Raw genomic sequence first — 144,179 nt, 5'->3', positions numbered from 1 at the left:
TTTTCTCCCGGTGTTCGGGGGCTACTGGAATTTGCCAGTATCCGCTAGTGAGGTCTAAAGTGGAGAAATATTGGGCTGTTTTTAATGCCGTCAATGATTCTTCAATTCGGGGCAGTGGGTATGCATCCTTATGAGTGATATTGTTCAGTTTTCTGTAATCCACACAAAACCTCAAGCTTCCGTTTTTCTTTTGAACAAGTACAATGGGGGCTGCCCAGGGACTATGGCTCTCTCGGATTACCCCAGACTGTCTCATGTCCGCTAACATCTCTCGCACTGGCTGATACAGTGCCGGCGGCAGGGGCCTATGTCTCTCTTTGATAGGTCGGTGTTCTCCGGTCGGGATGTAGTGAAACACGTTCTCTGCCTTCCCGAAGTCAGTGGAGTGTTGACTGAACGCCCGGGCGTATTCCTTCACCACTTGAATCACTCCGTCCTTATGTTCAGGTGGGGTATTTGGGTCCCCGATTTGGATGGTATTCCACCACAACTCTTCCTTTGCTTCTTCCGCTGCAGGGACTCTGACGGCCTGTTGCGGAGCACTCAAGGCTCCTCCTTCAAATATATTCTCAAAGTTTACTTCTGTCAGTTTGGCGACTGGGCAGTTCTTATATAGCTTGACCGGGAAGCTATGAGGATTCAGGACTCGCACCATCACCTGACCTTGGTGTACTCTTGCTACTGCACGGGCCACCGCAAACGGGTACTGTCCTTCGGGATCATGGGGCTCGATCAAAGCGTCGTAATCTCTCCCGCCCACTCCGAACCGGGCTTTGCACTGTAACATCATCTCGGAGTTTGGCCGGATCAAAACGGGCGTTCTATCGCTAACTCGAGCTTTGCCGACCTCTTCTTGATCGTTGACAAAGCTCTTCACTCCTTTTAGCCATCTCACCGTCTGCCACAACGCCTTCCTTTCTTCTCTATCAGCTTTTCCCATCTCCGTCTTCAACATTTCCACTAATTCTTCTGGGCAGTGTCGCAGGACATTCATACCCAGTATGATCGGAGGTAACTGTTCATTACGTCCTTTGGTGACTAGACACCCTTGGTGGGTAAGGGGTATTTTCCCAATGGTCAGGTTGGCCTCCCAATATCCGCAACACTCGATCTCCTGTCCATTGCTGGCTAATAACTGGAGCCAGTTATCCGGGGGAGTCATGATGTCTTCTGTGTCCCAGTATTTTTTGAATTCACTAACTTGAATAGTAGTGACTTGTGATCCCGTGTCTAGGAGCGCTGGTATCTCAATTCCATTCACTAGAATCGACACATGAGGACATGCTCCTACATAACGGGACCACCATTTGGACGGGGTTGGACCTACTGGGGCAGATTCTCCCGAGGTCGGGTCCTTGGCCTCGGGTCTTCCCCGTTTAAATCTTCCTCTGTGCAATGTCGTTCAATGTGGCCACTCCGGTCACATCTTCTGCAGATCGGACTGCCTTGAGCATCAAAACGATCAGTGGCTCGTCGCCCCCTACCAGACGTAGTGGCCCACTGAGACCGGCCCCTGAAACTTGATCCTGGATTCTCCCCTCGACGTTTGAGTATCATTTGTTCTTGTCGGAGGTCTTTTATTTCCTTGCCCATTTCTGCTAAGCTCTTCGTGATTAAATCTAACTTGTCTGACAACGGTCCGGATTGATCTCTCCCCGTCTGCACCTGTTGGGTAACGGCTCCCTTCTTCCCACGAATGGGTGCTTTACGAGTAACTTCTTCTTCAGTCTCCTCCTCCTCCTCTTCGGTATCTGTTGTCGCCTGGCTTTCTTCCTCATCATACTGATTCATTCCTAATATTTGAAAGATGGCCTCTTTAAACTTAGAAAAAGTGCCTCTTGGGTTCTGCTTTCTCCACATCCGGAGCTGGGCACGAATTGCTTTATCCCTGGCCCCTTCTACAAACAGATTGATTAGCGTTTCATTTTGTTGTCCTTTATCGCTTGGTTCTACTGCTTGTATGGCGTGTGACGCCTCTTGCAACGCCAACGCAAAGTCTCTTAATGACTCCAGTGGCTTTTGTTTCCTTGAGTACAGATCCCCTTTCAAGTCCGCCAGGGTTCGTGCATCAAATACACTGGCTAATTTTTTTAATATGTCCTGCACTGTGACCTTCCGCTCTCCAATCCAGGCTTTCACCTCTCTTCTCGCTGGCCCCTTCAATTGCCCTAAAAGTATCTGTACCTGCTGGTTGCCGCTTACATGGCCCAATTTAAACATGGATTGCATCCTATCTTTAAAGTCCCGAAACGTTGTTGTTCCTGCCCTGCGTTTATTTCCAGAGTATAAAGGCAACCATGGAGCTCCAAAATAGTATGGCATCGTGATAGCTGACTGTTCAGCCATCTCTTCCCTCCTTCTAACGGCCATACTCTCCGGGGACGGAAGGACTCTTCTCTTCCCTGATTTAGGCGTTGGTGATTCTGATTCTGCCATCTTATCTTTACTTGGTCTGTTATTTTCTTTTGTTTGTATCCTGTTCGTGGACGCCACTTTTGTTATATCCCAGGTTATATCGCCCACTTGGCGCTACTCGGTGTCTTGCACAGTACTTTCTCTGGATCTACGAAATGGATAGTCTCCGAGATAGGTAAGTATTCTTTATTTACAGGATATTTGGTCGTCTTCAATGTCAGCGAACTCAAACACTTTTCTTAACGAATATACTTTAAGGTTCAAATGCAAATGTAAACGTTTCTATAGGTATAACAATTACTATTTATGATACTAATCCATTCGATATAACAGCCATTGAACTAAGACCAAAATCAGTGTACTTGAAACTGTGCTATTTACATGTGAACAATCATAGTTAGACACCTTAAAAACAATATACATTTATACTGCACAGTAACTCTGTACTAAGCTTACACTTGTGTTACCAGTTTCTCACATATATTTACAATCAAGTAGTCCTCAGATGTTTTTATCTGACTGACCCCTTTTTGGGTCACTATTTGGCAGTACTAAGTCTTTGTATTCCAACAATGTTCCTGCCCCAGCTACAGTTCTCAATTTGACTGTAGAGATACTACTACTCTGTTCTAGTTGACAGATAATACTGAGCTGTCCTGCTCTTTTCCTTGCAGGTGATTTGTTCCTGTGTTGGAGGGGCTGAGCTTACATTCACTACCCAGGTATGTTATCCTTTGCTGCAGTTCACGGGGTTAAGCTCCGATACCCCCAGTTAACATTGCTGTCTAGGGATGACAAATCCTGTCTATACTGAGGGTTAGGGTGAGGTATGGTCGGGAGCTGGTTAACTTGTAAGTGGCCTCCAATCCCCTGTGTACACTGCTCAATCCTGCTTGTACATAATACTGCCCATCTCAGAGTCTAGCATTGTTGGAGAATAGTGGTGGCAGGCTAGAAGTAACTGGCTGGGGTTAATAGCCGGCGGTGACAGTTCCCAATAGCTGCTCTTGAGTAAACGCCCACTGTATCTGCGTCACTGCCTTGCCTACTAGGCCGCGCCTCCGCTCCGCCTCTTGAGTGTCACTCACTGTTTGGTGCAGGACGGTCCTCGCCGCTGTATCATCTGTCCTGGAAGGCTTAGCCGCGCCTTCCCTCCGCCTCTCGGTGTCACTCCCTTTCACATCAGCGGGCGGGGCTGCTCACTGGTGTTCAGTAGGCCGGACCTCGAGCTCCGCCTACGCCATCTCGACCGCACCTCCGGGACTGCCCACAATGGCGTCACACCTCCTGATGGACCAGCGCTACCGTCCCCGGCGCCGATCACCGGAGTCTCTGTGCAGGAGATAGACCAGGAGCCCCGCCAGTAGGTATTTGTCTCTCCGTCACCGTCTTCGCCCCTGGAACCGTCTTACGCTGCTCCCGTCTTCTCTCTTCCTCTCCAGCCACCGTTAACTCTCCCTAACCGACACCTCGGGCACCCTTATATCCTCTCTCCGGCTCACTCGTGCCTCATAACTTTATTGTTTTTGTCCCTGAGACCCCACCAGTCTGTCCTCGAGTCTGATATTAACCTCTCAGTGCCCGGAGGCTATTTTGTGAAGCTATCTGGTTAATGTCTCTGATCACACGATATGCTCTGACAGTTACTTTCCAGAGCTAACATTTATACACATATACAGTTTCAGTCTATTAACAGCATCTCATCCCTATAGTTTCAGGATATTACAGTAACACTTACCGAGTGCGTCTCACTGAGGCTGTCCCAGGGCATCCGCTCCACGGGGACTGCTATATATAAAAACTATAAAAAAACAGTTCTCAATAGTACACAATCATATGGGTGTCTATGGGTGATTATCAATGTGATAAAGCGCGGCTTGTCCCGCTGTGTAAAAATACCGTGGGTTCCGCTGTGACTCTAATCAATGTGGGTAACATATCTATATCTATATCTGTGTACTGTTTATCTATTGCTGATAAAAAATGTATACGAAAGTGCTCTTGTCTCTAAAAGTGATGTGACATCTGGAGTTCAGTTGTCTACTGGTCTAAAGTGTCCTGGTGCTGTGTCCATTTCATGATGTCATTATTTTCAATCGTCTTATTATCATATATCTGTCTATTAACCGGTGTGTATCTGTCTACAATGTATCCTATACTATCTAGGTGTATGTTTGTATGTTGGATGGGGGCCACATCAGTCTCATCAGTGTGTCTGGTATGTAACCTGTGGGTGCGTATGGATGTCCACTTCTGCTTTAAACAATAATCTGCATTTTACGCTGGCATGTACACCTCTCCTTGTTGAAATTACTGCGGTTTGTCTATTCAGGGGACATGGTCTTATATGTCAATCTGAAGGTTTCTCACCGCCCTGTTATCTAGATGGGCAATTTATCAATTTGTATAGACAACATTACACTGGAAAATTAATGATTATTCTTCCAGTGTAATGTTGTTTATACAAATTGATAAATTGCCCATCTAGATAACAGGGCGGTGAGATGTGGCCCCCATCCAACATACAAACATACACCTAGATAGTATAGGATACATTGTAGACAGATACACACCTGTTAATAGACAGATATATGATAATATGACAATTGACAATAATGACATCATGAAATGGACACAGCACCAGTACACTTTAGACCAGTAGACAACTGAACTCCAGATGTCACATCACTTTTAGAGACAAGAGCACTTTCGTATACATTTTTTATCAGCAATAGATACACAGTACACAGATATAGATATGTTACCCACATTGATTAGGGTCACAGCGGAACCCAATGTATTTTTACACAGCGGGACAAGCCGCGCTTTATCACATTGATAATCACCCATAGACACCCATATGATTGTGTATTATGGAGAACTGTTTTTTTAAGTGTTTTTACCCATGTTTTAAATATATATTGCAGTCCCCGTGGAGCGGATGCCCTGGGACAGCCTCAGTGAGACGCACTCGGTAAGTGTTACTATGACAACACACAGGAGCTTGCGCTCCAGCCTGACCAGGACAGGAACAACATGCACGCAGTTGGCAGCGTCATTTCCGGTCCAGACACTTCTGGTAGCGGGCTCCCGACGTGCCAGGACAACGTGAAACTGTAAGACTATTCTCACCACCTATATAAGTTTGTTTGTGGTTTTCATGCACTGTTCTACTGTACCTACCCCTTGACAAAGGGGCTAGTCCCCGAAACGTTGGTTTATGGTCACGTTTGGAATACAAGTTTGAAAAAACCTACGAGTGCTGCTGTCTGTTCTTTTGCTATATATATATATATATATATATATATATATATATATATTTATACTAGCTGACCCGCCCGGCGTTGCCCGGGAAACCCTTGGGGTTTCTTTATTTCCAAAATTGCTGAAAAATGTCATCTTACAATATGCTGTGCCAAAGACCTAAGATTGTAATTTGTTATAGATTCCACCATAATGTTAGAATGTGTTTGCATTGATACTCAATGACGGCAATGAAATCAGGTGTGGTGTTGTTGTTTGAAACACAATGCTCCTGAGTTGATAACTTGTATGTGTTGATGAATTCCACATCCACTCCTGAGATTTAGCACCTACTGTATGACATATCCTCCAACATCTGAGGGTCAGAAATCGGTACAAAATCAGAAAGGGACATGTCCACACCTCAATTTCTATACTTTCAATGGTACAGTTTCTAGGGTGTGTAATTACAGGCGCTGAGTGCGTGGGGTCCGGGGTGGGCGTTACTTACCGCGCCATAATTAATTAAAAATTCATTGCTCCCTGCCACTGCCACTCCCCTCCCCGAACCTGCAGCAGTCTCTGAGGTCTGGGGATCTGTAAAGCACATGCACCGAGCATCTCTACCAAACAGTGGGGCAGCCCCTGAGTGTGGGAGCAGGTCCGCGGGCCTGGCCACATGATGTCATGACGCGACGCACACCATACGCACCACTGTAATGCACCACTGGGAATGGGTGCAATGGGCCAAATTCTTCCCTACACCCGCCGGGCCAATCCAATGATCCAGCCATCGCAATCATCAATGGATGCATTGATAAGGTTTGGAGTTTAAGAAGTTGAAGAATAAGACTGAGAAAAAGAATTGCCATGTTACAAAGTGTACAATTTACTCAATAAATCGTGAAAAAAATGTAAGTGTACATAGAAGTACAATCAAGAAATGAAAGTTGGATTAAAAAATAAGTTCTGATTCAAACTGATAATTGTTTGGATGGGGTGGGTTGTGAAACAAATCTATAGGTGGGGGTATGGATATTGTGGGCATAATTGGTGTTTGTTACACCTACAGGGGGCCCTCAATTGATGGGATTTTCACTACAGTGTCACGGTCACAGTGTCACCATAGGGGGATTCCCATTTGGGGTCCAGGTGGTCTTTTAGGGACCCTTTACAATCCTGTAGGTCTCTTCTCCTTGAGCTTATGGTCTCCCTTAATGATAGTCAATCACTGAGGGAGACCGTAGGCTCCAGGAGAAGAGACCAACGGGATTGTAAAGGGGTCCCTAAAAGACCACCTGAACCCCAATTGGAAATCCCCCTACGGTGACACTGTAGTGAGAATTTCTCATCAACTTAGGACCCCCTGTAGGTGTACCAAACACCAATTATGCCCACAATACCCATACCCCCTCCACCTATAGATTTGTTTCGCAACCCACCGCCATCCAAACAATTATCAGTTTGAATCAGAATTTATTTTTTAATCCTACTTTCATTTCTTGATTGTACTTCTATGTACACATATTTTTTTCACGATTTATTGAGTAAATTGTACACTATAACGTGACAAATCTTCATCTCAGTCTTAAGGCCCATACACACTTGAAGATTTTCATTTCAAAAGACTTTGCCAAAATCTTTGATAGATATATCTTTCACCAAAGTAGTGCGTACACACTGAGCTATTGTCCCCAAAGAGCAAGAGATTTTCAGAAGGGCGAAAGACTTTGCTGAAAATCTTTCATTATAAATGGGCTGGGTTTGGATTCCAAGGGTTCCAACGTGGCAGCCCTCACCGCATCTTCTGCCGGCCTCCCCCCCCCCCCCCCCCAACGTGGAGCCATGCAGCGACGGCCGCATCACCCGCAGCCCCTTCCCTCCCTCGGAGCGATACCCCGTGGAGCAATGCGGCACCCGCATCACACCCCCTTCCCCAGTGGAGCGAGTAGTGTCGGAGCACCCCCCCCCCCGCGCCTGGGGCGCTACCTGGCCATATAATATATATATTATAATATATATTATATATTATAATATATATTATATATATATTTTATATATATATATTTATATTATAATATATATATATATATTATAATATATATATATACACATATATATATATATTTATATAATACTAATAATAATAATATTTGCTGCCTTTAAATTAAAACATTGGTGGCAGTGGGCAGAAATATATAAACATTGGTGGTCAGTGTGTTTAGCTGGGCAGACAGCACTTCTGTGCTGTCTGCTCCGTGTTGTGCAGGGCGGGGGGCGGGGCCAGCCGGGTGTTTAACCTGGCCCGGGGAGCAGCAGCAGCAGCCGGGCGGCCAGAGGGAGAGCGCAGGGTGCCGTGAGTATGACAGGCGAGGGGGCGAGGGGGCGGGGGGGCAGCGGGGCGGTCCGCCGGGCTGAAAGTGGTTAATCTTTCAGCCTGGCAGGCGTACACACATGGCGATGATGGATGAAAAACCATCCATCATCGCCTCATCTGCTGGTAAAACCAGCAGATGAACCACTTTCCTAGCGATGATGCGGGAGCGCGCATCATCGCTAGTGGGCAATCTCTGGGGCATACACACTGGGCAATTTTGAGCCGAAAATCGCTCAAAACGGCTGTTTTGAGCGATTTTCAGCTGAAAATCGTCAAGTGTGTATGGGCCTTAACAATGGTGAAATAGGTGTTAGCCTTGACAAAGGGGCATTGTAGCCCCGAAACGTTGGCCTTATCTATGCTTTAATACACGTTGATTTTTTTGTACAAGACCCTGGAGTGCCATCTTTATTCTCTGTGACTATCTATCTATTGTTGAGAGGCACCGGGGCGGCTGATTCCGAGGGGTGAGTGCCGGTCCGCTTCCCGATATATATATATATATATATATATATATATATATATAGCGGTGAATAATAAGCTCCACTCTAGTGGACGCTGGGGGGATGCTTAACAACATTTCAGTTTAACTGATAAACTGTTTTCAAGTTACAAAAAAATCAATGAAGACAATCATACATTTTTACTTACACCCACTATTTGCATCGTGGATCCAACTGCCGCTGGGGTCCGCCCATCCGTCCTGCCCCAGCCCGTAAAAATGACGTCACTCCCATGGAAGCTGCCCAGCTTCACTCTGCATAGCGTACATGTTGCCTAGGCAACCCAGACGCTACAGAATACAAATATAAATATAAGTATGTATATATATATATATATATATATATATATATATATATATATATTAGAGATGAGCGAGTTCGGATCCTAGAGATCCGAACCCACCAGAACTTACCTTATCCGAGGACGGATCCGAGGAGTTCGCCGGGTCCCGCCATTTTCAGGAGTCCAAATCGAGGCCAAGACGTCATCATCCTGCGTTGGATTCGGATCTCTATAAAAGGTCCGGCTCCGGCGCCATCTTCATTCGGCTTGTAGAAGTCAGACAGCACGGATGTGTCCGTGCTGTCTGTGCGCACAGGTGGTAAGGCAAAACTCTAAGATTGTCTGTACTAAGTCACTATCTATTAAACAGATACTGCCTATCCTTGTATCTCATGAAAGTCCAGGTTTATTGCTAGAGATCACTTGAAACAAAGGGCAGAAAATCGAGGAACTCCAGCTTCTCCTTACTGCACGGGTGAAGGGTTAATGACGTTTTAAAACCAAGAATTGGCAGAAAAATTGCAGCCATCTATTTTAAATGTACTTTTAACGTGAGTCATGTGTCATAAATATCTGTAACGGCTGAGTATTTTTCAGGAAAATAACCTGCTTTTAATCTTTCACTTTGCTTTTTAACACTTGAGAGAATTAACGTGAGCTAAATACTAAACAGGAACAATTAGCTTAATTTGCTGCCAAATGTCTATGCGAGTAACACCCATCTAGACTGGAGCACAACAGTGTCTTCAACATGATCAATTAGGCAATGCTAATAACACACTGTATGAAACAGAGGAGAGATAAATAATTCAACTTTGGTAATAATAGCAGCTAAGAGATATTGTTTTAAATTTTTAATTGAAATAAAAAAAGGTTTTTTTTTTTTTTAAATCTGCAAGGGGTGTTAACTTAAGTGTGCCATATCAGTCCAGCTGCTTTGCCCAGTGTCCTGTATCAGTCCAGGGGTGCCCACATGTGTGCTGTATTTGTCCAGGGGTGGCCACATGTGTGCTGTATCAGTCCAGGGGTGCCCGCATGTGTGCCATATAATTCCATGGGTGCCCCCATGTGCCCTGTATCAGTCCTGGGGTGCCCGCATGTGTGCCGTATAATTCCAGGGGTGTCCCATATCAGACCAGGGGAGCTGCCCTTTTTTTTAATGAAAATAAAATTAAGGTGTTTTTTTTTTTTTTACTGCAAGGGCTGTTAAATGCGCTGTAGTCCAGGGGGGAGCCAAGAGTTCTGTATAATTCATGGGGTGTTGCTAAGTAAGGTGTGCTGCTCTTTTTTATAATTAAAAAAATACACATTTTTATTTTTACTGCAGGAATTTGTCTGCCGTATAATTCCATGCCTGCCGCCATGTGTGCCGTAACAGTCCAGGGGTGCCGCCATCTGTGCCGTATAATTCCATGTGTGCTGTATCAGGTCAGGGGTGCCACCATCTGTGCCGTATAATTCCTGGGGTAAGCCAAGTCTGCCGTATAATTCATGGGGTGCTGCCAAGTGTGCTGTATTAGTCCAGGGGTGATGCTAAGCGTGCCATATCAGTCCAGGGGTGATGCTAAATGTGCCGTATCAGTCCAGGAGTGATGCTACCTGTGCCATATCAGTCCAGGGGTGATGCTAGGTGTGCCATATCAGACTTGGGGGGATGCTAAGTGTGCCATATCAGTCCAGGGGTGATGCTAAATGTGCCGTATCAGTCCAGGGGTGATGCTACCTGTGCCATATCAGTCCAGGGGTAATTCTAGGTGTGCAGTATCAGCCTAGAGGGTATGCTAAGTGTGCCATATCAGTCTAGTGTTTGTGCCGCACACTTGTGTGGCTTATCATAGATATCCAGCTACCTCGGTGCAACCTTTTGCCCTAAAAACAATATTGTAAGGTGTGAGCTGTTCAGAATAGACTGTAAATGAGTGGAAATTAGTGTTATTGAGGTTAAAATAGCGTAGGAGCAAAAAAAATACAAATTCTGCGATTTTAGCAGTTTTTATGCTTTTTTAACAAAAAAATCAGAACCCAAAACCCAAGAAATCCAAACACAAAACACTTAGGAGGTGTTTTGGCAAAACCCATTAGAACCCAAAACCTCAAGGTAATCAGAACCCAAAACCCAAAACCCGAAAAGTGGCCGATGCACATCTCTAATATATATATATATATATATATATATATATATATATATATATATATATATATATATATATATATATATATATTATATCTATATAATAAGTTGAAGAGTCTGTATGCGTGTGTGTGTGTGTGTGTGTGTGTGCGTGTCCGTCGCATTGCGGACACACCGTGGCACTCAGAGACACCAAATTTGGCAACAAGATACCTCTGGACCCGGTGGTGTGCACCTCGAAGCCGTTTTGGGGAAATTTCACTTAGAATTTTAAAAAACACCAAGTTTTAATTTTCCTTCATTGATGTTCTGGGGGAAAGATCGATGATCTGGGAAACCGTTTGCGAAGGAACAACTCCACACCTGATTTCATTGCTGTCACTGAGTATGAATGACACATTCTAACATTATGGTGAAGGCTTTAACCCCTTCCTGACACAGCCAGTTTTTGCCTTCCTGACAGAGCCCTTTTTTTCAAATCTGACATGTATCACTTAAGTGGGGATAACTTTTTTTTGCTTTTACTTATCCCAGTGATTTTGAGAATGTTTTCTCGTGACACATTGTACTTCAAATTAGTGGTAAATTTGGGTCGATACAGTCTGTGTTTTTTTGTGAAAAATACCAAAATGTCGTAAAAAAATGGAAAATTTAGCAATTTGCAAAATGTTAAATTTTCTGCTTGTGAGACAAATAATCATACCACTCAAAATAGTTAATAACTAACATAGACCATATGTCTACTTTATGTTTCCATCATTATTTCAACTTCCTTTTAATTTTTTTGGACACTAGGAGGCTTACAATATGAATAGCAAATTCTCAAATTTTCAAGAAAATTTCAAACACTGATTTTTTTAGGGACCAGTTCAGTTCTGATGTGACTTTGAGGGACTTGTATGTAAGACACCCCCATAAATGATGCCATTTCAAAAACTGCACCCCTCACAGTATTCAAAACAGCATTTTGGAAGTTTGTTAACCCTTTAGGTGTTTCACAGGAATTAAAACAAAGTGTAGGTGAAATTTCAAAATTTCATTTTTTTTGCAGATTTGCAATTTTAATACATTTTTCTAAGGAACACAGTAGATTTTACTAGAGAAATGTGACTAAAAATTGATTCCCCCAATTCTTTTGTTTTCATAAATATCCTATATGTGGCCCTAGTGTGCACGTTGACCAAACAACAGGCTTCATAATAGAAGGAGCACCTACTTGATTTTGGAGCCTCCTTTTTATGAGATTATTTTTTAGGCACCATGTAGGTTTCTAGGCACCATAAGATGCTAAAATTTAGGAACCCCCCCACAAGTGACCCCATTTTGCAAACTACACCCCTCAGGGAATTCATCTAGGGGTATAGTGTACATTTCAAACCCCCAGGGGTTTCACCAATTGTGGTACAACTGGGCAGTGAAAATGAAAAATTAAATTTTTTACACAAAAATGCAGTTCTGGCTCAAAATTTTTCATTTTCACAAGGAATGAAGGAGACAAAGCACCCCAAAATCTGTGCCCCAATTTCTCCTGAGTACGGCAATGCCTCACATGTGACCAAAAAATACCATTTGGGTGCATAGCAGGACTCAGAAGGGAAGGAGTGATTTTTGGATTTTGCAGCTCAGATTCTGGTGGAATGTTGGTGGGTGCTATGTCGCATTAGCAAGACCCCCCAAGCACCAATACAGTGGAACCCCCCCACAAGTGACCCCATTTTGCAAACTCAGGGAATTCATCTAGGGGTATAGTGTACATTTCAAACCCCCAGGGGTTTCACCAATTTTGATACAACTGGGCTGTGCAAATGAAAAATTACATTTTTTACACAAAAATGCAGTTCTGGCTCAAAATTTTTCATTTTCACAAGGAATGAAGGAGACAAAGCACCCCAAAATCTGTGCCCCAATTTCTCCCGAGTACGGCAATGCCTCACATGTGACCAAAAAATACAATTTGGGTGCATGGCAGGACTCAGAAGGGAAGGAGTGATTTTTGGATTTTGCAGCTCAGATTCTGGTGGAATGTTGGTGGGTGCTATGTCGCATTAGCAAGACCCCCCAAGAACCAATACAGTGGAACCCCCCACAAGTGACCCCATTTTGCAAACTACACCCCTCAGGGAATTCATCTAGGGGTATAGTGTACATTTCAAACCCCCAGGGGTTTCACCAATTTTGATACAACTGGGCTGTGCAAATGAAAAATTACATTTTTTACACAAAAATGCAGTTCTGGCTCAAAATTTTTCATTTTCACAAGGAATGAAGGAGACAAAGCACCCCAAAATCTGTGCCCCAATTTCTCCCGAGTACGGCAATGCCTCACATGTGACCAAAAAATACAATTTGGGTGCATGGCAGGACTCAGAAGGGAAGGAGTGATTTTTGGATTTTGCAGCTCAGATTCTGGTGGAATGTTGGTGGGTGCTATGTCGCATTAGCAAGACCCCCCAAGCACCAATACAGTGGAACCCCCCCACAAGTGCCCCATTTTGCAAACTACACCCCTCAGGGAATTCATCTAGGGGTATAGTGTACATTTCAAATCCCCAGGGGTTTCACCAATTTTGATACAACTGGGCTGTGCAAATGAAAAATTACATTTTTTACACAAAAATGCAGTTCTGGCTCAAAATTTTTCATTTTCACAAGGAATGAAGGAGACAAAGCACCCCAAAATCTGTGCCCCAATTTCTCCCGAGTACGGCAATGCCTCACATGTGACCAAAAAATACAATTTGGGTGCATGGCAGGACTCAGAAGGGAAGGAGTGATTTTTGGATTTTGCAGCTCAGATTCTGGTGGAATGTTGGTGGGTGCTATGTCGCATTAGCAAGACCCCCCAAGCACCAATAAAGTGGAACCCCCCCACAAGTGACCCCATTTTGCAAACTACACCCCTCAGGGAATTCATCTAGGGGTATAGTGTACATTTCAAACCCCCAGGGGTTTCACCAATTTTGATACAACTGGGCTGTGCAAATGAAAAATTACATTTTTTTACACAAAAATGCAGTTCTGGCTCAAAATTTTTCATTTTCACAAGGAATGAAGGAGACAAAGCACCCCAAAATCTGTGCCCCAATTTCTCCCGAGTACGGCAATGCCTCACATGTGACCAAAAAATACAATTTGGGTGCATGGCAGGACTCAGAAGGGAAGGAGTGATTTTTGGATTTTGCAGCTCAGATTCTGGTGGAATGTTGGTGGGTGCTATGTCGCATTAGCAAGACCCCCCAAGCACCAATACAGTGGAACCCCCCCACAAGTGACCCCATTTTGCAAACTACACCCCTCAGGGAATTCATCTAGGGGTATAGTGTACATTTCAAACCCCCAGGGGTTTCACCAATTTTGATACAACTGGGCTGTGCAAATGAAAAATTACATTTTTTACACAAAAATGCAGTTCTGGCTCAAAATTTTTCATTTTCACAAGGAATGAAGGAGACAAAGCACCCCAAAATCTGTGCCCCAATTTTCCCGAGTACGGCAATGCCTCACATGTGACAAAAAAATACCATTTGGGTGCATGGCAGGACTCAGAAGGGAAGGAGTGATTTTTGGATTTTGCAGCTCAGATTCTGGTGGAATGTTGGTGGGTGCTATGTCGCATTAGCAAGACCCCCCAAGCACCAATACAGTGGAACCCCCCCACAAGTGACCCCATTTTGCAAACTCAGGGAATTCATCTAGGGGTATAGTGTACATTTCAAACCCCCAGGGGTTTCACCAATTTTGATACAACTGGGCTGTGCAAATGAAAAATTACATTTTTTACACAAAAATGCAGTTCTGGCTCAAAATTTTTCATTTTCACAAGGAATGAAGGAGACAAAGCACCCCAAAATCTGTGCCCCAATTTCTCCCGAGTACGGCAATGCCTCACATGTGACCAAAAAATACAATTTGGGTGCATGGCAGGACTCAGAAGGGAAGGAGTGATTTTTGGATTTTGCAGCTCAGATTCTGGTGGAATGTTGGTGGGTGCTATGTCGCATTAGCAAGACCCCCCAAGCACCAATACAGTGGAACCCCCCACAAGTGACCCCATTTTGCAAACTACACCCCTCAGGGAATTCATCTAGGGGTATAGTGTACATTTCAAACCCCCAGGGGTTTCACCAATTTTGATACAACTGGGCTGTGCAAATGAAAAATTACATTTTTTACACAAAAATGCAGTTCTGGCTCAAAATTTTTCATTTTCACAAGGAATGAAGGAGACAAAGCACCCCAAAATCTGTGCCCCAATTTCTCCCGAGTACGGCAATGCCTCACATGTGACCAAAAAATACAATTTGGGTGCATGGCAGGACTCAGAAGGGAAGGAGTGATTTTTGGATTTTGCAGCTCAGATTCTGGTGGAATGTTGGTGGGTGCTATGTCGCATTAGCAAGACCCCCCAAGCACCAATACAGTGGAACCCCCCCACAAGTGCCCCATTTTGCAAACTACACCCCTCAGGGAATTCATCTAGGGGTATAGTGTACATTTCAAATCCCCAGGGGTTTCACCAATTTTGATACAACTGGGCTGTGCAAATGAAAAATTACATTTTTTACACAAAAATGCAGTTCTGGCTCAAAATTTTTCATTTTCACAAGGAATGAAGGAGACAAAGCACCCCAAAATCTGTGCCCCAATTTCTCCCGAGTACGGCAATGCCTCACATGTGACCAAAAAATACAATTTGGGTGCATGGCAGGACTCAGAAGGGAAGGAGTGATTTTTGGATTTTGCAGCTCAGATTCTGGTGGAATGTTGGTGGGTGCTATGTCGCATTAGCAAGACCCCCCAAGCACCAATAAAGTGGAACCCCCCCACAAGTGACCCCATTTTGCAAACTACACCCCTCAGGGAATTCATCTAGGGGTATAGTGTACATTTCAAACCCCCAGGGGTTTCACCAATTTTGATACAACTGGGCTGTGCAAATGAAAAATTACATTTTTTACACAAAAATGCAGTTCTGACTCAAAATTTTTCATTTTCACAAGGAATGAAGGAGACAAAGCACCCCAAAATCTGTGCCCCAATTTCTCCCGAGTACGGCAATGCCTCACATGTGACCAAAAAATACAATTTGGGTGCATGGCAGGACTCAGAAGGGAAGGAGTGATTTTTGGATTTTGCAGCTCAGATTCTGGTGGAATGTTGGTGGGTGCTATGTCGCATTAGCAAGACCCCCCAAGCACCAATACAGTGGAACCCCCCACAAGTGACCCCATTTTGCAAACTACACCCCTCAGGGAATTCATCTAGGGGTATAGTGTACATTTCAAACCCCCAGGGGTTTCACCAATTTTGATACAACTGGGCTGTGCAAATGAAAAATTACATTTTTTACACAAAAATGCAGTTCTGGCTCAAAATTTTTCATTTTCACAAGGAATGAAGGAGACAAAGCACCCCAAAATCTGTGCCCCAATTTTCCCGAGTACGGCAATGCCTCACATGTGACAAAAAAATACCATTTGGGTGCATGGCAGGACTCAGAAGGGAAGGAGTGATTTTTGGATTTTGCAGCTCAGATTCTGGTGGAATGTTGGTGGGTGCTATGTCGCATTAGCAAGACCCCCCAAGCACCAATACAGTGGAACCCCCCCACAAGTGACCCCATTTTGCAAACTACACCCCTCAGGGAATTCATCTAGGGGTATAGTGTACATTTCAAACCCCCAGGGGTTTCACCAATTTTGATACAACTGGGCTGTGCAAATGAAAAATTACATTTTTTACACAAAAATGCAGTTCTGGCTCAAAATTGTTCATTTTCCCAAGGAAGGAAGGAGACAAAGCACCCCAAAATCTGTGCCCCAATTTCTCCCGAGTACGGCAATGCCTCATGTGTGACCAAAAAGTGGCAGGACTCAGAAGGGAAGGAGTGATATTTGGATTTTGCAGCACAGATTCTGGTGGAATGTTGGTGGGTGCTATGTCGCATTAGCAAGACCCCCAAAGCACCAATACAGTGGAACCCCCCCACAAGTGACCCCATTTTGCAAACTACACCCCTCAGGGAATTCATCTAGGGGTATAGTGTACATTTCAAACCCCCAGGGGTTTCACCAATTTTGATACAACTGGGCAGTGAAAATGAAAAATGACATTTTTTTACACAAAAATGCAGTTCTGGCTCAAAATTTTTCATTTTTAGAAGGTATGAAGGAGAAAAAGCACCCCAAAATCTGTGCCCCAATTTCACCTGAGTATGGCAATGCCTCATATGTGACCAAAAATACCAGTTGGGTGCATGGCAGGACTCAGAAGGGAAGGAGTGATTTTTGGATTTTGCAGCTCAGATTCTGGTGGAATGAATGGTGGGTGCTATGTGGCATTAGCAAGACCCCCGAAGCACGGTGAAATGATGAACCTAATAATCCATAGATGTGTGGTATATTTTAAAACACTCCTTTATACATAGGCCGGGTTTGTCGGGGCAAGTTTCACAGTGGAAAATAGTTTCCTTTCTTATTCCCTTTTTATAGCAAACTTTGCACCTTTTTTGTGTCCTGCCCTTTCTTGCAGTGGAGGGGATTTCGTTAGGAAAATGCTGCCCTGGTACAATACGGGGGCCAGTACTAGAAGTACTGGGGCCCTCTGCCTGCTGGTTCCCAAATATTAGGCCCTTTATGACTTCCTCTTGAAAGTGCATAAATGTCCCCCTCTGGCCGGTAGAACGGAATAGCACGTAAGCGTTATACAGTGCCATCTGGATGATATACACGGCCAGCTTCTTGTACCAGATTTTTGTTTTCCGCAGGGCACTGTACGGCTTCAGTACCTGATCTGAAAGATCCACTCCGCCCATGTACCTATTGTAATCCAGGATACAATTAGGTTTTGAGGTGTGGGTACTGGTACCTCGTACAGGGACGGAGGTGGTACTGTCTCCGTGAATTGTTGTCAGTATAAGGACATCCCTCTTGTCCTTATATTTGACCAACAACATATTTTCGGTGCATATTCCCCTGCTTTCACCCCTTCTCATTACTTGGGCAATGTGCGTTTTTGGGAGGCCTCTTTGGTTCTTGCGCACAGTACCGCAAGCTGCTGTACCTCTTGAACCAAGGGCCTTAAACAGGGGGATGCTAGTGTAAAAGTTATCCACATAGAGGTGATAACCTTTATCCAGGAAGGGGTGCACTAAATCCCAGACAATTTTTCCACTAACACCTACGAGGGAGGGGGGGCATTCTGGCGGTTCAATTCTTGAATCCTTCCCTTCATATACCCTAAACATGTGGGTGTACCCTGAGGTGCTTTCACACAGCTTATACATTTTTATGCCATACCTTGCCCTCTTACTGGGAAGGTACTGGTGGAATTTAACCCTTCCTTTAAAATGTATAAGGGACTCGTCGATACAAATAAATTTTTCAGGGATGTACATCTCTGCAAATTTGGCACTGAAATGATCAATGACCGGCCTGACTTTGAATAGCCGGTCAAAGGTGGGATCATCTCTGGGTGGGCACTGTGCATTATCGTTGTAATGCAAAAATTTAAGGATCATCTCAAAACGAGCCCGAGTCATGGCCATACGGTAAAATGGGGTGCTGTACAGAACATCTGTACTCCAATATTGCCTAATTTCTGGCTTTTTTACTATGCCCATATGAAACACCAGACCCCAAAACGTCATCATCTCTACTGCATCTACAGGGGTCCACCTAGCAAATGATGACGTGGGGTTTTGAGCAATAAACTGCTGGGCATATAAATTAGTTTGGTCCACCATTAAATTTATAAAATCATCAGAGAAAAATAATTTGAAAAAGTCAATTTCTCTGAGACCTGTGGAATCAAATTGGATTCCTGGCATGGCCAAAAACTCAGGAACCTGGGGCTCAAAATTGTCTGGTGGTGGGGTCCATACGAGATCAATTATTGGGGGGGGGGTCTCAGCTGCTCTACGGGGGCGTCTTTGAGGGGGTCCCTCATCACCAGAGGAGGAAGAGGAGCTTAAGACGAATCCTTCAAATTCCCCGCTTGCCTCACTGGCTGTGTCAGAGTCAGAGGCAAGCATGGCATATGCCTCCTCCACTGAATACATTCTTCTGGATGACTGGGATGACATTTGGGCTGACATTTGGGATGACATTTGGGATGACATTTTTATTTTTGTGTTACTGGTAGTGAAATGTTTCAACACGTGTATAGTGTAGGGGGGGGGGGTACAAACTTTATTTCAACCCGGGGGGTATGTAGTGTGTAGTGTGTATGTAGTGCAGAAAAAAAAATACTTTATACAGGAATTTGAAAAAAAAAATTGAAGGGGTTAAAAAAAAAAAATTGAAGGGGTTAAAAAAATAAATTGAAGGGGTTAAAAAAAAAAAAAAAAAAGGTCCTGCGCCAAAAATTGAGCACAGATGTTGGTCAGTAACGTCCGTCACTGAACAGCGCTCAAAGGCAACAGGAATTTGATAAAAAAAAAATAGATCAACCCTGTGCCGAAAAAGCTGATCAGTGATGTACGTCACTGATCAGCGCATAGTGGCCACAGGACACCCACAATATCACAGTGTGTGTAAAAAAAAAATTAAAAAAAGACCCCACAGCACCCTCAAAAAAAAAAAGGTGATCAGTGATGCGACACTGATTACCAGTGAGGGGCAGCAGGTGCACAACCTTTGGTGCAACTGACAGTGCAACTGGCAGCAACTGACAGGTATATATAAAAAAAAAAAAACCTCTGCACCCCCAAAAAGTTGCTGATCACCTCAGATATAGTGATCAGCACAAAAGGCGGGGGCAGCAGACACAAAATATAGCACTCTCTATCACTCTCTGTCACTATCTCTCTCTATCTCTCTATCTATCACTATCTATCACTCTATGACACTGCAGCAGCAGCACTGACAGATATATATATGAAAAATAACCCCTGCACCCCCAAAAAGTTGCTGGGGGTGCACAAAAGGGGGGCAGCAGACACAAAATATAGCAGTCTCTATCACTCTCTGTCACTATCTCTCTCTATCTCTCTATCTCTCTATCTCTCACTCTATGACACTGCAGCAGCAGCACTGACAGGTATATATATATATAAAAAAAAACCTGCGCCCCCAAAAAGTTGCTGATCAGTTAATTTATACTGATCAGCACAAAAGGGGGGGCAGCAGTCAGTTATATAAAAAATATATAGCACAATCTGTCACTATCTCTCTATCTCTCTCTATCTCTCTCTATCTCTCTCTATCTCTCTATCTATAACTCTATCACACTGCAGCAGCACAAAATATAGCACTCTCTGTCACTAGCCCTCTCTATCTCTCTCTATCTCTCTCTCTCTATCTCTCTATCTATAACTCGATGACACTGCAGCAGCACAACACAGCACAGGAAGTCACAAGAAGTAGCAAGATCCAGGCAGTGATCAGGTAAGTATTTTGCAAGGTTCAGGTCAGTATACTGCGGCAGCTAGGCACGGTGACCGCACTGCACGCAATTCCAGACCGGAATGGCATCTGCAGTGCAGTCACCGTTAGTTTAAACCCCCCTCCATGGCTGTGATTGGTTCGTCGGTCCGATGAACTAATCACGGCCTTTGGGGGTGGGCGGGGTGAGGTGGGGTGACACCAGTGTCACCCTTACACCCGCGGTGATTGGTGCTGTACTTTACAGCACCAATCACCTCCGATCCCTGTGTCACCGGCGAACGTTATTCGCCGGTGACACAGAAAACGCTGTGAATGGCTGTTCACACTGAACAGCCAATCACAGCGATCGCCGACGGGGGGGCGGCATCGCAGCCCCCCCTGGGCATGCAGGGACATGTCTGCTGTCAGGGACAGCAGACATCGTCCCTCTGTCCCCGCGTCTATAGACGCGGGGACAGTTTAAAGTCATGACGTATATATACGTCATGTGTCGGGAAGTACATCCCGGCCATGACGTATATATACGTCAAATGTCGGGAAGGGGTTAAACAATTAGGAAATAATTGAGGATATACATAGACCACACAACACACACATACACATTGTACACACACACACACAGTACACCACATACGCACACATAGCACACAACACACACATTTATACATAGAGCACCTCACACACTTACACATTGGACAGATACACACACACACACACAACACACCACATGCAGTACAATACAAATCCATACACACTACAACACACACCCAAAAACAGTACAACAAACACACAGAACACACACACTTAAACATTGCCAGGATACACAAAGCACACTACACACACATATATACGTAGCACACATCACAAACTTACACATTCGGCAGATACACACAACACAACACTCACAGTACAACACACACCCACATTCACTACAACACACACCCAAAAACAGTACAATACACAAAACACACACTTAAACATTGCACAGATACACACAGCACACTACACACACACAGATTTATACATAGCACACCTTACGCACTTACACATAGGGCAGATACACACAACACACACACATAACATACCTCTAACAGCACAACACACACCCACATTCACCACACACACCCAAAAAACAGTACGACACACACAAAACACACACTTAAACATTGCACAGATACACAAAGACACAACACACACATACTGTATATAAGTAGCACACCTCACACACTTACGCATTGGACAGATACATACAATACAACACACACAACCACATACACTACAACACACACACAAAAACAGTACAACACACACAAACACACAGAACACATAAAAAACAATTTGCTGTTTATTTAACCGTCTGTACCGGCAAATAAAAACTGTACCTAATGTACCGTTTCTACTTTGTTCCCCATATCCGTCTCTCCAGTCCTCCAGCCTGTCACTGCGCTCCCCGGCCAGTTGCACTGAGAAATCTTTGTCCTGGCCAATGCACCCATTGATCAATACAAAGTGGGTACACTGCACTCACCCTGTTAGTCAGTTGGATATCAGGCACTGCTCTGCCTTAAGGGTTTCCCAGACTCTTTTGGTTCATAGATAATGTTTGGTCGATGGGCATGAGCGCTGCATGCATTTGTTTGAATGTTATGAGTGTAAGAAGTTGAAGAATAAAGGCCCATACACACTTGAAGATTTTCATTTCAAAAGACTTTGCCAAAATCTTTGATAGATATATCTTTCACCAAAGTAGTGCGTACACACTGAGCTATTGTCCCCAAAGAGCAAGAGATTTTCAGAAGGGCGAAAGACTTTGCTGAAAATCTTTCATTATAAATGGGCTGGGTTTCGATTCCAAGGGTTCTGACGTGGCAGCCCTCACCGCATCTTCTGACGGCCTCCCCCCCCCCCCCCAACGTGGAGCCATGCAGCGACGGCCGCATCACCCGCAGCCCCTTCCCTCCCTCGGAGCGATACCCCGTGGAGCAATGCGGCACCCGCATCACACCCCCGCATCACAGTGTCGGAGCCCCCCCCCCACCCCCACGCCTGGGGCGCTACCTGGCCATATAATATATATATATTATAATATATATTATATATTATAATATATATATTATATATATATTTTATATATATATATATATATATTTATATTATAATATATATATTATATATATATATATATATATATACACATATATATATATATTTATATAATACTAATAATAATAATATTTGCTGCCTTTAAATTAAAACATTGGTGGCAGTGGGCAGAAATATATAAACATTGGTGGCCAGTGTGTTTAGCTGGGCAGACAGCACTTCTGTGCTGTCTGCTCCGTGTTGTGCAGGGCAGCCCGGACGGCGGCGCGCAACACTGTATATCTATTTTCGCCACGTTAACCCCTGCTACAGGGGAATAGATTACCAGGTCACGTACAATTAATAAAATTGTTAACTATAAATACATAAGTGATGGCCTGCCAGTTTTGAGTTTAATATACATTAATAAAATATATACCTTTATTGGTACAACACATTGTTGTTTTTAAGTCATTCAAGACTATGTAGATGAGGAGTGCGTCTGGATAAAACTGATTTCTTTCTTTCCTCCTTTTGTGTACTATATATTCTCAAATCAGTAGACAGCACCCTAAGCCAGCAGGGAAATATATATGTATAAAATTCCCCTCTGACTGACAGTATCCATCCACAATTCTAAAAATCTCTATCAAAGTATATGGTGCGGGTCCCCCACCCTCTCTTTACCGGATGTCAGATGGAGCAACCTCCTAATTGTCCCCAGGCCTAATGCCACTGAAGCTCTTCTTGCCACCTCCGTCATCTTCATTTGTTCAGTAGCTCTTCAGCGCTGCAGCTACCCCCAGCTTACAGTCCTGTGCAGGGAACCAAAAGATGGTCCGGGTCCAAACACCCATTGCTGCACTACAGCCAACACTAGGATTGGCCACTTGATACCAGCGCTGCTTGGAGCTGGCTCCCACTGGGGACACAGTACCACATTGTGTCAAAGGAAGGGGCTGTGACATTTTCTTCATTCCGGTAGTCCGGTAGATACTGGGCTTCACCTGGACACTGCTGTAGCTTCACTGCTGACTCTAACACTGTTACAGGAGCCGAGAGCTGCACTCAATGGTACAGTAGAGCCACTGGCATATTTATAATGGCCCCGGCGGTCCAGAGGGGGAGCATCCCACACCAGGGCCGTCTTAACAATGCAGTGGGGCCTTGGGCAAAATAATTTGAGCCCCCCCCCCTCCTCCCCACAACCCCCACCCCCCTCCTCACAACTCCCCCTCCATCCACCTGTGCAGCAGCAGCGGGGGGCTGGGAGCTTGATATAGCGGGTGGCAGGGTCAGTCCAGGCTGGTGTGTGTGACAGGGCGGGGTTCATGGCCACAGTCTGGGGAGGAGTCACATCAGGCTACAACCCATGATGTGAGTGAAAGCGGCGGCCATGATGCGGGAGGGGGCATGGTGTCAGTGCGTGCCTGTGTATGCCTGGCAGGGGCGGATTTGGTTAGAAAACCAGCCCGGGAAATTTTCAGAAGCAGCCCAATTAGGGGGCGGTGTCTGCTGAGAGGCGGGGTCTGTTGAGGGGCGGGGTCTGTTGACCTTTATCAAAAGGGAAAGTTTGTTTTCCTAAAATCTAACAGTGTATAATCAGTGCTAACTTAAATACCACCTCCACAACAGCTATCAGAGGCCCCTTCGGTCACCGAACTTCGCACTCTCAGCAGGCACATTCATTCGGTGATGTCATCAGACCTCACCAAAAGTAGACGGCAGCACAGACTGTTGCTTGCCAACCACCAGATAAACGGACATGACAGAATAAACAGCTACATTGCACTAATACAGTGTTCTCCAACCTTAATTGAGCGTGAGCTACTCGAGCCAAAAAATGAAAATAAAAACTCCCAGAGAGCTCCTGGAATTGCGCTATCGATTGGTGGTCGCCAATAACACTTGGCTCCCTACTAGCGGAGCTTCCTCTACCCAATACTACCACAATAGTGTCAGGCGCCCTATGTTTAGAATGATAATTTCTGTCTTTCCTTAGTTAGTTTTTTTCTCAAAATAACCATACATATGTTAGCATATAAAACACTGTTTATTAAAACATAACTTCTTAAAACCAGATTCTTCTTGACATAGGAGTATACTTTGTTTTTACAGCCTTTGTCAAGGCTAGCCTTTCACTCACATCATGGGTTGTAGCCTGATGTGACTCCTCCCCAGACTGTGGCCATGAACCCCGCCCTGTCACACACACCAGCCTGGACTGAGAAAAAAGGAGGGATACGTGTATCCACAAAAAAGGCGCTATGTATGAGTTGGTTGGCTAAGTACAGCAGCAGTCTGAAAAAAGGGGGTCAGCCCCAATATAATGGAAAACAGAAAAAAGGGGGGTGGTTGACTGCGCTAGTTTACTAAAAATTAGTATAAGTACATTTACAATAACATAAACATATAGGTCAGGTGTGTGGTAAAAGAATTTTTTGACAATTTATTGATTCACATGAGAAAAGAAAAAATTAAAACAAGCAATAAAATGAATAAAAAAGATATGAATGACACTGATATTGATAATAATAGTCACCCTCAGATGATATGGGACAGTTCAGTCCGATGTAACGGTCTTTGGTTTTCGGAAATTGTAAGATTGGATGAGTGTATCCACACCAGGAGATGTTGAAATTTTTCGCTGGAAATGGTGAACAAAGTGAGGGGCCAGTTCACTTTGTAGTGGAGATTTTGTAATCCAAGTTGATGTTACCAAGGTAGTTGGTGAGGTACTTGGGGGAACACTGGACCTCTATGGACCCAACTGGGCTTATTTAAGGGGGTGGCGTGCCTCCAGATGAACCGAAGCCTCGGATGGGGATATGGGTATCCCAAATGTTCTCCTCACTCAGAAATGACGAAAGAGAAGTATTCTAGGAGTGCTTTCTCCTGAAGAAAAGGTGTGGAGTCCAAACCATAAGACTGAGGGATTCAGGTTGTTGAGGGGTTATCAGGTCATCCAGGGGTGCACCAACGCGTTTCGCTGCTCACAGCAGCTTTTTCAAGGTGACTTACAGGGTCTATTGCATGGGTTTAAATACCCTGTGTAATAAGCATTATCACACACACCTGACTGAGATCATTAAAAAATACAATTCATTTATATTAGGTAAAACACATTGGGTATTGGATGCTGGAGACAGACCTATTTATAGTAAGTGTATGGAGATAATAGATAGTTGAAATTACCTTTAGAAGTGAAGAAAAAACAAAGAAAATATCTCCAGCGTGGGGATCGTGAAAGACGGAAGTTACAGTTGCCTGTACTTCCGGTCTTTGACACGCAAGCTGCCGGAAGTACCTCGGCGCTAGTTTTGTTGTGACGTGAGAGCGTCACTAATAATGAGTAGTGCTCACGTCCTGGACAATGTCCCAGGGCGGAAGGGGAGAGTTTATATGGACCGCACTGAAATGCGGAAGTGTAAAGTACGTGGAACGCATATTTCAGATTAGGCTAATCACGATCCCCGCATTGGTTTTATCTTGCTATAAATAAAAAACAGTATCAAGCACTAACATACTACATACATTTTATGAAATATATGGCTTCATAATAACAGAAGATATTGTATCAATTATAAAAAAGGATGATATGTACAAGAGTTTGATAGTATACAGAAACATCGATAGTTGGCTATATGATGCATTTATTTCAGAAACGGCACCAAGTACTAGCGTTTTTCATACATTTTATGAAAATATACATTTATAATAACAAATGGGATTATGTCCATTGGAAAAAGGGGAGGAATGATATGCAGGAGGAGTTTAGTCTATACAGAACAACATATAGAAACGTCGACAGTAGGCTACATGGAATTTAAGAAAAATACAATTTTAAAGGGTGAAGAGAGTGTGTATAAATAACTCCTCTTGGTGTATTAAACATCAATACGTTTTATATTGATAAAAAAAAAAGGGGGGGGGGGGTGGAGGGGGGGGGAGATGGGAGGTGAAGATGTAATAGGATATGATACTTCAATATATCATATATCATGTTACTTAGTAAATGTATATATATTAATTAATTTATATTATAATTAGTTTTTATTTTTTTATTATTATTTTTTTTATATTATTTTTATATTTTTATATATTTTTTATTTTGTTATTTTTATTGTTTTATTTATCATTGTATTTTTATTATTATTATTGTATATTAATCCCTTATTTCATTTGAGAAGGGGATATGAGGAGAAACGGGGGGAGGAGGGGGGGGGGGGGAAAGGTGGGGTGGAGGGAAGGGGAGTGGGGGAATCGGGGTGATGGTGGAGACAAAGTTGAGGGGAGGGTGGGAAGGAAGGAGAGGGAATATGGGGGAGTGCACAGGGGAAAGTAGTCCAATTGTTCTACATCTTTGCAAGCAGGAGGTTCAGATGATTGCATTTAATTCGATGGCTTCATTAAGGCCATCCGGATGGACTGATTGCATCTTAAACATCCAATATACCTCCTGCTTGCAAAGTTTCTTAAAGCGGTCTCCCCCTCTAATGGTGTGGGGGATACGTTCTATGCCTACCAAGCTAATCTCTTTTGGGTTTCCCTGATGCTTTTCTGAGAAGTGTCGAGGCACACTATGCGATGGAATTTGTTTCAGGATGTTACGTCTGTGTTCACAAAATCTGATTTTAAATTTTCTGGTCGTGCGGCCAATATATTTTAAGCCACAGGGGCATGTTAACATATAAATAACAAAATCGGAGTTACAATTTATATATGTTTTTATTTGGTGTATTGTACCCTCACTATCTGATATTTGTGTGATTGGTTTGTGAGGAAGATGCGAGCAGGTTAAACACCTGGTGTTTCCGCATTTGAAAAATCCCTTGGGGGAAGGGTTTAGCCGCATATCAGGGTTTTCTTATACCCAATGTGTTTTACCTAATATAAATGAATTGTATTTTTTAATGATCTCAGTCAGGTGTGTGTGATAATGCTTATTACACAGGGTATATAAACCCATGCAATAGACCCTGTAAGTCACCTTGAAAAAGCTGCTGTGAGCAGCGAAACGCGTTGGTGCACCCCTGGATGACCTGATAACCCCTCAACAACCTGAATCCCTCAGTCTTATGGTTTGGACTCCACACCTTTTCTTCAGGAGAAAGCACTCCTAGAATACTTCTCTTTCGTCATTTCTGAGTGAGGAGAACATTTGGGATACCCATATCCCCATCCGAGGCTTCGGTTCATCTGGAGGCACGCCACCCCTTAAATAAGCCCGGTTGGGTCCATAGAGGTCCAGTGTTCCCCCAAGTACCTCACCAACTACCTTGGTAACATCAACTTGGATTACAAAATCTCCACTACAAAGTGAACTGGCCCCTCACTTTGTTCACCATTCCAGCGAAAAATTTCAACATCTCCTGGTGTGGATACACTCATCCAATCTTACAATTTCCGAAAACCAAAGACCGTTACATCGGACTGAACTGTCCCATATCATCTGAGGGTGACTATTATTATCAATATCAGTGTCATTCATATCTTTTTTATTCATTTTATTGCTTGTTTTAATTTTTTCTTTTCTCATGTGAATCAATAAATTGTCAAAAAAGTCTTTTACCACACACCTGACCTATATGTTTATGTTATTGTAAATGTACTTATACTAATTTTTAGTAAACTAGCGCAGTCAACCACCAGCCTGGACTGACCCTGCCACCCGCTATATCAAGCTCCAGCCCCCGCTGCTGCTGCACAGGTGGATGGAGGGGGAGTTGTGAGGAGGAGGGGGGTTGTGAGGAAGAGGGGGGGCTCAAATTATTTTGCCCAAGGCCCCACTGTATTGTTAAGACGGCCCTGGTGTGGGATGTTCCCCCTTTGGACCGCCGGGGCCCATTATAAATATGCCAGTGGCTCTACTGTACCATTGAGTGCAGCTCTCGGCTCCTGTAACAGTGTTGGAGTCAGCAGTGAAGCTACAGCAGTGTCCAGGGGAAGCCCAGTATCTACCGGACTACCGGAATGAAGTAAATGCCACATCCCCTTCCTTTGACACAATGTGGTACTGTGTCCCCAGTGGGAGCCAGCTCCAGGCAGCGCTGGTATCAAGTGGCCAATCCTAGTGTTGGCTGTAGTGCAGCAATGGGTGTTTGGACCCGGACCATCTTTTGGTTCCCTGCACAGGACTGTAAGCTGGGGGTAGCTGCAGCGCTGAAGAGCTACTGAACAAATGAAGATGACGGAGGTGGCAAGAAGAGCTTCAGTGGCATTAGGCCTGGGGATAATTAGGAGGTTGCTCCATCTTGACATCCGGTAAAGAGAGGGTGGGGGACCCGCACCATATACTTTGATAGAGATTTTTAGAATTGTGGATGGATACTGTCAGTCAGAGGGGAATTTTATACATATATATTTCCCTGCTGGCTTAGGGGGCTGTCTACTGATTTGAGAATATATAGTACACAAAAGGAGGAAAGAAAGAAATCAGTTTTATCCAGACACACTCCTCATCCATATAGTCTTGAATGACTTAAAAACAACAATGTGTTGTACCAATAAAGGTATATATTTTATTAATGTATATTAAACTCAAAACTGGCAGGCCATCACTTATGTATTTATAGTTAACAATTTTATTAATTGTACGTGACCTGGTAATCTATTCCCCTGTAGCAGGGGTTAACGTGGCGAAAATAGATATACAGTGTTGCGCGCCGCCGTCCGGGCTGCACTGCACCCGGACGGACGGCGGATGCGGCTCAGAGTGACGTGGCTGGGGACGTTGCCAGGCAGCGTCCCAAGCCTCACTCTGAGACGGAGCGTCAGGACGTTGCCAGGCAACGTCCCCAAGCTTCCGCCCGGCCGGCCGCGAACGCGCTCGCCCTGACGTAAGTCAGGCGGCGCAAAAAGTCAAATAAATAGCCGGCATCTGCTGGGCACAGACGCCGGTTATAGCTTTAGCTTTAATAAGCATACTGCTTATGTCTCCCGGTCCCCGTGGTCCTTTGGTCCCCGGTCCTTGGCTGGAGAATTCTGCTCCAGTCATCTTGGTGTTCCCAGCCTGTTCCTGGAAGTTCCAGCGGTGTCCATCCCAGTTACCAGCAGGGTCCATCCCTAGCTTGTTAGCCTGCATCCGACCCACAGTCTCCATCTTCCGTGGGTCACGAAAGTGCTCCAGTGGAGCCCTGGTTATTCTTCATCCTGGTCCGCTGGCCCTCCGTGGCTTCGCCCCTCTGTGGCTTCGCCCCTCCGTGGCTTCGCCCCTCCGTGGGCTGGTTGTTATTGTCCACCCTATTCGTTTGATCACCTTTGTTCTTTCCAGGATAAATTCTCTTGTCCTTGTATTTCAGTTGATTTCTATTTAGGCAGGAGATTCTTCCTTCTCCGGATTCCTGCTTTGGGGAGTCACTGTCCCTGTGGTGTGTTTTGCTGGGGACTCCTCTCTACCAGCTGGTGTCTGCGACTAGGTCGCTCTCCCCGTCTTGGCCAGGTGCCGGCAGTTAGGGGACATTTCCCAGTTATTTCCAGTAGTCAGCTTGTCCTCTTGGGTTACCCCGTGGCAATCGCTTTCCCCTTGTCTCTACCTAAGACCTAGCTGCATCGACCTAACTCGCTCTTTCAGATGCGGCATCCACAGGCGAAGCCTAGCTCTGCAGGGGTTTGCCATCTGCCTCGGGGACTCAACAGAGTGAGTGTAGGATCCGCTGTGGCCGTCCTAACCGGCGGTCCCGGCTACGGGCTCACGCCTGACCTCCTGACCTCCAGTAACCAGCCGTTATCCCCAGCGCCCAGGCAAGGGCATCATAACATACAGATGGAGCACTGTACATCCTGGCTGGCGGATCGCCAGAACGTCCCCGCTGGCGATCTGCCAGCAGCCTCGCCATCCATTATACTGAGCGCGTCTCAGTCTCCGTCGCCGGGGCGAAGGAAACCCTGTCCGTCTCCGCATCAGGGAGACGGACAGGGTTAGGGGGGGTTAGGGGGGGGGGCGGGCAGGTGGCAGGACCCTGGGTTACCGCCGACAAGCCGGCGGGGACCCGGGGGAGCAGATGGAAGCGCCGTCGGAAGGGGACGCGCGCACCTCTCGTGCGCGCGCGTCCCCTTCTCGCCATCGATATGGCGCTGGCGGGGGATGGCGGCTGGCGTCGCCAGCTCCATCCCCTGCAAGGATGGGACATACTCCATCTGTAGAGAAAAAGAAAAGTGAAAAGATTAAAATTGGTATCTGTAATCTGTTTTGTATTTAGATTGTGTTGAGGAGGCTTTTTCTAATGCACTTATTTGTGCCAATGTGAATCGTCTTTAATAACACTTATTGAATCACTCAAAGATGTGTGTTGATCTGTCCCCAGGTCTTATAATGACTCGGGTGTTTCTGCAGCAATCTCCTTTTGTGTAAGGGTTTCCTTATATGGAGTGTGTGTATTCAGAGTTTATATTTGCAACAGTTGGATCTCTGTATTTATATTTAACAGAGATACATTGTAGTTACTGCATATGTGTGTCTAATTAGACTGTTGGTATATCCTGTGATGATTATTACTTGTCTTGTATGTCGCGCTTTTTGTGCATTGGTCCAATCATGGATCATGTGCATATATATTCAGTGCGTATACTTGTAAGCAAAAGGGTGTAGTTTAATTAGTGGCTGTTATCACAATAAGTTGTTATATTATTGCAGCCATGTATGACATGTAGCAGGGGGATATTTTAATACAGTTCCCATACGGTTCGGCGGCTGCCGCTGAATAGGACTGACAGTCTCCAGTTGCTGTTGATTAACCCCTTCCCGACATTTGACGTACATTTACGTCATGGTCGGGAAGCACTTCCCGACACATGGCGTAAATGTACGTCATGGATTTAAACTGTCACCGCGTCTATAGACGCGGTGACAGTTTCAACATGTCTGCTGTCCCTGACAGCAGACATGTCCGTGCATGCCCAGGGGGGCTGCGATGCCGCCCCCCGTCGGCGATCGCTGTGATTGGCTGTTCAGTGTGAACAGCCATTCACAGCGTTTTCCTGTGTCACCGGCGAATAACGTTCGCCGGTGACACGGGATCAGAGGTGATTGGTGCTGTAAAGTACAGCACCAATCACCGCGGGGTGTAAGGGTGACACTGGTGTCACCCCACCTCACCCCGCCCGCCCCAAAGGCCGTGATTGGTCCGTCGGACCGACGGACCAATCACAGCCAAGGAGGGGGATTTAAACTAACGGTGACTGCACTTGCAGACGCCATTCCGGTCTGGAATAGCGTGCAGTGCGGTCACCGTACCCCCCTGCCGCCATACTGACCAGAACCTTGCTCCAAACTTGCTCCATACTTACCTGATCGCTGCTTCATCACTGCTTCCTGGATCCTGTTGCTACTTGTGCCTTCCTGTGAAATTGTGCTGCTGCAGTGTACTAGCTAGATAGAGAGATAGATAGAGAGATAGAGAGATAGAGAGAGATAGAGAGATAGAGAGAGATAGAGAGAGATAGAGAGAGATAGAGAGAGATAGAGAGAGATAGAGAGAGAGATAGTGTCAGAGAGTGCTATATTTTGTGCTGCTGCAGTGTGATATAGTTATAGATAGAGAGAGAGAGATAGAGAGAGAGAGATAGATAGAGAGGCCTAGTGACAGAGTGCTATATTTTGTGCTGCTGCAGTGTGATAGTTATAGAGAGATAGAGAGAGATAGAGAGAGAGATAGAGAGAGAGAGATAGTGACAGATTGTGCTATATATTTTTTATATAACTGACTGCTGCCCCCTCCTTTTGTGCTGATCAGTATAAATTAACTGATCAGCAGCAACTTTTTGGGGGCGCAGGTTTTTTTTTATATATAGATATACCTGTCAGTGCTGCTGCTGCAGTGTCATAGAGTGATAGATAGTGAGAGATAGAGAGATAGAGAGAGATAGTGACAGAGAGTGATAGAGAGTGCTAAATTTTGTGTCTGCTGCCCCCGCCTTTTGTGCTGATCACTATATCTGAGGTGATCAGCAACTTTTTTGGGGGTACAGAGGTTTTTTTTTTTTTATATATACCTGTCAGTTGCACCAAAGGTTGTGCACCTGCTGCACCTCACTGGTAATCAGTGTCGCATCACTGATCACCTTTTTTTTTTGTGTGTGTGCTGTGGGGTCTTTTTTTAATTTTTTTTTTACACACACTGTGATTTTGTGGGTGTCCTGTGGCCGCTGTGCGCTGATCAGTGACGTACATCACTGATCATCTTTTTCGGCACAGGGTTGATCTATTTTTTTTTTTTTTGATCAAATTCCTGTTGCCTTTGAGCGCTGTTCAGTGACAGACGTTACTGACCAACATCTGTGCTCAATTTTTGGCGCAGGACCTTTTTTTTTTTTTTTTACCCCTTCAATTTTTTATTTTTAACCCCTTCATTTTTTTTTTTTTATTGGTATAAAGTATTTTTTTTTTTCTGCACTACATACACACTACATACCCCCCGGATTGAAATAAAGTTTGTACCCCCCCTACACTATACACGTGTTGAAACATTTCACTACCAGTAACACAAAAATAAAAATGGCATCCCAAATGTCCTCCCAAATGTCCTCCCAAATGTCCTCCCAGTCATCCAGGAGAATGTATTCAGTGGAGGAGGCATATGCCATGCTTGCTTCTGACTCTGACACAGCCAGTGATGCAAGCGGGGAATTTGAAGGATTTGCCTTAAGCTCCTCTTCCTCCTCTGGTGATGAGGGACCCCCTCAAAGACGCCCCCGTAGAGCAGCTGAGACCCCCCCCCCCAATAATTGATCTCGTATGGACCCCACCACCAGACAATTTTGAGCCCCAGGTTCCTGAGTTTTTGGCCATGCCAGGAATCCAATTTGATTCCACAGGTCTCAGAGAAATTGACTTTTTCAAATTATTTTTCTCTGATGATTTTATAAATTTAATGGTGGACCAAACTAATTTATATGCCCAGCAGTTTATTGCTCAAAACCCCACGTCATCATTTGCTAGGTGGACCCCTGTAGATGCAGTAGAGATGATGACGTTTTGGGGTCTGGTGTTTCATATGGGCATAGTAAAAAAGCCAGAAATTAGGCAATATTGGAGTACAGATGTTCTGTACAGTACTCCATTTTACCGTATGGCCATGACCCGGACTCGATTTGAGACAATTCTTAAATTTATACATTACACCGATAATGCACAGTGCCCACCCAGAGATGATCCCACCTTTGACCGGCTATTCAAAGTCAGGCCGGTCATTGATCATTTCAGTGCCAAATTTGAAGAGGTGTACATCCCTGAAAAATTTATTTGTATCGACGAGTCCCTTATACATTTTAAAGGAAGGGTTAAATTCCGCCAGTACCTTCCCAGTAAGAGGGCAAGGTATGGCATAAAAATGTATAAACTGTGTGAAAGCACCTCAGGGTACACCCACAGGTTTAGGGTTTATGAAGGGAAGGATTCAAGAATTGAACCGCCAGAATGCCCCCCCTCCCTCGTAGGTGTTAGTGGGAAAATTGTCTGGGATTTAGTGCACCCCTTCCTGGATAAAGGTTATCACCTCTATGTGGATAACTTTTACACCAGCATCCCCCTGTTTAAGGCCCTTGGTTCAAGAGGTACAGCAGCTTGCGGTACTGTGCGCAAGAACCAAAGAGGCCTCCCAAAAACGCACATTGCCCAAGTAATGAGAAGGGGTGAAAGCAGGGGAATATGCACCGAAAATATGTTGTTGGTCAAATATAAGGACAAGAGGGATGTCCTTATACTGACAACAATTCACGGAGACAGTACCACCTCCATCCCTGTACGAGGTACCAGTACCCACACCTCCAAACCTAATTGTATCCTGGATTACAATAGGTACATGGGCGGAGTTGATCTTTCAGATCAGGTACTGAAGCCGTACAGTGCCCTGCGGAAAACAAAAATCTGGTACAAGAAGGTGGCCGTGTATATCATCCAGATGGCACTGTATAACGCTTACGTGCTATTCCGTTCTACCGGCCAGAGGGGGACATTTATGCACTTTCAAGAGGAAGTCATAAAGGGCCTAATATTTGGGAACCAGCAGGCAGTGGGCCCCAGTACTTCTAGTACTGGTCCCCGTATTGTACCAGGGCAGCATTTTCCTGATGAAATCCCCTCCACTGGAAAAAAGGGCAGGACACAAAAAAGGTGCAAAGTTTGCTATAAAAAGGGAATAAGAAAGCAAACTATTTTCCAGTGTGACACTTGCCCCGACAAACCCGGCCTATGTATAAAGGAGTGTTTTAAAATATACCACACATCTATGGAATATTAGGTTCATAATTTCACCGTGCTTCGGGGGTCTTGCTAATGCCACATAGCACCCACCATTCATTCCACCAGAATCTGAGCCGCAAAATCCAAAAATCACTCCTTCCCTTCTGAGTCCTGCCATGCACCCAACTGGTATTATTTGGTCACATGTGAGGCATTGCCGTACTTGGGAGAAATTGGGGCACAGATTTTGGGGTGCTTTTTCTCCTTCATTCCTTGTGAAAATGAAAAATTTTGAGCCAGAACTGCATTTTTGTGTAAAAAAATGTAATTTTTCATGTTCACTGCCCACTTGTATCAAAATTGGTGAAACCCCTGGGGGTTTGAAATGTACACTATACCCCTAGATGAATTCCCTGAGGGGTGTAGTTTGCAAAATGGGGTGACTTGTGGGGGGGTTCCACTGTATTGGTGCAACATAGCACCCACCATTCATTCCACCAAAATCTGTGCTGCAAAATCCAAAAATCACTCCTTCCCTTCTGAGTCCTGCCATGCACCCAACTGGTACTTTTTGGTCACATGTGAGGCATTGCCGTACTTGGGAGAAATTGGGGCACAGATTTTGGGGTGCTTTTTCTCCTTCATTCCTTGTGAAAATGAAAAATTTTGAGCCAGAACTGCATTTTTGTGTAAAAAAATGTAATTTTTCATGTTCACTGCCCACTTGTATCAAAATTGGTGAAACCCCTGGGGGTTTGAAATGTACACTATACCCCTAGATGAATTCCCTGAGGGGTGTAGTTTGCAAAATGGGGTCACTTGTGGGGGGGTTCCACTGTATTGGTGCTTTGGGGGTCTTGCTAATGCGACATAGCACCCACCATCATTCCACCAGAATTTGTGCTGCAAAATCCAAATATCACTCCTTCATTTCTGAGTCCTGCCACTTTTTGGTCACACATGAGGCATTGCCGTACTCGGGAGAAATTGGGGCACAGATTTTGGGGTGCTTTGTCTCCTTCATACCTTCTGAAAATGAAAAATTTTGAGCCAGAACTGCATTTTTGTGTAAAAAAATGTAATTTTTCATTTTCACTGCCCACTTGTATCAAAATTGGTGAAACCCCTGGGGGTTTGAAATGTACACTATACCCCTAGATGAATTCCCTGAGGGGTGTACTTTGCAAAATGGGGTGACTTGTGGGGGGGTTCCACTGTATTGGTGCAACATAGCACCCACCATTCATTCCACCAAAATCTGTGCTGCAAAATCCAAAAATCACTCCTTCCCTTCTGAGTCCTGCCATGCACCCAACTGGTATTTTTTGGTCACATGTGAGGCATTGCCGTACTCGGGAGAAATTGGGGCACAGATTTTGTGGTGCTTTTTCTCCTTCATACCTTCTGAAAATGAAAAATTTTGAGCCAGAACTGCATTTTTGTGTAAAAAAATGTAATTTTTCATGTTCACTGCCCACTTGTATCAAAATTGGTGAAACCCCTGGGGGTTTGAAATGTACACTATACCCCTAGATGAATTCCCTGAGGGGTGTAGTTTGCAAAATGGGGTCACTTGTGGGGGGGTTCCACTGTATTGGTGCTTGGGGGGTCTTGCTAATGCGACATAGCACCCACCAAAATTCCACCAGAATCTGAGCTGCAAAATCCAAAAATCACTCCTTCCCTTCTGAGTCCTGCCATGCACCCAACTGGTATTTTTTGGTCACATGTGAGGCATTGCCGTACTCGGGAGAAATTGGGGCACAGATTTTGGGGTGCTTTTTCTCCTTCATTCCTTGTGAAAATGAAAAATTTTGAGCCAGAACTGCATTTTTGTGTAAAAAAATGTAATTTTTCATGTTCACTGCCCACTTGTATCAAAATTGGTGAAACCCCTGGGGGTTTGAAATGTACACTATACCCCTAGATGAATTCCCTGAGGGGTGTAGTTTGCAAAATGGGGTCACTTGTGGGGGGGTTCCACTGTATTGGTGCTTGGGGGGTCTTGCTAATGCGACATAGCACCCACCAAAATTCCACCAGAATCTGAGCTGCAAAATCCAAAAATCACTCCTTCCCTTCTGAGTCCTGTCATGCACCCAACTGGTATTTTTTGGTCACATGTGAGGCATTGCCGTACTCGGGAGAAATTGGGGCACAGATTTTGGGGTGCTTTTTCTCCTTCATTCCTTGTGAAAATGAAAAATATTGAGCCAGAACAGCATTTTTGTGTAAAAAAATGTAATTTTTCATGTTCACTGCCCACTTGTATCAAAATTGGTGAAACCCCTGGGGGTTTGAAATGTACACTATACCCCTAGATGAATTCCCTGAGGGGTGTAGTTTGCAAAATGGGGTGACTTGTGGGGGGGTTCCACTGTATTGGTGCAACATAGCACCCACCATTCATTCCACCAAAATCTGTGCTGCAAAATCCAAAAATCACTCCTTCCCTTCTGAGTCCTGCCATGCACCCAACTGGTACTTTTTGGTCACATGTGAGGCATTGCCGTACTCGGGAGAAATTGGGGCACAGATTTTGGGGTGCTTTTTCTCCTTCATACCTTCTGAAAATGAAAAATTTTGAGCCAGAACTGCATTTTTGTGTAAAAAAATGTAATTTTTCATTTTCACTGCCCACTTGTATCAAAATTGGTGAAACCCCTGGGGGTTTGAAATGTACACTATACCCCTAGATGAATTCCCTGAGGGGTGTAGTTTGCAAAATGGGGTCACTTGTGGGGGGGTTCCACTGTATTGGTGCTTGGGGGGTCTTGCTAATGCGACATAGCACCCACCAAAATTCCACCAGAATCTGAGCTGCAAAATCCAAAAATCACTCCTTCCCTTCTGAGTCCTGCCATGCACCCAACTGGTATTTTTTGGTCACATGTGAGGCATTGCCGTACTCGGTAGAAATTGGGGCACAGATTTTGGGGGGCTTTGTCTCCTTCATTCCTTGTGAAAATGAAAAATTTTGAGCCAGAACTGCATTTTTGTGTAAAAAATTTAATTTTTCATTTTCACTGCCCAGTTGGACCACAATTGGTGAAACCCCTGGGGGTTTGAAATGTACACTATACCCCTAGATGAATTCCCTGAGGGGTGTAGTTTGCAAAATGGGGTCACTTGTGGGGGGGTTCCTAAATTTTAGCATCTTATGGTGCCTAGAAACCTACATGGTGCCTAAAAAATAATCTCATAAAAAGGAGGCTCCAAAATCAAGTAGGTGCTCCTTCTATTATGAAGCCTGTGGTTTGGTCAACGTGCACACTAGGGCCACATATAGGATATTTATGAAAACAAAAGATTTGGGGGAATCAATTTTTAGTCACATTTCTCTAGTAAAATGTACTGTGTTCCTTAGAAAAATGTATTAAAATTGCAAATCTGCAAAAAAAATGAAATTTTGAAATTTCACCTACACTTTGTTTTAATTCCTGTGAAACACCTAAAGGGTTAACAAACTTCCAAAATGCTGTTTTGAATACTGTGAGGGGTGCAGTTTTTGAAATGGCATCATTTATGGGGGTGTCTCACATACAAGTCCCTCAAAGTCACATCAGAACTGAACTGGTCCCTAAAAAAATCAGTGTTTGAAATTTTCTTGAAAATTTGAGAATTTGCTATTCATATTGTAAGCCTCCTAGTGTCCAAAAAAATTAAAAGGAAGTTGAAATAATGATGGAAACATAAAGTAGACATATGGTCTATGTTAGTTATTAACTATTTTGAGTGGTAAGATTATTTGTCTCACAAGCAGAAAATTTAACATTTTGCAAATCGCTAAATTTTCCATTTTTTCACGACATTTTGGTATTTTTCACAAAAAAACACAGACTGTATCGACCCAAATTTACCACTAATTTGAAGTACAATGTGTCACGAAAAAACAATCTCAAAATCACTGGGATAAGTAAAAGCAAAAAAAAGTTATCCCCACTTAAGTGAGACATGTCAGATTTGAAAAAAATGGCTCTGTCAGGAACGCAAAAACTAGCTCTGTCAGGAAGGGGTTAAGAGGAATCTTGCAGGAACTACGGAACTCTTGTGAGAATTCTCCTCTACTTGACTCCTGGCTCTACTTGACTCCAGGGCCGGCTCTATCACTAGGCAGCTTTAGGCAGCTGCCTAGGGCGCCGGGATCTGGGGGGCGCCACCAAGTCTGCAAATCAAAAAAACAAGGCTGTCTATGAGGATCCTTGCTGTACTTAAAGCAGGTGGTGGCTGTGGAACTTCTAAGACCTCACCTCTATACTTTGCCTTACTTCCTACATTGCTGCCCCCTCTTCCTTGTACCCTGTTGTGGGTGGCAAAGAGGAGGGTGCAGAGGACCTCCAGGAAAAACCAAGGGACTTGGCCACAAATTGCAAATCCATAGGCAATTCCCAAACCATCAACCAGTTTCCAATGCCAGTCCAGTTCCGTTGTGTTTATGATCCATACTCATTTTCTATCACTATTTCCCCTTGCGCCAGCGCAATGCGAACATTACGCATGCACGGTTGTTCGATATTCACTAGATTTGCAAATTTGCAAACTAACGATCAAGATTGAATTTGGCCACTTGATAGACCCACACTCAAGCTGAAGGTCAGTCCTGTTTTTTAGTTTGGTTGAAGCCCTGGAACATGAGAACACATTGGGCCTTATTCTGGTTCGGTCGGTGAAATGTACGTACGGTCCGTTTCACCGTATGTTTCCCGTACGCGGACGGTGAGCGAAAGTCCACCCACAAAAGATCTGCATACGGATGGTCACAAAAACCGACAAAGTGGAGTGGCGTACACTTGAGCGTACGCCACCGTGCACGGACGGATCTCTTAGACACCGATAACTGGCGTACAACAGAGCGTACGCCACCGTTTACAGACATCTCTCGTCCATTTTCCCACCGACATCTTGTGGCTATCTAAACGTATGCCACCGTGCATGGATAGGTCTCGCCTGTTTTCAATGGAAAACTCAGCGTATGTCACCGATCGTGAGAGTGAGCGTACGTCCGGGCACGCTGGCATACCCTTCACATATATGGACCTGCTAATCTAGCCTTTCAACTATGATTAAGGCAATTAAATGAATTATTCTAATTGTTATTCAATTATTGTTTTCTATTACCTCAATTGTCTACCGTAATGAACACCCTAATAAAAATACATTTTACCCCTCCTTACATGTATATTTATTATGTTCTAATGTGGCATTTTAATCACTATCTATGTGTCCCCACATTGCTTTTACTTTTACAAAAAGTTATGTTGGTGTTTGTGTACAGTATGTACTAAATTATGCCCATAATTAGTTTGTTCCTCATTGTTAACATGTATACCTACCCTGATGTTATGTGTGATGTTTGAATGTAACAACAACAAACAATCATGCTTTTACACTATGTTTTATTTAACCAAACAACCCACACATTCAGACCACATTCATTCGTTACCCTTCACGTTACATGACATATTTAAGCATACCTCCCAACAGTCCCGATTTTAGCGGGACAGTCCCGATTATCAGTGCCTGTCCTGCTGTCCCACCCACGGGCGGCAGTGTCCCGCGGTGTGGGGGGGCTGTTGGGAGTCCCCCGTCAGCTGCTAAGCAGCAGGGAATAAACGCTGTGCGCATGCGCACAGCGTCTATTCCCGCAGCCAGGGGGCTGGGGGCATGGCTAGAGGCTCACAGAACCTCTGGGTCATGCCCCCATAGCGGCAAAATGGGGGCGTGGCCTCGCGGGAGAGCCGCAAGTATAGGCCACGCCCCCAAATTAGGCAACACCCCCGAAAATGTTCACGCGCCTCCGGCGCGCAGCAGCAGCGTCCCGCCTGCTGTCCTGCCAAAGTTGGGAGGTATGTTACATGACATATTTAAGTGACATATTTAAGTGACATTACACATCTGTATGTACTTGCCCTTACAAACATTCTAACATATTAAAAAAAAAACACAGACAACTTATAAATGTACTTAAACTTTTATTAATAACAATATAATAAAGGGGAAAAAAATTAAATCAGGTCCTCCCAGTGGCGGAACTCCCGGAGGCAATGGAGTCATCTGCCGTCGGGGGCCAACCTTACAGGGGGGGCACTGACTCCATTGCCCCCCTACTATGTCATGCTTATTTGTATAGGTGCTGTCTGACAGTACAGTATGCAGAGGCCCCCACCCCCCCACCACCCCACTTGTCAGCGTGACAGCGCGCCAACAGGAGCCGGCCTGGAGACTCCATAGCCGGTGCCACTCAGGGATAAAGAAGGGGATGATCACGCCCACCCCCCCTCCCCCAGAAGAAAAGTACAGCTCCGCTCCTGAGCGCACCAAACAAGCTCCCAGCCGCGACCTGGCAGCGGCCGGGAGTCAGCCTGGCCAGTCTCCCATCATCAGCGGCTATTGAAGGGCAGGTTCATATCCAGAAGCGCACCACCCGTGGGGAAGCCTCAGCCAGCCAGCCAGCCAAGGACTCCCTACACACTTCTGTCATCCGTCCTGCAGCAGTGCAAGTCCTGGGGAGCTGCAGCGTAGCAAGCCCAGGACATGGGGAAGGTACCTGTCACTCTTTCATTCATTTCTCCCGTCACCTCACACCCAGACCCTGCTTTGTGTGCATGGCCTGCATCCGGGCTGTAGCAGCACCAGGCTCGTACCCACCACTCTCTTTTCTCTGCCTGACCCTCTCTCTTCCTCTCCCTCTCTCCCCCTGACCCCCCTCTCTCTCTCCCCCTGACCCCCCTCTCTCTTTCTCCCCCTGACCCGCCCTCTCTCTCTCCCCCTGACCCCCACTCTCTCTCTCCCTCCCTCCCCCTGACCCCCCCTCTCTCTCTCTCCCTCCCCCTGACCCCCCTCTCTCTCTCCCTGACCCCCCTCTCTCTGACCCCCCCTCTCTCTCTCTCTCCCTGACCCCCTCTCTCTCTCTCTCCCTGACCCCCCTCTCTCTCCCCCCGACCCCCCCTCTCCCTCTCTCTCTCCCTGACCCCCCCTCTCTCTCTCCCTGACCCCACCCTCTCTCTCTCTGCCTGACCCCCTCCCCCTCTCTCTCTCTGCCTGACCCCCTCTCTCTTCCTCTGCCTGACCCCTCTCTCTCCCTCTACCTAACCCCCTCTCTCTTCCTCTGCCTGACCCCTCTCTCTCTCTCCACCTAACACCCCTCTCTCTCTCTGCCTGATCCACCTCACCCTATCCCTTTCTCTGCCTGACCCCACTGGCACCAATCTCTCTTTGCCTGAACCCACTATCTCTGCTTGACTTCCCCTCTCATCCCCTTTCTCTTTGTACCTGACCTCCCTCTCTCTTAGGGCGGGATGTACTAAAGGGAAAATGTGGTAAAATGGGGGATTTACTGCATTTTCCTATTTACCATTACCCGTCCACCCCGTTTTCACTTGGCAGGGTATCGCCACCCAGAGGGTGGCGATACCCTATTGAAGCCTATGGGCTTCTATCACTGCCCGACGTCCGCTGTCCGCACGCCCCCCCTCCCGTCCTCCTGATCTCCTCCTCCCCCAGCAGGTGTCACAGCCGGCAGGACATCCGGCTGCAGGGGGGAGGAGGAGACGCAGGGGGACACCGGCAGCCGTCGGGATGTGACAGAGACTCCCGCAGACCACATCACAGGTATCGTGGGGATCTCCATCACAGCAACCCGATGCTAGCCGCATATGTTAGTGTGAGGTTACCAGTTCCTCAATTACTCAGACACCGAGCAGATGAAACCAAAATATGGTTTATTTTTATCACAGCACACACAAGTAGATAAAGACAGGAGCAAGAGGCAAAATCAGAGCCGGCCCTAGCCTAAATGATGCCCTAGGCAAGATTTTGGCTGGTGCCTCCTAGCACCGGCACTAGTTCCGCCTCTGACCCTGCTCCCCTTTCCCAGCACCATCAACCCTCATCATAGCAGTCATCATTTTGGTGCTCCTACCCGCAATATTTAAATAGAAACAGTGCACACATTCAGTGCGCAGCCCAAACAGGGGTGTGTTCTTGCTGGGAAGGGGCATGGCCACCCAATAGTACCCCCAATTCAAATTATGCCACACAGTAGTGCAACTTTATTCACATTATATCATGTGATGGTGTCCCTTATTCACGTTACATCACACAGTAGTACCACTTTACCTTATGTACATTACTCCTCACATTATTCACATTATACCCTTAAAAAAAAATCCTGAGAAAATATTGTATTTTAAGCACCTCCATGGCCACACTGCAACCCAGCACAAAGCAGTGTGAGCTGTGCAGAGGAGAAGAGCTGCTTTCCATGAATACACTATTTCATATGCAGATACAGCCTCACTCACACACAGAATATAGGCATGCTGCATATCATTTTAATCAGCAGAAGCTGCTGATGCCCCTAGGCATTCCAAATGCCCTAGGCAATTGCCTAGTTTGCCTATGCCTAAGGCCGGCTCTGGGCAAAATGTAGCATAGAAACATCCAGGTAGCAGTTCAAGTCCTTGTAGCATCCCAATTCCAAATCACAAAACTATCACTTATTCCACACAGCAGTGATAGCAGAAACCTGTGTAAATCCACACAGCACCGGACGCTCCACACCAGAGCTTAGTAGGATGCCCCCCCCCCCCCCGGGCAAACGATGTGTTCCACAAGATCCAGTGGAGGGTATGACCCCTGAGCCAGGATTGCGACTAACATTTTGGTGAAATCATACACTGTTCTTTCCGGTATCCGGACTATTGTTAGACAGCACTTACATAGACAGCCATTACATCGACACCATTAGTTCGACAGCTCAATAGGTCGACATGGTTTTAGGTCGACATACCATTAGGTCGACATGTCATTAGGTCGACAGCTCATTAGGTCGACAGCTCATTAGGTCGACAGCTCATTAGGTCGACATGTTTTTAGGTCGACACTGCCATTAGGTCGACAGTGTCTATGTCGACAGTCAAAAGGTCGACACGGTTTTTTTCACTGTTTTTTGAGCCGACATGTGCCGACAGGCGGTATTTCATGCCCTACTATCCACTAGGGCGTGGTGGGAGAATAAAATAGTGTGCCGAGCGCAGCGAGGCACCGTGCCCGAAGCATTGCGAGCGAAGCAAGCGATGCGAGGGGCTGCGGTTCACTTCAAACTGTGTCCATGTCGACTGTGTCGACATTTCGGCCAAAAAAACAGTGAAAAAATCCATGTCGACCTTTTGACTGTCGACATAGACACTGTCGACCTAATGGCAGTGTCGACCTAAAAACATGTCGACCTAATGAGCTGTCGACCTAATGAGCTGTCGACCTAATGAGCTGTCGACCTAATGACATGTCGACCTAATGACATGTCGACCTAAAACCATGTCGACCTATTGAGCTGTCGAACTAATGGTGTCGATGTAATGGCTGTCTATGTAAGTGCTGTCTAATATCCGTCCCACATCCGTTCTTTCCTGGGTATTTCCTGTCCGACCATATTTGGGCAATATACAGTCTAATACTATGGTTCTGGAAATACACACAGATTTGGGGAATAGAACAAGAGGGTACAGACGGACTAAAAAGTACATTAATCACCACACCTAATAAAATATAATAATTACAGTCTTACAGTGAGTCTGATAACTTCACATTCCTTCCCCTACTATTTTAGTCCCTGTACCAAGTTGTTCAGAACCGATAACAACCTGTAGTGGGATGCAGAGCAGAGAATCTGAGGTTTGGATGTACCACCTGAGTCCCACAGTGTGACATCATACCAAACCCATCTTGTAAAAGGCGGCTGGTTTGCAGAACCAGCAAGGGCTATATTACAATCTAAGTTATACATTTGAACTAACAAGGGATTTAGCAATTCATCTTCTTCAGATGCTGGGTACCCCCTCTCTGCAACATTGTAACCTTTTACACAGGGCACACCTATAGGGTATACTAATACTTTTGCCTCTGGCATAATGGGGCAGGGAGCACTTTCCACCTCCCCCTCTTGCACAAGGAACAGCTGCCAAACAGCAGGCCAATATAGGGGCTCTGGCCCTGGCACTTCCGCCACTCTGTCACATCCTTCCTCCCTCAAACCCAAACTAGGGGCATGGCAAATTTCAGTACAGCATTTGGTCTCAATGCCCATGGCTGAGGAGGGGCCCTCCATCAGAAACAATTCAGCGGGTGGCTGCAGGACAGGCTGTGCAATCACTGTCCCCTGAAAAGCCAGTCACTCACCTGCAGCTACTTCTGCGCACACCTCCTCCTCCTGGATAACCTCCTTCCCCAGCTGAATGTACTGGGCAGCCTAGAACAAGACATCATCTGTGACTGGTATGCTCGTGGCCTGGATGTTGGCGAATACTCCTCTAACCACGGTGATCTCCTCTTGGACGCAGTCCTCATAGATCCCCTGGCAGCAGGATAATAGCTCTTCATCTTCCATCTCAGCAAAAGGGAAGCTGTAGTGCAGCTCCTCCTGTGGTGCCTGGCTAACGGGCCCCACTTCCTTCACTTTTTGGATAACCTCCCCCAGTATAGAACACTGACCAGCTTCTTCCCTAGGCTGTGGGAGAAGCTGTTGCAGACGGTGCCTTTCATCAGCCACCCTGCGACACTGGTCTCGCCATGCTGGGGTATCCAAGAGCCCGCAATCAGTCACCTCTTCCTCTGCCACAATAAAGCACTCCTCCAGACACTCCAATTGTTCCCACACACTCAGCTGTGCACTGAAATTGAGGATCCATGCCCGATAATCAGTAAATGCTTTTGTAGGATCCCCCTGATCTTGAAGGATCCGCTGGATGATTTCCCTGCATGTGCAGGATTGGACGGGTATACCTCGCAGCTGACATTCTGCTATCAGCTCCTCCATACTCATTTCTTCAAGGGCAGTTAGGGGCCCCCCTGACAATGACCCTTCTCTCGTGGTAACAAATAATTCTGTGGCAGACCCCTCGGTTGTCTGCCCAGATTGCAGTAGCCCCATTCTGGACCTTTCCTCTGGTTCTATCTGGGGCATCAATTTATTCTGGACTTGTCCTTCAGCCTCAGAATATTGTCCTCTTTGTAGCATCGGGGTAACTGTAGCAATCACTTCCTCTGTAAATTCTACAAACTCTGGCTCCCCCAGCAGATTCCATGAGGTGGCCTCACCTTTACAGTGCAGGAATGCATCCCCTAGGTAACACAATTTATCCTGTGTGCTGGATACTCTCCACCCGCTGATCATCTGCTGAGCTTCTTCCCAGTACTCCCAGATATACTGCATTTTTCTGACAATAAATAACAGATCCGGCTTCCCAGCCTGCCGATACACTGAAGAACCTCCATCCCTAAGCTCCTCTGCTCCAGGGGTCTTGAGGCATCGATTTTCTTTCCTTGGAAACATTTTCCCTTTCACAGGACTGACACCTGCTCACTTGCTGAACTTCACCTTACTGCATTTTCCGTTTCCTTACATATGGTCTGATCCTCTGTTCTCTGTGCTTTTCTGTGCTCAATGGTTGGTGTCTGAATGATCCCAGTGTCGCTGCCGCCAAATGTGAGGTTACCAGTTCCTCAATCACTCAGACACCGAGCAGATGAAACCAAAATATGGTTTATTTTTATCACAGCACACACAAGTAGATAAAGACAGGAGCAAGAGGCAAAATGTAGCATAGAAACATCCAGGTAGCAGTTCAAGTCCTTGTAGCATCACAGTTCCAAATCACAAAACTATCACTTATTCCACACAGCAGTGATAGCAGAAACCTGTGTAAATTAAAACACAGCACCGGACGCTCCACACCAGAGCTTAGTAGGATGCCCCCCCCGGGCAAACGATGTGTTCCACAAGATCCAGTGGAGGGTATGACCCCTGAGCCTGGATTGCGACTAACATTTTGGTGAAATCATACACTGTTCTTTCCTGGGTATTTCCTGTCCGACCATATTTGGGCAATATACAGTCTAATACTATGGTTCTGGAAATACACACAGATTTGGGGAATAGAACAAGAGGGTACAGACGGACTAAAAAGTACATTAATCACTACACCTAATAAAATATAGTAATTACAGTCTTACAGTGAGTCTGATAACTTCACAGTTAGTACATATGCGGCAGCATCGCGGCGGCTGCCATGCGAAGGGCGGCAATGTATATTAATACATCCCGCCCTTACCACTCTCTCTATTCCTGACATTATATCTATCCCTGACACTATCTCACTCTCCCTTCTCATTTCCTCACTTTCCTGACACCCCCTGACATTCTTTCTCTCTAGCTAGCTATATATCGGGGGGCACCAACTTTTTTCTTGCCTCCGGGCGTCATGGAGGAACTTACGCCACTGGGTCCTCCAGTTGGGCAAAGAGGATTAGGAGGTATAATTTGGTGAGGCGGATCTCACCCAACGTGTAGGCCACCTCATCCTGGTGCTGTTCAGTGTCTGTACTGAAGGAAAAAAATCATTATCATTAATATATAATATACACAAATTTTTGTTGTATTTTTACATCATAAGAAGTTGTGAGTTAAGTGTGAAGGTCACATACATTTTTCAACTACATTGGAGATGGGCCTGCTGTAAACACTGTACTAAATACTATTATGTTTACACAAACATACTGTACATATTACATACCATGAAATAAATTCCTACTTCTTGGATGAATGTATGCAGCATCACAATTGGGAGGTTTGTGCTGGGGGAATCACCTCAAACCTCACAATTAACCTGTGCTATTTAAGGGTAATGACATTGTTGAGGCATAACCACTCATTACTTTTTTAAATGTAGGACATTGCTGTACAAATTATAGGCCTACAGCTATGTGTGAAAAGCATGCATCCGCATGGCATCACACACTATTAACAAACCAATCTATAAATGAATGTTGCACATCATGCTGGGAAGTGTAGTTATACAACAGCTGGGCCTACATAACTTCAACACCACTACTGTAGGATATGTCATTGGATGTACTGTTATGTCAAGTATTCAAGGGGTGAGGCATGCCCACACTCAAAAAATACACCAAGGGGACCCTTGTTCCTGGAGGAGGACAGGCCACACCTCAGGGTCGCACTGCAGTGATATGTTGCAACTAATGATGATGTTGGATACACATATGTGGGTGTTGTGATTGTTTATGTGTAGAAATGTGTATGTAAACATTAGGCCCATTGTTTACTTACGGCTAGTTGTGCCATCCTGGTCTCCGCTGGATGGGTCTCCAGGAGCAAGGGGGGATGGGATGGCAGTTGGTATAAAGGTAGTGGGTTGGAGTGGGGATTGGGAAGGGTTGGGGGTGGGTTGTGGGGAGTTGTAGGGGGGTTGGAAATGGGGTGGGGGTAGGGGTGTGGGTGGGGGTAGGGGAGTGAGTGGTGGTAGGGGAGTGGGTGGGGGTAGTTGAGTGGCTGGTGGAAGTTGAGGTAGAGATGCTGTGCGTTCCAGGGGGCCACAATGTGTTCTCATCCTCCAGCTGGACTTCTGCCTCCTGGCTTGCCGCCTCCTGCCTGGCGGCCTCCTGCCTGGCTGTCATGCGTGCCCTTGTACGTGCTGAAATGTTCATGTTGATGGTATAGAAATTGAAGGTTGCGTTTCAAGAAAATGGGTGAAAGAAAAATTCACATTAGTCATGTTCATAAAACTGAAAATGAAAATGTTAAATTTTTTTTGTAAATTTTCATGCTAATGAATAAATATGCTACACACAAAATCAGACTGTATCCATATACACCCCTATACACCCATATACACCCATATACACCCCTAAACACCCCTATACACACATATACACCCATAAACACCCACATACTCATGCACATATTTAAATCAATTCCTGAAACCATTGCTAAAAAATGCAGACATATTTGTGAATAAATATATATATACTTACATCGGCTAATATGCCGCCGAAGTGTGCATAGAAGCACTGGCTGCCGCCGGCGCAGGTCTGACCAGCGCCGCTCCACCTGCCCCAGGCTCCGGTGGACATGGGTCCGGGCGTAAATTAAGCGCCGGGCAGCGTTATACGCCCGGCGCTTCTCCATATTGGAGACAATCACCTGGACCAACGCCAGCAGCTCTGCTTGGCTAAAAGGCGCAGCCCTTGCTGTAGACATATTGGCAATGGCGCAGTTATTAATTGCAGGTACATATATAACTTTTGGTGGTTGCTGATTGGTGGAAACTAAGTTTTTTTATTGTTAACTTTATTAATCCATCTTAAATTAACAATATGTATGCAAATGAAAAGATTTGCTGACCGTTCCGATATGCACACCAGCACCAACATACATTATGCATGTATAAACAGTGTGCGAAAAATTATACACGCAACCATGTACTAATACATATATGCTGATAACAACGCATATACAACATGTTGCTGTGTGAATAGTTAATACACATAACAAATGTAAGGATAGCATTGTAACGTTGGTATGTTTTTAAATTTGGATAAGAAAGCATACACGTACTCCAACAGAGACCACCTGAAAACACTCATCAGTGGAATGACATGTGCACAAATTTAGCCATGTAGCACACAATGGTCAACAACCTGTGTACGTTCATGTACAGGTGAATGCTCAGGTGCGTTGTTCCCGCGCAATTTAAGCAGGATTTATCGGCAGTAATTAGCTACTACATTGCGGGGGAAAAAATACGCCCCTTGTGCAAGGCGGGAGTTTAGCATATAAATATTCAGTCAGATGCAGACCACATTTGCTGCAAACATGTCAGGCTCTGATGATTCCGCAGCTGAGGACGCCCTACAGAGGGCAACAGCGGAATCCCTGCTGGAAGCTTTGAGCAAGAGGGAAACAGGAGCAGAGAAGGAGGGCCCAAGAGAGGAGTAGGCCGCAAGAGCAAGGGGGCCCCTCACAAACAGGCCCTGTTCCAACTCCATCGGCTCAACAAGGGCCCAGCAACCAGACAGAACAAGAGGTTGCATCTCTGCAAACATGTGTGACCCAGCAGCTGCATGGTGAGGTTACTGGGGCCACCAGAAAACGATCTGCACCGTCTAGGCAGAGTACTGAGCAGGATACCACCAGCAAAAAGAGAAACGCTGCATTTATAGAGGAAGAATTGAAAGTTTTAGTACCCCTAGCACGAGAATGGATAGAATTAGTGCCCAGGAAGTTGTCTTCCAGTACAAAGATGAACATTTGGGAGAAGATCACAGAGGAAGTGAACAAGGTGTCAAGAGTGGAAAGGTATTTGGCGGCAGTGAAGAAAAGGCAAGTGTGTTTCTCCCCCTGATAATGAAATATGTGTGTACATATGTTACATGTATGTTTTGAGGATAATAGAAAGGTGTGTTTGTAGATAGTGCTACACTTCAATGACACATGTGAACACAACGATGTCTAATAACCCACATTTATATATGAAACATGCCCCATTGGTGTGATGTGAGGTTATGGCCACAGTTCTGCTCATGTGAAGTATGTGATGGGACAACAACAAGTGTGTTGTTGTAAAAGAATTGTAGAAACATGTTCTATATGATGCAAATTAAATAAGGATGTCCAAACTGTGCACATGTAGCTGTTGAGAAACTACACATCCCAGCATGCCTTCCCATAGTTTAATTACTCCATAATATCAACACTGGCAAGCTATGCTGGGATGTGTAGTTTCACAACAGCTGGAGGAGCATACTTTGGCCATGGCTGCTCTCATTTCAGCATAGTGATATATGTATGTGCATTTAGCGGCCTAATGAGTTATATGAGACACTGTAATGCCTCATAATGGTGACATAAATGTGTGTGTGGCAAATGTATGCAGAAAATAAAACATATCACACACACTAGGAAATTTAACGTAGTAATGATGTTCTGTAGCACAGTGGTGTACATATATCCTGATTATACTTAGTTTTTTTGATTTGGAGGTGGACAGACTTCAAAAGTGGACTGAAGAGGAAGATGACTGACCGGTACAATCACAGCATGTCCACCGGGAGGGGGCCTATGCCATCCAATTTGGAATATAGCCCCATGGAGCTTTTGGTATTGGATGTGGTGGATGTGGCCGAGGTCAGGGGGATATCCAATATGGATAGCGAGCTCCCGGTGGAGGTCTTTGCGGCTGAGCTTCCAGGTAATTTACAGTAATGCATTGATTGTGATAAGAGATATTGTTTGTGTATGTGATGGTGACATTGTTTTTAATTTTTATCCTAGAAGATCCAGATACTCCTGAGGTACTGGCAGCATCTTCCCCTTCAGACCCACAAGTGGACCAGCCTCCGCCAACAGGACGCCCCCAGCCACAGGCAGCATGGGATGCCAGGTGGATAGAGCTGCTGGATAGGATCGAGCAGCAAGGGGTGGAGGTTGCGGCCCGTCAGCAGCAGTTTGGGGAGCTTCTGGCGGATTGGAAGGATACAACAGGCAACAGTTTCAGGCCTTCAACCGCCAGAATGACATTCTGGCGGCTGGCATGCAAAGCATTGCCCAACAACTCTGCCGCCACAAAGACATTCTGGCGGAGCTGGTCACCACCACCAGGTCGCAAAGGGACGACACCCCATCTGCTGCCCCACCCCAAGCTGCTCCACAACCTTCCACCTCTGCCGACCCTCCTGTGTCCACTGGCCGAAGAGACCGCAAGGCTCCTGTCCCCAAGGCCCTTGTCCCCAAGGCCCCATCCAAAAAGGGGGAAAAAGGGCCAAAATAATGTCACCTGATTCACTTCCTCTGTGTTTGGACCCCAAATGTTTGAATTTGCACTGGGGTTCCATTTCCTGAGTGCTAAATCTATCCATTCTCGTGCCAAGGGCAGTAATCTGTTTAATGCAGGGTTTATTTTTGCTGGTGTGTATCGTGCTTAGTATTCTCCCTGGGTGTTGCAGGTCGTATGCTGGTGTACCCATTGATTTCACCATTGCAGTTGCTGGGTAACACATGTTTGTAGATATGCCACTTCTTGTTCTGGCAGATTGTTATTTTTGTTATTATATTATTTATGTTATTATTTATGCCATACAATTAAAAAAAAAGCTGTGATGCTTAACAGCAAATAAAAATATTTTCTAAATGATAAAACATGTGTTGTATGTGTAATTTCTTGTGTAAACCAAATACTACATTTATGTGTACTTACTAAACTTGGTATTTTGGTGAATGTAGTGATGTGGTGTTCATGTTTGAGATGTATAACCCTCTCCATGGCCATGCACATGTTCATATCCACCATTTCCCTGCTAATTTGTTTGTGGCAGCACATGAGCAGAGCAACTTAATAGGTGAGAAAGCAGTTTCTGTGCAGATGATGTAACTCCTACATTAGTAGTTAAAACCAAGGCCAGAACAATGATTTCCTAATGGAGTGGGTGAGGTAGGCAAACAAGGGGCCAAAGTGACATTTGCGTAGGAATGCATATGTGTCCTCCCAAAAAAAACAGTGAGGACTCCCCATAGGTCTTGGTACATGTATGTTAAAGATGTGTGAGTCGACCAAGCATGTCAAAATGGTTTGTGTGCAAACATGTTAAATATTGATTGAAATATGAGTTTACAGTGTGATAGGCAGATGTTGGGATCCTTTGTTATGCTGTGTACACACGGGGGCGATAGGGGCTATAATCGCTGGGAATATGGTCGCAGGCGACCATATTGCCAGTGATTGGAGTGCGCACCAGCGATAAATCGCCGAGTGCGCGCTCCCGTTTTCTGCCCCATTGTAATAGCTGGTCGCAGGAGCTTGCTCCTGCGACCAGCTAATTACCTCTGCGGCTCCCCCAGCAGAGGTTCCTTTTCATCAGCGACCATCTCTGGTCGCTGATGAAAAGGAGACACTGAGCAATATATCTCCCCCCGTGTGCGCTACATCCAATTCATAGCAGATATGAAAGTGCTTAAGGTATGTCTTTTGGCTACAATACAAAGATTGTGTGCAAAATAGTGGGCATGGCCTTAGGACATTGGTCAAACATCCTTGTAGCTCTTAGATGTGGTTTATGTATGTTTTAAATAAAAAATACCTGGTTTGTGTTAGAGTGAAAAAGTTGACACTGTAAATTGAGTGTCCTGTTGTTTAAAGTATATAAAAACACTTACTGAATGTGTATAAATGGTTATAAACTAACTACCTTGGCATATATAAGCAGGTCTTAGAATGAGTCTTACCTACAATTAAACCAACCTTTACATGTAGAGAAGTGTAGAAAGATAAGCTTCCAATGTGTTTGAGTGCTGTGTGTGGCTTGCACGTAGTGAAATAATGGTTTGGACTTAATAGACTGCAGCATTGCTTATTACATTCAGGTGTATGTGTTTGAGTAGTAATCAGCGTTAATTAGCAGACCCAGGCGTCTGCTCTCATATGGTATCTCTAGGGGTGGTCTGGAGGTATCGTTGGCGTCCGCCTGTTTTCTGGCCGAAATGCACGGTGCTTTCGCTGATCGAGCGGTTGTAGCACCATACATTTTTGGTGCACACCCCCGTGTACACCCAGTTTTCCTCATTATTTCGGCCGCTCCCCTCAACACGCCCCTATGCCGCCGATAATGACCGGACTATTGCGGACAGGTTTTTTAGCACGGAAAGACCCGTCCATGAGCGTTGTGGAGTCGGCGCGCCTGCACATTGCGAAAGGTATGCATGCGCAGAACAAACCCCCCCCGATCCGACCGCGTACGGTCCCACCGCACCAAGCAGAATAACCCCCATTGTGTAGCTAATTGATTTTAAAACTTAATACTGTACCATACCTCCAAACATGTGAGGAAAGGAAAGAAGAACACTGCGTGAGGCCAACATTTTGGGGGTGTGGCCTAGTGTCAAGGGTCATGGCCTATACTCGGCAATGCTCCTATTAGGCCACGCCCTGCTTTCACCGTTGTGGGGGCATGCCCCAGCCCCTCTGTCTCTGGGATAGACGCAGTATTATTCTGTTCATCTGCGCTCAGCCGGCACCGCTGACATTGCTGTTATGTTATTCTGTCATACAGTATTAGTCTTAGTATTAGTATTAGTATTAGTAACCAATAGGGGAGGGTGGTAACCCGTACACACATTCTCTCTGCATCCATATTTACGCTGCAGGACAGACTGACATGGCACAGCCTAATGTTGACATAAATTAATAGATAACTGACCCGGAGGTTATAGGTTGTTGCAGTGTGTAATGGATGAGTAAATGTTGTCAGTAATCCAGCAGGGGAGCGATATATAAGTGAGGTATCGTATGCAGGCTGACAGAATATTCATCAGATCTGCAAGTCAGGGTAAGACTGAGATATTACAGTATCATTGCTATTTATTATTACCAAGGGGCCAATTTATATATGTGCTGTGATCATATCGGCCCAATTTGCCAAGCGATAACTGATTAAACGGCACTATTTAAACTGTATCAATTATATTGCAAGCAGGGACAGAGCTTGCGAGAAACCTCAGCGATGCCAGTCTGCAGCATCGATGGGGTATTTTTCACAAATACCTTGATCATGTGCTGTCACCGCCATCGCTGCCGCCACCAGGGCCGGTGCTAGGGTGTCCGGCGCCCTCCTGCAAACCATACATTTTGCGCCCTTTCACATTGCCATTGCAACAAGCTGCAGCCTGATTGTGGGAGTGTATGCATCCTATGGAGGATCTCGGGTGCATGTACATGTATGCATACACCATCTCAGTGCTGTGTCCGCAAAATGTTGCAGGCACTAAAGGTGCCCATACACGCTGCTAGAATCACATAAGTTATGGGCTAGATCACATCGCACGGCATGCATGCAATGTGTTTGGGATGTGATCCGAAAGCAGTACAAAAAGTATGTGCAGCACTCGTGACTGAGGGGGAAAGGAGGGGATAGAAGGAGCAGATGGAAGAAGAGGAGAGGAGATAGAGGGGGCAGAGTGTTGAGGACTGGCAGTGGCACTGGCACAGCACACTGAGAAGAGGGAAGGAAGGGGAGGCGGAGCTGCTGCCTGTTCGTCATTTGATTGACAGCTGACAGGCGCAGGGAGCACTGGGTAGGGGGCGGATCCGGACATGACATGTCATCCAGGCATTCACAGACAGCGCTACATGCCTCAGCACAAGTGTCCATGAGGAAGAGGGGGCAGGTCGCAGGAGGAGGACAGTGTGTGCGCAGTGCAGGGAGCTGCTCAGCCTCTCCATACTGCCGCCAGCTGTCAGACAGGCGCTGTGGGTGGTGTGCAGGAGGCAGTGACAGTGAGGGCTGAGGCAGCTTTAGCAGAGCAGGGAGGGAGACAGCGCCTTTTCAGCATGGCGCCTCCCTGCTTTGCAGGAGCTGCTGAGTGGGTAGCGCCGGCCCTGGCCGCCACCACCTGCGCCACAACCATACTTGCCGACATTTAGTCTCCTCTCTGGGAGAAGCCCAGAGAGGAGACTTCCAGCTGCCATTAGGGGGGCAGGGACGGTGCCCTACATCAGCAAGCCCCACCCCGTGCAATTTTTTAGCCCCCCGCTGCGTTCACGTGCGAATTGCAGGATTTTATTCTGCCGGGTTAGGAAGTTGCGGGGGAGGCCGGGCTTGTGGGGTAGGCCTACCCACCCTTCCAGGGGGCCGGGAAGGGGGCACAATTTTTGGTAGCCTTCCGGCCATTCTGGGAGGGTAGGCAAGTATGGCCCTTGCCCCCCACTGCTGCTCATTCTCACCTACCCGAGGATGTCTGATCGGAGCTCATTGAGTGCTGCTGTTCAATGGGGCTTCCTGCTTCTGTGACCACCGGTGCTGTAAATTTGATCTGCCGATTTGCAGCATATCTTTATCTCACCGGAGAACCGATCACCAGACCCTTGGTTGGTGAGTATGATTTTTGTACACTGTGATCAGCCTGTGTGTTGATCTAGCAGCAGAGAAAGCCATACCTGGGTAGGGGATTTGCAGTGAATTCTCCAGCTGAAGCTGGCGTTATTATTATTACAGGGATCACTGCATTTTTTTCCTCACAATTTTTTGGGGGAAATTCGGTGAGATCACATTTCCCGTTTCCCATGCAAACTCCTCAACAACTGGAAAGTCACTGAAGGCGTCCGCACAGCGGCCCTGCACATATGGTCCCCAGTGCGAATACGCCGGGGACCGAGCAAACCATTGTGCTTTGCAAGACAACCGGAATCCCCCCCCAAAAAATTTAACAGGTTCTGCAGCCTTTGCTTCTGTATGGTAACTTATAATTCCCCATACTTTATGGTAGAGAGTGAATTATCCCAAGTAGAAGATAATAAGTATATTATCCTTTATTTTCAGTGCATTCATTTCTCTTTTTCTTTTCACTTACAGCCAGACGTTGTCATTGTGTCATATATTATTATAGGACCCAGCCCGGAAGGTAAGATCCTGCGATACAGGCAATACAAACAATCATTTCAATGCTGTTCGGATGGGAAACAGTCTTTCGGTCACCAGCAAGTTGTTAGACAGTCATTAGGTCGACATGTATTTAGGTCGACATGTATCTAGGTCGACATGAGTCTAGGTCGACATGGGTTAGGTCGACAGTCAAAAGGTTGACATGGGGTTTTTCACTGTTTTTGAGCCGACATGTGCCGACAGGCGGTATTTCATGCCCTACCATCCACTAGGGCGTGGTGGGAGAATAAACTAGTGTGCTAAGCGTAATGAGCCACCGAGCCCGAAGCATGGTGAGCGCAGCGAGCCTAGTGAGAGGACGCGGTGCACTTTAACCTGTGTCCTTGTCGACTGTGTCCACATTCAGGTTAAAAAAAACAGTGAAAAACACCATGTCGACCTTTTGACTGATGACCTAACCCATGTCGACCTAATGACCCTGTCAACCGTATGACCCTGTCGACCAAACCCACGTCGACCATCCTGCGTGTCGACCTAGACACATGTCGACCTAAATGCATGCCGACATAATGGTGTCGACCTAATGACTGTCTAGCAACTTGTTGGTGACCAAATGATCCACACTGTTCGGATTATTATTTAGTTCTGGTGGCAGTTTATAGACACGACCGGTTTTTTACATTCTAGCCACTAAATTTGAAGCAGCAATCTGTTTTTAACCCTTTGAGTGCCAATATTGCTGTGAGAAATCCTCAAAATATCCATTCAAAATGACAGCTCCCATCCTAGCAGTGGCGTAACTAGCTTTTGGGCGCCCCCCGCCATTAAAGGGAGGGCGCCCACTCACGCACCCCGCCGCACCACCCACCCACGCACCCCGCCGCACCAACCCCCACCCCGCCGCACCAACCCTCGCCCGCCCCGCTGCACCAACGCCCGCCTCGCTGCCCATGCAATACCCCCCATCCCCCGCAGTCTTACCTATGCTCAGTACGCGCTGGTCCCGGCTACCTTCTTCTGCTATGAGGACCACCACAAAATGTCTGCCCCCATGCAGCAGACAGTTTCAGAGAACTTTCTGCTACATGGGGGCGGACATTTTGTTGTGGTCCTCATAGCAGAAGAAGGGAGCCGGGACCAGCGCGTACTGAAGACTGACAGGTAAAGACTGTGGGGGATGGCGGCGGGGTGTAACTATAGCACTGCAGCCCCCGGCGCCCGCACATGCACAGCGCCCCCCCCCCCCCCCCCCCCCGTGGTCGCGGGGGCTGCGGCAGAGCCGAATTTCCCATTAGGCACGTGAGGCACCGGCCTAGGGGCGGCAAATGTTTGGGGGCGGCACTTTGATGCCTGTGATAGTACTGTCAGAACCAAAATGTACCAATAACTGCAAAATATCCCCTGTACTGTACTACTGTATATTCCAGTGTAAATGGCTGGGACATGCAGATACTGCCCCTGTAACCTGTCCTACTTAGTAATGTATACATAATAAAATAACATGTCACAGTTAGTGGCTTTATTTATAAATCCATTATATTGGCTCTTATCAAATGAGGGCTTATAAGTAATCAATAAAAATAATAGACGGGGTGGGGGGGGGGGGGCGGCGTTATTGTTGTGCCTAGGGGTGCCGTCATCCCAAAATCCGTCCCCTGGTCTGCGGTGCTATAGTTACGCCCCTGCATCCTAGTGACTGTTCTTTTTTGGGGTGCAAAAATGTAACTAAACTTCAATGAATTGGCTTGTCTGTATTTGTATTTACTTATACTAATAAATTATACTAAAACATGCTGGCATAGCAATGGTAAGATGGAGCTCACCACATCTCCAGGCCAGGATGTATGATCTGGGTTTGCTGGATTTGGTGGACGTTTATCAAATCACCGTTTATAATGCCGTAATGACAACATGGCATCATGCCTACAAATTCCATGCCCACATTCCCATGACGACAATGGTAAAATGGCAATATGATTCAAATTAGGGCAAAATATCCATGGTGGTATAGTGGGAACTTATTCTGGTTCACAAATTCCATGTGCACTGCAGTGGGGCAGATGTAACATGTGCAGAGAATTAGGTTCGGGTGAGTGCAGGGAAAATACTGACTGGTATTTTTACACTGCGATATAGATCTCACTTTGAAGTAAAACCCCACCAAATCTAATTCTCTCTGCACAAGTAAAACAAGTAACATCTACCCCACCTGCAGTGCACATGGTTTTGTCCATCTAAGAAGGAATTTGCCAGAAGGAGCGAACCAAAATAAGGCCCCTGATGCAGCAGGTCTAGTGGTGTATTCAAAATGACTATATTGTTTCTAGTAGTAAGGATTGCTTATACAAACTTCTAACCCTTCCATAGCATAAACTTAACTTATCCTCTTTTAGTCTAACTCGAACCCTCTCCCCAATGCATTAAGCTAACCTCCCATCCCATAGGCTAACCCCAACCCTCTCCATAGTGCATAACCCTAACTTCTTATCCCATACCCTAACCCCAACCCTCTCCATAGTGCATAACCCTAACTTCCCATCCCATAGCCTAACCCCAATCCTCTCCATAGTACATAACCCTAACTTCCCATCCCATAGCCTAACCCCAACCCGCTCCATAGTGCATAACCCTAACTTCCCATCCCATAGCCTAACCCCAACCCTCTCCATAGGACATAACCCTAATGTCCCATCCCATAACCTAACCCCAACCCTCTCCATAGTGCATAACCCTAACTTCACATCCCATAGCCTAACCCCAACCCTCTCCATAGTACATAACCCTAATGTCCCATCCCATAGCCTAACCCCAACCCTCTCCATAGTGCATAACCCTAATGTCCCATCCCATAGCCTAACCCCAACCCTCTCCATAGTGCATAACCCTAATGTCCCATCCCATAGCCTAACCCCAACTCTCTCCATAGTACATAACCCTAATGTCCCATCCCATAGCCTAACCCCAACCCTCTCCATAGTACATAACCCTAACTTCCCATCCCATAGCCTAACCCCAACCCTCTCCATAGTGCATAACCCTAATGTCCCATCCCATAGCCTAACCCCAACCCTGTCCATAGTGCATAACCCTAACTTCCCATCCCATAGCCTAACCCATGCCCTCTCCATAGTGCATAACCCTAACTTCCCATCCCATCCCATAACCTAACCCCAACCCTCTCCATAGTGCATAACCCTAACTTCCCATCCCATAGCCTAACCCCAACCCTCTCCATAGTGCATAACCCTAACTTCCCATCCCATAGCCTAACCCCAACCCTCTCCATAGTACATAACCCTAATGTCCAATACCATAGCCTAACCCCAACCCTCTCCATAGTGCATAACCCTAATGTCCCATCCCATAGCCTAACCCCAACCCTCTCCATAGTGTATAACCCTAACTTTCCATCCCATAGCCAAACCCCAACCCTCTCCATAGTACATAACCCTAATGTCCCATCCCATAGCCTAACCCCAACCCTCTCCATAGTGCATAACCCTAACTTGCCATCCTATAACCTAACCCCAACCCTCTCCATAGTGCATAACCCTAATGTCCCATCCCATAGCCTAACCCCAACCCTCTCCATAGTACATAACACTAATGTCCCATCACATAGCCTAACCCCAACCCTCTCCATAGTACATAACCCTAATGTCCCATCCCATAGCCTAACCCCAACCCTCTCCATAGTACATAACCCTAATGTCCCATCCCATAGCCTAACCCCAACCCTCTCCATAGTACATAACCCTAATGTCCCATCCCATAGCCTAACCCCAACCCTCTCCATAGTACATAACCCTAATGTCCCATCCCATAGCCTAACCCGAACCCTCTCCATAGTGCATAACCCTAATGTCCCATCCCATAGCCTAACCCCAACCCTCTCCATAGTGTATAACCCTAACTTCCCATCCCATAGCCTAACCCCAACCCTCTCCATAGTGCATAACCCTAACTTCCCATCCCATAGCCTAACCCCAACCCTCTCCATAGTTCATAACCCTAACTTCCCATCCCATAGCCTAACCCCAACCCTCTCCAAAGTACATAACCCTAAATTCCCATCCCATAGCCTAACCCCAACCTTCTCCATAGTACATAACCCTAATGTCCCATCCCATAGCCAAACCCCAAACCAATTCATAGTGCATAACTTTAACTTCCCGTCCTATAGCCTAACCCCAACCCTCTACATAGTGCATAACCCTAACTTCCCATCCCATAGCCTAACCTCCACCCTCTCCATAGTGCATAACCCTAACTTCCCATCCCATAGCCTAACCCCAACTCTCTCCATAGTGCATAACCCTAACTTCCCATCCCATAGCCTAACCCCAACCCTCTCCATAGAACATAACCCTAATGTCCCATCCCATAGCCTAACCCCAACCCTCTCCATAGTGCATAACCCTAACTTCCCATCCCATAGCCTAACCCCAACCCTCTCCATAGTACATAACCCTAATGTCCCATCCCATAGCCTAACCCCAACCCTCTCCATAGTGCATAACCCTAACTTCCCATCCCATAGCCAAACCCCAACCCTCTCCATAGTACATAACCCTAATGTCCCATCCCATAGCCTAACCCCAACCCTCTCCATAGTGTATAACCCTAACTTCCCATCCCATAGACTAACCCCAACCCTCTCCATAGTGCATAACCCTAATGTCCCATCCCATAGCCTAACCCCAACCCTGTCCATAGTGCATAACCCTAACTTCCCATCCCATAGCCTAACCCATGCCCTCTCCATAGTGCATAACCCTAACTTCCCATCCCATAACCTAACCCCAACCCTCTCCATAGTGCATAACCCTAACTTCCCATCCCATAGCCTAACCCCAACCCTCTCCAGAGTGCATAACCCTAACTTCCCATCCCATAGCCTAACCCCAACCCTCTGCATAGTGCTTAACCCTTACTTCCCATCCCTTACCCTAACCCTCTCCTTAGTGCATATCCCTAACTTCCCATCCCATAGCCTAACCCCAACCCTCTCCAGTGCATAACCCTAACTTCCCATCCAATAGCCTAACCCCAACCTTCACCAGTGCCTAACCCAAACTACCCATCCTATAGCCTAATCCCAACCCTCGCCAATGCCTAACCCAAACTTCCCATCCCATAGCCTAACCCCAACCCTCTCCATACTGCATAACCCTAACTTCTTATCCCATAGCCTAACCCCAACCCGCTCCATTGTGCATAACCCTAACTTCCCATCCCATAGCCTAACCCGAACCCTCTCCATAGGGCATAACCCTAACTTCCCATCTCATAGCCTAACCCCAACCCTCTCCATAGTGCATAACCCTAACTTCCCATCTCATAGCCTAACCCCAACCCTTTCCATAGTGCATAACCCTAACTTCCCATCCCATAGCCTAACCCCAACCCTCTCCATAGTACATAACCCTAATGTACCATCCCATAGCCTAACCCCAACCCTCTCCATAATGCATAACCCTAACTTCCCATCCCATAGCCTAACCTCAACCCTCTCCATAGTACATAACCCTAACTACCCATCCCATAGCCTAACCCCAACCCTCTCTATAGGACATAACCCTAATGTCCCATCCCATAACCTAACCCCAACCCTCTCCATAGTGCATAACCCTAACTTCACATCCCATAGACTAACCCCAACCCTCTCCATAGTACATAACCCTAATGTCCCATCCCATAGCCTAACCCCAACCCTCTCCATAGTGCATAACCCTAATGTCCCATCCCATAGCCTAACCCCAACCCTCTCCATAGTGCATAACCCTAATGTCCCATCCCATAGCCTAACCCCAACCCTCTCCATAGTGCATAACCCTAATGTCCCATCCCATAGCCTAACCACAACCCTCTCCATAGTGCATAACCCTAACTTCCCATCCCATAGCCTAACCCAAACCCTCTCCATAGTGCATAACCCTAACTTCCCATCCCATAGCCTAACCCCAACCCTCTCCATAGTACATAACCCTAATGTCCCAACCCATAGCCTAACCCCAACCCTCTCCATAGTGCATAACCTTAACTTCCCATCCCATAGCCTAACCCCAACCCTCTCCATAGGACATAACCCTAATGTCCCATCCCATCCCATAACCTAACCCCAACCCTCTCCATAGTGCATAACCCTAACTTCACATCCCATAGCCTAACCCCAACCCTCTCCATAGTACATAACCCTAATGTCCCATCCCATAGCCTAACCCCAACCCTCTCCATAGTGCATAACCCTAATGTCCCATCCCATAGCCTAACCCCAACCCTCTCCATAGTACATAACCCTACTGTCCCATCCCATAGCCTAACCCCAACCCTCTCCATAGTGCATAACCCTAACTTCCCATCCCATAGCCTAACCCCAACCCTCTCCATACTGCATAACCCTAACTTCTTATCCCATAGCCTAACCCCAACCCGCTCCATTGTGCATAACCCTAACTTCCCATCCCATAGCCTAACCCGAACCCTCTCCATAGGGCATAACCCTAACTTCCCATCTCATAGCCTAACCCCAACCCTCTCCATAGTGCATAACCCTAACTTCCCATCTCATAGCCTAACCCCAACCCTTTCCATAGTGCATAACCCTAACTTCCCATCCCATAGCCTAACCCCAACCCTCTCCATAGTACATAACACTAATGTACCATCCCATAGCCTAACCCCAACCCTCTCCATAATGCATAACCCTAACTTCCCATCCCATAGCCTAACCTCAACCCTCTCCATAGTACATAACCCTAACTACCCATCCCATAGCCTAACCCCAACCCTCTCTATAGGACATAACCCTAATGTCCCATCCCATAACCTAACCCCAACCCTCTCCATAGTGCATAACCCTAACTTCACATCCCATAGCCTAACCCCAACCCTGTCCATAGTGCATAACCCTAACTTCCCATCCCATAGCCTAACCCATGCCCTCTCCATAGTGCATAACCCTAACTTCCCATCCCATCCCATAACCTAACCCCAACCCTCTCCATAGTGCATAACCCTAACTTCCCATCCCATAGCCTAACCCCAACCCTCTCCATAGTGCATAACCCTAACTTCCCATCCCATAGCCTAACCCCAACCCTCTCCATAGTACATAACCCTAATGTCCAATACCATAGCCTAACCCCAACCCTCTCCATAGTGCATAACCCTAATGTCCCATCCCATAGCCTAACCCCAACCCTCTCCATAGTGTATAACCCCAACTTTCCATCCCATAGCCAAACCCCAACCCTCTCCATAGTACATAACCCTAATGTCCCATCCCATAGCCTAACCCCAACCCTCTCCATAGTGCATAACCCTAACTTGCCATCCTATAACCTAACCCCAACCCTCTCCATAGTGCATAACCCTAACTTGCCATCCCATAGCCTAACCCCAACCCTCTCCATAGTACATAACACTAATGTCCCATCACATAGCCTAACCCCAACCCTCTCCATAGTACATAACCCTAATGTCCCATCCCATAGCCTAACCCCAACCCTCTCCATAGTACATAACCCTAATGTCCCATCCCATAGCCTAACCCCAACCCTCTCCATAGTACATAACCCTAATGTCCCATCCCATAGCCTAACCCCAACCCTCTCCATAGTACATAACCCTAATGTCCCATCCCATAGCCTAACCCCAACCCTCTCCATAGTGCATAACCCTAATGTCCCATCCCATAGCCTAACCCCAACCCTCTCCATAGTGTATAACCCTAACTTCCCATCCCATAGCCTAACCCCAACCCTCTCCATAGTGCATAACCCTAACTTCCCATCCCATAGCCTAACCCCAACCCTCTCCATAGTTCATAACCCTAACTTCCCATCCCATAGCCTAACCCCAACCCTCTCCAAAGTACATAACCCTAAATTCCCATCCCATAGCCTAACCCCAACCTTCTCCATAGTACATAACCCTAATGTCCCATCCCATAGCCAAACCCCAAACCAATTCATAGTGCATAACTTTAACTTCCCGTCCTATAGCCTAACCCCAACCCTCTACATAGTGCATAACCCTAACTTCCCATCCCATAGCCTAACCTCCACCCTCTCCATAGTGCATAACCCTAACTTCCCATCCCATAGCCTAACCCCAACTCTCTCCATAGTGCATAACCCTAACTTCCCATCCCATAGCCTAACCCCAACCCTCTCCATAGAACATAACCCTAATGTCCCATCCCATAGCCTAACCCCAACCCTCTCCATAGTGCATAACCCTAACTTCCCATCCCATAGCCTAACCCCAACCCTCTCCATAGTACATAACCCTAATGTCCCATCCCATAGCCTAACCCCAACCCTCTCCATAGTGCATAACCCTAACTTCCCATCCCATAGCCAAACCCCAACCCTCTCCATAGTACATAACCCTAATGTCCCATCCCATAGCCTAACCCCAACCCTCTCCATAGTGTATAACCCTAACTTCCCATCCCATAGACTAACCCCAACCCTCTCCATAGTGCATAACCCTAATGTCCCATCCCATAGCCTAACCCCAACCCTGTCCATAGTGCATAACCCTAACTTCCCATCCCATAGCCTAACCCATGCCCTCTCCATAGTGCATAACCCTAACTTCCCATCCCATAACCTAACCCCAACCCTCTCCATAGTGCATAACCCTAACTTCCCATCCCATAGCCTAACCCCAACCCTCTCCAGAGTGCATAACCCTAACTTCCCATCCCATAGCCTAACCCCAACCCTCTGCATAGTGCTTAACCCTTACTTCCCATCCCTTACCCTAACCCTCTCCTTAGTGCATATCCCTAACTTCCCATCCCATAGCCTAACCCCAACCCTCTCCAGTGCATAACCCTAACTTCCCATCCAATAGCCTAACCCCAACCTTCACCAGTGCCTAACCCAAACTACCCATCCTATAGCCTAATCCCAACCCTCGCCAATGCCTAACCCAAACTTCCCATCCCATAGCCTAACCCCAACCCTCTCCATACTGCATAACCCTAACTTCTTATCCCATAGCCTAACCCCAACCCGCTCCATTGTGCATAACCCTAACTTCCCATCCCATAGCCTAACCCGAACCCTCTCCATAGGGCATAACCCTAACTTCCCATCTCATAGCCTAACCCCAACCCTCTCCATAGTGCATAACCCTAACTTCCCATCTCATAGCCTAACCCCAACCCTTTCCATAGTGCATAACCCTAACTTCCCATCCCATAGCCTAACCCCAACCCTCTCCATAGTACATAACCCTAATGTACCATCCCATAGCCTAACCCCAACCCTCTCCATAATGCATAACCCTAACTTCCCATCCCATAGCCTAACCTCAACCCTCTCCATAGTACATAACCCTAACTACCCATCCCATAGCCTAACCCCAACCCTCTCTATAGGACATAACCCTAATGTCCCATCCCATAACCTAACCCCAACCCTCTCCATAGTGCATAACCCTAACTTCACATCCCATAGACTAACCCCAACCCTCTCCATAGTACATAACCCTAATGTCCCATCCCATAGCCTAACCCCAACCCTCTCCATAGTGCATAACCCTAATGTCCCATCCCATAGCCTAACCCCAACCCTCTCCATAGTGCATAACCCTAATGTCCCATCCCATAGCCTAACCCCAACCCTCTCCATAGTGCATAACCCTAATGTCCCATCCCATAGCCTAACCACAACCCTCTCCATAGTGCATAACCCTAACTTCCCATCCCATAGCCTAACCCAAACCCTCTCCATAGTGCATAACCCTAACTTCCCATCCCATAGCCTAACCCCAACCCTCTCCATAGTACATAACCCTAATGTCCCAACCCATAGCCTAACCCCAACCCTCTCCATAGTGCATAACCTTAACTTCCCATCCCATAGCCTAACCCCAACCCTCTCCATAGGACATAACCCTAATGTCCCATCCCATCCAATAACCTAACCCCAACCCTCTCCATAGTGCATAACCCTAACTTCACATCCCATAGCCTAACCCCAACCCTCTCCATAGTACATAACCCTAATGTCCCATCCCATAGCCTAACCCCAACCCTCTCCATAGTGCATAACCCTAATGTCCCATCCCATAGCCTAACCCCAACCCTCTCCATAGTACATAACCCTACTGTCCCATCCCATAGCCTAACCCCAACCCTCTCCATAGTGCATAACCCTAACTTCCCATCCCATAGCCTAACCCCAACCCTCTCCATACTGCATAACCCTAACTTCTTATCCCATAGCCTAACCCCAACCCGCTCCATTGTGCATAACCCTAACTTCCCATCCCATAGCCTAACCCGAACCCTCTCCATAGGGCATAACCCTAACTTCCCATCTCATAGCCTAACCCCAACCCTCTCCATAGTGCATAACCCTAACTTCCCATCTCATAGCCTAACCCCAACCCTTTCCATAGTGCATAACCCTAACTTCCCATCCCATAGCCTAACCCCAACCCTCTCCATAGTACATAACACTAATGTACCATCCCATAGCCTAACCCCAACCCTCTCCATAATGCATAACCCTAACTTCCCATCCCATAGCCTAACCTCAACCCTCTCCATAGTACATAACCCTAACTACCCATCCCATAGCCTAACCCCAACCCTCTCTATAGGACATAACCCTAATGTCCCATCCCATAACCTAACCCCAACCCTCTCCATAGTGCATAACCCTAACTTCACATCCCATAGACTAACCCCAACCCTCTCCATAGTACATAACCCTAATGTCCCATCCCATAGCCTAACCCCAACCCTCTCCATAGTGCATAAATCTAATGTCCCATCCCATAGCCTAACCCCAACCCTCTCCATAGTGCATAACCCTAATGTCCCATCCCATAGCCTAACCCCAACCCTCTCCATAGTGCATAACCCTAATGTCCCATCCCATAGCCTAACCACAACCCTCTCCATAGTGCATAACCCTAACTTCCCATCCCATAGCCTAACCCAAACCCTCTCCATAGTGCATAACCCTAACTTCCCATCCCATAGCCTAACCCCAACCCTCTCCATAGTACATAACCCTAATGTCCCAACCCATAGCCTAACCCCAACCCTCTCCATAGTGCATAACCTTAACTTCCCATCCCATAGCCTAACCCCAACCCTCTCCATAGGACATAACCCTAATGTCCCATCCCATCCCATAACCTAACCCCAACCCTCTCCATAGTGCATAACCCTAACTTCACATCCCATAGCCTAACCCCAACCCTCTCCATAGTACATAACCCTAATGTCCCATCCCATAGCCTAACCCCAACCCTCTCCATAGTGCATAACCCTAATGTCCCATCCCATAGCCTAACCCCAACCCTCTCCATAGTACATAACCCTACTGTCCCATCCCATAGCCTAACCCCAACCCTCTCCATAGTACATAACCCTAACTACCCATCCCATAGCCTAACCCCAACCCTCTCCATAGTGCATAACCCTAACTTCCCGTCCTTTAGCCTAACCCCAACCCTCTCCATAGTGCATAACCCTAATGTCCCATCCCATAGCCTAACCCCAACCCTCTCCAAAGTACATAACCCTAAATTCCCATCCCATAGCCTAACCCCAACCTTCTCCATAGTACATAACCCTAATGTCCCATCCCATAGCCAAACCCCAAACCAATTCATAGTGCATAACTTTAACTTCCCGTCCTATAGCCTAACCCCAACCCTCTACATAGTGCATAACCCTAACTTCCCATCCCATAGCCTAACCTCCACCCTCTCCATAGTGCATAACCCTAACTTCCCATCCCATAGCCTAACCCCAACTCTCTCCATAGTGCATAACCCTAACTTCCCATCCCATAGCCTAACCCCAACCCTCTCCATAGAACATAACCCTAATGTCCCATCCCATAGCCTAACCCCAACCCTCTCCATAGTGCATAACCCTAACTTCCCATCCCATAGCCTAACCCCAACCCTCTCCATAGTACATAACCCTAATGTCCCATCCCATAGCCTAACCCCAACCCTCTCCATAGTGCATAACCCTAACTTCCCATCCCATAGCCAAACCCCAACCCTCTCCATAGTACATAACCCTAATGTCCCATCCCATAGCCTAACCCCAACCCTCTCCATAGTGTATAACCCTAACTTCCCATCCCATAGACTAACCCCAACCCTCTCCATAGTGCATAACCCTAATGTCCCATCCCATAGCCTAACCCCAACCCTGTCCATAGTGCATAACCCTAACTTCCCATCCCATAGCCTAACCCATGCCCTCTCCATAGTGCATAACCCTAACTTCCCATCCCATTACCTAACCCCAACCCTCTCCATAGTGCATAACCCTAACTTCCCATCCCATAGCCTAACCCCAACCCTCTCCAGAGTGCATAACCCTAACTTCCCATCCCATAGCCTAACCCCAACCCTCTGCATAGTGCTTAACCCTTACTTCCCATCCCTTACCCTAACCCTCTCCTTAGTGCATATCCCTAACTTCCCATCCCATAGCCTAACCCCAACCCTCTCCAGTGCATAACCCTAACTTCCCATCCAATAGCCTAACCCCAACCTTCACCAGTGCCTAACCCAAACTACCCATCCTATAGCCTAATCCCAACCCTCGCCAATGCCTAACCCAAACTTCCCATCCCATAGCCTAACCCCAACCCTCTCCATACTGCATAACCCTAACTTCTTATCCCATAGCCTAACCCCAACCCGCTCCATTGTGCATAACCCTAACTTCCCATCCCATAGCCTAACCCGAACCCTCTCCATAGGGCATAACCCTAACTTCCCATCTCATAGCCTAACCCCAACCCTCTCCATAGTGCATAACCCTAACTTCCCATCTCATAGCCTAACCCCAACCCTTTCCATAGTGCATAACCCTAACTTCCCATCCCATAGCCTAACCCCAACCCTCTCCATAGTACATAACCCTAATGTACCATCCCATAGCCTAACCCCAACCCTCTCCATAATGCATAACCCTAACTTCCCATCCCATAGCCTAACCTCAACCCTCTCCATAGTACAGAACCCTAACTACCCATCCCATAGCCTAACCCCAACCCTCTCTATAGGACATAACCCTAATGTCCCATCCCATAACCTAACCCCAACCCTCTCCATAGTGCATAACCCTAACTTCACATCCCATAGACTAACCCCAACCCTCTCCATAGTACATAACCCTAATGTCCCATCCCATAGCCTAACCCCAACCCTCTCCATAGTGCATAACCCTAATGTCCCATCCCATAGCCTAACCCCAACCCTCTCCATAGTGCATAACCCTAATGTCCCATCCCATAGCCTAACCCCAACCCTCTCCATAGTGCATAACCCTAATGTCCCATCCCATAGCCTAACCACAACCCTCTCCATAGTGCATAACCCTAACTTCCCATCCCATAGCCTAACCCAAACCCTCTCCATAGTGCATAACCCTAACTTCCCATCCCATAGCCTAACCCCAACCCTCTCCATAGTACATAACCCTAATGTCCCAACCCATAGCCTAACCCCAACCCTCTCCATAGTGCATAACCTTAACTTCCCATCCCATAGCCTAACCCCAACCCTCTCCATAGGACATAACCCTAATGTCCCATCCCATCCCATAACCTAACCCCAACCCTCTCCATAGTGCATAACCCTAACTTCACATCCCATAGCCTAACCCCAACCCTCTCCATAGTACATAACCCTAATGTCCCATCCCATAGCCTAACCCCAACCCTCTCCATAGTGCATAACCCTAATGTCCCATCCCATAGCCTAACCCCAACCCTCTCCATAGTACATAACCCTACTGTCCCATCCCATAGCCTAACCCCAACCCTCTCCATAGTACATAACCCTAACTACCCATCCCATAGCCTAACCCCAACCCTCTCCATAGTGCATAACCCTAACTTCCCGTCCTTTAGCCTAACCCCAACCCTCTCCATAGTGCATAACCCTAATGTCCCATCCCATAGCCTAACCACAACCCTCTCCATAGTGCATAACCCTAACTTCCCATCCCATAGCCTAACCCCCACCCTCTCCATAGTGCATAACCCTAACTTCCCATCCCATAGCCTAACCCCAACCCTCTCCATAGTGCATAACCCTAACTTCCCATCCCATAGCCTAACCCCAACCCTCTCCATAGTACATAACCCTAATGTCCAATACCATAGCCTAACCCCAACCCTCTCCATAGTGCATAACCCTAATGTCCCATCCCATAGCCTAACCCCAACCCTCTCCATAGTGTATAACCCTAACTTCCCATCCCATAGCCAAACCCCAACCCTCTCCATAGTACATAACCCTAATGTCCCATCCCATAGCCTAACCCCAACCCTCTCCATAGTGCATAACCCTAACTTGCCATCCTATAACTTAACCCCAACCCTCTCCTTAGTGCATAACCCTAACTTCCCGTCCTATAGCCTAACCCCAACCCTCTCCATAGTGCATAACCCTAACTTGCCATCCCATAGCCTAACCCCAACCCTCTCCATAGTACATAACCCTAATGTCCCATCACATAGCCTAACCCCAACCCTCTCCATAGTACATAACCCTAATGTCCCATCCCATAGCCTAACCCCAACCCTCTCCATAGTACATAACCCTAATGTCCCATCCCATAGCCTAACCCCAACCCTCTCCATAGTACATAACCCTAATGTCCCATCCCATAGCCTAACCCCAACAATCTCCATACTACATAACCCTAATGTCCCATCCCATAGCCTAACCCCAACCCTCTCCATAGTGCATAACCCTAATGTCCCATCCCATAACCTAACCCCAACCCTCTCCATAGTGTATAACCCTAACTTCCCATCCCATAGCCTAACCCCAACCCTCTCCATAGTGCATAACCCTAACTTCCCATCCCATAGCCTAACCCCAACCCTCTCCATAGTTCATAACCCTAACTTCCCATCCCATAGCCTAACCCCAACCCTCTCCATAGTACATAACCCTAAATTCCCATCCCATAGCCTAACCCCCAACCTTCTCCATAGTACATAACCCTAATGTCCCATCCCATAGCCAAACCCCAACCCAATTCATAGTGCATAACCCTAACTTCCCATCCCATAGCCTAACCCCAACCCTCTCCATAGTACATAACCCTAATGTCCAATACCATAGCCTAACCCAACCCTCTCCATAGTGCATAACCCTAATGTCCCATCCCATAGCCTAACCCCAACCCTCTCCATAGTGTATAACCCTAACTTCCCATCCCATAGCCAAACCCCAACCCTCTCCATAGTACATAACCCTAATGTCCCATCCCATAGCCTAACCCCAACCCTCTCCATAGTGCATAACCCTAACTTGCCATCCTATAACCTAACCCCAACCCTCTCCTTAGTGCATAACCCTAACTTCCCGTCCTATAGCCTAACCCCAACCCTCTCCATAGTTCATAACCCTAACTTGCCATCCCATAGCCTAACCCCAACCCTCTCCATAGTACATAACCCTAATGTCCCATCACATAGCCTAACCCTAACCCTCTCCATAGTACATAACCCTAATGTCCCATCCCATAGCCTAACCCCAACCCTCTCCATAGTACATAACCCTAATGTCCCATCCCATAGCCTAACCCCAACCCTCTCCATAGTGCATAACCCTAATGTCCCATCCCATAGCCTAACCCCAACAATCTCCATACTACATAACCCTAATGTCCCATCCCATAGCCTAACCCCAACCCTCTCCATAGTGCATAACCCTAACTTCCCATCCCATAGCCAAACCCCAACCCTCTCCATAGTACATAACCCTAATGTCCCATCCCATAGCCTAACCCCAACCCTCTCCATAGTGTATAACCCTAACTTCCCATCCCATAGCCTAACCCCAACCCTCTCCATAGTTCATAACCCTAACTTCCCATCCCATAGCCTAACCCCAACCCTCTTCATAGTACATAACCCTAAATTCCCATCCCATAGCCTAACCCCCAACCTTCTCCATAGTACATAACCCTAATGTCCCATCCCATAGCCAAACCCCAACCCAATTCATAGTGCATAACTTTAACTTCCCGTCCTATAGCCTAACCCCAACCCTCTACATAGTGCATAACCCTAACTTCCCATCCCATAGCCTAACCTCCACCCTTTCCATAGTGCATAACCCTAACTTCCCATCCCATAGCCTAAACCCAACTCTCTCTATAGTGCATAACCCTAACTTCCCATCCCATAGCCTAACCCCAACCCTCTCCATAGTGCATTACCCTAACTTCCCATCCCATAGCCAAACCCCAACCCTCTCCATAGTACATAACCCTAATGTCCCATCCCATAGCCTAACCCCAACCCTCTCCATAGTGCATAACCCTAACTTCCCATCCCATAGCCTAACCCCAACCCTCTCCATAGTACATAACCCTAATGTCCCATCCCATAGCCTAACCCCAACCCTCTCCATAGTGCATAACCCTAACTTCCCATCCCATAGCCAAACCCCAACCCTCTCCATAGTACATAACCCTAATGTCCCATCCCATAGCCTAACCCCAACCCTCTCCATAGTGTATAACCCTAACTTCCCATCCCATAGCCAAACCCCAACCCTCTCCATAGTACATAACCCTAATGTCCCATCCCATAGCCTAACCCCAACCCTCTCCATAGTGTATAACCCTAACTTCCCATCCCATAGCCTAACCCCAACCCTCTCCATAGTTCATAACCCTAACTTCCCATCCCATAGCCTAACCCCAACCCTCTTCATAGTACATAACCCTAAATTCCCATCCCATAGCCTAACCCCCAACCTTCTCCATAGTACATAACCCTAATGTCCCATCCCATAGCCAAACCCCAACCCAATTCATAGTGCATAACTTTAACTTCCCGTCCTATAGCCTAACCCCAACCCTCTACATAGTGCATAACCCTAACTTCCCATCCCATAGCCTAACCTCCACCCTTTCCATAGTGCATAACCCTAACTTCCCATCCCATAGCCTAAACCCAACTCTCTCTATAGTGCATAACCCTAACTTCCCATCCCATAGCCTAACCCCAACCCTCTCCATAGTGCATTACCCTAACTTCCCATCCCATAGCCAAACCCCAACCCTCTCCATAGTACATAACCCTAATGTCCCATCCCATAGCCTAACCCCAACCCTCTCCATAGTGCATAACCCTAACTTCCCATCCCATAGCCTAACCCCAACCCTCTCCATAGTACATAACCCTAATGTCCCATCCCATAGCCTAACCCCAACCCTCTCCATAGTGCATAACCCTAACTTCCCATCCCATAGCCAAACCCCAACCCTCTCCATAGTACATAACCCTAATGTCCCATCCCATAGCCTAACCCCAACCCTCTCCATAGTGTATAACCCTAACTTCCCATCCCATAGCCTAACCCCAACCCTCTCCATAGTGCATAACCCTAATGTCCCATCCCATAGCCTAACTCCAACCCTGTCCATAGTGCATAACCCTAACTTCCCATCCCATAGCCTAACCCAAGCCCTCTCCATAGTGCATAACCCTAACTTCCCATCCCATAACCTAACCCCAACCCTCTCCATAGTGCATAACCCTAACTTCCCATCTCATAGCCTAACCCCAACCCTCTCCATAGTGCATAACCCTAACTTCCCATCCCATAGCCTAACCCCAACCCTCTCCATAGTGCATAACCCTTACTTCCCATCCCTTACCCTAACCCTCTCCTTAGTGCATATCCCTAACTTCCCATCCCATAGCCTAACCCCAACCCTCTCCAGTGCATAACCCTAACTTCCCATCCAATAGCCTAACCCCAACCTTCACCAGTGCCTAACCCAAACTACCCATCCTATAGCCTAATCCCAACCCTCGCCAATGCCTAGCCCAAACTTCCCATCCCATAGACTAACCCCAACCCTCTCCATACTGCATAACCCTAACTTCTTATCCCATAGCCTAACCCCAACCCGCTCCATTGTGCATAACCCTAACTTCCCGTCCCATAGCCTAACCAAAACCCTCTCCATAGGGCATAACCCTAACTTCCCATCTCATAGCCTAACCCTAACCCTCTCCATAGTGCATAACCCTAACTTCCCATCCCATAGCCTAACCCCAACCCTCTCCATAGTGCATAACCCTAACTTCCCATCCCATAGCCTAACCCCAACCCGCTCCATAGTGCATAACCATGACTTCTCATCCCATAGCCTATCCCCAACCCTGTCCGTAGTGCATAACCCTAACTTCCCATCCCGTAGCCTAACCCCAACCCTTTCCATAGTGCATAACCCTAACTTCCCATCCCATAGCCAAACCCCAACCCTGTCCATAGTGCATAACCCTAACTTCCCATCCCATAGCCTAACCCCAACCCTCTCCATAGTGCATATCCCTAACTTCCCATCCCATAGCCTAACCCCAAATCTCTCCATAATGCATAACCCTAACTTCCCATCCCATAGCCTAACCCCAACCCTCTCCATGGTGTATAACCCTAACCTCCCATCCCATAGCCTAACCCCCACCCTCTCCATAGTGCATAACCCTAACTTCCCATCCCATAGCCTAACCCCAACCCGCTCCATTGTGCATAACATTAACTTCCCATCCCATAGCCTAACCCCCACCCTCTCCATAGTGCATAACCCTAATGTACCATCCCATAGCCTAACCCCAATCCTCTCCATAGTGTATAACCCTAACTTCCCATCCCATAGTCTAACCCCCAAGCTCTCCATAGTGCTTAACCCTAACTTCCCATCCCATAGCCTAACCCCAACCCTCTCCTTAGTGCATAACCCTAACTTCCCATCCCATAGCCTAACCCCAACCCTCTCCATAGTGTATAACCCTAACCTCCCATCCCATAGCCTAACCCCCACCCTCTCCATAGTGCATAACCCTAACTTCCCATCCCATAGCCTAACCCCAACCCGCTCCATTGTGCATAACATTAACTTCCCATCCCATAGCTTAACCCCCACCCTCTCCATAGTGCATAACCCTAATGTACCATCCCATAGCCTAACCACAATCCTCTCCATAGTGTATAACCCTAACTTCCCATCCCATAGTCTAACCCCCAAGCTCTCCATAGTGCATAACGCTAACTTCCCATCCCATAGCCTAACCCCAACCCTCTCCATAGTGCATAACTCTAACTTCCCATCCCATAGCCTAACCCCCACCGTCTCCATAGTGCATAACCCTAACTTCCCATCCCATAGTCTAACCCCCAACACTCTCCATAGTGCATAACCCTAACTTCCCATCCCATAGCCTAACCACAACCCGCTCAATAGTGCATAACCCTAACTTCCCATCCCATAGCCTAACCCCAACCCGCTCCATAGTGCATAACCCTAACTTCTAATGCCATAGCCTAACCCCAACCCTCTCCATAGTGCATAACCCTAACTTACCATCCCATAGCCTAACCCCAACCCGCTCCATAGTGCATATCCCTAACTTCCCATCCCATAGCCTAACCCCAACCCTCTCCATAGTGTATAACCCTAACTTCCCATCCCATAGCCTAACCCCAACCCTCTCCTTAGTGCATAACCCTAACTTCCCATCCCATAGCCTAACCCCAACCCGCTCCATAGTGCATAACCCTAACTTCTAATGCCATAGCCTAACCCCAACCCTCTCCATAGTGCATAACCCTAACTTATCATCCCATAGCCTAACCCCAACCCGCTCCATAGTGCATATCCCTAACTTCCCATCCCATAGCCTAACCCCATCCCTCTCCATAGTGTATAACCCTAACTTCCCATCCCATAGCCTAACCCCAACCCTCTCCTTAGTGCATAACCCTAACTTCCCATCCCATAGCCTAACCCCAACCCTCTCCATAGTACATAACCCTAACTTCCCATCCCATAGCCTAACCCCAACCCTCTCCATAGTGCATAACCCTAACTTCCAATCCCATAGTCTCACCCCCAATGCTCTCCATAGTGCATAACCCTAACTTCCCATCCCATAGCCTAACCCCCACCCTCTCCATAGTGCATAACCCTAATATCCCATCCCATAGCCTAACCCCAACCCTCTCCATAGTACATAACCCTAATGTCCCATCCCGTAGCCTAACCCCAACCCTCTCCATAGTGTATAACCCTAACTTCCCATCCCGTAGCCTAACCCCCACCCTCTCCATAGTGCATAACCCTAACTTCCCATCCCATAGCCTAATCCCAACCCTCTCCATAGTGCATAACCTTAACTTCTCATCCCATAGCCTACCCCAAACCTCTCCATAATGCAAAACCCTAACTTCAAAACCCATAGTCTAACCCCAACCCTCTCCATAGTGCATAACCCTTACTTCCCAACCCATAACCTAACCCTCTCCTTAGTGCATAACCCTAACTTCCCATCCCATAGCCTAACTCCAACCCTATCCATAGTACATAAGCCTAATGTCCCATCCCATAGCCTAACCCCAACTCTCTCCATAGTACATAACCCTAATGTCCCATCCAATAGCCTAACCCCAACCATCTCCATAATGCATAACCCTAACTTCCCATCCCATAGCCTAACCCCAACCCGCTCCATAGTATATAAACCTAACTTCCCATCCCATTGCCTAACCCCAACCCTTTTCATAGTACATAACCCTAATGTCCCATCCCATAGCCTAACCCCAACCCTCTCCATAGTACATAACCCTAATGTCCCATCCCATAGCCTAACCCCAACCCTCTCCATAGTGTATAACCCTAACTTCCCATCCCATAGCCTAACCCCAACCCTCTCCATAGTGCATAACCCTAACTTCCCATCCCATAGCCTAACCCCAACCCTCTCCATAGTTCATAACCCTAACTTCCCATCCCATAGCCTAACCCCAACCCTCTCCATAGTACATAACCCTAAATTCCCATCCCATAGCCTAACCCCCAACCTTCTCCATAGTACATAACCCTAATGTCCCATCCCATAGCCAAACCCCAACCCAATTCATAGTGCATAACCCTAACTTCCCATCCCATAGCCTAACCCCAACCCTCTCCATAGTACATAACCCTAATGTCCAATACCATAGCCTAACCCAACCCTCTCCATAGTGCATAACCCTAATGTCCCATCCCATAGCCTAACCCCAACCCTCTCCATAGTGTATAACCCTAACTTCCCATCCCATAGCCAAACCCCAACCCTCTCCATAGTACATAACCCTAATGTCCCATCCCATAGCCTAACTCCAACCCTCTCCATAGTGCATAACCCTAACTTGCCATCCTATAACCTAACCCCAACCCTCTCCTTAGTGCATAACCCTAACTTCCCGTCCTATAGCCTAACCCCAACCCTCTCCATAGTTCATAACCCTAACTTGCCATCCCATAGCCTAACCCCAACCCTCTCCATAGTACATAACCCTAATGTCCCATCACATAGCCTAACCCTAACCCTCTCCATAGTACATAACCCTAATGTCCCATCCCATAGCCTAACCCCAACCCTCTCCATAGTACATAACCCTAATGTCCCATCCCATAGCCTAACCCCAACCCTCTCCATAGTGCATAACCCTAATGTCCCATCCCATAGCCTAACCCCAACAATCTCCATACTACATAACCCTAATGTCCCATCCCATAGCCTAACCCCAACCCTCTCCATAGTGCATAACCCTAACTTCCCATCCCATAGCCAAACCCCAACCCTCTCCATAGTACATAACCCTAATGTCCCATCCCATAGCCTAACCCCAACCCTCTCCATAGTGTATAACCCTAACTTCCCATCCCATAGCCTAACCCCAACCCTCTCCATAGTTCATAACCCTAACTTCCCATCCCATAGCCTAACCCCAACCCTCTTCATAGTACATAACCCTAAATTCCCATCCCATAGCCTAACCCCCAACCTTCTCCATAGTACATAACCCTAATGTCCCATCCCATAGCCAAACCCCAACCCAATTCATAGTGCATAACTTTAACTTCCCGTCCTATAGCCTAACCCCAACCCTCTACATAGTGCATAACCCTAACTTCCCATCCCATAGCCTAACCTCCACCCTTTCCATAGTGCATAACCCTAACTTCCCATCCCATAGCCTAAACCCAACTCTCTCTATAGTGCATAACCCTAACTTCCCATCCCATAGCCTAACCCCAACCCTCTCCATAGTGCATTACCCTAACTTCCCATCCCATAGCCAAACCCCAACCCTCTCCATAGTACATAACCCTAATGTCCCATCCCATAGCCTAACCCCAACCCTCTCCATAGTGCATAACCCTAACTTCCCATCCCATAGCCTAACCCCAACCCTCTCCATAGTACATAACCCTAATGTCCCATCCCATAGCCTAACCCCAACCCTCTCCATAGTGCATAACCCTAACTTCCCATCCCATAGCCAAACCCCAACCCTCTCCATAGTACATAACCCTAATGTCCCATCCCATAGCCTAACCCCAACCCTCTCCATAGTGTATAACCCTAACTTCCCATCCCATAGCCAAACCCCAACCCTCTCCATAGTACATAACCCTAATGTCCCATCCCATAGCCTAACCCCAACCCTCTCCATAGTGTATAACCCTAACTTCCCATCCCATAGCCTAACCCCAACCCTCTCCATAGTTCATAACCCTAACTTCCCATCCCATAGCCTAACCCCAACCCTCTTCATAGTACATAACCCTAAATTCCCATCCCATAGCCTAACCCCCAACCTTCTCCATAGTACATAACCCTAATGTCCCATCCCATAGCCAAACCCCAACCCAATTCATAGTGCATAACTTTAACTTCCCGTCCTATAGCCTAACCCCAACCCTCTACATAGTGCATAACCCTAACTTCCCATCCCATAGCCTAACCTCCACCCTTTCCATAGTGCATAACCCTAACTTCCCATCCCATAGCCTAAACCCAACTCTCTCTATAGTGCATAACCCTAACTTCCCATCCCATAGCCTAACCCCAACCCTCTCCATAGTGCATTACCCTAACTTCCCATCCCATAGCCAAACCCCAACCCTCTCCATAGTACATAACCCTAATGTCCCATCCCATAGCCTAACCCCAACCCTCTCCATAGTGCATAACCCTAACTTCCCATCCCATAGCCTAACCCCAACCCTCTCCATAGTACATAACCCTAATGTCCCATCCCATAGCCTAACCCCAACCCTCTCCATAGTGCATAACCCTAACTTCCCATCCCATAGCCAAACCCCAACCCTCTCCATAGTACATAACCCTAATGTCCCATCCCATAGCCTAACCCCAACCCTCTCCATAGTGTATAACCCTAACTTCCCATCCCATAGCCTAACCCCAACCCTCTCCATAGTGCATAACCCTAATGTCCCATCCCATAGCCTAACCCCAACCCTGTCCATAGTGCATAACCCTAACTTCCCATCCCATAGCCTAACCCAAGCCCTCTCCATAGTGCATAACCCTAACTTCCCATCCCATAACCTAACCCCAACCCTCTCCATAGTGCATAACCCTAACTTCCCATCTCATAGCCTAACCCCAACCCTCTCCATAGTGCATAACCCTAACTTCCCATCCCATAGCCTAACCCCAACCCTCTCCATAGTGCATAACCCTTACTTCCCATCCCTTACCCTAACCCTCTCCTTAGTGCATATCCCTAACTTCCCATCCCATAGCCTAACCCCAACCCTCTCCAGTGCATAACCCTAACTTCCCATCCAATAGCCTAACCCCAACCTTCACCAGTGCCTAACCCAAACTACCCATCCTATAGCCTAATCCCAACCCTCGCCAATGCCTAGCCCAAACTTCCCATCCCATAGACTAACCCCAACCCTCTCCATACTGCATAACCCTAACTTCTTATCCCATAGCCTAACCCCAACCCGCTCCATTGTGCATAACCCTAACTTCCCGTCCCATAGCCTAACCAAAACCCTCTCCATAGGGCATAACCCTAACTTCCCATCTCATAGCCTAACCCTAACCCTCTCCATAGTGCATAACCCTAACTTCCCATCCCATAGCCTAACCCCAACCCTCTCCATAGTGCATAACCCTAACTTCCCATCCCATAGCCTAACCCCAACCCGCTCCATAGTGCATAACCATGACTTCTCATCCCATAGCCTAACCCCAACCCTGTCCGTAGTGCATAACCCTAACTTCCCATCCCGTAGCCTAACCCCAACCCTTTCCATAGTGCATAACCCTAACTTCCCATCCCATAGCCAAACCCCAACCCTGTCCATAGTGCATAACCCTAACTTCCCATCCCATAGCCTAACCCCAACCCTCTCCATAGTGCATAACCCTAACTTCCCATCCCATAGCCTAACACCAAATCTCTCCATAATGCATAACCCTAACTTCCCATCCCATAGCCTAACCCCAACCCTCTCCATGGTGTATAACCCTAACCTCCCATCCCATAGCCTAACCCCCACCCTCTCCATAGTGCATAACCCTAACTTCCCATCCCATAGCCTAACCCCAACCCGCTCCATTGTGCATAACATTAACTTCCCATCCCATAGCCTAACCCCCACCCTCTCCATAGTGCATAACCCTAATGTACCATCCCATAGCCTAACCCCAATCCTCTCCATAGTGTATAACCCTAACTTCCCATCCCATAGTCTAACCCCCAAGCTCTCCATAGTGCTTAACCCTAACTTCCCATCCCATAGCCTAACCCCAACCCTCTCCTTAGTGCATAACCCTAACTTCCCATCCCATAGCCTAACCCCAACCCTCTCCATAGTGTATAACCCTAACCTCCCATCCCATAGCCTAACCCCCACCCTCTCCATAGTGCATAACCCTAACTTCCCATCCCATAGCCTAACCCCAACCCGCTCCATTGTGCATAACATTAACTTCCCATCCCATAGCTTAACCCCCACCCTCTCCATAGTGCATAACCCTAATGTACCATCCCATAGCCTAACCCCAATCCTCTCCATAGTGTATAACCCTAACTTCCCATCCCATAGTCTAACCCCCAAGCTCTCCATAGTGCATAACGCTAACTTCCCATCCCATAGCCTAACCCCAACCCTCTCCATAGTGCATAACTCTAACTTCCCATCCCATAGCCTAACCCCCACCGTCTCCATAGTGCATAACCCTAACTTCCCATCCCATAGTCTAACCCCCAACACTCTCCATAGTGCATAACCCTAACTTCCCATCCCATAGCCTAACCACAACCCGCTCAATAGTGCATAACCCTAACTTCCCATCCCATAGCCTAACCCCAACCCGCTCCATAGTGCATAACCCTAACTTCTAATGCCATAGCCTAACCCCAACCCTCTCCATAGTGCATAACCCTAACTTACCATCCCATAGCCTAACCCCAACCCGCTCCATAGTGCATATCCCTAACTTCCCATCCCATAGCCTAACCCCAACCCTCTCCATAGTGTATAACCCTAACTTCCCATCCCATAGCCTAACCCCAACCCTCTCCTTAGTGCATAACCCTAACTTCCCATCCCATAGCCTAACCCCAACCCGCTCCATAGTGCATAACCCTAACTTCTAATGCCATAGCCTAACCCCAACCCTCTCCATAGTGCATAACCCTAACTTATCATCCCATAGCCTAACCCCAACCCGCTCCATAGTGCATATCCCTAACTTCCCATCCCATAGCCTAACCCCATCCCTCTCCATAGTGTATAACCCTAACTTCCCATCCCATAGCCTAACCCCAACCCTCTCCTTAGTGCATAACCCTAACTTCCCATCCCATAGCCTAACCCCAACCCTCTCCATAGTACATAACCCTAACTTCCCATCCCATAGCCTAACCCCAACCCTCTCCATAGTGCATAACCCTAACTTCCAATCCCATAGTCTCACCCCCAATGCTCTCCATAGTGCATAACCCTAACTTCCCATCCCATAGCCTAACCCCCACCCTCTCCATAGTGCATAACCCTAATATCCCATCCCATAGCCTAACCCCAACCCTCTCCATAGTACATAACCCTAATGTCCCATCCCGTAGCCTAACCCCAACCCTCTCCATAGTGTATAACCCTAACTTCCCATCCCGTAGCCTAACCCCCACCCTCTCCATAGTGCATAACCCTAACTTCCCATCCCATAGCCTAATCCCAACCCTCTCCATAGTGCATAACCTTAACTTCTCATCCCATAGCCTACCCCAAACCTCTCCATAATGCAAAACCCTAACTTCAAAACCCATAGTCTAACCCCAACCCTCTCCATAGTGCATAACCCTTACTTCCCAACCCATAACCTAACCCTCTCCTTAGTGCATAACCCTAACTTCCCATCCCATAGCCTAACTCCAACCCTATCCATAGTACATAAGCCTAATGTCCCATCCCATAGCCTAACCCCAACTCTCTCCATAGTACATAACCCTAATGTCCCATCCAATAGCCTAACCCCAACCATCTCCATAATGCATAACCCTAACTTCCCATCCCATAGCCTAACCCCAACCCGCTCCATAGTATATAAACCTAACTTCCCATCCCATTGCCTAACCCCAACCCTTTTCATAGTACATAACCCTAATGTCCCATCCCATAGCCTAACCCCAACCCTCTCCATAGTACATAACCCTAATGTCCCATCCCATAGCCTAACCCCAACCCTCTCCATAGTACATAACCCTAATGTCCCATCCCATAGCCTAACCCCAACCCTCTCCATAGTACATAACCCTAATGTCCCATCCCATAGCCTAACCCCAACCCTCTCCATAGTGCATAACCCTAACTTCCTGTCCCATAGCCTAACCCCAACCATCTCCATAGTGCATAACCCTAATGTCCCATCTCATAGCCTAACCCCAACCCTGTCCATAGTGCATAACCCTAACTTCCCATCCCATAGCCTAACCTCAACCCTCTCCATAGTGCATAACCCTAACTTCCCGTCCCATAGCCTAACCCCAACCCTCTCCATAGTGCATAACCCTAAATTCCCATCCCATAGCCTAACCCCAACCCTCTCCATAGTGCATAACCCTAACTTCCAATCCCATAGCCTAACCCCAACCCTCTCCATAGTGCATAACCCTAAATTCACATCCCATAGCCTAACCCTCTCCATAGTGTATAACCCTAATGTCCCATCCCAGTGCCTAACCCCAACCCTCTCCATAGTGCATAACCCTAACTTCCCATCCCATAGCCTAACCCCAACACTCTCCATAATGCAAAACCCTAACTTCACAACCCATAGTGTAACCCCAACCCTCTCCATAGTGCATAACACTTACTTCCCATCCCTTACCCTAACCCTTTCCTTAGTGCATAACCCTAACTTCCCAACCCATAGTCTAACCCCAACCCTCTTTATAGTGCATAACCCTAACTTCCCATCCCATAGCCTAACCCCAACCCTCTCCAGTGCATAATCCTAACGTCCCATCCCATAGCCTAACCCAACCCTCTCCATAGTGTATAACCCTAACTTTCTATCCCCAATTCTCTCCATAGTGTATAACCCTAACTTCCTGTCCCATAGCCTAACCCCAACCCTCTCCATAGTGCATAACCCTAATGTCCCATCTCATAGCCTAACCCCAACCCTCTCCATAGTGTATAAACCTAACTTTCTATCCCCAATTCTCTCCATAGTGTATAACCCTAACTTCCTGTCCCATAGCCTAACCCCAACCCTCTCCATAGTGCATAACCCTAATGTCCCATCTCATAGCCTAACCCCCACCCTCTCCATAGTGCATAACCCTAACTTCCCATCCCATAGCCTAACCCCAACCCGCTCCATTGTGCATAACCCTAACTTCCCATCCCATAGCCTAACCCCCACCCTCTCCATAGTGCATAACCCTAACTTCCCATCCCATAGTCTAACCCCCAAGCTCTCCATAGTGCATAACCCTAACTTCCCATCCCATAGCCTAACCCCAACCCCCTCCATAGTGCATAACTCTAACTTCCCATCCCATAGCCTAACCCCCACCGTCTCCATAGTGCATAACCCTAACTTCCCATCCCATAGTCTAACCCCCAACACTCTCCATAGTGCATAACCCTAACTTCCCATCCCATAGCCTAACCACAACCCGCTCAATAGTGCATAACCCTAACTTCCCATCCCATAGCCTAACCCCAACCCGCTCCATAGTGCATAACCCTAACTTCTAATGCCATAGCCTAACCCCAACCCTCTCCATAGTGCATAACCCTAACTTACCATCCCATAGCCTAACCCCAACCCGCTCCATAGTGCATATCCCTAACTTCCCATCCCATAGCCTAACCCCAACCCTCTCCATAGTGTATAACCCTAACTTCCCATCCCATAGCCTAACCCCAACCCTCTCCTTAGTGCATAACCCTAACTTCCCATCCCATAGCCTAACCCCAACCCGCTCCATAGTGCATAACTCTAACTTCCCATCCCATAGCCTAACCCCCACCGTCTCCATAGTGCATAACCCTAACTTCCCATCCCATAGTCTAACCCCCAACACTCTCCATAGTGCATAACCCTAACTTCACATCCCATAGCCTAACCACAACCCGCTCAATAGTGCATAACCCTAACTTCCCATCCCATAGCCTAACCCCAACCCGCTCCATAGTGCATAACCCTAACTTCTAATGCCATAGCCTAACCCCAACCCTCTCCATAGTGCATAACCCTAACTTACCATCCCATAGCCTAACCCCAACCCGCTCCATAGTGCATATCCCTAACTTCCCATCCCATAGCCTAACCCCAACCCTCTCCATAGTGTATAACCCTAACTTCCCATCCCATAGCCTAACCCCAACCCTCTCCTTAGTGCATAACCCTAACTTCCCATCCCATAGCCTAACCCCAACCCGCTCCATAGTGCATAACCCTAACTTCTAATGCCATAGCCTAACCCCAACCCTCTCCATAGTGCATAACCCTAACTTACCATCCCATAGCCTAACCCCAACCCGCTCCATAGTGCATATCCCTAACTTCCCATCCCATAGCCTAACCCCATCCCTCTCCATAGTGTATAACCCTAACTTCCCATCCCATAGCCTAACCCCAACCCTCTCCTTAGTGCATAACCCTAACTTCCCATCCCATAGCCTAACCACAACCCTCTCCATAGTACATAACCCTAACTTCCCATCCCATAGCCTAACCCCAACCCTCTCCATAGTGCATAACCCTAACTTCCAATCCCATAGTCTAACCCCCAATGCTCTCCATAGTGCATAACCCTAACTTCCCATCCCATAGCCTAACTCCCACCCTCTCCATAGTGCATAACCCTAATATCCCATCCCATAGCCTAACCCCAACCTTCTCCATAGTACATAACCCTAATGTCCCATCCCGTAGCCTAACCCCAACCCTCTCCATAGTGTATAACCCTAACTTCCCATCCCGTAGCCTAACCCCCACCCTCTCCATAGTGCATAACCCTAACTTCCCATCCCATAGCCTAATCCCAACCCTCTCCATAGTGCATAACCTTAACTTCTCATCCCATAGCCTAACCCCAACCCTCTCCATAGTGTATAACCCTGACTTCCCATCCCATAGCCTAACCCCACCCTCTCCATAGTGCATAACCCTAATATCCCAATTCATAGCCTAACCCCAACCCTCCCCATAGTACATAACCCTAATGTCCCATCCCATAGCCTAACCCCAACCCTCTCCATAGTGTATAACCGTAACTTCCCATCCCATAGCCTAACCCCCACCCTCTCCATAGTGCATAACCCTAACTTCCCATCCCATAGCCTAACCCAAACCCTCTCCATAGTACATAACCCTTATTTCCCATCCCATAGCCTATCCCCAACCCTCTCCATAGTACACAATCCTAATGTCCCATCCCATAGCCAAACCCCAACCCTCTCCATAATGCATAACCCTAAATTCCCATCCCATAGCCTAACCCCAACCCTATCCATAGTGTATAACCCTAACTTACCATCCCATAGCCTAACCCCAACCCTCTCCATAGTACATAACCCTAATGTCCCATCACATAGCATAACCCTAACCCTCTCCATAGTACATAACCCTAATGTCCCATCCCATAGTCTAACCCCAACCCTCTCCATATTACATAACCCTAACTTCCCATCCCATAGCCTTACCCCCACCCTCTCCATAGTGCATAACCCTAACTTCCCATCCCATAGCCTAACACCAACCCTCTCCATAGTGTATAACCCTAACTTCCCATCCCATAGCCTAACCCCCACCCTCTCCATCGTGCATAACCCTAATATCCCATCCCATAGCCTAATCCCAACCCTCTCCATAGTACATAACCCTAATGTCCTTTCCCGTAGCCTAACCCCCACCCTCTCCATAGTGCATAACCCTAACTTCCCATCCCATAGCCTAACCCCAACCCTCTCCATAGTGCATAACCCTAAAGTCCCATCTCATAGCCTAACCCCAACCCTCTCCATAGTACATAACCCTAATATCCCATCCCATAGCCTAACCCCAACCCTCTCCATAGTGCATAACCCTAACTTCTTGTCCCATAGCCTAACCCAAACCCTCTCCATAGTGCATAACCCTAATGTCCCATCTCATAGCCTAACCCCAACCCTGTCCATACTGCATAACCCTAACTTCCCATCCCATAGCCTAACCTCAACCCTCTCCATAGTGCATAACCCTAACTTCCCGACCCATAGCCTTACCCCAACCCTCTCCATAGTGCATAACCCTAAATTCACATCCCATAGCCTAACCCTCTCCATAGTGTATAACCCTAATGTCCCATCCCATAGCCTAACCCCAACCCTGTCCATAGTGCATAACCCTAACTTCCCATCCCAGTGCCTAACCCCAACCCTCTCCATAGTGCATAACCCTAACTTCCCATCCCATAGCCTAACCCCAACCCTCTCCATAATGCAAAACCCTAACTTCACAACCCATAGTGTAACCCCAACCCTTTCCATAGTGCATAACACTTACTTCCCATCCCTTACCCTAACCCTTTCCTTAGTGCATAACCCTAACTTCCCAACCCATAGTCTAACCCCAACCCTCTTCATAATGCATAACCCTAACTTCCCATCCCATAGCCTAACTCCAACCCTCTCCAGTGCATAACCCTAACTTCCCATCCCATAGCCTAACCCAACCCTCTCCATAGTACATAACCCTAATGTCCCATCCCATAGCCTAACCCCAACCCTCTGCATAGTGCATAACCCTAACTTCCCATCCCATAGCCTAACCCCAACCCGCTCCATAGTGTATAATCCTAACTTCCCATCCCATAGCCTAACCCCAACCCTCTCCATAGTACATAACCCTAATGTCCCATCCCATAGCCTAACCCCAACCATCTCCATAGTACATAACCCTAATGTCCCATTCCATAGCATAACATCAACCCTCTCCATAGTGTATAACCCTAACTTCCCATCCCATAGACTAACCCCAACCCTCTCCATAGTACATAACCCTAATGTCCCATCCCATAGCCTAACCCCAACCCTTTCCATAGTACATAACCCTAATGTCCCATCCCATAGCCTAACCCCAACCCTCTCCATAGTGCATAACCCTAACTTCCTGTCCCATAGCCTAACCCCAACCCTCTCCATAGTGCATAACCCTAATGTCCCATCTCATAGCCTAAACGCAACCCTGTCCATAGTGCATAACCCTAACTTCCCATCCCATAGCCTAACCTCAACCCTCTCCATAGTGCATAACCCTAACTTCCCGTCCCATAGCCTAACCCCAACCCTCTCCATAGTGCATAACCCTAAATTCCCATCCCATAGCCTAACCCCAACCCTCTCCATAGTGCATAACCCTAACTTCCCATCCCATAGCCTAACCCCAACCCTCTCCATAGTGCATAACCCTAAATTCACATCCCATAGCCTAACCCTCTCCATAGTGTATAACCCTAATGTCCCATCCCATAGCCTAACCCCAACCCTGTCCATAGTGCATAACCCTAACTTCCCATCCCAGTGCCTAACCCCAACCCTCTCCATAGTGCATAACCCTAACTTTCCATCCCAAAGCCTAACCTCAACCGTCTCCATAATGCAAAACCCTAACTTCACAACCCATAGTGTAACCCCAACCCTCTCCATAGTGCATAACACTTACTTCCCATCCCTTACCCTAACCCTTTCCTTAGTGCATAACCCTAACTTCCCAACCCATAGTCTAACCCCAACCCTCTTCATAGTGCATAACCCTAACTTCCCATCCCATAGCCTAACCCCAACCCTCTCCAGTGCATAACCCTAACTTCCCATCCCATAGCCTAACCCAACCCTCTCCATAGTACATAACCCTAATGTCCCATCCCATAGCCTAACCCCAACCCTCTGCATAGTGCATAACCCTAACTTCCCATTCCATAGCCTAACCCCAACCCGCTCCATAGTGTATAATCCTAACTTCCCATCCCATAGCCTAACCCCAACCCTCTCCATAGTACATAACCCTAATGTCCCATCCCATAGCCTAACCCCAACCATCTCCATAGTACATAACCCTAATGTCCCATCCCATAGCATAACCACAACCCTCTCCATAGTGTATAACCCTAACTTCCCATCCCATAGCCTAACCCCAACCCTCTCCATAGTGCATAACCCTAACTTCCCATCCCATAGCCTAACCCCAACCCTCTCCATAGTGCATAACCCTAAATTCACATCCCATAGCCTAACCCTCTCCATAGTGTATAACCCTAATGTCCCATCCCATAGCCTAACCCCAACCCTGTCCATAGTGCATAACCCTAACTTCCCATCCCAGTGCCTAACCCCAACCCTCTCCATAGTGCATAACCCTAACTTTCCATCCCAAAGCCTAACCTCAACCGTCTCCATAATGCAAAACCCTAACTTCACAACCCATAGTGTAACCCCAACCCTCTCCATAGTGCATAACACTTACTTCCCATCCCTTACCCTAACCGTTTCCTTAGTGCATAACCCTAACTTCCCAACCCATAGTCTAACCCCAACCCTCTTCATAGTGCATAACCCTAACTTCCCATCCCATAGCCTAACCCCAACCCTCTCCAGTGCATAACCCTAACTTCCCATCCCATAGCCTAACCCAACCCTCTCCATAGTACATAACCCTAATGTCCCATCCCATAGCCTAACCCCAACCCTCTGCATAGTGCATAACCCTAACTTCCCATCCCATAGCCTAACCCCAACCCGCTCCATAGTGTATAATCCTAACTTCCCATCCCATAGCCTAACCCCAACCATCTCCATAGTACATAACCCTAATGTCCCATCCCATAGCATAACCACAACCCTCTCCATAGTGTATAACCCTAACTTCCCATCCCATAGACTAACCCCAACCCTCTCCATAGTACATAACCCTAATGTCCCATCCCATAGCCTAACCCCAACCCTCTCCATAGTACATAACGGTAATGTCCCACCCCGTAGCCTAACCCCAACCCTCTTCATAGTGCATAACCCTAATGTCCCATCCCATAGCCTAACCCCAAACCTCTCCATAGTACATAACCCTAACTTCCCATCCCATAGCCTAACCCCAACCCTTTCCATAGTGCATAACCCTAACTTCCCATCCCATAGCCTAACCCCAACCCTCTCCATAGTGAATAACCCTAAATTCCCATCCCATAGCCTAACCCCAACCCTCTCCATTGTGCATAACCCTAACTTCACATCCCATAGCCTAACCCCAACCCAATCCATAGTGCATAACCCTAACTTCACATCCCATAGCCTAACCCCAACCCTCTCCATAGTGCATAACCCTAATGTCCCATCCCATAGCCTAACCCCAACCCTGTCCATAGTGCATAACCCTAAATTCCCATCCCATAGCCTAACCCCAACCCTCTCCATAGTGCATAACCCTAACCTCACATCCCATAGCCTAACCCCAACCCTCTCCATAGTGCATAACCCTAACCTCACATCCCATAGCCTAAACCAGGGGTGTCCAAACTTTTTGCGACGAGGGCCAGATTTGGTGAGGTGAAAATGTGGGGGGCCGACCATTCAGCCTGACATTCTTTGAATCATTAATCACATCAGAATGGTCCCCCACTCTGCCTCTATGTCCCCCAGCCTGCCACCATTCACTGTATGTCCCCAAGCCTGCCCCTCCTTCACTGTATGTCCCCCATTCACTGTATGTTCCCCACTCTGCACCCATTCACTCTGTCCCACAGCCTGCCCCCCTTCTCTAAATGTCCACCAGCGCCTCCATTCATTGTATGTCCCCCAGCCTGACCCTCCTTCACTGTATGTCCCCCAATCTGCCCCCTCCCTTCTCTGTATGTTTCCCAGCCCGTTGTGTGGGCCAGAGGAAGGAGAGGCAAAGCAGGCACTGCAAGGACAGGAGATACTTGGGCTCCCGCTGCTGCCCTCCTCCGCTCTGCATGTTACGGGAGCAAGCTTCCCCCTTGCTGCCCCCTCCCCAAACACTGCTGTCACTGTGATTGTGGAATAGAGTGATATACGATTGCAGCAGCAGGGGTAGGATGCCAAAGACATCTGGCTGTGGCAGCCAGCACCCCCTCACTGCAGCAGACAGCAAGGTAAAGGCGTGCTCGCCGGGGCCCCACCTTTAGTGTCCTGTGCTGTGCTTCCCACATCTGATGCTCTGCCCGCTTCCAACTGGAGGCTGCGGGCCACTTGAAATGACAGCACGGGCCGCAATTGGCCCCCGGGCCTGACTTTGGGCATGCCTGGCCTAAACCAACCAACCCTCTCCATAGTGCATAACCGTAATGTCCCATCCCATAGCCTAACCCTGTCCATAGTGCATAACCCTAACTTCCCATCCCATAGCCTAACCCCAACCCTCTCCATAGTGCATAACCCTAACTTCACATCCCATAGCCTAACCCCAACCCTCTCCATAGTGCATAACCCTAATGTCCCATCCCATAGCCTAACCCCAACCCTCTCCATAGTGCATAACCCTAATGTCCCATCCCATAGCCTTACCCCAACCCTGTCCATAGTGCATAACCCTAAATTCCCATCCCATAGCCTAACCCCTACCCTCTCCATAGTGCATAACCCTAACCTCACATTCCATTGCCTAACCCCAACCCTCTCCATAGTGCATTATCCTAATGTCCCCTCCCATAGCCTAACCCTGTCTATAGTGCATAACCCTAACTACCCATCCCATAGCCTAACCCCAACCCTCTCCATAGTGCATAACCCTAACTTCCCATCCCATAGCCTAACCCCAACCCTCTCCATAGTGCATAACCCTAACTTCCCATCCCATAGCCAAACCCCAACCCTCTACATAGTGCATAACACTAACTTCTCATCCCATAGCCTACCTAAACCCTCTCCATAATGCAAAACCCTAACTTCAAAACCCATAGTCTAACCCCAACCCTCTCCATAGTGCAAAACCCTTACTTCCCAAACCTTACCCTAACCCTCTCCTTAGTGCATAACCCTAACTTCCCATCCCATAGCCTAACTCCAACCCTCTCCATAGTACATAAGCCTAATGTCCCATCCCATAGCCTAATCCCAATCCTCTCCATAGTGTATAACCCTAACTTCCCATCCTATAGCCTAACCCCAACCCTCTCCATAGTACATAACCCTAATGTCCCATCCCATAGCCTAACCCCAACCCTCTTCATGGTGCATAACCCTAATGTCCCATCCCATAGCCTAACCCCAACTCTCTCCATAGTACATAACCCTAATGTCCCATCCCATAGCCTAACCCCAACCCTCTCCATAGTGCATAACCCTAACTTCCTGTCCCATAGCCTAACCCCAAACCTCTCCATAGTGCATAACCCTAATGTCCCATCTCATAGCCTAACCCCAACCCTGTCCATAGTGCATAACCCTAACTTCCCATCCCATAGCCTAACCCCAACCCTCTCCATAGTGCATAACCCTAACTTCCCATCCCATAGCCTAACCCCAACCCTCTCCATAGTGCATAACCCTAACTTCCAATCCCATAGTCTAACCCCCAATGCTCTCCATAGTGCATAACCCTAACTTCCCATCCCATAGCCTAACTCCCACCCTCTCCATAGTGCATAACCCTAATATCCCATCCCATAGCCTAACCCCAACCTTCTCCATAGTACATAACCCTAATGTCCCATCCCGTAGCCTAACCCCAACCCTCTCCATAGTGTATAACCCTAACTTCCCATCCCGTAGCCTAACCCCCACCCTCTCCATAGTGCATAACCCTAACTTCCCATCCCATAGCCTAATCCCAACCCTCTCCATAGTGCATAACCTTAACTTCTCATCCCATAGCCTAACCCCAACCCTCTCCATAGTGTATAACCCTGACTTCCCATCCCATAGCCTAACCCCACCCTCTCCATAGTGCATAACCCTAATATCCCAATTCATAGCCTAACCCCAACCCTCCCCATAGTACATAACCCTAATGTCCCATCCCATAGCCTAACCCCAACCCTCTCCATAGTGTATAACCGTAACTTCCCATCCCATAGCCTAACCCCCACCCTCTCCATAGTGCATAACCCTAACTTCCCATCCCATAGCCTAACCCAAACCCTCTCCATAGTACATAACCCTTATTTCCCATCCCATAGCCTATCCCCAACCCTCTCCATAGTACACAATCCTAATGTCCCATCCCATAGCCAAACCCCAACCCTCTCCATAATGCATAACCCTAAATTCCCATCCCATAGCCTAACCCCAACCCTATCCATAGTGTATAACCCTAACTTACCATCCCATAGCCTAACCCCAACCCTCTCCATAGTACATAACCCTAATGTCCCATCACATAGCATAACCCTAACCCTCTCCATAGTACATAACCCTAATGTCCCATCCCATAGTCTAACCCCAACCCTCTCCATATTACATAACCCTAACTTCCCATCCCATAGCCTTACCCCCACCCTCTCCATAGTGCATAACCCTAACTTCCCATCCCATAGCCTAACACCAACCCTCTCCATAGTGTATAACCCTAACTTCCCATCCCATAGCCTAACCCCCACCCTCTCCATCGTGCATAACCCTAATATCCCATCCCATAGCCTAATCCCAACCCTCTCCATAGTACATAACCCTAATGTCCTTTCCCGTAGCCTAACCCCCACCCTCTCCATAGTGCATAACCCTAACTTCCCATCCCATAGCCTAACCCCAACCCTCTCCATAGTGCATAACCCTAAAGTCCCATCTCATAGCCTAACCCCAACCCTCTCCATAGTACATAACCCTAATATCCCATCCCATAGCCTAACCCCAACCCTCTCCATAGTGCATAACCCTAACTTCTTGTCCCATAGCCTAACCCAAACCCTCTCCATAGTGCATAACCCTAATGTCCCATCTCATAGCCTAACCCCAACCCTGTCCATACTGCATAACCCTAACTTCCCATCCCATAGCCTAACCTCAACCCTCTCCATAGTGCATAACCCTAACTTCCCGACCCATAGCCTTACCCCAACCCTCTCCATAGTGCATAACCCTAAATTCACATCCCATAGCCTAACCCTCTCCATAGTGTATAACCCTAATGTCCCATCCCATAGCCTAACCCCAACCCTGTCCATAGTGCATAACCCTAACTTCCCATCCCAGTGCCTAACCCCAACCCTCTCCATAGTGCATAACCCTAACTTCCCATCCCATAGCCTAACCCCAACCCTCTCCATAATGCAAAACCCTAACTTCACAACCCATAGTGTAACCCCAACCCTTTCCATAGTGCATAACACTTACTTCCCATCCCTTACCCTAACCCTTTCCTTAGTGCATAACCCTAACTTCCCAACCCATAGTCTAACCCCAACCCTCTTCATAATGCATAACCCTAACTTCCCATCCCATAGCCTAACTCCAACCCTCTCCAGTGCATAACCCTAACTTCCCATCCCATAGCCTAACCCAACCCTCTCCATAGTACATAACCCTAATGTCCCATCCCATAGCCTAACCCCAACCCTCTGCATAGTGCATAACCCTAACTTCCCATCCCATAGCCTAACCCCAACCCGCTCCATAGTGTATAATCCTAACTTCCCATCCCATAGCCTAACCCCAACCCTCTCCATAGTACATAACCCTAATGTCCCATCCCATAGCCTAACCCCAACCATCTCCATAGTACATAACCCTAATGTCCCATTCCATAGCATAACATCAACCCTCTCCATAGTGTATAACCCTAACTTCCCATCCCATAGACTAACCCCAACCCTCTCCATAGTACATAACCCTAATGTCCCATCCCATAGCCTAACCCCAACCCTTTCCATAGTACATAACCCTAATGTCCCATCCCATAGCCTAACCCCAACCCTCTCCATAGTGCATAACCCTAACTTCCTGTCCCATAGCCTAACCCCAACCCTCTCCATAGTGCATAACCCTAATGTCCCATCTCATAGCCTAAACGCAACCCTGTCCATAGTGCATAACCCTAACTTCCCATCCCATAGCCTAACCTCAACCCTCTCCATAGTGCATAACCCTAACTTCCCGTCCCATAGCCTAACCCCAACCCTCTCCATAGTGCATAACCCTAAATTCCCATCCCATAGCCTAACCCCAACCCTCTCCATAGTGCATAACCCTAACTTCCCATCCCATAGCCTAACCCCAACCCTCTCCATAGTGCATAACCCTAAATTCACATCCCATAGCCTAACCCTCTCCATAGTGTATAACCCTAATGTCCCATCCCATAGCCTAACCCCAACCCTGTCCATAGTGCATAACCCTAACTTCCCATCCCAGTGCCTAACCCCAACCCTCTCCATAGTGCATAACCCTAACTTTCCATCCCAAAGCCTAACCTCAACCGTCTCCATAATGCAAAACCCTAACTTCACAACCCATAGTGTAACCCCAACCCTCTCCATAGTGCATAACACTTACTTCCCATCCCTTACCCTAACCCTTTCCTTAGTGCATAACCCTAACTTCCCAACCCATAGTCTAACCCCAACCCTCTTCATAGTGCATAACCCTAACTTCCCATCCCATAGCCTAACCCCAACCCTCTCCAGTGCATAACCCTAACTTCCCATCCCATAGCCTAACCCAACCCTCTCCATAGTACATAACCCTAATGTCCCATCCCATAGCCTAACCCCAACCCTCTGCATAGTGCATAACCCTAACTTCCCATTCCATAGCCTAACCCCAACCCGCTCCATAGTGTATAATCCTAACTTCCCATCCCATAGCCTAACCCCAACCCTCTCCATAGTACATAACCCTAATGTCCCATCCCATAGCCTAACCCCAACCATCTCCATAGTACATAACCCTAATGTCCCATCCCATAGCATAACCACAACCCTCTCCATAGTGTATAACCCTAACTTCCCATCCCATAGCCTAACCCCAACCCTCTCCATAGTGCATAACCCTAACTTCCCATCCCATAGCCTAACCCCAACCCTCTCCATAGTGCATAACCCTAAATTCACATCCCATAGCCTAACCCTCTCCATAGTGTATAACCCTAATGTCCCATCCCATAGCCTAACCCCAACCCTGTCCATAGTGCATAACCCTAACTTCCCATCCCAGTGCCTAACCCCAACCCTCTCCATAGTGCATAACCCTAACTTTCCATCCCAAAGCCTAACCTCAACCGTCTCCATAATGCAAAACCCTAACTTCACAACCCATAGTGTAACCCCAACCCTCTCCATAGTGCATAACACTTACTTCCCATCCCTTACCCTAACCGTTTCCTTAGTGCATAACCCTAACTTCCCAACCCATAGTCTAACCCCAACCCTCTTCATAGTGCATAACCCTAACTTCCCATCCCATAGCCTAACCCCAACCCTCTCCAGTGCATAACCCTAACTTCCCATCCCATAGCCTAACCCAACCCTCTCCATAGTACATAACCCTAATGTCCCATCCCATAGCCTAACCCCAACCCTCTGCATAGTGCATAACCCTAACTTCCCATCCCATAGCCTAACCCCAACCCGCTCCATAGTGTATAATCCTAACTTCCCATCCCATAGCCTAACCCCAACCATCTCCATAGTACATAACCCTAATGTCCCATCCCATAGCATAACCACAACCCTCTCCATAGTGTATAACCCTAACTTCCCATCCCATAGACTAACCCCAACCCTCTCCATAGTACATAACCCTAATGTCCCATCCCATAGCCTAACCCCAACCCTCTCCATAGTACATAACGGTAATGTCCCACCCCGTAGCCTAACCCCAACCCTCTTCATAGTGCATAACCCTAATGTCCCATCCCATAGCCTAACCCCAAACCTCTCCATAGTACATAACCCTAACTTCCCATCCCATAGCCTAACCCCAACCCTTTCCATAGTGCATAACCCTAACTTCCCATCCCATAGCCTAACCCCAACCCTCTCCATAGTGAATAACCCTAAATTCCCATCCCATAGCCTAACCCCAACCCTCTCCATTGTGCATAACCCTAACTTCACATCCCATAGCCTAACCCCAACCCAATCCATAGTGCATAACCCTAACTTCACATCCCATAGCCTAACCCCAACCCTCTCCATAGTGCATAACCCTAATGTCCCATCCCATAGCCTAACCCCAACCCTGTCCATAGTGCATAACCCTAAATTCCCATCCCATAGCCTAACCCCAACCCTCTCCATAGTGCATAACCCTAACCTCACATCCCATAGCCTAACCCCAACCCTCTCCATAGTGCATAACCCTAACCTCACATCCCATAGCCTAAACCAGGGGTGTCCAAACTTTTTGCGACGAGGGCCAGATTTGGTGAGGTGAAAATGTGGGGGGCCGACCATTCAGCCTGACATTCTTTGAATCATTAATCACATCAGAATGGTCCCCCACTCTGCCTCTATGTCCCCCAGCCTGCCACCATTCACTGTATGTCCCCAAGCCTGCCCCTCCTTCACTGTATGTCCCCCATTCACTGTATGTTCCCCACTCTGCACCCATTCACTCTGTCCCACAGCCTGCCCCCCTTCTCTAAATGTCCACCAGCGCCTCCATTCATTGTATGTCCCCCAGCCTGACCCTCCTTCACTGTATGTCCCCCAATCTGCCCCCTCCCTTCTCTGTATGTTTCCCAGCCCGTTGTGTGGGCCAGAGGAAGGAGAGGCAAAGCAGGCACTGCAAGGACAGGAGATACTTGGGCTCCCGCTGCTGCCCTCCTCCGCTCTGCATGTTACGGGAGCAAGCTTCCCCCTTGCTGCCCCCTCCCCAAACACTGCTGTCACTGTGATTGTGGAATAGAGTGATATACGATTGCAGCAGCAGGGGTAGGATGCCAAAGACATCTGGCTGTGGCAGCCAGCACCCCCTCACTGCAGCAGACAGCAAGGTAAAGGCGTGCTCGCCGGGGCCCCACCTTTAGTGTCCTGTGCTGTGCTTCCCACATCTGATGCTCTGCCCGCTTCCAACTGGAGGCTGCGGGCCACTTGAAATGACAGCACGGGCCGCAATTGGCCCCCGGGCCTGACTTTGGGCATGCCTGGCCTAAACCAACCAACCCTCTCCATAGTGCATAACCGTAATGTCCCATCCCATAGCCTAACCCTGTCCATAGTGCATAACCCTAACTTCCCATCCCATAGCCTAACCCCAACCCTCTCCATAGTGCATAACCCTAACTTCACATCCCATAGCCTAACCCCAACCCTCTCCATAGTGCATAACCCTAATGTCCCATCCCATAGCCTAACCCCAACCCTCTCCATAGTGCATAACCCTAATGTCCCATCCCATAGCCTTACCCCAACCCTGTCCATAGTGCATAACCCTAAATTCCCATCCCATAGCCTAACCCCTACCCTCTCCATAGTGCATAACCCTAACCTCACATTCCATTGCCTAACCCCAACCCTCTCCATAGTGCATTATCCTAATGTCCCCTCCCATAGCCTAACCCTGTCTATAGTGCATAACCCTAACTACCCATCCCATAGCCTAACCCCAACCCTCTCCATAGTGCATAACCCTAACTTCCCATCCCATAGCCTAACCCCAACCCTCTCCATAGTGCATAACCCTAACTTCCCATCCCATAGCCAAACCCCAACCCTCTACATAGTGCATAACACTAACTTCTCATCCCATAGCCTACCTAAACCCTCTCCATAATGCAAAACCCTAACTTCAAAACCCATAGTCTAACCCCAACCCTCTCCATAGTGCAAAACCCTTACTTCCCAAACCTTACCCTAACCCTCTCCTTAGTGCATAACCCTAACTTCCCATCCCATAGCCTAACTCCAACCCTCTCCATAGTACATAAGCCTAATGTCCCATCCCATAGCCTAATCCCAATCCTCTCCATAGTGTATAACCCTAACTTCCCATCCTATAGCCTAACCCCAACCCTCTCCATAGTACATAACCCTAATGTCCCATCCCATAGCCTAACCCCAACCCTCTTCATGGTGCATAACCCTAATGTCCCATCCCATAGCCTAACCCCAACTCTCTCCATAGTACATAACCCTAATGTCCCATCCCATAGCCTAACCCCAACCCTCTCCATAGTGCATAACCCTAACTTCCTGTCCCATAGCCTAACCCCAAACCTCTCCATAGTGCATAACCCTAATGTCCCATCTCATAGCCTAACCCCAACCCTGTCCATAGTGCATAACCCTAACTTCCCATCCCATAGCCTAACCTCAAACCTCTCCATAGTGCATAACTCTAACTTTCCGTCCCATAGCCTAACCCCAACCCTCTCCATAGTGCATAACCCTAAATTCCCATCCCATAGCCTAACACCAACCCTCTCCATAGTGCATAACCCTAACTTCACATCCCATAGCCTAACCCCAACCCTCTCCATAATGCATAACCCTAAATTCATATCCCATAGCCTAACCCTCTCCATAGTGTATAACCCTAATGTCCCATCCCATAGCCTAACCCCGACCCTGTCCATAGCTCATAACCCTAACTTCCCATCGAACAGCCTAACCCCAACCCTCTCCATAGTGCATAACCCTAACTTCACATCCCATAGCCTAACCCAAACCCTCTCCATAGTGCATAACCCTAATGTCCCATCCCATAGCCTAACCCCAACCCTCTCCATAGTGCATAACCGTAACTTCCCATCCATAGCCTAACCCCAACCCTCTCCATAGTGCATAACCCTAACTTCCCATCCCATAGCCTAACCCCAACCCTCTCCATAGTGCATAACCCTAACTTCCCATCCCATAGCCTAACCCCAACCCTCTCCATAGTGCATAACCCTAACTTCCCATCCCATAGCCTAACCCCAACCCTCTCCATAATGTAAAACCCTAACTTCAAAACCCATAGTCTAACCCCAACCCTCTCCATAGTGCATAACCCTAACTTTCCATCCCATATCCTAACCCCAACCCTCTCCATAATGCATAACCCTAAATTCCCATCCCATAGCCTAACCCCAACCCTCTCCATAGTGTATAACCCTAACATACCATCCCATAGCCTAACCCCAACCCTCTCCATAGTACATAACCCTAATATCCCATCACATAGCCTAACCACAACCCTCTCCATAGTACATATCCCTAATGTCCCGTCCCATAGCATAACCCCAACCCTCTCCATAGTACATAACCCTAATGTCCCATCCCATAGCCTAACCCCAACCCTCTCCATATTACATAATCCTAATGTCCCATCGCATAGCCTAACCCCAACCCTCTCCATAGTACATAACTCTAATGTCCCATCCCATAGCCTAACCCCAACCCTCTCCATAGTGCATAACCCTAACTTCCCATCCCATAGCCTAACCCCAACCCTCTCCATAGTGCAAAACCCTAACTTCCCATCCCATAGCCTAACCCCAACCCTCTCCATAATGCAAAACCCTAACTTCAAAACCCATAGTCTAACCCCAACCCTCTCCATAGTGTATAACCCTAACAAACCATCCCATAGCCTAACCCCAACCCTCTCCATAGTACATAACCCTATTATCCCATCACATAGCCTAACCACAACCCTCTCCATAGTACATAACCCTAATGTCCCATCCCATAGCCTAACCCCAACCCTCTCCATAGTACATAACTCTAATGTCCCATCCCATAGCCTAACCCCAACCCTCTCCATAGTACATAACCCTAATGTCCCATCCCATAGCCTAACCACAACCCTCTCCATAGTGCATAACCCTAACTTCACATCCCATAGCCTAACCCCAACCCTCTCCATAGTGCATAACCCTATCTTCCCATCCCATAGCCTAACCCCAACCCTCTCCATAGTGCAAAACCCTAACTTCCCATCCCATAGCCTAACCCCAACCCTCTCCATAATGCAAAACCCTAACTTCAAAACCCATAGTCTAACCCCAACCCTCTCCATAGTGCATAACCCTAACTTCCCATCCCATATCCTAACCCCAACCCCCTCCATAGTGTATAACCCTAACTTCCCATTCATAGCCTAACCCCCACCCTCTCCTTAGTGTATAACCCTAACTTTCTAACCCCAATTCTCTCCATAGTGTATAACCCTAACTTTCTAACCCCAACCCTCTCCTTAGTACATAACCCTAATGGCCCATTTCATAGCCTAACCCCAACCCTCTCCATAGTGCATAACCCTAACTTCCCATCCCATAGCCTAACCCCCACCCTCTCCATAGTGCATAACCCTAACTTCCCATCCCATAGCCTAACCCCAACCCTCTCCATAGGGTATAACCCTAACTTACCATCCCATAGCCTAACCCCCACCCTCTCCATAGTGCATAACCCTAACTTCCCATCCCATAGCCTAACCCAAACCCTCTCCATAGTACATAAACCTAATGTCCCATCCCATAGCCTAACCCGAACCCTCTCGATAATGCATAACCCTAAATTCCCATCCCATAGCCTAACCCCAACCCTCTCCATAGTGTATAACCCTAACTTACCATCCCATAGCCTAACCCCAACCCTCTCCATAGTACATAACCCTAATATCCCATCACATAGCCTAACCACAACCCTCTCCATTGTTTATAACCCTAATGTCCCATCCCATAGCATAACCCCAACCCTCTCCATAGTACATAACCCTAATGTCCCATCCCATAGCCTAACCAAAACCCTCTCCATATTACATAATCCTAATGTCCCATCGCATAGCCTAACCCCAACCCTCTCTATTGTACATAACTCTAATGTCCCATCCCATAGCCTAACCCCAACCCTCTCCATAGTGCGTAACCCTAACTTCCCATCCCATAGCCTAACCCCAACCCTCTCCATAGTACATAACCCTAATGCCCCATCCCATAGCCTAACCACAACCCTCTCCATAGTGCATAACCCTAACTTCCCATCCCATAGCCTAACCCAACCCTCTCCATAGTGCATAACCCTAACTTCCCATCCCATAGCCTAACCCCAACCCTCTCCATAGTGCATAACCCTAACTTCCCACCCATAGCCTAACCCCAACCCTCTCCATAATGCAAACCCTAACTTCAAAATGCATAGTCTAACCCCAACCCTCTCCATAGTGCATAACCCTTACTTCCCATCCCATAGCCTAACCCAAACCCTCTCCATAGTGTTTAACCCTAACTTCCCATCCCATAGCCTAACCCCCACCTTCTCCTTAGTGTATAACCCTAACTTTCTAACCCCAACCCTCTCCATAGTGTATAACCCTAACTTCCTAACCCCAACCCTCTCCATAGTGTAGAACCCTAACTTCCCATCCCATAGCCTAACCCCAACCCTCTCCATAGTGTATAACCGTGACTTCCCATCCCATAGCCTAACCCCACCCTCTCCATAGTGCGTAACCCTAAAATCCCAATTCATAGCCTAACCCCAACCCTCTCCATAGTACATAACCCTAATGTCCCATCCCATAGCCTAACCCCAACCCTCTCCATAGTACATAACCCTAATGTCCCATCCCATAGCCTAACCCCAACCCTCTTCATAGTGCATAACCCTAATGTCCCATCCCATAGCCTAACCCCAACCCTCTTCATAGTGCATAACCCTAAAGTCCCATCCCATAGCCTAACCCCAACCCTCTCCATAGTACATAACCCTAATGTCCCATCCCATAGCCTAACCCCAACCCTCTCCATAGTGCATAACCCTAACTTCCTGTCCCATAGCCTAACCCCAACCCTCTCCATAGTGCATAACCCTAATGTCCCATCTCATAGCCTAACCCCAACCCTGTCCATAGTGCATAACCCTAAATTCCCATCCCATAGCCTAACCTCAACCCTCTCCATAGTGCATAACTATAACTTCCCGTCCCATAGCCTAACCCCAACCCTCTCCATAGTGCATAATCCTAAATTCCCATCCCATAGCCTAACCCCAACCCTCTCCATAGTGCATAACCATAACTTCCCATCCCATAGCCTAACCCCAACCCTCTCCATAGTGCATAACCCTAAATTCACATCCCATAGACTAACCCTCTCCATAGTGTATAACCCCAATGTCCCATCCCATAGCCTAACCCCAACCCTCTCCATAATGCAAAACCCTAACTTCACAACCCATAGTGTAACCCCAACCCTCTCATTAGTGCATAACACTTACTTCCCATCCCTTACCCTAACCCTTTCCTTAGTGCATAACCCTAACTTCCCAACCCATAGTCTAACCCCAACCCTCTTCATAGTGCATAACCCTAACTTCCCATCACATAGCCTAACCCCAACCCTCTCCAGTGCATAACCCTAACTTCCCATCCCATAGCCTAACCCAACCCTCTCCATAGTACATAACCCTAATGTCCCATCCCATAGCCTATCCCCAACCCTCTGCATAGTGCATAACCCTAACTTCCCATCCCATAGCCTAACCCCAACCCGCTCCATAGTGTATAATCCTAAATTCCCATCCCATAGCCTAACCCCAACCCTCTCCATAGTACATAACCCTAATGTCCCATCCCATAGCCTAACCCCAACCCTCTCCATAGTACATAACGGTAATGTCCCATCCTATAGCCTAACCCCATCCCTCTTCATAGTGCATAACCCTAATGTCCCATCCCATAGCCTAACCCCAACCCTCTCCATAGTACATAACCCTAACTTCCCATCCCATAGCCTAACTTCAACCCTTTCCATAGTGCATAACCCTAACTTCCCATCCCATAGCCTAACCCCAACCCTCTCCATAGTGCATAACCCTAAATTCCCATCCCATAGCCTAACCCCAACCCTCTCCATAGTGCATAACCCTAACTTCACATCCCATAGCCTAACCCCAACCCTATCCATAGTGCATAACCCTAACGTCACATCCCATAGCCTAACCCCAACCCTCTCGATAGTGCATAACCCTAATGTCCCATCCCATAGCCTAACCCCAACCCTGTCCATAGGGCATAACCCTAAATTCCCATCCCATAGCCTAACCCCAACCCTCTCCATAGTGCATAATTCTAACCTCACATCCCATAGCCTAACCCCAACCCTCTCCATAGTGCATAACCCTAACCTCACATCCCATAGCCTAACCCCAACCCTCTCCATAGTGCATAACCGTAATGTCCCATCCCATAGCCTAACCCTGTCCATAGTGCATAACCCTAACTTCCCATCCCATAGCCTAACCCCAACCCTCTCCATAGGGCATAACCCTAACTTCCCATCCCATAGCCTAACCCCAACCCTCTCCATAGTGCATAACCCTAATGTCCCATCCCATAGCCTAACCCCTACCCTCTCCATAGTACATAACCCTAACTTCCCATCCCATAGCCTAACCCCAACCCTCTCCATAGTGCATAACCCTAAATTCCCATCCCATAGCCTAACCCCAACCCTCTCCATAGTGCATAACCATAACTTCCCATCCCATAGCCTAACCCCAACCCTCTCCATAGTGCATAACCCTAAATTCACATCCCATAGACTAACCCTCTCCATAGTGTATAACCCCAATGTCCCATCCCATAGCCTAACCCCAACCCTCGCCATAGTGCATAACCCTAACTTCACATCCCATAGCCTAACCCCAACCCTATCCATAGTGCATAACCCTAACGTCACATCCCATAGCCTAACCCCAACCCTCTCCATAGTGCATAACCCTAATGTCCCATCCCATAGCCTAACCCCAACCCTGTCCATAGTGCATAACCCTAAATTCCCATCCCATAGCCTAACCCCAACCCTCTCCATAGTGCATAATTCTAACCTCACATCCCATAGCCTAACCCCAACCCTCTCCATAGTGCATAACCCTAACCTCACATCCCATAGCCTAACCCCAACCCTCTCCATAGTGCATAACCGTAATGTCCCATCCCATAGCCTAACCCTGTCCATAGTGCATAACCCTAACTTCCCATCCCATAGCCTAACCCCAACCCTTTACATAGGGCATAACCCTAACTTCCCATCTCATAGCCTAACCCCAACCCTCTGCATAGTGCATAACCCTAATGTCCCATCCCATAGCCTAACCCCTACCCTCTCCATAGTACATAACCCTAACTTCCCATCCCATAGCCTAACCCCAACCCTTTCCATAGTGCATAACCCTAACTTCCCATCCCATAGCCTAACCCCAACCCTCTCCATAGTGCATAACCCTAAATTCCCATCCCATAGCCTAACCCCAACCCTCTCCATAGTGCATAACCCTAACTTCACATCCCATAGCCTACCCCCAACCCTATCCATAGTGAATAACCCTAACTTCACATCCCATAGCCTAACCCCAACCCTCTCCATAGTGCATAACCCTAACTTCCCAACCCATAGTCTAACCCCAACCCTCTTCATAGTGGATAACCCTAACTTCCCATCACATAGCCTAACCCCAACCCTCTCCAGTGCATAACCCTAACTTCCCATCCCATAGCCTAACCCAACCCTCTCCATAGTACATAACCCTAATGTCCCATCCCATAGCCTATCCCCAACCCTCTGCATAGTGCATAACCCTAACTTCCCATCCCATAGCCTAACCCCAACCCGCTCCATAGTGTATAATCCTAAATTCCCATCCCATAGCCTAACCCCAACCCTCTCCATAGTACATAACCCTAATGTCCCATCCCATAGCCTAACCCCAACCCTCTCCATAGTACATAACGGTAATGTCCCATCCTATAGCCTAACCCCATCCCTCTTCATAGTGCATAACCCTAATGTCCCATCCCATAGCCTAACCCCAACCCTCTTCATAGTGCATAACCCTAATGTCCCATCCCATAGCCTAACCCCAACCCTCTCCATAGTACATAACCCTAACTTCCCATCCCATAGCCTAACTTTAACCCTTTCCATAGTGCATAACCCTAACTTCCCATCCCATAGCCTAACCCCAACCCTCTCCATAGTGCATAACCCTAAATTCCCATCCCATAGCCTAACCCCAACCCTCTCCATAGTGCATAACCCTAACTTCACATCCCATAGCCTAACCCCAACCCTATCCATAGTGCATAACCCTAACGTCACATCCCATAGCCTAACCCCAACCCTCTCCATAGTGCATAACCCTAATGTCCCATCCCATAGCCTAACCCCAACCCTGTCCATAGTGCATAACCCTAAATTCCCATCCCATAGCCTAACCCCAACCCTCTCCATAGTGCATAATTCTAACCTCACATCCCATAGCCTAACCCCAACTCTCTCCATAGTGCATAACCCTAACCTCACATCCCATAGCCTAACCCCAACCCTCTCCATAGTGCATAACCGTAATGTCCCATCCCATAGCCTAACCCTGTCCATAGTGCATAACCCTAACTTCCCATCCCATAGCCTAACCCCAACCCTCTCCATAGGGCATAATCCTAACTTCCCATCCCATAGCCTAACCCCAACCCTCTGCATAGTGCATAACCCTAATGTCCCATCCCATAGCCTAACCCCTACCCTCTCCATAGTACATAACCCTAACTTCCCATCCCATAGCCTAACCCAACCCTCTCCATAGTACATAACCCTAATGTCCCATCCCATAGCCTATCCCCAACCCTCTGCATAGTGCATAACCCTAACTTCCCATCCCATAGCCTAACCCCAACCCGCTCCATAGTGTATAATCCTAAATTCCCATCCCATAGCCTAACCCCAACCCTCTCCATAGTACATAACCCTAATGTCCCATCCCATAGCCTAACCCCAACCCTCTCCATAGTACATAACGGTAATGTCCCATCCTATAGCCTAACCCCATCCCTCTTCATAGTGCATAACCCTAATGTCCCATCCCATAGCCTAACCCCAACCCTCTTCATAGTGCATAACCCTAATGTCCCATCCCATAGCCTAACCCCAACCCTCTCCATAGTACATAACCCTAACTTCCCATCCCATAGCCTAACTTCAACCCTTTCCATAGTGCATAACCCTAACTTCCCATCCCATAGCCTAACCCCAACCCTCTCCATAGTGCATAACCCTAAATTCCCATCCCATAGCCTAACCCCAACCCTCTCCATAGTGCATAACCCTAACTTCACATCCCATAGCCTAACCCCAACCCTATCCATAGTGCATAACCCTAACGTCACATCCCATAGCCTAACCCCAACCCTCTCGATAGTGCATAACCCTAATGTCCCATCCCATAGCCTAACCCCAACCCTGTCCATAGGGCATAACCCTAAATTCCCATCCCATAGCCTAACCCCAACCCTCTCCATAGTGCATAATTCTAACCTCACATCCCATAGCCTAACCCCAACCCTCTCCATAGTGCATAACCCTAACCTCACATCCCATAGCCTAACCCCAACCCTCTCCATAGTGCATAACCGTAATGTCCCATCCCATAGCCTAACCCTGTCCATAGTGCATAACCCTAACTTCCCATCCCATAGCCTAACCCCAACCCTCTCCATAGGGCATAACCCTAACTTCCCATCCCATAGCCTAACCCCAACCCTCTGCATAGTGCATAACCCTAATGTCCCATCCCATAGCCTAACCCCTACCCTCTCCATAGTACATAACCCTAACTTCCCATCCCATAGCCTAACCCCAACCCTCTCCATAGTGCATAACCCTAAATTCCCATCCCATAGCCTAACCCCAACCCTCTCCATAGTGCATAACCATAACTTCCCATCCCATAGCCTAACCCCAACCCTCTCCATAGTGCATAACCCTAAATTCACATCCCATAGACTAACCCTCTCCATAGTGTATAACCCCAATGTCCCATCCCATAGCCTAACCCCAACCCTCGCCATAGTGCATAACCCTAACTTCACATCCCATAGCCTAACCCCAACCCTATCCATAGTGCATAACCCTAACGTCACATCCCATAGCCTAACCCCAACCCTCTCCATAGTGCATAACCCTAATGTCCCATCCCATAGCCTAACCCCAACCCTGTCCATAGTGCATAACCCTAAATTCCCATCCCATAGCCTAACCCCAACCCTCTCCATAGTGCATAATTCTAACCTCACATCCCATAGCCTAACCCCAACCCTCTCCATAGTGCATAACCCTAACCTCACATCCCATAGCCTAACCCCAACCCTCTCCATAGTGCATAACCGTAATGTCCCATCCCATAGCCTAACCCTGTCCATAGTGCATAACCCTAACTTCCCATCCCATAGCCTAACCCCAACCCTTTACATAGGGCATAACCCTAACTTCCCATCTCATAGCCTAACCCCAACCCTCTGCATAGTGCATAACCCTAATGTCCCATCCCATAGCCTAACCCCTACCCTCTCCATAGTACATAACCCTAACTTCCCATCCCATAGCCTAACCCCAACCCTTTCCATAGTGCATAACCCTAACTTCCCATCCCATAGCCTAACCCCAACCCTCTCCATAGTGCATAACCCTAAATTCCCATCCCATAGCCTAACCCCAACCCTCTCCATAGTGCATAACCCTAACTTCACATCCCATAGCCTACCCCCAACCCTATCCATAGTGAATAACCCTAACTTCACATCCCATAGCCTAACCCCAACCCTCTCCATAGTGCATAACCCTAACTTCCCAACCCATAGTCTAACCCCAACCCTCTTCATAGTGCATAACCCTAACTTCCCATCACATAGCCTAACCCCAACCCTCTCCAGTGCATAACCCTAACTTCCCATCCCATAGCCTAACCCAACCCTCTCCATAGTACATAACCCTAATGTCCCATCCCATAGCCTATCCCCAACCCTCTGCATAGTGCATAACCCTAACTTCCCATCCCATAGCCTAACCCCAACCCGCTCCATAGTGTATAATCCTAAATTCCCATCCCATAGCCTAACCCCAACCCTCTCCATAGTACATAACCCTAATGTCCCATCCCATAGCCTAACCCCAACCCTCTCCATAGTACATAACGGTAATGTCCCATCCTATAGCCTAACCCCATCCCTCTTCATAGTGCATAACCCTAATGTCCCATCCCATAGCCTAACCCCAACCCTCTTCATAGTGCATAACCCTAATGTCCCATCCCATAGCCTAACCCCAACCCTCTCCATAGTACATAACCCTAACTTCCCATCCCATAGCCTAACTTTAACCCTTTCCATAGTGCATAACCCTAACTTCCCATCCCATAGCCTAACCCCAACCCTCTCCATAGTGCATAACCCTAAATTCCCATCCCATAGCCTAACCCCAACCCTCTCCATAGTGCATAACCCTAACTTCACATCCCATAGCCTAACCCCAACCCTATCCATAGTGCATAACCCTAACGTCACATCCCATAGCCTAACCCCAACCCTCTCCATAGTGCATAACCCTAATGTCCCATCCCATAGCCTAACCCCAACCCTGTCCATAGTGCATAACCCTAAATTCCCATCCCATAGCCTAACCCCAACCCTCTCCATAGTGCATAATTCTAACCTCACATCCCATAGCCTAACCCCAACTCTCTCCATAGTGCATAACCCTAACCTCACATCCCATAGCCTAACCCCAACCCTCTCCATAGTGCATAACCGTAATGTCCCATCCCATAGCCTAACCCTGTCCATAGTGCATAACCCTAACTTCCCATCCCATAGCCTAACCCCAACCCTCTCCATAGGGCATAATCCTAACTTCCCATCCCATAGCCTAACCCCAACCCTCTGCATAGTGCATAACCCTAATGTCCCATCCCATAGCCTAACCCCTACCCTCTCCATAGTACATAACCCTAACTTCCCATCCCATAGCCTAACCCCAACCCTTTCCATAGTGCATAACCCTAACTTCCCATCCCATAGCCTAACCCCAACCCTCTCCATAGTGCATAACCCTAAATTCCCATCCCATAGCCTAACCCCAACCCTCTCCATAGTGCATAACCCTAACTTCACATCCCATAGCCTACCCCCAACCCTATCCATAGTGAATAACCCTAACTTCACATCCCATAGCCTAACCTCAACCCTCTCCATAGTGCATAACCCTAAATTCCCATCCCATAGCCTAACCCCAACCCTCTCCATAGTGCATAACCCTAACCTCAAATCCCATAGCCTAACCCCAACCCTCTCCATAGTGCATAACCCTAACCTCACATCCCATAGCCTAACCCCAACCCTCTCCATAGTGCATAACCGTAATGTCCCATCCCATAGCCTAACCCTGTCCATAGTGCATAACCTTAACTTCCCATCCCATAGCCTAACCCCCAACCTCTCCATAGTGCATAACCCTAACTTCCCATCCCATAGCCTAACCCCAACCCTCTCCATAGTGCATAACCCTAACTTCCCATCCCATAGCCTAACCCCAACCCTGTCCATAGTGCATAACCCTAACTTCCCATCCCATAGCCTAACCTAAACCCTCTCCATAGTGCATAACCCTAACGTCCCATCCCATAGCCTAACCCCAACCCTCTCCATAGTGCATAACCCTAACTTCACATCCCATAGCCTAACCCCAACCCTCTCCATAGTGCATAACCCTAACTTCACATCCCATAGCCTAACCCCAACCCTCTCCATAGTGCATAACTCTAATGTCCCATCCCATAGCCTAACCCCAACCCTCTCCATAATGCAAAACCCTAACTTCAAAATCCATAGTCTAACCCCAACCCTCTCCATAGTGCAAAACCCTAACTTCCCATCCCATATCCTAACCCAACCCTCTCCATAGTGTATAACCCTAACTTCCCATCCCATAGCCTAACCCCCACCTTGTCCTTAGTGTATAACCCTAACTTTCTAACCCCAATTCTCTCCATAGTGTATAACTCTAACGTTCTAACCCCAACCCTCTCCATAGTACATAACCCTAATGGCCCATCCCATAGCCTAACCCCATCCCTCTCCATAGTGTATAACCCTAACTTCCCATCCCATAGCCTAACCCCCACCCTCTCCATAGTGCATAACCCTAACTTGTCATCCCATAGCCTAACCCCAACCCTCTCCATAGTGTATAACCCTAACATCCTGTCCCATAGCCTAACCCCAACCCTCTCCATAGTGCATAACCCTAACATCCTGTCCCATAGCCTAACCCCAACTCTCTCCATAGTGCATAACCCTAATGTCCCATCTCAAAGCCTAACCCCAACCCTGTCCATAGTGCATAACCCTAACTTTCCATCCCATAGCCTAACCTCAACCCTCTCCATAGTGCATAACCCTAACTTTCCGTCCCATAGCCTAACCCCAACCCTCTCCATAGTGCATAACCCTAAATTCCCATCCCATAGCCTAACCCCAACCCTCTCCATAGTGCATAACCCTAACTTCACATCCCATAGCCTACCCCCAACCCTATCCATAGTGAATAACCCTAACTTCACATCCCATAGCCTAACCCCAACCCTCTCCATAGTGCATAACCCTAACTTCCCAACCCATAGTCTAACCCCAACCCTCTTCATAGTGCATAACCCTAACTTCCCATCACATAGCCTAACCCCAACCCTCTCCAGTGCATAACCCTAACTTCCCATCCCATAGCCTAACCCAACCCTCTCCATAGTACATAACCCTAATGTCCCATCCCATAGCCTATCCCCAACCCTCTGCATAGTGCATAACCCTAACTTCCCATCCCATAGCCTAACCCCAACCCGCTCCATAGTGTATAATCCTAAATTCCCATCCCATAGCCTAACCCCAACCCTCTCCATAGTACATAACCCTAATGTCCCATCCCATAGCCTAACCCCAACCCTCTCCATAGTACATAACGGTAATGTCCCATCCTATAGCCTAACCCCATCCCTCTTCATAGTGCATAACCCTAATGTCCCATCCCATAGCCTAACCCCAACCCTCTTCATAGTGCATAACCCTAATGTCCCATCCCATAGCCTAACCCCAACCCTCTCCATAGTACATAACCCTAACTTCCCATCCCATAGCCTAACTTTAACCCTTTCCATAGTGCATAACCCTAACTTCCCATCCCATAGCCTAACCCCAACCCTCTCCATAGTGCATAACCCTAAATTCCCATCCCATAGCCTAACCCCAACCCTCTCCATAGTGCATAACCCTAACTTCACATCCCATAGCCTAACCCCAACCCTATCCATAGTGCATAACCCTAACGTCACATCCCATAGCCTAACCCCAACCCTCTCCATAGTGCATAACCCTAATGTCCCATCCCATAGCCTAACCCCAACCCTGTCCATAGTGCATAACCCTAAATTCCCATCCCATAGCCTAACCCCAACCCTCTCCATAGTGCATAATTCTAACCTCACATCCCATAGCCTAACCCCAACTCTCTCCATAGTGCATAACCCTAACCTCACATCCCATAGCCTAACCCCAACCCTCTCCATAGTGCATAACCGTAATGTCCCATCCCATAGCCTAACCCTGTCCATAGTGCATAACCCTAACTTCCCATCCCATAGCCTAACCCCAACCCTCTCCATAGGGCATAATCCTAACTTCCCATCCCATAGCCTAACCCCAACCCTCTGCATAGTGCATAACCCTAATGTCCCATCCCATAGCCTAACCCCTACCCTCTCCATAGTACATAACCCTAACTTCCCATCCCATAGCCTAACCCAACCCTCTCCATAGTACATAACCCTAATGTCCCATCCCATAGCCTATCCCCAACCCTCTGCATAGTGCATAACCCTAACTTCCCATCCCATAGCCTAACCCCAACCCGCTCCATAGTGTATAATCCTAAATTCCCATCCCATAGCCTAACCCCAACCCTCTCCATAGTACATAACCCTAATGTCCCATCCCATAGCCTAACCCCAACCCTCTCCATAGTACATAACGGTAATGTCCCATCCTATAGCCTAACCCCATCCCTCTTCATAGTGCATAACCCTAATGTCCCATCCCATAGCCTAACCCCAACCCTCTTCATAGTGCATAACCCTAATGTCCCATCCCATAGCCTAACCCCAACCCTCTCCATAGTACATAACCCTAACTTCCCATCCCATAGCCTAACTTCAACCCTTTCCATAGTGCATAACCCTAACTTCCCATCCCATAGCCTAACCCCAACCCTCTCCATAGTGCATAACCCTAAATTCCCATCCCATAGCCTAACCCCAACCCTCTCCATAGTGCATAACCCTAACTTCACATCCCATAGCCTAACCCCAACCCTATCCATAGTGCATAACCCTAACGTCACATCCCATAGCCTAACCCCAACCCTCTCGATAGTGCATAACCCTAATGTCCCATCCCATAGCCTAACCCCAACCCTGTCCATAGGGCATAACCCTAAATTCCCATCCCATAGCCTAACCCCAACCCTCTCCATAGTGCATAATTCTAACCTCACATCCCATAGCCTAACCCCAACCCTCTCCATAGTGCATAACCCTAACCTCACATCCCATAGCCTAACCCCAACCCTCTCCATAGTGCATAACCGTAATGTCCCATCCCATAGCCTAACCCTGTCCATAGTGCATAACCCTAACTTCCCATCCCATAGCCTAACCCCAACCCTCTCCATAGGGCATAACCCTAACTTCCCATCCCATAGCCTAACCCCAACCCTCTGCATAGTGCATAACCCTAATGTCCCATCCCATAGCCTAACCCCTACCCTCTCCATAGTACATAACCCTAACTTCCCATCCCATAGCCTAACCCCAACCCTCTCCATAGTGCATAACCCTAAATTCCCATCCCATAGCCTAACCCCAACCCTCTCCATAGTGCATAACCATAACTTCCCATCCCATAGCCTAACCCCAACCCTCTCCATAGTGCATAACCCTAAATTTACATCCCATAGACTAACCCTCTCCATAGTGTATAACCCCAATGTCCCATCCCATAGCCTAACCCCAACCCTCGCCATAGTGCATAACCCTAACTTCACATCCCATAGCCTAACCCCAACCCTATCCATAGTGCATAACCCTAACGTCACATCCCATAGCCTAACCCCAACCCTCTCCATAGTGCATAACCCTAATGTCCCATCCCATAGCCTAACCCCAACCCTGTCCATAGTGCATAACCCTAAATTCCCATCCCATAGCCTAACCCCAACCCTCTCCATAGTGCATAATTCTAACCTCACATCCCATAGCCTAACCCCAACCCTCTCCATAGTGCATAACCCTAACCTCACATCCCATAGCCTAACCCCAACCCTCTCCATAGTGCATAACCGTAATGTCCCATCCCATAGCCTAACCCTGTCCATAGTGCATAACCCTAACTTCCCATCCCATAGCCTAACCCCAACCCTTTACATAGGGCATAACCCTAACTTCCCATCTCATAGCCTAACCCCAACCCTCTGCATAGTGCATAACCCTAATGTCCCATCCCATAGCCTAACCCCTACCCTCTCCATAGTACATAACCCTAACTTCCCATCCCATAGCCTAACCCCAACCCTTTCCATAGTGCATAACCCTAACTTCCCATCCCATAGCCTAACCCCAACCCTCTCCATAGTGCATAACCCTAAATTCCCATCCCATAGCCTAACCCCAACCCTCTCCATAGTGCATAACCCTAACTTCACATCCCATAGCCTACCCCCAACCCTATCCATAGTGAATAACCCTAACTTCACATCCCATAGCCTAACCCCAACCCTCTCCATAGTGCATAACCCTAACTTCCCAACCCATAGTCTAACCCCAACCCTCTTCATAGTGCATAACCCTAACTTCCCATCACATAGCCTAACCCCAACCCTCTCCAGTGCATAACCCTAACTTCCCATCCCATAGCCTAACCCAACCCTCTCCATAGTACATAACCCTAATGTCCCATCCCATAGCCTATCCCCAACCCTCTGCATAGTGCATAACCCTAACTTCCCATCCCATAGCCTAACCCCAACCCGCTCCATAGTGTATAATCCTAAATTCCCATCCCATAGCCTAACCCCAACCCTCTCCATAGTACATAACCCTAATGTCCCATCCCATAGCCTAACCCCAACCCTCTCCATAGTACATAACGGTAATGTCCCATCCTATAGCCTAACCCCATCCCTCTTCATAGTGCATAACCCTAATGTCCCATCCCATAGCCTAACCCCAACCCTCTTCATAGTGCATAACCCTAATGTCCCATCCCATAGCCTAACCCCAACCCTCTCCATAGTACATAACCCTAACTTCCCATCCCATAGCCTAACTTTAACCCTTTCCATAGTGCATAACCCTAACTTCCCATCCCATAGCCTAACCCCAACCCTCTCCATAGTGCATAACCCTAAATTCCCATCCCATAGCCTAACCCCAACCCTCTCCATAGTGCATAACCCTAACTTCACATCCCATAGCCTAACCCCAACCCTATCCATAGTGCATAACCCTAACGTCACATCCCATAGCCTAACCCCAACCCTCTCCATAGTGCATAACCCTAATGTCCCATCCCATAGCCTAACCCCAACCCTGTCCATAGTGCATAACCCTAAATTCCCATCCCATAGCCTAACCCCAACCCTCTCCATAGTGCATAATTCTAACCTCACATCCCATAGCCTAACCCCAACTCTCTCCATAGTGCATAACCCTAACCTCACATCCCATAGCCTAACCCCAACCCTCTCCATAGTGCATAACCGTAATGTCCCATCCCATAGCCTAACCCTGTCCATAGTGCATAACCCTAACTTCCCATCCCATAGCCTAACCCCAACCCTCTCCATAGGGCATAATCCTAACTTCCCATCCCATAGCCTAACCCCAACCCTCTGCATAGTGCATAACCCTAATGTCCCATCCCATAGCCTAACCCCTACCCTCTCCATAGTACATAACCCTAACTTCCCATCCCATAGCCTAACCCCAACCCTTTCCATAGTGCATAACCCTAACTTCCCATCCCATAGCCTAACCCCAACCCTCTCCATAGTGCATAACCCTAAATTCCCATCCCATAGCCTAACCCCAACCCTCTCCATAGTGCATAACCCTAACTTCACATCCCATAGCCTACCCCCAACCCTATCCATAGTGAATAACCCTAACTTCACATCCCATAGCCTAACCTCAACCCTCTCCATAGTGCATAACCCTAAATTCCCATCCCATAGCCTAACCCCAACCCTCTCCATAGTGCATAACCCTAACCTCAAATCCCATAGCCTAACCCCAACCCTCTCCATAGTGCATAACCCTAACCTCACATCCCATAGCCTAACCCCAACCCTCTCCATAGTGCATAACCGTAATGTCCCATCCCATAGCCTAACCCTGTCCATAGTGCATAACCTTAACTTCCCATCCCATAGCCTAACCCCCAACCTCTCCATAGTGCATAACCCTAACTTCCCATCCCATAGCCTAACCCCAACCCTCTCCATAGTGCATAACCCTAACTTCCCATCCCATAGCCTAACCCCAACCCTGTCCATAGTGCATAACCCTAACTTCCCATCCCATAGCCTAACCTAAACCCTCTCCATAGTGCATAACCCTAACGTCCCATCCCATAGCCTAACCCCAACCCTCTCCATAGTGCATAACCCTAACTTCACATCCCATAGCCTAACCCCAACCCTCTCCATAGTGCATAACCCTAACTTCACATCCCATAGCCTAACCCCAACCCTCTCCATAGTGCATAACTCTAATGTCCCATCCCATAGCCTAACCCCAACCCTCTCCATAATGCAAAACCCTAACTTCAAAATCCATAGTCTAACCCCAACCCTCTCCATAGTGCAAAACCCTAACTTCCCATCCCATATCCTAACCCAACCCTCTCCATAGTGTATAACCCTAACTTCCCATCCCATAGCCTAACCCCCACCTTGTCCTTAGTGTATAACCCTAACTTTCTAACCCCAATTCTCTCCATAGTGTATAACTCTAACGTTCTAACCCCAACCCTCTCCATAGTACATAACCCTAATGGCCCATCCCATAGCCTAACCCCATCCCTCTCCATAGTGTATAACCCTAACTTCCCATCCCATAGCCTAACCCCCACCCTCTCCATAGTGCATAACCCTAACTTGTCATCCCATAGCCTAACCCCAACCCTCTCCATAGTGTATAACCCTAACATCCTGTCCCATAGCCTAACCCCAACCCTCTCCATAGTGCATAACCCTAACATCCTGTCCCATAGCCTAACCCCAACTCTCTCCATAGTGCATAACCCTAATGTCCCATCTCAAAGCCTAACCCCAACCCTGTCCATAGTGCATAACCCTAACTTTCCATCCCATAGCCTAACCTCAACCCTCTCCATAGTGCATAACCCTAACTTTCCGTCCCATAGCCTAACCCCAACCCTCTCCATAGTGCATAACACTAAATTCCCATCCCATAGCCTAATCCCAACCCTCTCCATAGTGCATAACCCTAAATTCACATCCCATAGCCTAACCCTCTCCATAGTGTATAACCCTAATGTCCAATCCCATAGCCTAACCCCAACCCTGTCCATAGTGCATAACCCTAACTTCCTATCCCACAGCCTAACCCCAACCCTCTCCATAGTGCATAACCTTAACTTCACATCCCATAGCATAACCCCAACCCTCTCCATAATGCATAACCGTAACTTCTCATCCCATAGCCTAACCCCAACCCTCTCCATAGTGCATAACCCTAACTTCCCATCCCATAGCCTAACCCCAACCCTCTCCATAGTGCATAACCCTAACTTCCCATCCCATAGCCTAACCCCAACCCTCTCCATAGTGCATAACCCTAACTTCCCATCCCATAGCCTAACCCCAACCCTCTCCATAATGCAAAACCCTAACTTCAAAATCCATAGTCTAACCCCAACCCTCTCCATAGTGCATAACCCTAACTTCCCATCCCATATCCTAACCCCAACCCTCTCCATAGTGTATAACCCTAACTTCCCATCCCATAGCCTAACCCCCACCTTGTCCTTAGTGTATAACCCTAACTTTCTAACCCCAATTCTCTCCATAGTGTATAACTCTAACTTTCTAACCCCAACCCTCTCCATAGTACATAACCCTAATGGCCCATCCCATAGCCTAACCCCATCCCTCTCCATAGTGTATAACCCTAACTTCCCATCCCATAGCCTAACCCCCACCCTCTCCATAGTGCATAACCCTAACTTGTCATCCCATAGCCTAACCCCAACCCTCTCCATAGTGTATAACCCTAACTTCCCATCCCATAGCCTAACCCCCACCCTCTCCATAGTGCATAACCCTAATATCCCATCCCATAGCCTAACCCCAACCCTCTCCATAGTATATAACCCTAATGTCCCATCCCATAGCCTAACCCCAACCCTCTCCATAGTGTATAACCCTAACTTCCCATCCCATAGCCTAACCCCAACCCTCTCCATAGTGCAAAAACTAACTTCCCATCCTATAGCCTAACCCCAACCTGCTCCATAGTGTATAACCCTAACTTCCCATCCCATAGCCTAACCCCAACCCTCTCCATAGTACATAAACCTAATGTCCCATCCCATAGCCTAACCCGAACCCTCTCCATAATGCATAACCCTAAATTCCCATCCCATAGCCTAACCCGAATCCTCTCCATAGTGTATAACCCTAACTTACCATCCCATAGCCTAACCCCAACCCTCACCATAGTACATAACCCTAATATCCCATCACATAGCCTAACCACAACCCTCTCCATAGTACATAACCCTAATGTCCCATCCCATAGCATAACCCCAACCCTCTCCATCGTACATAACCCTAATGTCCCATCCCATAGCCTAACCCCAACCCTCTACATATTACATAACCCTAATGTCCCATCGCATTGCCTAACCCTAACCCTCTCCATAGTACATAACTCTAATGTCCCATCCCATAGCCTAACCCCAACCCTCTCCATAGTGCATAACCCTAACTTCCCATCCCATAGCCTAACCCCAACCCTCTCCATAGTACATAACCCTAATGTCACATCCCATAGCCTAACCACAACCCTCTTCATAGTGCATAATCCTAACTTCCCATCCCATAGCCTAAACCCAACCCTCTCCATAGTGCATAACCCTAAATTCCCATCCCATAGCCTAACCCCAACCCTCTCCATAGTGCATAACCCTAACTTCACATCCCATAGCCTAACCCCAACCCTCTCCATAGTGCATAACCCTAACTTCCCATCCCATAGCCTAACCCCAACCCTCTCCATAGTGCATAACCCTAACTTCCCATCCCATAGCCTAACCCCAACCCTCTCCATAATGCAAACCCTAACTTCAAAACCCATAGTCTAACCCCAACCCTCTCCATAGTGCATAACCCTAACTTCCCATCCCATAGCCTAACCCAAACCCTCTCCATAGTGTTTAACCCTAACTTCCCATCCCATAGCCTAACCCCCACCCTCTCCTTAGTGTATAACCCTAACTTTCTAACCCCAACCCTCTCCATAGTGTATAACCCTAACTTCCTAACCCCAACCCTCTCCATAGTACAGAACCCTAATGGGGATGCAGTTACGATCCCGGCGGTCGGGATCCCGGCGTTCAGAATCCCGACGACGGAATCCCGACCGCCGAAATGCCGACACATTCTCCCTCCTGGGGTGTCCACGACACCCCTGGAGGGAGAATAAATTAGTGTGCCGAGCGTAGCGAGGCACCGGGTCCGCCGCGTGGCGAGCGCAGCGAGCCGGCAAGGGGGGGCGATCCACGTCCCCCCCTTGTCGGCATTTCGGCTGTCGGGATTCCGGCGTCGGGATTCTGAACGCTGGGATCCCGACCGCCGGGATTCAATACTGAATCCCCCTAATGTCCCATCCCTTAGCCTAACCCCAACCCTCTCCATAGTGTATAACCCTAACTTCCCATCCCATAGCCTAACCCCCACCCTCTCCATAGTGCATAACCCTAACTTCCCATCCCATAGCCTAACCCCAACCCTCTCCATAGTGTATAACCGTGACTTCCCATCCCATAGCCTAACCCCACCCCCTCCATAGTGCGTAACCCTAATATCCCAATTCATAGCCTAACCCCAACCCTCTCCATAATGCATAACCCTAAATTCCCATCCCATAGCCTAACCCCAACCCTCTCCATAGTGTATAACCCTAACTTACCATCCCATAGCCTAACCCCAACCCTCTCCATAGTACATAACCCTAATGTCCCATCACATAGCCTAACCACAACCCTCTCCATAGTACATAACCCTAATGTCCAATCCCATAGCATAACCCCAACCCTCTCTATAGTACATAACCCTAATGTCCCATCCCATAGCCTAACCCCAACCCTCTCCATATTACATAACCCTAACTTCCCATCCCATAGCCTAACCCCCACCCTCTCCATAGTGCATAACCCTAACTTCCCATCCCATAGCCTAACCCTAACCCTCTCCATAGTGTATACCCCTAACTTCCCTTCCCATAGCCTAACCCCCACCCTCTCCATAGTGCATAACCCTAATATCCCATCCCATAGCCTAACCCCAACCCTCTCCATAGTACATAACCCTAATGTCCCATCCCGTAGCCTAACCCCAACCCTCTCCATAGTGTATAACCCTAACTTCCCATCCCGTAGCCTAACCCCCACCCTCTCCATAGAGCATAACCCTAACTTCCCATCCCATAGCCTAACCCCAACCCTCTCCATAGTGCATAACCTTAACTTCTCATCCCATAGCCTACCCCAACCCTCTCCATAATGCAAAACCCTAACTTCAAAACCCATAGTCTAACCCCAACCCTCTCCATAGTGCATAACCCTTACTTCCCAACCCATACCCTAACCCTCTCCTTAATGCATAACCCTAACTTCCCATCCCATAGCCTAACTCCAACCCTCTCCATAGTACATAAGCCTAATGTCCCATCCCATAGCCTAATCCCAACCCTCTTCATAGTGCATAACCCTAAAGTCCCATCCCATAGCCTAACCCCAACCCTCTCCATAGTACATAACCCTAATGTCCCATCCCATAGCCTAACCCCAACCCTCTCCATAGTGCATAAAACGAACTTCCTGTCCCATAGCCTAACCCCAACCCTCTCCATAGTGCATAACCCTAATGTCCCATCTCATAGGCTAACCCCAACCCTGTCCATAGTGCATAACCCTAACTTCCCATCCCATAGCCTAACCTCAACCCTCTCCATAGTGCATAACCCTAACTTCCCGACCCATAGCCTAACCCCAACCCTCTCCATAGTGCATAACCCTAACTTCCCATCCCATAGCCTAACCCCAACCATCTCCATAGTGCATAACCCAAAATTCACATCCCATAGCCTAACCCTCTCCATAGTGTATAACCCTAATGTCCCATCCCATAGCCTAACCCCAACCCTGTCCATAGTGCATAACCCTAACTTCCCATCCCATAGCCTAACCCCAACCCTCTCCATAGTGCATAACCCTAAATTCACATCCCATAGCCTAACCCCAACCCTCTCCATAGTGCATAACCCTAATGTCCCATCCCATAGCCTAACCCCAACCCTCTCCATAGTGCATAACCCTAACTTCCTGTCCCATAGCCTAACCCCAACCCTCTCCATAGTGCATAACCCTAATGTCCCATCTCATAGCCTAACCCCAACCCTGTCCATAGTGCATAACCCTAACTTCCCATCCCATAGCCTAACCCCAACCATCTCCATAGTGCATAACCCTAAATTCACATCCCATAGCCTAACCCTCTCCATAGTGTATAACCCTAATGTCACATCCCATAGCCTAACCCCAACCCTGTCCATAGTGCATAACCCTAACTTCCCATCCCATAGCCTAAGCCCAACCCTCTCCATAGTGCATAACCCTAAATTCACATCCCATAGCCTAACCCCAACCCTCTCCATAGTACATAACTCTAATGTCCCATCCCATAGCCTAACCCCAACCCTCTCCATAGTGCATAACCCTAACTTCCCATCCCATAGCCTAACCCCAACCCTCTCCATAGTGCATAACCCTAACTTCCCATCCCATAGTCTAACCCCCAACACTCTCCATAGTGCATAACCCTAACTTCACATCCCATAGCCTAACCACAACCCTCTTCATAGTGCATAATCCTAACTTCCCATCCCATAGCCTAACCCCAACCCTCTCCATAGTTCATAACCCTAAATTCCCATCCCATAGCCTAACCCCAACCCTCTCCATATTGCATAACCCTAACTTCACATCCCATAGCCTAACCCCAACCCTCTCCATAGTGCATAACCCTAACTTCCCATCCCATAGCCTAACCCCAACCCTCTCCATAGTGCATAACCCTAACTTCCCATCCCATAGCCTAACCCCAACCCTCTCCATAATGCAAACCCTAACTTCAAAACCCATAGTCTAACCCCAACCCTCTCCATAGTGCATAACCCTAACTTCCCATCCCATAGCCTAACCCAAACCCTCTCCATAGTGTTTAACCCTAACTTCCCATCCCATAGCCTAACCCCCACCCTCTCCTTAGTGTATAACCCTAACTTTCTAACCCCAACCCTCTCCATAGTGTATAACCCTAACTTCCTAACCCCAACCCTCTCCATAGTACAGAACCCTAATGGGGATGCAGTTACGATCCCGGCGGTCGGGATCCCGGCGTTCAGAATCCCGACGACTGAATCCCGACCGCCGAAATGCCTACACATTCTCCCTCCTGGGGTGTCCACGACACCCCTGGAGGGAGAATAAATTAGTGTGCCGAGCGTAGCGAGGCTCCGGGCCCGCCGCGTGGCGAGCGCAGCGAGCCCGCAAGGGGGGGCGATCCACGTCCCCCCCTTGTCGGCATTTCGGCTGTCGGGATTCCGGCGTCGGGATTCTGAACGCTGGGATCCCGACCGCCGGAATTCAATACTGAATCCCCCTAATGTCCCATCCCTTAGCCTAACCCCAACCCTCTCCATAGTGTATAACCCTAACTTCCCATCCCATAGCCTAACCCCCACCCTCTCCATAGTGCATAACCCTAACTTCCCATCCCATAGCCTAACCCCAACCCTCTCCATAGTGTATAACCGTGACTTCCCATCCCATAGCCTAACCCCACCCCCTCCATAGTGCGTAACCCTAATATCCCAATTCATAGCCTAACCCCAACCCTCTCCATAATGCATAACCCTAAATTCCCATCCCATAGCCTAACCCCAACCCTCTCCATAGTGTATAACCCTAACTTACCATCCCATAGCCTAACCCCAACCCTCTCCATAGTACATAACCCTAATGTCCCATCACATAGCCTAACCACAACCCTCTCCATAGTACATAACCCTAATGTCCAATCCCATAGCATAACCCCAACCCTCTCCATAGTACATAACCCTAATGTCCCATCCCATAGCCTAACCCCAACCCTCTCCATATTACATAACCCTAACTTCCCATCCCATAGCCTAACCCCCACCCTCTCCATAGTGCATAACCCTAACTTCCCATCCCATAGCCTAACCCTAACCCTCTCCATAGTGTATAACTCTAACTTCCCTTCCCATAGCCTAACCCCCACCCTCTCCATAGTGCATAACCCTAATATCCCATCCCATAGCCTAACCCCAACCCTCTCCATAGTACATAACCCTAATGTCCCATCCCGTAGCCTAACCCCAACCCTCTCCATAGTGTATAACCCTAACTTACCATCCCGTAGCCTAACCCCCACCCTCTCCATAGAGCATAACCCTAACTTCCCATCCCATAGCCTAACCCCAACCCTCTCCATAGTGCATAACCTTAACTTCTCATCCCATAGCCTACCCCAACCCTCTCCATAATGCAAAACCCTAACTTCAAAACCCATAGTCTAACCCCAACCCTCTCCATAGTGCATAACCCTTACTTCCCAACCCATACCCTAACCCTCTCCTTAATGCATAACCCTAACTTCCCATTCCATAGCCTAACTCCAACCCTCTCCATAGTACATAAGCCTAATGTCCCATCCCATAGCCTAATCCCAACCCTCTTCATAGTGCATAACCCTAAAGTCCCATCCCATAGCCTAACCCCAACCCTCTCCATAGTACATAACCCTAATGTCCCATCCCATAGCCAAACCCCAACCCTCTCCATAGTGCATAACATGAACTTCCTGTCCCATAGCCTAACCCCAACCCTCTCCATAGTGCATAACCCTAATGTCCCATCTCATAGGCTAACCCCAACCCTGTCCATAGTGCATAACCCTAACTTCCCATCCCATAGCCTAACCTCAACCCTCTCCATAGTGCATAACCCTAACTTCCCGTCCCATAGCCTAACCCCAACCCTCTCCATAGTGCATAACCCTAACTTCCCATCCCATAGCCTAACCCCAACCATCTCCATAGTGCATAACCCTAAATTCACATCCCATAGCCTAACCCTCTCCATAGTGTATAACCCTAATGTCCCATCCCATAGCCTAAAACCAACCCTGTCCATAGTGCATAACCCTAACTTCCCATCCCATAGCCTAACCCCAACCCTCTCCATAGTGCATAACCCTAAATTAACATCCCATAGCCTAACCCCAACCCTCTCCATAGTGCATAACCCTAATGTCCCATCTTATAGCCTAACCCCAACCCTCTCCATAGTGCATAACCCTAACTTCCCATCCCATAGCCTAACCCCAACCCTCTCCATAGTGCATAACCCTAACTTCCCATCCCATAGCCTAACCCCAACCCTCTCCATAATTCAAAACCCTAACTTCAAAACCCATAGTCTAACCCCAACCCTCTCCATAGTGTAGAACCCTAACTTCCCATCCCATAGCCTAACCCCAACCCTTTCCATAGTGTATAACCCTTACTTCCCATCCCATAGCCTAACCCCCACCCTCTCCTTAGTGTATTGCCCTAACTTTCTAACCCCAATTCTCTCTATAGTGTATAACCCTAACTTCCTAAACCCAACCATCTCCATAGTGCATAACCCTAACTTCCCATCCCATAGCCTAACCCCAACCCTTTCCATAGTGTATAACCCTAACTTCCCATCCCATAGCCTAACCCCAACCCTCTTCATAATGCATAACCCTAAATTCCCATCCCATAGCCTAACCCCAACCCTCTCCATAGTGTATAGCCCTAACTTACCATCCCATAGCCTAACCCCAACCCTCTCCATAGTACATAACCCTAATATCCCATCACATAGCCTAACCCCCACCCTCTCCATAGTGCATAACCCTAATATCCCATCCCAAAGCCTAACCCCAACCCTCTCCATAGTACATAACCCTAATGTCCCATCCCATAGCCTAACCCCAACCCTCTCCATAGTGTATAACCCTAACTTCCCATCCCATAGCCTAACCCCCACCCTCTCCATAGTGCATAACCCTAACTTCCCATCCCATAGCCTAACCCCAACCCTCTCCATAGTGCATAACCCTAACTTCCCATCCCATAGCCTAACCCCAACCCTCTCCAAAGTACATAACCCTAATGTCCCAACCCATAGCCTTACCCCAACCCTCTCCATAGTACATAACCCTACTGTCCCATACCATAGCCTAACCCCAACCCTCTCCATAGTGTATAACACTAACTTCCCATCCCATAGCCTAACCCCCACCCTCTCCATAGTGCATAACCCTAACTTCCCATCCCATAGCCTAACTTTAACCCTCTCCATAGTGTATAACCCTAACTTCCCTTCCCATAGCCTAACCCCCACCCTCTCCATAGTGCATAACCCTAATATCCCATCCCATAGCCTAACCCCAACCCTCTCCATAGTACATAACCCTAATGTCCCATCCCGTAGCCTAACCCCAACCCTCTCCATAGTGTATAACACTAACTTCCCATCCCATAGCCTAACCCCCACCCTCTCCATAGTGCATAACCCTAACTTCCCATCCCATAGCCTAACCCTAACCCTCTCCATAGTGTATAACCCTAACTTCCCTTCCCATAGCCTTACCCCAACCCTCTCCATAGTACATAATCCTAATGTCCCATCCCATAGCCTAACCCCAACCCTCTCCATAATGCATAACCCTAAATTCCCATCCCATAGCCTAACCCCAACCCTCTCCATAGTGTATAGCCCTAACTTACCATCCCATAGCCTAACCCCAACCCTCTCCATAGTACATAACCCTAATATCCCATCACATAGCCTAACCACAACCCTCTCCATAGTACATAACCCTAATGTCCCATCCCATAGCATAACCCCAACCCTCTCCATAGTGCATAACCCTAATGTCCCATCCCATAGCCTAACCCCAACCCTCTCCATAGTGCATAACCCTAACTTCCCATCCCATAGCCTAACCCCAACCCTCTCCATAGTGCATAACCCTAACTTCCCATCCCATAGCCTAACCCCAACCCTCTCCATAGTGCATAACCCTAACTTCCCATCCCATAGCCTAACCCCAACCCTCTCCATAATGCAAAACCCTAACTTCTAAACCCATAGTCTAACCCCAACCCTCTCCATAGTGCATAACCCTAACTTCCCATCCCATAACCTAACCCCAACCCTCTCCTTAGTGTATAACCCTAACTTTCTAACCCCAATTCTCTCCATAGTGTATTACCCTAACTTCGTAACCCCAACCCTCTCCATAGTGTATAACCCTAACTTCCCAACACATAGCCTAACCCCCACCCTCTCCATAGTGCATAACCCTAACTTCCCATCCCATAGCCTAACCCCAACCCTCTCCATAGTGTATAACCCTAACTTCCCATCCCATAGCCTAACCCTCACCATCTCCATAGTGCATAACCCTAATATCGCATCCCATAGCCTAACCCCATCACTCTCCATAGTACATAACCCTAATGTCCCATACCATAGCCTAACCCCAACCCTCTCCATAGTGTATAACCCTAACTTCCCATCCCATAGCCTAACCCACACCCTCTCCATAGTGCATAACCCTAACTTCCCATCCCATAGCCTAACCCCAACCCTCTCCATAGTGCATAACCCTAACTTCTCATCCCATAGCCTAACCCCAACCCTCTCCATAGTGTAACTTCCCATCCCATAGCCTAACCCAAACCCTCTCCATAGTACATAACCCTAATGTCCCATCCCATAGCCTAACCCCAACCCTCTCCATAGTATATAAACCTAATGTCCCATCCCATAGCCTAACCCCAACCCTCTCCATAGTACATAACCCTAATGTCCCAACCCATAGCCTAACCACAACCCTCTTCATAATGCATAACCCTAAATTCCCATCCCATAACCTAACCCCATCCCTCTCCATAGTGTATAGCCCAATTTACCATCCCATAGCCTAACCCCAACCCTCTCCATAGTACATAACCCTAAGATCCCATCACATAGCCTAACCACAACCCTCTCCATAGTACATAACCCTAATGTCCCATCCCATAGCCTAACCCCAACCCTCTCCATATTACATAACCCTAATGTCCCATCGCATAGCCTATCCCCAACCCTCTCCATAGTACATAACCCTAATGTCCCATCCCATAGCCTAACCCCAACCCTCTACATAGTGCATAACCCTATCTTCTAATCCCATAGCCTAACCCCAACCTTCTCCATAGTACATAACCCTAATGTCCCATCCCATAGCCTAACCACAACCCTCTTCATAGTGCATAACCCTAAATTCCCATCCCATAGCCTAACCCCAACCCTCTCCATAGTGCCTAACCCTAACTTCACATCCCATAGCCTAACCCCAACCCTCTCCAGAGTGCATAACCCTAAATTCACATCCCATAGCCTAACCCTCTCCATAGTGCATAACCCTAATGTCCCATCCCATAGCCTAAACCCAACCCTGTCCATAGTGCATAACCCTAACTTCCCATCCCATAGCCTAACACCAACCCTCTCCATAGTGCATAACCCTAACTTCCCATCCCATAGCCTAACCCCAACCCTCTCCATAGTGCATATCCCTAATGTCCTATCCCATAGCCTAACCCCAACCCTCTCCATAGTGTATAACCCTAACTTCCCATCCAATAGCCTAAACCCAACCCTTTCCATAGTGCATAACCCTAATGTCCCATCCCGTAGCCTAACCCCAACCCTCTCCATAGTGCATAACCTTAACTTCCCATCCCATAGCCTAACCCCAACCCTCTCCATTGTGCATAGCCCTAACTTCCCATCCAATAGCCTAACCCCAACCCTCTCCATAGTGCATAACCCTAACTTCCCATCCCATAGTCTAACCCCAACCCTCTCCATAATGCATAACCCTAACTTCCCATCCCATAGCCTAACCCAAACCCTCTCCATAGTGTTTAACCCTAACTTCCCATCCCATAGCCTAACCCCGACCCTCTCCTTCGTGTATAACCCTAACTTTCTAACCTCAACCCTCTCCATAGTTTATAACAATAACTTCCTAACCCCAACATTCTCCATAGTACAAAATCCTAATGTCCCATCCCATAGCCTAACCCCAACCCTCTCCATAGTGTATAACCCTAACTTCCCATCCCATAGCCTAACCCCCACCTTCTCCATAGTGCATAACCCTAACTTCCCATCCCATAGCCTAACCCCAACCCTCTCCATAGTGTATAACCCTAACTTCCCATCCCATAGCCTAACCCCCACCCTCTCCATAGTGTATAACCCTAACTTCCCATCCAATAGCCTAAACCCAACCCTTTCCATAGTGCATAACCCTAATGTCCCATCCCGTAGCCTAACCCCAACCCTCTCCATAGTGCATAACCTTAACTTCCCATCCCATAGCCTAACCCCAACCCTCTCCATTGTGCATAGCCCTAACTTCCCATCCAATAGCCTAACCCCAACCCTCTCCATAGTGCATAACCCTAACTTCCCATCCCATAGTCTAACCCCAACCCTCTCCATAATGCATAACCCTAACTTCCCATCCCATAGCCTAACCCAAACCCTCTCCATAGTGTTTAACCCTAACTTCCCATCCCATAGCCTAACCCCGACCCTCTCCTTCGTGTATAACCCTAACTTTCTAACCTCAACCCTCTCCATAGTTTATAACAATAACTTCCTAACCCCAACATTCTCCATAGTACAAAATCCTAATGTCCCATCCCATAGCCTAACCCCAACCCTCTCCATAGTGTATAACCCTAACTTCCCATCCCATAACCTAACCCCCACCTTCTCCATAGTGCATAACCCTAACTTCCCATCCCATAGCCTAACCCCAACCCTCTCCATAGTGTATAACCCTAACTTCCCATCCCATAGCCTAACCCCCACCCTCTCCATAATGCATAACCCTAACTTCCCATTCCATAGCCTAACCCCAACCCTCTCCATAGTGCATAACCCTAACTTCCCATCCCATAGCCTAACCCCAACCCGCTCCATAGTGTATTACCCTAACTTCCCACCCCATAGCCTAACACCAACCCTCTCCATTGTACATAACCCTAATGTCCCATCCCATAGACTAACCCCAACCCTCTCCATATTACAAAATTCTAATGTCCCATCCCATAGCCTAACCCCAACCCTCTCCATAATGCATAACCCTAAATTCCCATCCCATAGCCTAACCCCAACCCTCTCCATAGTGTATAACCCTAATTTACCATCCCATAGCCTAACCCCAACCCTCTCCATAGTACATAACCCCAATGTCCCATCACATAGCCTAACCACAACCCTCTCCATAGTACATAACCCTAATGTCGCATCCCATAGCATAATCCCAACCCTCTCCATAGTACATAACCCTAATGTCCCATCCCATAGCTTAACCCCAACCCTCTCCATATTACGTAACCCTAACTTCCCATCCCATAGCCTAACCCCCATCCTCTCCATAGTGCATAACCCTAACTTCCCATCCCATAGCCTAACCCCAACCCTCTCCATAGTGTATAACCCTAACTTCCCATCCCATAGCCTAACCCCCACCTCTCCATAGTGCATAACCCTAATATCCCATCCCATAGCCTAACCCCAACCCTCTCCATAGTACATAACCCTAATGTCCCATCCCATAGCCTAACCCCAACCCTCTCCATAGTGTATAACCCTAACTTCTAATCCCGTAGCCTAACCCCAACCCTCTCCATAGTGCATAACCCTTACTTCCCATCCCATAGCCTAACCCCAACCCGCTCCATAGTGTATAACCCGAACTTCCCATCCCATAGCCTAACCCCAACCCTCTCCATAGTGCATAATCCTAATGTCCCATCCCATAGCCTAACCCCAACCCTCTCCATAATGCATAACCCTAAATTCCCAACCCATAGCCTAAGCCCAACCCTCTCCATAGTGTATAACCCTAACTTACCATCCCATAGCCTAACCCTAACCCTCTCCATAGTGCATAACCCTAATGTCCCATCCCATAGCCTAACCCAAACCCTCTCCATAATGCATAACCCTAAATTCCCATCCCATAGCCTAAGCCCAACCCTCTCCATAGTGTATAACCCTAACTTACCATCCCATAGCCTAACCCCAACCCTCTCCATAGTACATTACCATAATGTCCCATCACATAGCCTAACCACAACCCTCTCCATAGTACATAACCCTAATGTCCCATCCCATAGCATAACCCCAACCCTCTCCATAGTACATAACCCTAATGTCCCATCCCATAACCTAACCCCAACCCTCTCCATATTACATAACCCTAATGTCTCATCCCATAGCCTAACCCCAACCCTCTCCATAGTACATAACCCTAATGTTCCATCCCATAGCCTAACCCCAACCCTCTCCATAGTGCATAACCCTAACTTCCCATCCCATAGCCTAACCCCAACCCTGTCCATAGTGCATAACCCTAACTTCCCATCCCATAGCCTAACCTCAACCCTATCCATCGTGCATAACCCTAACTTCCCATCCCATAGCCTAACCCCAACCCTCTCCAAAGTGCATAACCCTAAATTCCCATCCCATAGCCTAACCCCAACCCTCTCCATAGTGAATAACCCTAACTTCACATCCCATAGCCTAACCCCAACCCTCTCCATAGTGCATAACCCTAATGTCCCATCCCATAGCCTAACCCCAACCCTGTCCATAGTGCATAACCCTAAATTCCCATCCCATAGCCTAACCCCAACCCTCTCCATAGTGCATAACCCTAACCTCACATCCCACAGCCTTACCCCAACCCTCTCCATAGTGCATAACCCTAACCTCACATCCCATAGCCTAACCCTGTCCATAGTGCATAACCCTAACTTCCTATCCCATAGCCTAAGCCCCGCCCTCTCCATAGTGCATAACTCTAACTTCCCATCCCATAGCCTATCCCCAACCCTGTCCATAGTGCATAACCCTAACTTCCCATCCCATAGCCTAACCTCAACCCTCTCCATAGTGCATAACCCTAACTTCCCATCCCATAGCCTAACCCCAACCCTCTCCATAGTGCATAACCCTAAATTCCCATCCCATAGCCTAACCCCAACCCTCTCCATAGTGCATAACTCTAACTTCACATCCCATAGCCTAACCCCAACCCTCTCCATAGTGCATAACCCTAACTTCACATCCCATAGCCTAACCCCAACCCTCTCCATAATGCATTACCCTAATGTCCCATCCCATAGCCTAACCCCAACCCTCTCCATAGTGCCTAACCCTAAATTCCTATCCCATAGCCTAACCCCAACCCTCTCCATAGTGCATAACCCTAACCTCACATCCCATAGCCTAACCCCAACCCTCTCCATAGTGCATAACCCTAATGTCCCATCCCATAGCCTAACTCTGTCCATAGTGCATAACCCTAACTTCCCATCCCATAGCCTAACCCTAACCCCCTCCATAGTGCATAACCCTAACTTCCGATCCCATAGCCTAACCCCAACACTCTCCATAGTGCATAACCCTTACTTTCTATCCCTTACCCTAACCCTCTCCTTAGTGCATTACCCTAACTTCCCATCCAATAGCCTAACTCCAACCCTCTCCATAGTAAATAAGCCTAATGTCCCATCCCATAGCCTAACCCTCACCTGCTCCATAGTGTATAACCCTAACGTCCTATCCCATAGCCTAACCCAAACCCTCTTCATAGTACATAATCCTAATGTCCCATCCCATAGCCTAATCCCAACCCTCTCCATAGTACATAACCCTAATGTCCCATCCCATAGCCTAACCCCAACCATCTCCATAGTACATAGCCCTAATGTCCCATCCCATAGCCTAACCCCAACCCTCTTCATAGTGCATAACCCTAATGTCCCATCCCATAGCCTAACCCCAACCCTCTCCATAGTACATAACCCTAATGTCCCATCCCATAGCCTAACCCCAGCCCTCTCCATAATACATAACCCTAATGTCCCATCCCATAGCCTAACCCCAGCCCTCTCCATAATACATAACCCTAATGTCCCATCCCATAGCCTAACCCCAACCCTCTCCATATTACATAACCATAAAGTCCCATCCCATAGCCTAACCCCAACCCTCTCCATAGTACATAACCCTAATGTCCCATCCCATAGCCTAACCCCAACCCTCTCCATAGTGCATAACCCTAACTTCCCATCCCATAGCTTAACCCCAACCCTCTCCATAGTACATAACCCTCATGTCCCATCCCATAGCCTAACCACAACCCTCTTCATAGTGCATAACCCTAACTTCCCATCCCATAGCCTAACCCAACCCTCTCCATAGTACATAACCCTAATGTCCCATCCCATAGTCTATCCCCAACCCTCTGCATAGTGCATAACCCTAACTTCCCATCCCATAGCCTAACCCCAACCCGCTCCATAGTGTATAACCCTAACTTCCCGTCCCATAGCCTAACCTCAACCCTCTCCATAGTACATAACCCTAATGTCCCATCCCATTGCCTAACCCCAACCATAGTACATAACCCTAATGTCCCATCCCATAGCCTAACCTCAACCCTCTCCATAGTGTATAACCCTAACTTCCCATCCCATGGCCTAACCCCAACCCTCTCCGTAGTACATAACCCTAATGTCCCATCCCATAGCTTAACCACAACCCTCTACATAGTGCATAACCCTAACTTCCCATCCCATAGCCTAACCCCAACCCTCTCCTTAGTGCATAACCCTAACTTCCCATCCCATAGCCTAACCCCAACACTCTCCATAGTGCATAACCCTAACTTCCCATCCCATAGCCTAACCCCCACCCTCTCCATAGTGCATAACCCTAACTTCCCATCCCATAGCCTAACCCCAGCCCTCTCCATAGTTCATAACCCTAACTTCCCATCCCATAGTCTAACCCCCAACGCTCTCCATAGTGCATAAACCTAACTTCCCATCCCATAGCCTAACTCCAACCCTCTCCATAGTGTATAACCCTAACTTCCCATTCCAAAGCCTAACCGCAACTCTCTCCATAGTGCATAACCCTAACTTCCCATCCCATAGCCTAACCCCAACCCTCTCCATAGTGTATAACCCTAACTTCCCATTCCAAAGCCTAACCGCAACACTCTCCATAGTGTATAACCCTAACTTCCCATTCCAAAACCTAACCGCAACCCTCTCCATAGTGTATAACCCTAACTTCCCATCCCATAGCCTAACCGCAACCCTCTCCATAGTGCATAACCCTAACTTCCCATCCCATATACTAACCCCAACCCTCTCCATAGTGCATCACCCTAACTTCCCATCCCATAGCCTAACCCCACCCTTCTCCATAGTGCATAATCCTTATGCTGGGTACACACCAGCACGATGCAGCTCATGAGCGGGTCATTAGAGGAATCCCACCATTCCCGATCCCAGGATTTGCCACCCTACTGGACAGGATATCTTATCAAATGTCTCAGATGGTTCTAGGCTGTGACCCCCACATGTGTATTTCTCTCCTCAGGTTCCACCAGCAGCAAGTATGTCTGCAGCATCAGCTTCTCTTATGGTACTCGGGGTCCTCCTCTCCGTCTCCCACCTGTCTACTAGTACACCATTCGATAATTTCAAGGAGAAGCACCTTACTAACAAAGCACATCAAAACTTCAACTGTGACAAGGAAATGAACAATCCACCATGGTCTACACCGAACGGGCAGTGCAAGGATTTCAATACCTTCATTCACTCTACTACCAAACCAGTAAAAGCGATCTGCAGTTCTGTTACTGGTCGGAAAAATAAGGAAAGCAGGACGACCTTTCCTCTCACCTCATGCACAAAAACCGTCAGATGCAACTATACGGCGCACTTTCAGACATCTGTAATATGTGTGGTCTGCCAAGATGAATACCCTGTCCACTTTGTCAGAATTGGCAGATGCTAATATATATATATATATATATATATATATATATATATATATATATATATATATATCCTTATCCTTTATATATCCTTTATATATCCTTTATATATCCAATGCACTCACAGTTTTTAGTGTATTACAAGGGCAGTGCTCCCATCAGGCACCTAGCAGTTGCTAAGTCCAATTTGTATAATCCAAGGGTTCAGGGCACTATCAGTTTGGTGAGTGCCCTGAACCCATGGATTATATATATATATATATATACATACACACACACACACACACACACACACACACACACACACACACACACACACACACACACACACACACACACACACACACACACACACACACACAGAGGTTCTGCTCTGTGTAGGCAGATCCCATAAAAGAGTGAGTGAGTTGCCGATCCCAAAAAGGTGAACCGGCGTTCTTTTACTTTCTGTTTCGTTTTTCATTACAATGCATTTGCCTGATCTCAGCACTGCCACCTGTGGCAGCTGAGATGTACTAACTCTGGAGACAGTGCTGCGACTGCAAGTGAAAGAAAGAATAACAAGGCTTCCGCTGCTAGGGATGGCCATCGGTGAAGACGCCATCGATGGTTGCCATCAATGGCGATACTGCACCCAGCCATCGATCAGTGTTTTACTTGGTCATGTATGTACTTATTTGTTCAGCTCACTGTTTTTAAAAAAAAAAGTTAAAAAAATATGGCAATAAATGATTGTAAAACAAATTATGCTTCTTTATTATCATATTAGCCCTTTTTTCAAAGTGAGTCGAGGACTCGTCTAAAAGATCGGGATCTTTTCACAGAGTGATCCGGTGGATCCTGTCTTGTCTTAGTGACCCGTTTTGCCCATCTCTGGCTCTGTGCATACATAAATACACAGGTGGATATAAACCTTTCTCTGTATATAACATAGTAAGATAAGGACACCTTCCTCTGTATTCCATATAGGAAAAGATAGACCCTCCTCTGTATACCACATAGAATAAGATAGACCCTCCTCTGTATACCACATAGAATAAGATAGACCCTCCACTGTATACCACATAGAATAAGATAGACCCTCCTCTGTATACCACATAGAATAAGATAGACCCTCCTCTGTATACCACATAGAATAAGATAGACCCTCCTCTGTATACCACATAGAATAAGATAGACCCTACTCTGGGTACCACATAGAATAAGATAGACCCTCCACTGTATACCACATAGAATAAGATAGACCCTCCTCTGTATACCACATAGAATAAGATAGACCCTCCTCTGTATACCACATAGAATAAGATAGACCCTCCTCTGTATACCACATAGAATAAGATAGACCCTCCTCTGTATACCACATATAATAAGATAGACCCTCCTCTGTATACCACATAGAATAAGATAGACCCTCCTCTGTATACCACATAGAATAAGATAGACCCTCCTCTGTGTACCACATAGAATAAGATAGACCCTCCACTGTATACCACATAGAATAAGATAGACCCTCCTCTGTATACCACATAGAATAAGATAGACCCTCCTCTGTATACCACATAGAATAAGATAGACCCTCCTCTGTATACCACATAGAATAAGATAGACCCTCCTCTGTATACCACATAGAATAAGATAGACCCTCCTCTGTATACCACATAGAATAAGATAGACCCTCCTCTGTATACCACATAACAAAATATATACTCTCTGTATAACAACTTGTCTAATACTAGTGAACCGCGTTCATCAAAATCAAGCAATTTAAATAAAAATGTAAATCCTACTATTTTTTGCGAGTCGTTTGCAAGTTGATTGACAGGGGGTGGCAACCGGACGTGTTTTCAGTGAAGTTGTGTGACGGCAGCTCTGGCCTCGACCAAAGTAGGAAAAGCGCATCCCCCCCATTCAACGCTTTTTCTATGAAAAATAATCATTGCTTTAATGCGTATTCCTTCCCCTCCTTCAAACGATCTATAGCACTACATTCTTGTTCCTGTTTGCAGGCGGCATTGCTGGAGTATCTTGGCACATGCATAGTCTATCAATACATTTTCACCTGTGTGAACATCAGCAACGAGAACAAATATTGAATCGGGCCCTAGGTAATACCTGCATGACATTTAAAATAAAATAACTGCCCACATACAGAGGTAATTTTACTGAGATTGGAATTCTATTGAAGATGGGATGATGCCCATAGCCAGGGCCGGCGCTACCCGCTCAGCAGAGCCTGCAAAGCAGGTAGGCGCCGGTCTGGATAGGCGCTCTCCCTGCCTTGCGGCTCTGCTGATCATGTCCGCAGTAATGTTCAGTGCTGCCGAGTGCCGCTGCGCCCATCACAGTCAGTGTATGACTGGCAGCGGCGCTGGCAGCGGAGGGGTACATAGAGGCATCGGAACAGGGGGTAGTTCAGCCCCATCCCCCCATCCATGATGATGGAACAGAGCCGCTGCGCAGGAGGAGTGATGTGCAGTCAGGTGAAAGACCGAACATCACATCCTCTGCTCCGTGCAGTGCAAGTACATGTAATAATGTACATTGTGCCCATAGGCGAATCTAAGGGGTGGTCCGGGGGTGCACCGGACCACCCATTAGACCGCTGGCCCTCCCGATCATTTTTGATTGAAAAAGCAGGCCCTCCCGATCATTAACAAATGTAAACCTGTGACAGCTGGGCAGAGAGACCAGTGCGCTGCCCGGCTGTAATTATGCTTAAAGGTTCCGCTCCTATTTCATCTCTCCTGCTGGACCGACAGCAGCCAATCAGCATTGGTGGCTCCTGATTGGCTGCTGAACCGAGCCACAAGGAGCTTGCGGTTCAGCAGCCAATCAGGAGCCACCAATCCCAGCGGGAGAGATGAAAATAGCGGCGGACAGTGGCGTAACCCCTGGACTACTTCTAGGGTTAATACCGCCACAGCTCCGGGACCGGGTTTTGGGTTCTGATTACCTTGAGGTTTTGGGTTCTAATGGGTTTTGGCAAAACACCTCCTAAGTGTTTTGTGTTTGGATTTTTTGGGGTTTTGGGTTCTGATTTTTTTGTTAAAAAAGCATAAAAACAGCTAAAATCGCAAGTGTGCGGCACAAACACGTGGCTCATGTAAGAGTGGCACTGCAGCAGCAGATACGGCAGTATTAGGCAGTGAGCCCCAGACCAGACGGCAGATACGCCAGTATTAGGCAGTGAGCCCCAAAACAGACGGTAGATACGGCAGTATAGGCAGTGAGCCCCAGACCACAAAGGTAGAGATATACGGCAGTATTTAATTATTTATTAGGCAGTGAGCCCCAGACCACAAAGGTAGAGATATACGGCAGTATTTAATTATTTATTAGGCAGTGAGCCCCAGACCACAAAGGTAGAGATATACAGCAGTATTTAATTATTTATTAGGCAGTGAGCCCCAGACCACACAGGTAGATATACGGCAGCATTTTATTTATTAGGCAGTGAGCCCCAGACCAGATGGTAGATACAGCAGTATAGGCAGTGAGCCACAGACCACAAAGGTAGAGATATATGGCAGTATTTAATTATTTATTAGGCAGTGAGCCCCAGACCACAAAGGTAGAGATATACGGCAGTATTTAATTATTTATTAGGCATTGAGCCCCAGACCACACAGATAGATATATGGCAGTATTTATTAGGCAGTGAGCCCCAGACCAAACGGTAGATACGGCAGTATAGGCAGTGAGCCCCAGACCACAAAGGTAGAGATATACGGCAGTATTCACTATTTAATTATTTATTAGGAAGTGAGCCCCAGACCACAAAGGTAGAGATATACGGCAGTATTTGATTATTTATTAGGCAGTGAGCCCCAGACCACACAGGTAGATAATGATATACGGCAGTATTTTATTAGGCAGTGAGCCCCAGACCAGACGGTAGATACGGCAGTATTAGGCAGTGAGCCCCAGACCACAAAGGTAGAGATATACGGCAGTATTCACTATTTAATTATTTATTAGGAAGTGAGCCCCAGACCACAAAGGTAGAGATATACGGCAGTATTTGATTATTTATTAGGCAGTGAGCCCCAGACCACACAGGTAGATAATGATATACGGCAGTATTTTATTAGGCAGTGAGCCCCAGACCAGCTGGTAGATATGGCAGTATTAGGCAGTGAGCCCAAGACCACACAGGTAACTAGATATACGGCAGTATTATTTATTAGGCAGTGAGCCCCAGACCACAGACCACCAGACTGGCAGATTCAGTGCAGGCAGCACCAGTGGACTATATATATATTTATTTAATATAATTAATTAATTATTAATATATATAATAAATGGCACAGCACAGCACCAGAGGTATGCCCCAGCATAGAAGAGACAGTAGTACTACAGGCAGTTACACAGTTAGACTGTTCTCCTAAGCAGAGGAGAACAGAGTACACAGCAACACTGAGGGAGACAGCCCCAGCAAATAAAATAATTAATTACAGCACAGCACCAGAGGTAGACCGCACAGAGGAGACAGTAGTACTACAAGTACACAGTTAGACTACACAGCAGCACTGAGAGACAGCACCAGCGATTGCAAAAGCTCAAGGTCAACCTCAAGTTTAAGCCCCAGCAGCAGCACCAACACACCCTCTCCCAACCCACTACTTGACTGGAGTGAAGATGGCAGGCGCGGCAGCCGCTTATAAAGCCTCGCGAAATCCGACGCCGGGAGATGACGTTTTAATCACGCGGACGGACCGAGTCAGGCGGGAATCATCGAGCGCTGCTCGGAATCGGGCTCGGAATGATGACGTTCGTGGGGGCTCGGATCTCTGAAATCCGAGCCCGCACATCTCTAATATATATATATATATATATATATACAACACTTTTGTTGGTAAGCTGCTCAATCAGAGGTCTGTTTACATTTTGTATCCCAATTTCACACTGAGTGAGAGATATCTACATAATAATCAGATAACAGTTATCAACAGTTACAAAATGTTATATATATATATTTATATATATACGCAGATGAAGCCACTCTCATTAGATCGGCTCCTGGCGATAGAATCGCAATGCGCCATCCCATGCCACTCTGCCAGAGTCTGACAGAATGGGGCAAGTGCGCATGAGACGCTCCCGTGCCCCATTCTGTCAGAGGCCCTGCAGCTGGCTGCCCGTCTCCCCTGCTCTCCCCCACTCGCTACCGCTACCTGCCTGAAGCAGAGACGGGTAGGGAAGCACCCGGTCTCCGCTGCCGAGTGAGTGGGATGCACGCGCGAGTAAACCAATCGCGTGTCCTCTGTTCACAACCCCCACCAGCCTCTGCCAGCGCTATGGATATGTTGCGCTGGCGTGCTAGCTGAGGATGGCTCCATCTGTATATATTTATATCTATATCAATATTTATCTAGAGTCCAGGCAACTGGGATGAGCTGACACCACTCTCTCTTCCATTATTGCCTCTCCCGCTGTATGCGAGCAGAATACTAGATATGGCAAGCATGATGTCACGTTCCGTGAATCTGGTGAAGGGCCAGCTGGAGTGTAGCGGAAGCTGGGTGCTTTAATATAGGGTTGTTGCATGGACAACGGACCAGGAGAGACCAGCTATTAAAAGTAGACTTTTTGAATAATGATGGTGAGGAAACAATGATGATACGAATGAAGGAACTGAAGATGATGAAGCCAATAAAGATGAAGGTATTTGCTGAATGAGGTCGTGGCTGCAGAGAACCAGGGATACTGGGCCACGGTGAATAACCATCGGGACGTGATGAGACTGAACCACACCTTTGGGGTGGCAATGGAGTGTCCGTGGTAGTACTTGGAATATAGCAGTGAACGACCAGCAGGTGTAGCAAGGTAGAGCAGGCTTCACACGGAGAACAGAGAGTCAGGCTGTAGCTGGGAGTAGCTGCAGAATTGTCTGGAGATGTGCAGGGAGCTGCTATCTGAAGGACAACATTGTACTGACTGCCGGTCTGGCCCAGCTTGCCAGAATTTATGCGCTGATCTGTGCAATGATTGGCCGGGTAGATGACATCACGGCTTATGCAGCGAGGAATAGGTTCCAAACACCAACAAGATGGCCACCGCCTATAGGGCGACACTATACAGCTGGCAAGGAGTACTACGCGGAGGCGCTGCAGCTGGCACTTCCCAACCTGAGGCCTAGAAGGACGCGGACGCCATCATGGCGGACCCTGCCACATGCCGCTGGGAGCCAGAACGCCAGGACACCGCAGGCCAAGACCGGCACTCAGAGGAGGAACAGGCGCCATGGTGGAGGACAGAGCGCCAGAGCACTGCAGGCCGGGACCGGAACCAGGAGCAGAGGTGAGCGCCAAGGTGGAGGACACAGCGCCAGGGCACTGCAGGTCAGGGACAGCACTGGGAGCTAGGGTGAATGCCATATTGGTTGTGACACATGAGGCTGAATCATGAGGAAAGCCGAGGTACTTTGCGTGTGTTATCTAAGAACAGTTATATCTTTCCACAGAATGGTAAGAGATTATCACTGTCTCGCAGCGAGATATTATTATCTCACCAAGGCAGCAACCAAATCACAGAACATATCTGCAAAACAGAGAATAATGAGAGACTATGAATTAAAGATCTATCTTTACAATTCCTGAACGAATAAACAATTTTTCTGCATGGAAGTAGACATGTGTAATTTTTCTTTTCTATGTTGGTGTAGTACAGTGGTGGCCAACCTGTGGCTCTTGAGCCTCATGTGGCTCTCCCCCTTGTCGAGTGAGGCTCCTGCTCCCACTGCTGCCCGCCGCCCACTGTCCGTCCCAGTCCCCCTGCTGCCGGTTCCCTGAATCCCTTCTCCTTCTGAGCGGAGGAGAGCACGCATCGCGCATCTCTCCTACCCCTTACTGTGCATCCTTGTGACTGGGCCGTCCGCCAATCAGAGCTCGCGGGCCAGCAGCCAATCAGGAGCCGGCCAGCGAGCTTTGATTGGTGGACAGCCCAGTCACAGGGAAGTGAGGGGGAAGGAGATGCGCGGTGTGCTGTGCTCTCCTCCCATCAGTGACATGACAGGAGGACTGCAGGGGGACACCAGACTGTCCTCTCCCTGCCCGGCAGCAGCAGCAACAATGGTGAGTGCTGCTGCTGGGAAATTTGCACTGTGGGGGCATAGCAGTTTGTGGCACTGTGGGGGCATACCAGCTTTCTGGCACCATAGGGGCATACCCGGCACCGTGTGGTACATTCCTGGCACCGTGGGGGGCATATGTATATATGGCACTTCACTATTGGAGGCATATTTGTATCACACCCACCCAAGGGGTCAAAATAAACTACGCCCCTTTTTTTGGTGCATGCGCCTTCGGGGCGCGCATGATGTCGGCTCTTTAGCTTGACTACCGATATTTTTCGGCTCTTTACCTCTGACCGGTTGGCCACACCTGGTATAGGACATGGGCATTGCCGGTCTTGGACCTTGCAATCGGCCATTGGGCACTACTGTACTTTATCGAGTGCTGGATTTAGTAAACTGAAGATCCTACCAACATCTAACTCAGGACCTCGTAATGAGATCTTCTGCAGGTCTTGTTATATTAACATTAAACCTGCTAAAGGTCATGTATGTAGCCACCCAATTTAAAAAGGCCTGCACATTGTGTCAAATTCACATGTGGTTGGAGTACAGGGGCTGGCTGGGAACATTTAAGTTCCCCAAACACTATGCGATTCAGGCTCAATTTCACCCGATTCTGGTGGACCAGGCCACAAAATCGGCTGATTGGCTGAGAGAGGTCTCACAGCCAATCAGTGGCTACCCATTCATTTGTATATTTTTTTAATTCTCCTGCAGCCCAGCTCCCTTCACCCAACTGTGTAACAAGGCCTGCGGGTCTGCGGGGCTATCGATTTGCTGCCCTAACCTGCCTTACCTCGTTGCTTGCCACTACCGCCGCCGGGTCTGTGGCCGGGACCCGCAGATCTACTTGTCTGTGGTCCCGGCTCTCCTCCTGGCGGGTTCCTGCTAAAGAAATATAGCCCACACAAAATGTCCACTCCCTTACAGCAGACACTTTTTGAAGATGCTAGAGGAGGCGATGGCCTTCTCTAGCATCCTCAAAAATGGTCAGCTGTTAGGGGCAGCCATTTTTTGAGGGTCATTTTCATTAGAAGGAGCCAGCCAGGAGGACTGCCAGGACCGCAGACAAGTAGATCTACAGGTACTGGCCACAGACCCAGCAGCAGTGGTGGCAAGCAGCGGGGTAAGGCAGGATTGGGAGGGTGAGCGGTCTTTATTTTACTAGAGGAGGCAGGTTTTATTTTACGGGTGGGGGGAGGATTTATTTTATGGGGGAGGCAGGCTTTATTCTACGGGGGAGGAGGGGAGCACTGCCAAAATTTATAGCGGGGGTGCTCATTTTATAGCTACGCCACTGCCTGTTATACCTGTTGGTTGCTAAGAGACTATGTAACAAGGCCTGCAACCACAATACCTGCCTGTCACGTGTGCTCACCTGCTTGTTGCTTGCTTATACTTGTTGGTTGCTAAGAGACTGTGCAACAAAGCCTGCAACCACAATACCTGCCTGTCATGTGTGCTCACCTGCTTGTTGCTTGCTTATACTTGTTGGTTGCTAAGAGACTGTGCAACAAAGCCTGCAACCAAACTACCCACCTGTCATGTGTGCACCTGCTTGATCATTTGCATATCCATATTGGTTGCTAAGAGACTGTGCAACAAAGCCTGCAACCACCACTCTACCTACCTGTTAGGTGCACATCTGCTTTCTGGTTTTATTGTCTGTCGGATTCATGCTAATGCAGGGCTTCAGAAATCTTCTTAAAATCTAGCAGTCATGTTGAAAGTGTAGGAGCCAGACAAACTACAGGCCCCCGTACACTATTCCAACTTGTCCTGACGAAAAGTTGGACCCAGTATCCCCTGGCAGCTCCCCCCCGGGAGACCTCACGAACGATTAAGCACTTGATGTGCCATTTTTTTCCTGGGAGCTGCAGAGGCAGAAGAGTAAATTAAAAAAACCTGGGCAGCGGCAGGTTCTGGGCTGCACTGAGCGCTTGGGTGGTGAGGGTGGGGAGGGCAGTCCGAGTGTTCAAGACATGCTGAGTAGACATGCAGCCAGCGGCAGCAGAATTTAAAAAAGAAAAATCAAAATATATGCTGGCCACTGATTGGCTAAGAGTGATCTTGCTCTCAGCCAATCAGTGGTGAGGCAGCATGGAGGTGGTTATAGAATGACAGGAGATGCACTAGGGAGGATGGGGTGTAGGAAACAAGGGTTGGGTTTTGTGTGGGGAGAAAGGACAGGTTAGGCGGATGGGTTGGTATGAGATGGGTATTGGGTGGGGAATTGGGACCATTGGGTGGATGGGGTTGACTGGGCGGATGGGGTGTAGGAAACAAGGGTTGGGTCATGGGTGGACGAAAGGACAGGTTGTGGGGATATGTTTTGGGTGGGGAAATGAGTTGATTGGGGGGATGGGTTTGGGGTGTGGGCAAGCTGCTTGAGGCTGCTGATGGGTCCTGTGTCTGATGGTCCGCCACTTGGCCTCTTCTGGTGCGCTGTCTGCGTTGGGTTTCTGTGTGTTTGCAGTTTCCATTAAGGGGAATAAAAAAAAAAATACTAATTAGTGCCAAAATTCATTGCTATATGTCCCCCAAAAAATGTCACACACACACACACACACACACACACACACACACACACACACACACACACACACACACACACACACACACACACACACACACACACACACACACACACACACACACACACACACACACACACACACACTGTATACACATATATACACATACACATATATACACACACATATACACATTCATACATACACACACACACACACACACACTGTATACACATATATACACATACACATATATACACACACACATACATACACACAATTTTTTATTTTGCAACATGTCTGCTAACTTTAGCATGCTAATTTTATCTACACCTGTGTAAGGTTTGCATTTGCGATTTACCGCGTCGGACGCTCCTTCTCAATCTCCGGAAGTCCGACCATTTCCTCTCTAATTGAAGGATGGGCCGCGTCATGCCAGTCCTCCTCTGAATTTTTGAGGCGGCCTCCGAATATGCTGTGCGTTTAACGCAGTTTGTGATATATGGCGTTGCACGCCCCACCCATCACTTCTGTGAGGAGCCTCAGCTCATGCCTGGTGAATGCAGCAGCTCCCATATTGGCAATGGCGCAGTACAGAAACTCATATCTACATATCTACTATACTACACTGTGATTGGTTGGTTAACTGATATTTGGAATTAACTTTATCCATATTGTGTAAATGAACAATCATATGGCTAATAACATACATGCGTGTATATATTCGCTTATCTAGATCCGGGTATATGCGTGTATGAATGCGCATATATGCATATATGCAAATTTTAGCATGTCAAGCAAAGTGTTTTACAAAATAAATTGGTTAATTTTGAAATATTTAGTAACAGTCACATGTTTTGAGATACAACACTGGTGTATAAATGCATGAGAACACAGGTGTGTGTAGTGTCAGCACACCATCATGGTTGTGTTTGCTACCAACTATGAGAGTTGACACATGTCGACACTGTAATTCTGTGTACATTTATTAAAATGCACATGAACACGTGTGTGTTGGCATTAAACATGCAGATTGTGTGATGGTATGTAAGAACCAATACAAATACTGGTGCAAGTGTGGTTTTAAGAAATAAAACATATATGTGGATTGTGAGAGTGTATAGGTTTTATATGTTTGTCACAATGATTGTCAGTCATTAGTCCTATTGGGAGGAAAGTGCTATATAAATATCATTATTATTATTATTATAGTGATTCAGTAGTCATGTTTCCAAATGATAGTGTCCTTAAGCAGACAGCAACAGTTTGTATAGATAATGCTATGCAGGGC

At 47.5% G+C, this 144,179-nt stretch overlaps 1 long non-coding RNA gene across 1 annotated transcript; it reads left to right on the top strand.

Moving 5' to 3' along the window:
- The first annotated feature begins 53,678 nt into the window (after nt 1–53,678).
- Nucleotides 53,679–134,023, top strand: LOC146036156 (uncharacterized). Its single transcript, XR_014460783.1, has 3 exons — nt 53,679–53,777; nt 55,800–55,848; nt 132,880–134,023. It is a non-coding gene; the product is annotated as an uncharacterized LOC146036156 (long non-coding RNA).
- The last annotated feature ends 10,156 nt before the right edge of the window (nt 134,024–144,179 follow it).

The sequence above is a fragment of the Crinia signifera genome, chromosome 9 (genome assembly GCF_055691185.1).
Source record: "Crinia signifera chromosome 9, ASM5569118v1, whole genome shotgun sequence".
Lineage (NCBI taxonomy): Eukaryota > Metazoa > Chordata > Amphibia > Anura > Myobatrachidae > Crinia > Crinia signifera.
Note: the sequence above shows the minus strand (reverse complement) of the source record. Positions and strands in the feature narration are given on the sequence as shown.